Source organism: Xiphophorus hellerii, chromosome 6 (genome assembly GCF_003331165.1).
Source record: "Xiphophorus hellerii strain 12219 chromosome 6, Xiphophorus_hellerii-4.1, whole genome shotgun sequence".
Taxonomy (NCBI): domain Eukaryota; kingdom Metazoa; phylum Chordata; class Actinopteri; order Cyprinodontiformes; family Poeciliidae; genus Xiphophorus; species Xiphophorus hellerii.
Genome location: NC_045677.1, coordinates 20,654,211 through 20,798,389, shown reverse-complemented (window position 1 = coordinate 20,798,389; position 144,179 = coordinate 20,654,211). Strand labels below are relative to the sequence as shown.

General features: G+C 37.1%; 5 protein-coding genes and 1 long non-coding RNA gene across 9 annotated transcripts in view; 5 read left to right on the top strand and 1 right to left on the bottom strand.

The window, feature by feature from the left end:
- The window catches only part of and2 (actinodin2), a 9,386-nt gene extending 5,444 nt beyond the window's left edge, over positions 1-3,942 (top strand). Inside the window, 4 exon segments of the mRNA XM_032564336.1 lie at positions 1-33; positions 35-466; positions 663-833; positions 835-3,942. The exon segment at positions 1-33 is cut by the window's left edge and continues 405 nt beyond it. Coding sequence (XP_032420227.1) covers positions 1-33; positions 35-466; positions 663-833; positions 835-1,050 — 852 coding nt within the window. The 3' untranslated portion in view covers positions 1,051-3,942.
- A 3,634-nt stretch (positions 3,943-7,576) lies between these two features.
- On the top strand, positions 7,577-8,333 carry LOC116722073 (uncharacterized). The gene is made up of 3 exons (XR_004339709.1): positions 7,577-7,770; positions 7,855-8,159; positions 8,244-8,333. It is a non-coding gene; the product is annotated as an uncharacterized LOC116722073 (long non-coding RNA).
- Positions 8,334-28,174: 19,841 nt separating this feature from the next.
- LOC116722056 (RNA-binding Raly-like protein) lies at positions 28,175-97,315 on the top strand. Of its 4 annotated transcripts, none has more exons than XM_032566158.1 (10): positions 28,175-28,318; positions 60,242-60,519; positions 88,968-89,043; positions 91,352-91,399; positions 91,993-92,186; positions 92,310-92,369; positions 93,928-94,041; positions 94,271-94,428; positions 95,294-95,331; positions 96,580-97,315. In XM_032566158.1, exons 2-9 carry the CDS (start codon positions 60,264-60,266, stop codon positions 95,324-95,326), a joined length of 939 nt encoding a protein of 312 aa, XP_032422049.1. In that variant the 5' UTR covers positions 28,175-28,318; positions 60,242-60,263; the 3' UTR covers positions 95,327-95,331; positions 96,580-97,315. The 4 variants fall into 4 exon arrangements, with proteins under 4 accessions (XP_032422049.1, XP_032422052.1, XP_032422051.1 ...); XM_032566160.1 differs by having other exon boundaries at positions 28,202-28,318; positions 60,245-60,519; XM_032566159.1 differs by lacking the exon at positions 28,175-28,318 and adding an exon at positions 28,390-28,826.
- A 4,571-nt stretch (positions 97,316-101,886) lies between these two features.
- Positions 101,887-121,039, top strand: lrrcc1 (leucine rich repeat and coiled-coil centrosomal protein 1). Its single transcript, XM_032566353.1, is given in 21 exon segments — positions 101,887-102,303; positions 103,246-103,451; positions 103,551-103,616; positions 103,707-103,874; positions 106,453-106,613; positions 106,805-107,026; positions 108,326-108,522; positions 109,081-109,255; positions 111,739-111,887; positions 113,495-113,699; positions 114,460-114,599; positions 115,180-115,381; positions 117,260-117,445; positions 117,685-117,813; positions 117,815-117,860; positions 118,866-119,029; positions 119,200-119,298; positions 119,300-119,409; positions 119,661-119,798; positions 120,156-120,291; positions 120,853-121,039. Coding segments are annotated over 21 exon segments (3,054 nt in total). The 5' UTR covers positions 101,887-102,259; the 3' UTR covers positions 120,964-121,039.
- Positions 121,040-121,129: 90 nt separating this feature from the next.
- e2f5 (E2F transcription factor 5) lies at positions 121,130-130,540 on the top strand. Its single transcript, XM_032566355.1, has 8 exons — positions 121,130-122,406; positions 123,807-123,916; positions 124,068-124,229; positions 124,703-124,811; positions 125,028-125,349; positions 127,326-127,466; positions 128,821-128,859; positions 129,652-130,540. The coding sequence occupies exons 1-8, from the start codon at positions 122,278-122,280 to the stop codon at positions 129,726-129,728; spliced, it is 1,089 nt and encodes a 362-aa protein (XP_032422246.1). The 5' UTR covers positions 121,130-122,277; the 3' UTR covers positions 129,729-130,540.
- A 2,223-nt stretch (positions 130,541-132,763) lies between these two features.
- On the bottom strand, positions 132,764-140,007 carry ackr4a (atypical chemokine receptor 4a; the record flags this gene model as incomplete). The annotated part of the gene is given in 4 exon segments (XM_032566354.1): positions 132,764-134,403; positions 134,405-134,541; positions 134,544-134,729; positions 139,857-140,007. Coding segments are annotated over 4 exon segments (1,269 nt in total), but the record flags the coding sequence as incomplete, so codon positions are not given.
- Between the last annotated feature and the right edge of the window lie 4,172 nt (positions 140,008-144,179).

The window sequence follows — 144,179 nt, the reverse complement described above, 5'->3', positions numbered from 1 at the left end:
TGCCAACCTGAAGATGTAGAATGCCTGCAGTATCCACCTGAGAGCAGCGTTTGGGTACCGCCCTGTGCTGGGTCCGGCTCCATCCTATTCTGCCCTCAATTGCGACCCCAAGGACCCTTACTGCAAGCCCCCTTTAGTGCAAAAGGCCCCCAGTGGCTTCTACCACCTGATGTACTCTAGCTGTGACCCATCAGTGGATCCTCTTTGTGTCAGTAAAGCTGCTCCTGCTCCCCTTGCAGCTGGGGAGGCACCCACAGAGCAGCACTGCAACCCTCTCTTTGATGTGGGCTGCAACCCTCTGAGCGCCACAAGGCTTGCAAGCCTCACCAAACCCGTCCTGGAGTACGCCCCCAAACATGCACTTCCTGTGGCTCCTCTGACTTGTGACCCACGAACCAACCCGTACTGCATACTGGCAGCTGCTGCCGCCCTGCGCAGGCCCCCTCCGCAGCTCCCCGAGCACCAGGTCTGAACCCAAAGTCCTCTTCTTAGGTTTGAATTACTTCTTTTTGACTAGTTCTCTATGGTCATGCTAACATATGACTTATTAAAATATGTAGTAAAATGAAATGGGTGTTGAATAATGCTTTAATTTCTTTTAGTCATAAATCTGCTTTGCATTTGTTTTGAAACACACACACACAAACCAAACAATCAACCAGGTCCGCTACCAGCTTGGAGTCCGTGGCAAGACCAAGGAAGGCTACGACTGCTATGTGCACTATGACAAGGACTGCAGCCCAGTCAAGTCTGGCTCTGAGGCTCCTGATGAACCCGTCTGCCACCCTTACGATCCTAATTGTGCAAAGTTTGCTCCACCTGGCGGCATTGAGGCCCCAAAGCCTGGAAAGGACAGGCATTATTCTTCCAGATCCTGACTGCGACCCCGAGTATGACTACAACTGCAGATTGCGCCGAGCCGAACCCGCCGCCTCTGCCGATGAGCCAATAACTGATGAAGAAAATGGTGCAAAGGAAGCCGTTGTCCACCAATATGCCATCCCACGCTTTGAGGACTTCCTTCGGGGTGTCCAGAGCAAGCACAAGTAAATCTTACCACCAGCTAGGCAGTCTTACAGGAGGGAATTGAGTTCATATGAACTTTGCAAGGCAGAACATTTTTATATTATCATTAAGACCTTAGCAAGATTCAAAAACAAATCCCAAAATAATTCAGCTTCAAACTGCAAAGCAGTCTTAAGTTCTTTTACTATATGTCAAAGATTGAGCCAAACAGCACATAGTGGTATTATGAGGAAATTGTGCATTAAATAGTTCATGTTTGGATCTTTGTAGAAAAGACATGTGTGTATAGATGTGTAATAGAGCAGTAGAATTAGTTCAAATCAGTGTTAGTGGGAAAGATGTTGCTGTACATTATCCACAATATATTTAATGTTTTCTTCAGTCTTCAGTTACGTAAAAACTCATTAAACCTCACCTGTTCAGTTTCTATCACGTTCTTAATACAAAAGATTGACTAAAAAAAATGATTAGACTTAATTTCTTGAAATGAAACAATTGTGTCACAGAAACATCTAGTTCAGAAGCTAAAGATAAATGTGACAATGTGTAGGTATGAGCTAATATTTTACAAATTTGACTCTGTTGCAGAGAGTTTATTTAGTGACTGTCGTTTTAAAGCATCGACTGCCAGCTGTTGTGGATAATGCCATTATATTCCTCTAGCAGATGGCGCGCCCTGTTGGGGTTTCACCATTTTATGTTCCAAATAACTAATAAAATAGCTCATTGTTGCATCCTGTATGGTTTATGTAAAATGCTTATGTACATTTACTATATCATAGCCTCTAATGAGTTATAAAAGTGCTAACATAATTCATTTAAATAGTGTTGTATTATCTACTGTACATATACTTGTATCTTAGTGGGATTTTGTGACAGACCAACACAAAATAGTGCATATCTGGAAAGTTTTTAAAATCCTTTAAGAAACTCCAGTGCACCCATTTCTCTTTCAAAGACTCTAAATAAGTAAAAAGAGTCCAGGGGTAAACTGTTAATCATACACTTTACTAGTGTGGCTTTTATGAAAGAACTGCCAGGAGCAATACTTTTGCAAGGTAGTATAAACCAGAATCCATCCTTTTTGAATGTTTCACCATCTGAAAACTTAATTCCAACAATAAAATTGGGCATAAAAACAATCATGGTCATGTAAGCTACAGCTGAGCTTGTAATTTTTACAATTTAGCTTTTTAGTTGCTTGTTCCCCGCAACATTTTTTGAATACATTTTTCATACTCTATCAATTTTATATGCTATAAACAGTATTCAAGGACAAAACCTACGAGTCGGTTTCCCCAGGTAAACAAACAAAAAGGACATCTAACCTCAAATCTAATTTTATTCACAATTTTACCAACACTCTGGCACAATGGAAGCAGTTAAAGCTATGCGAGTATCTGGAAAATTAATTATGGGGATTCAATAACCTCATTTATTAATTAAAATATAGGAAATCCTGCAACAAAAGGCATAGAATGAAAAAAAAACAGTGCAGGGAAAGCCACTTACAATGTTGTCATTAATAAGTTTGACAAAGTGCTTGGAAATTACTTTGTGTATTGCTTGAAACAATTGTAAGTCATTGCTGCACAGTATTAGTCTCTACCATTGGTGTTGGAACATTCTCCTTTCACAGCTAAATTGCAGTGTAGTAGCTACAAGCATCATCTCTTAACAGTTTTTCTAATTTAATGTAATAATGTAATGCTATACGATGAGTGGACAAAATTTAAACAATTCTCCTTTACTTAATATGTATGCATCAAACAACATCTGTGCTAAGGATGAAAGTTTAAAAGCAGTTTACAACAAGATCAAATATCAAAATTGATCTCACTACAGGACATTTTTATAATATTTAGGAAATACCATAAGAATAATTCTACTGTTTCCTAGTCTAAAATGGGCTAATAAAATGGCAGATTTGGTTCCTTGTTTACTGGTCAACATTATGAAGTTTCTGCATATTGAAGGCAAACAGATCTGACAGACGTAAAGACCCACAACCACTGAGAATAATGACAACCTAAAGACGGAGGATCCTGAAAGCCTCATATGTTGCTAACTCCAGTAAAGTGTCTCTTTTCATAAAAAAATTACCTTGTTTACAAAGTTACTTTACTTTTAATTCTGGATTCTAATTTTCAGAACATTATGAGGTCATCATTATCACATTTATCCCAACTTCTGCACATTTATGACACTTTGTGCAGCAAAAAGGGGCAAATATTCTAAAGCTCGTCTCTGCAAGCTGTTACAAAACTGATGACCCAAGCAATCCTGAAACGTCTGTATTGTTCCAATAAATTAGATTTACTCTGCCATTACTGTGCTGCACCATGCAGAGCTACTGTTCCAGTTTGCTTTCTTATGTCTGAATTATGCATCATTTAAATTTTATTTTTGCAACGTTTTAATAAAAAGCCATGGTAGTGTTCAGGTTAGGGTAAGAAATTACATTAAAGACAAAGTTTTGCAAAAAAGTGTTTATATCTCAGACAAAGTAATATGCAGCACATTATAGTCACTCTGCAAGAGTTACATGAAAAAGAATAAATTAATACAAATATTTAAACCACTCCACAGCATTATGCTTTCTAAAATAGCTTCAAAGTTGTATTTCATGGAGGGGAAAGATCTGGACTGGTTCGATATAAAGAGAAAAGAAGAGGAGGAGCGGCAGGATAAAACACTAAGATTATTTCCACGCTGCATCACCAAAGATATTCATTGTGATGTTTAAGAGAATTTGTGCCCCAAAAGCCAAGAACGTCAACAAGGTTTAAAAAAATAACTGAACTGTAATTCCTTCAGCACAGCATATATTGTTTTCCTTAAGGAAATTTTGTTATGTTCTCTGTGCTACTGTTTTTTTACTTTGTCAACAAATTACAGAAAAAGTGTAAACGTGAATCTTGTCCAGTCTCTTCCTGTTGATCTCCTACAATTACAATTCACAACTGTTGTCATCAAGACTTCAGCTATAGTTTATAACAGAGTACCCTGCTATATTGACGACACGACGAAGCAATTTGACTGTCTTATCCGTACCCAATGACACGACGACTTGTCATTCTGAGATACTGACATGTTCATCGACACATTTATTCTTGAGAGACAAACTAAGGATTTTGAGAAAGACTGACTTTTGAGGGTAATTCATGCAAAAAATCAACTGAGAAAACTCTAATTAGATTTTTTCCCCCCCCCCAAGAAACAACGTTCAATAGATCATTATATTTTTGTTTTCAGATAATTTTGGAACAGGAGACCTAATGTTTTTCATGCGGCTTCCAGCCAGATGGTGATCTCAGAGTTCATGTTCTCTTCTCTTCCATCTGTCTGACTAAATCTGGCACACCTTCACACTCTCATTCTCACGTCTGTTTTAATAAAAATAAACCCTCAATCAGTAAACATCTTTCTTTTAATCAAGCATTTTTTACGCAGCACTGGTTGGATCACCAGAACGCCTCCTCAGCGATACGAGAGAAAATCATTTCATAATCCGAGCTGCACACAATAGTATTATTAAAGATGAAACTGTGATACCTTTAGGTGAGAAATTGAATTTTTATTGAAGGTCGTCCTGAGGAGCAAAGATCAAACCGTGTGTGGAGGAGAAAAAGAAAATGTTTGGAATCAATTTCACGCCCCTGTGAAGAATAATTGCGTTGGATTGTAAGCGTTATGATATTAAGATAAGCGGCTTTTAGTGTGTCGCAGTGGAACGCATTTAGTCTAGTGGTTTATCACGGCTGTCTGCTTTGTGTTAATTACTGAATAAATGATGAACTCATCTGCCATGAACACACCCTGCAACTGTTTGTTGTTATTCAGATAGATAGATAGCATAACGAATAAAGACTTTTTAAAACTTGCTCATCTTGTTGTTTCAGGGAAAGAGTTTATTAATTATGTAATTTATCTCTATACAAGCCTTTGGTACAACCAAAAGTGCAAGTTCTTAAAATTTTCGCCATGTCTTTGTGTATTGTTACATCCCTAGTCTTTATGGTTCTGCAGTGTTTTAGACTGATTCATTGTGGCAGGGCAGCTGGATTTGGACTTAAGCTGAATCTTCTCCAATACCACTAGTGTTAATTGCTAACTTGAGTGGAAATCAATTGGACTGCTTCTCTTGTTTCTCATCCAAAACACTTCTCCAGCTCTGAACATGGTTGGAAGTAACAAGCTAATAAGTTGCAGGCACAACAGAATAGAAATAAAATTAGTGGTGGGTTTTAATTTAACAGTAAAACACCCAAAAATATTTTTAAAAGTTAAATGCTTTTCTTATATTTGAAAGGCTGAAGTAGGTTTTACACCTTCAGACGAATTTTGTTTTGAAGAAATGGTTAGTGAACATGATCCCATTCCTCAGGAGTGTGTGACCAAGCTGGTGACCATCATTAACAGGAGCCTCTAGGCTTGACTGGTTGTGCATTTTTTAGAAACTACTGAAGCATCTGTTAATTTAATTCATAGTTGTCTTGTTTCTTCAAATATCACTAAAAATAAAGCAATAGTCATTGACAGAATAAACTATCTGGCATTGGCAAGGAGGATTTGGTTTTTAATGGGAGCTGCTCAAAACATACATTTTCCTTTCAAATTTAACACAATTTCAAAGAAAATCAATAGGATTTTCTATGAAAGTGGGGTTCATTATCAAGAGGTGTTACAACAAAAAGAAAATCAAACATAATAATTTAACTTGTAAGTCAGAAAGGACATATTTTCTGAAAATATTTCTCTAGAAACATCTGTTAACAGAATATTTGAAGACTTTAGAGCTGTTGCCTCGCTACCAAGATACTACTGGCACAAAAGGTTTCACAACACGCTTAAACTTTAGTGTCTACTGCAATAGTAAGTGAACAAAACAATGGACTCACAAGATAATGGCCACAAATTTTCAAAATGAATGCTCAAGGACTGCCTCTTATTCCACTCATTTCTCACATAAATCCGTGAAACTATCCTTTTTGTTATGCTGCATATGGATATGGAATTAGATCTACTGGGACTGATTGAAAGTATCTCAAATTGATTAATCACAAGCTTTAATAAAAGGTGTTTATAGATAGATATCGAGCATTTAATGCTCAGTTTCACACAATTTGGCATCATTGCTAAAATACTCAATATTTTGTTTACACACACATGACTTACTCATCTAAGCTGAAAAAAAACAACATCTAGTTTAATTGCTTTATAACAAAAAATATTCAGCCACATTCACCTGTAGGTGGTGCTATAGTAGAAAATACATGTTTCATCTTATAACTCCAAAACTAGAAGTCACATTAACAAATTAATGTGGGCAAAGTTTAGAAAGATCCTCCAACAGATGACAAAAGATTAGTCTGGAATATTTTTCACCAGAAAGCTATAAATACCGCATTAGCCAAAATCAATTTCGTCCCCTACGATCAACTCTGAGCCAAATAAAACCTAGCACAAGATACGCTTGTTTTTTCAACGTCCATCTCAATGTGGCGCTGAAAAATTACAACATTTATTACGCAAAAAAAAGAGCCAAACTTATACCTCCACCTCGTCACGCAACTCCAACTTTTTCATTCTACTCCGCTCACAAAGCGTGGCAGCTTTAGATTAAAACTCAGATTTAAAATAAAAAGTTTTTGTTCTGCAAAGAATCTTTACTGTCACAAAGCCAATAGTTCATCTTCTGTCTCAATTTTACCTGAGATTTATATTCTGAAACCATCCTTCATTCAGAAGTACCCCTGACTGACCTAATGGACATATTTATTAATAACTCACAGGCAAATGCACTTTTCAGCTGACCAGATCTGAAGTGCTGCTTTAAGTGGACTCCCGAGCTGAAGCAGAGTGTTGCTGGCTTTGCTGCAAGCGTTTGAAGTTGGTGGCCTTTTTTAAGATGAATAAAGAATAAAAAAAACTCCCTTTTTTCACCTGAACAGGTCTGAGCGACTGCATGTAAAATGGAATTTCATTTTATTTTGTTTGCTGCTATTGCTGCTTGAATGAAGGGGGGGGCAATAAAATGAACAGGTACAGTATGGCTATAAATTGACAGGGCCTTGCATTCAGCAGTCTGTTGGGACCGCCACACTAGTTCTGCACATTGAGATTGAGTTTTGTGGTTCTCTCCGTTTTCTGCAGTGTGATGGCGTTTATGAAGGGCGATGGAAAAATTAGACGTTTTGCAGTGAGAGAGACTAAAACTGCATGTGAGAAAATGACTGTGACAAGCAGGAGGAGTGAGTCATTTAAGAGGTCAACGCTGCTACAGCTCTCGGTGTGCTTTTGAATTGATGAACTTCCTGCATTTAGATGTGCTTCATGCTGGAGTCTAATTCAAATCAGCAACCAGTTGTGTGAGAAAATCATCTGCAATTATTTCATTTGTCCAATTCTGGTTAATTTATGACTCCTAGTCTAATTAAATGAAAAACATGCCTGTACTGGTTTTGACTTTATTATGTTGTCTAGCAGTAAAAGCCACATATGCAGCTATGTGTGAAAAAGAGCCTAATTGTTTTCAACATGCGATGTTGGGAATCGGGGTTTTGGGGGGTTTCCTTTTTGCTGCTGTTTCATCCCTTATCCACCAGATGGCGTCTACAGGCGGAGGTTTCTCTGGAGGGATGGGCCTTGGTTCAGCGCACCGGTGTTTAATCACCTCTTCAGTCATGGAGCTTAAGAGGAGCGGACTACCAGTACTTCGTCGCTTGAGTGTTAGCCTATATGGTACTCTAAGCCCCTAGAGAGCTACCTCCGAGCCTTTCCAGAAAGATCCTCTAAATATCCCTCTCGTTGTTTTTCCTCCTACAGCTATTCCTTCGTGACGCCAAGCGGCCTCCTTGAAGAATCCTTCCTGGTTTGACTCACCTCGAGACACCACCTACCCACGGGTTGCCCGAGCCCCGTTTCCGTTCCTTCGGCCGGATCTCAAAGCCTCTTCCGGATTATTCGGCGGATTGTGGATCCGCTCCTCGTCTGTCCTCCACCACAGAAAACACTGGCCCGCTCTCTGCCGCAGCCTCCTCCGATCCTCCTGGATGCCACTCGAACATACTGTAAGCCAAGACCCGGTATCCACCGGAGTGCCTCCAGGACTGTCATCATCATTTTCCCAAGTAAGATCGGCTACTACTCTCACAGCTCCCATTTCCGATTACCCTGAACTTACCGAACTTACCATTCCCTCTGCTACTTCTCAGTGTGCCGGCCTCCCCCAGAAGCCCTCCCCTGACAGTTCGTCGTTCTACCCACCGAATCTGTGTTTACATTAATAAACTATATTTTGCTGATCTCTGTTCTCCAGTGGTGTTCTGCATGTGGTTAAGAAAATTAGACCTCACCATGACATGCGAGCGTTTCTGCCACTTCAAGTCTGCGGTAGGTCTCATAAAGAAAACAAGCAAAGAGGAAAAAACCCACTGAGACTATATTGTGTTGAAAAGTGTTGCTTCTGTTTTACAACTACAACAAAACATGTAGCTTACAAATTTATGGGTTTTCAAAGGAAAAGAAAACAACTTTTTTAAGAAAACTAAAATCTTGCAGAGCTTTCTCTTTCTGAGTCAAGGTTCTCAAGTCTGGTTAATTTTATAAGAATTTTAAAAAGAGGTCACTTTTTATGGTACTACTAACTAGTATTTTTTCTGTTTCTACAGAATGAGGGAGAGATAAGCAGGAGCCAGCACAGGACAGATCTTTCACAGTAACTTGTAAAACAAACTTCAACATAAAAAATCCAATATTGTAGTTACTATGAAAATAATTTCTAAAAGAATATATTAGTAATAGTTTTTGTCTTTCAGTTCAATCTGAGAGGCAAAAAGCAGAATGCATGCCACTGTTACCCAACAAACTTGATGAACTGAGGGTTATATGGTAGTTTTTTTTAATTCTTCTGTATAATGAACATACTGCACAATACTTCAATACTTAAGGTATCAAGTTACTTCAGGTAACTGCAATGGATAGCCCTTAGATTGAGTACATCACCAATGACTATAATATTCCGTTAAACCGAACGAGAATTATTTTAACATGCTCCATTTAACATTATGACTTTTATCAAATGGCAAAACCTATTCACAGATGGCTTTTAATTCTTTAAACCATATACATTTTTATAGTTAATGCTTTAACTCAAATACCTTGTCCCTTTTTCTCTGACAGTTTGTGCCTTTATCATATCAGTCAGTAGTTAAGTTTTCAAGTCCAGACTGAAAACACATCTGCTCTCCCTGGCCAAATTAAAGAGAAAAAGGTAAACCATGGAAGAAGATTGCTGCAGCTACAACTAAGTATTATTATAGGTTTTATTCATATTATTAGCCTTTTGCTATCTTTGGTTATAACTACAAATAAAATATAATTTAATATTTAAGCATTTTAGCTTTTAACTGTATCCACTGTTTTCACAGAATAATATTTTAACTCCTACACAAAAAATTTATTACAAAACTGAAAAAGGTGTAAAGCTGTCTCTTTATTAAGCTTCACACATAGGCAGCCATTACTTCCTCGCTGGATCTTATTCTTGTAATAACCCATAAATAATTGTCTATTTTACTAATAAAAACACCAAATTAATGCCCTTTGTGTGAAAACCATAAAAAATGGCAAAAACAATAAGTTAAATGTGAATTCAGTAGTGAATTCAGGCTGTTTCTTAGCTAGCTCAACACACATGTACAAAGTCCGTTAGCATTACCAATAATTAGCCTCGAGAAATATGTCCCGTTTTCTACACAATACTAATTACAAGCTGCATAACTTTACTCACTCTTGATTCAATAATATCTTCAACTGTTAAAGGATACCAATATATATAGATCAAAATACATTTTTACTTACCTGTGATTTAGAAAAGATGAGACGCACATGTTGAGCTTCCATTAGCATCTAACAGGCAGGTTTATTCTTCGTCTGTGTGCCCAACCTTCTCTATGCCGCCGATACGGTAGTCGCCCCCTAGCGGTTGTATTTGGAAACGCACTGAATAACTGAAATAAAAACTAAAAACTTATTACAATGAGAAATTAAGAATAGAAAAAGAAAAATAATGTTGCAGTCCTATTTTTAAACTTATTATTTTTATTTACTTATAACTTGTTTGTCACCTACTTTTGGTATTTTTCACCTTGGATGGCACTTTAGGGTGCATATAACAGGAAAAATCTAAAACTTAAATATCACACTAGATCCAACAATACTTCACACAATTACACAGTACCTAGTTCAATAAAATGCTAACAGACAACTTGGCTGTAATGTTTGCTGAACTATTCATTCCTAGTATTGCCCAGGAGTATTAAAGTCAACTTTGATGTTCAGCATTTGAAGTCTCTGTGTGGCAAAGGCTTCATGTAGATCCCTGCATAAAACTTTTACTTTTAAAAGTACTTCCAAGGGCAAAAGAAGTGTTTGAAACACTGATGAAGATGGATGTTTTTAAGCTGCTTCTTAAACATGAAGAATAAATCTTAAAAAATAGCATCTGTTTGATCTAATTTGATCCACTCCTCAGGTGTTGAGGCAAAGAAAAATGATATAAATGAAATCAGAGTAAAGAGGTCAACATAATTGCAACTAGGCAGTGATTAAATCTCTCAACAATCAGTTGGTCCACTCAAGAATACTCATAAAAAAGGAAGATATAGACAGTTGTCGGCTGCTCTGATCAATGTTGGCTGGCTGCTTTAATTCATTAACCACATGGTGCATGGGCTTTCAGGGGCAATCTAGCTTTGATTAATGGTGAGCTGCACTGACAGGCTTTGTCATCGATCTGTCGCAGCTCGCTGGCCCTGCCAAGAGAAATCGAATCTGTGGATAAACCTGGAGACGCCTTCTGCTGGGCGGCGTTGACTCACACCGGGAGAAGAACATGTACGGGAGGAGAACGGGGGGGGGGGAAGCTGAGGTTTATGTGTGGTATTTGCACTCAGATGCATTCGGTCTGGTACTCCAGGGACACAGACAGACAAACACACATGGACAGATGGAGACTTAAAGAAAGGCTGACGGGAATGAAACAGAAACCAGGAGATGGAAGCTAGCAGACGCACAGACAAACAAACAGGAGTTGGGGTGACAGAAGTCAGAGGCAGCTTTGCTCCGCTCTTGTAATTCAGCTGGCATTTCTGCGGGACTCGTAGACGGGGATTTTAGCTGACTAGATACAAACACGGCTTCGTGCTAAGTCCTGGCCTTGGAGGACACGGCGGGAGTTTTCTGTCCTGCCTGAATCAGCAGGGTCTGGGTGTTTGCTGACGGGGCCTCAGCAAATTCTCCACAACACCTTCCTCCTGGGAGCAGGAGAAGATCATTGCCTTCAATCAAGACCGCAGCCCTCAAATTAAAATTAGTGGGAAAAGAATAGAGTTTTGCTCAGTAACTATGGCAACTAAAATTGGCCATGTACACACTGAGTATTAGCAGGAATATACATGAGTTTAGGAGGGGGAAGTAGTTGGAAAATTTCAAAATAAACACAAACGAAAGTGTTTTAATGCCTGACACTTTCCCACATTTTGCCACTTACAAAATTTTTAATGTATTTGATTTGGGATTTTGATATTGTTGACCAACACAAAGAAGTGCATGATCGCAAAGTGGATGCAAAAGGAATAAATACAGATTTTTTTTTGTCAAGATTTGTGATGGAGTTACACCCAATGCTTCTGGTGGTCCAAATTATAATCTATTTCAAAAATATACGACTAAAGTAGGAACACAATAAGAACTTGATGTATGGTAACTGGGATGACAAGTAGCAGAATCAGAATCAGATACTATAATGATGCTTATTTGGTGACAAGCTACTCCATTCAAATAGTTAAATATTAGCAAACAGGCGATACAAATAAAAAGAAAAAGGCTATACATATGCATGGTATGATAAGTAAATTTAAAATAAAATAAATACAATAAGAAGTATGTATATAAAATATTTTAATCTATAAAGAAAACAGACAATAAGAATCAGATGAACAGGTGAGGAAACTGATCCGAGGCAAACTGAAGGAAGGTGACTTATAAAGGAAGAAGTGAACACAGAAGAAGCTGAACAGAGCAGAAAAAGATAACATTTTATTAAAAATAACACCCAACATCTAAGAATGAGAACACAAGAAACAAATTAACTGGCATCAACAACCATCAGTGATAACAACCAGCAACCAAAAATAATCCAAGTGGAAAAACAAAAGCAACACAAAGGACTTTTATGCCTGTAAAACTCAGAGAACCACAGTGTGAACTTGTCTTCAGCTCCTCGCTGTAATCACAGCTGCGGGGGGATAGATCTACCAGCTTTGCAGATCTAGATACTAGAATTGTTGCTTCATCCTTCTTTGAAAAATGTCTCCAGCTCAGTCATGTTGAATGGACAGAGTATGTAAAATTTTGTCACAGGATTCAAAATGCAATTCATTTTGGACTTTAACTAGGCCACTGTGACACATGAACGTTCTTTGATTCAAGCGTCTGATTGTAACTCAGACTGTATGTTTAGGCTGTTGTATTGCTGGAAGCTGAATCTCCACCATGGTTTTAAGTGTTTAAGTGTTTTGCAGCCTCTGGATTTCCACAGGATTGAGACAAATGTCCCAGCTTCTATGAACCACAATCTGGAACAAACTCCCAGAAAACTGCAAAACAGCCGAAACACTGAATGCCTATAAATCTAGACTAAAAACACACCTGTTTAGCATTTCCTTTGAAATATAATCAATAAAACATTAATCAACATTTTGATGTGTAACGATGGCACAATTCTATAACTATGTATTTTTTTAAATATTTTTGTGTTTTTTTTATGCTATAAAGCACTTTGAACTGCCTTGTTGCTGAAATATGCTATGCAAATAAACTTGATTGATTGATTGAAGGTACATTTTTCCACAGCATAATTTTTACCAGAGCAATAGCCTGAACTTCTCATCACTTTTCTCCTTGACCTTTCTGCTGCGTTTCTTGGTATTCATGACGCTGTTTGGCGAATATTCTGTAACAAACCTATGAGGCCTGTTACAAAACAGCAGGTGACTTCAGTAAATACAAGCCACACCTTTCAGATTTGAATTAGTAAAAGTTTTTTAATTCCACTTTGCAATCATGCCCTTCCCTGTCAAGTTTGTGGTTGTACTGAGAGAAAATATGGAAGGTTTCAAGTTGCTATGTCTACATTTTAAAGCAGAGATTTAATCCAACCAATTTTACATGCAATAAAATTTTATGCAAAGAAGACAGACAAGACAGTAAACAAAGCTGGTGCAGAATATCACCACTTCATTGATTTTCTAGTACTGAGTCATCCGCAGCAACAGAGAGTTTTTGTTGTCTGGCAAACTCACATTAAAAAGACAGAAAAAGTTATATTTTATCATAAGTCAGACTTTACAGAAACCTCTCCGCATTACTTAAGAGAACAAGACTGTGGAGAAAGAATGATCCTACGTCTATTGAGAGCAGGCTGTCAAAATTTTCAGAAGTAGTTGAAGGGAATATTCCCTCGGCAAAAGACATCAAACTCAGTCTGTTAAAGTTTTAAACAAAATACAGATGAGCATAACATGGCAACTTCAAATACTTTATGAAAATATGGGACACCTCTTTCAAGTCTGTTGAATGATTTCTGTTGTATTATCGCATTGAAAACAAATGTTTATTTGTGTTGAAAGCACATGCTGCCACTGTGCTCCTCTGCCTGGTAGTTTATTCATTATTCAATACTTTCCCCACTTTTAACAATGGAAGCTGAACTTCTTTACAGACACAAAATAAGCACAAAAGCCAGAGATTGTTATGAGAGGCGAAAAATTGAAGTTAGATTGCAAAAACAAGTGTTCAGTTCTGTCTTGGTTTGTAGCTGGGTGTGATTTTCGTCTGACTTTTAATGCTTGTTTTACAACTTTTTTTCTCTCCGTTTCATTTTGAGCTTCAAGCATCTTAAAAGCATTGGAAGACCCCAGCAGCCTTGGAGCCCCTGAGAGATGTATGGTACTGACCACATTATGGATGAAAAAACTACACACACTCAGATTCACTCAGATATACAATGTTTGGGATTTGCTTTGAAGCATTTGCCGCCCAGATTATCTCATTACTTGCTGAATCTTAAACTCTTGAAGTGCAAGCTTCACAGGTCGAGCTCTGAATGACTCGGAGATGGTGTTACAAATTCATTCATTTATTTGCAAGGACATCACACTTATGTCAATTATATTTCTAAATAAATATATTTGAACTGTTATAGGAATGTAAAAAAACAATACACACAAGCGTTTAATGATATGTTTAAAGGAATTGTTCACGCTTTGGTGGGAGGGTTTTGTTAAGTTAAAAGCAGTCAGTCCAGCCTGATTGTTTTAATCCCAAATGTTTGTGATGTAGCAAAGAAACTAACACCGAATAACTTTTTTTTTTCAGAAATATTTTGATGGATAACCCATGTTTCCTTGGCAACATGAGCAAAACAACAATATCCATTTAAGACTTTCATAACTCACAGCCCAAAGTTTCCAACGGGAGATTTTTCAAACAGTTGCATTTTATTAATTTATTTTTTTTTGTGGAAGATTTTCAAAAACAAAAACATGCAGATAAACTTTTCATTAAGAAATAAAAACACTCAGTTATTTTAATTTTCATTCTTTTTACAAATACACCAGAACCCCTTTTGTGAAAGAACAAAATGGAAAATCCTAGAGCTGTGCATAATGTATGCTGCCATTCAAGAATATATTACAGTATGCCTCTCGTCAGCGGAGAACAAAAGATGAAGCACGCGGGTAGCTCAGGGGGGAACTGAATAAGTCATCCAGCTGTGAGTGAAAGAGAATGAGACGCACCGGGAGTCTGTTCCTGCAAGGCTACTGCCACAGAGATGTGGAAGGCAAGTCTGGACGCCTTGGCCAGTTATCCTTCCTTCACAAAGCTGATAGTGTGTTGCTTTCACAGACAAAGAATGTGTCATCCTGCTTTCTCTTCCAGTCTGCTGAAGCAAACGCCTGACCTTCAGTAAATATGCTGCTAACGTCACAAAGCAGGAGTAAAGGACATGAGGTTATAAAAGGTCTTTGTTGCTGCCCTTAATCCTACATAGAAAGAGGTTTTATTTTCATTCAGGTATCTTTTTTTTTAAATGTTTGACAGAAATGCAAGAAAAAGCTGCCGCATTATACTCGATCATCTTGGAGGCAATAGAGGAATCATTGGTGGTACAGGGCTCTGCAAAAGTGTCCATACCTTGAACAGCATGTCATGTTACAGATGTATTTTATTGGAACTATTTGTGAAAGGAAAACAAACAGAAGTAAATTTTGATGCAGTTACAGTTTTAAGTATTTTGGGTATATCTTTACCCATTATTTGCTTTGTGAAATAGCTCAGGTTCACTCTGATTGGAGGGTTCACATCTGCATACAGCAACGTACAGCAAAGCACTAACACAACAGGAGGCTAATTTTACCAAAACATGTTAGCTTCCACACACCACAGGTCATATTTTCACCAATTAAAGTCTCTGAGTGATATTGTAAACAAATTTGGATGTTTATGTCGCTTTTGAATGAATGATTTTTCAGTTCATATCAATACAGGACTCATTTCACAGTAGATAGCACTCTCTATTTTCAGCCAGTTTCTAGCTCTCTAAATTATATTTTCAGTTGTTCAGTCCATCTTCTTTTGTCTTTCAAAATTGTGTGAAGATTCTGCAATCTTGTGAGCTACTACATTTGAGGAAAGTTTCAGAAAAAAACATCTCAGTAAATTTTTTGCCTTGCAAAAAATATTAAAGAATTCATAATCCTTAAACACGAAAAGTTTAGTGAAGCTCATCTATTACTTAACACCACTACCCAATACTTAATGAAAGCTTCGCCACGGATTCAAAGATATGTAAATGTTTTAGTCACATTTTCAACTTCTTTTACAGCATTTCAAAAAATGTTTATGGTCTTCTGATGTTTTCTCTAATTTGTACAATTCAGCATTCAGTTCAGTTCCTTCAGTAAAATAGTTCATCTCTGCAGTATATTTGGTTGAGTGCTATCAGTCTTCCTATGATGTTTTTAAAGGTTTCTGGTCAAAAATGTTATTTTGAGAATGACCTAACAAGTCATAAAAACTCTCCATCTTCTCTGTCCAGCAGAGAAAAACCTTGACAGTTTTTCTAATGTATCTCCATGCTGATGCTAAAGCTTTCTTTTCTTCCCTTTTCTCTGGATTGCTGTATTTATTCTTAAAAATGTTAAAGCTTCATGACATCTAAAGGTGTGCAACTGTATGAAAGACATAACAAAAATAAATTAATCATTATCACTGCAGCACAGCCTTTTATCTCGGGGTTTACGTGCTTCTCTTGTACTCTGCCTCTAAAGCAGATATCTGACCGGTGTGCAGCTTGGAGGCGTGCTCCGATGAAGCAGATGCTTCACAGATGTCAAGGTTAACACGTGCAAAGAGGAATTCACTTTTTGTTTAACAAGCTGTTGGGAACATGCCTCGGAGCCGCTGCCTTTGGAAGTCTCTGTCTCTGTATTATAGTGTAGACTTTCAATTCTTGCAGTCAAAGCTTCATATTTTTATGAGTTTTAGGGTGGGATTCAAAGAAAAATGTCTTGAGGAAACAGTGACAAAGTACACAGAGAACCAAGATGACTATTGATGCTCTTTTGAGTTCAGATTGAAGGCAGCTGCCATCCATGAAGGAGATCATTTCTCCAGATATAGTTGAAGAGGGAGCCGTGCTGACTTTTGGGGCTTATAAAAAAAGACCAGGCTCCTTCTTTTTTACTGGAAGCATGCTGGAGAGAAAAGGCAGTAAAGGAAAAGCAGATTGCTGGGTTGAAGATGTCAGAAATCTATGTAAATTATTTTCTCTGCAGCAATCTATAAAATCAGGACTTAAGATATACCTTTGTCACTTTTATTTGGGAATTATGTTCATCAGAGGGGATCTGAGTGATATTCCGGGTAATCATGAGGAAAAGGCCGGACGTGCTTGAAGGAAATACTCTTTCGGAGGATTCTGTGAGTGATGCTTGAAGTTATATGGCAGTGAGGAGACGAAGAGGAGGCAGCAGCTGCTTTTTCATATTTGACAGTAACAGCTTCTCAGCAGAACAGCCCTCCCATTAGAGTGAGGCCTTCCATTGCCTCAAAGCTATTCTCGCATGTGCATACTGGTCTATTTGGGGGAGAGCAAGCATGTCTGTTTAGGTTCGCGCTGCACCTCTAAGTGAAAGCTGGCTTTTAAAATTATTCTCCGCTTCTCATGTAGTTTGATTCTGGTGCATAGTTGAGGCTGCTTTCGGAAAGTTAACAAGGTTGCCTCTTTGTTATGGAGAAGGTGGCGTGAGTAGAAAATTATCTTGCTGAACACGGCACACACAAAGCGTTTGTTCTTCTGCTCTTTTGGCATTTGATAGTCAGCTGCAGGAACAATCAGACTTGGAAACACATGCCTCTTGATAAAAAAGAAAATATATGCATACCATAACCTCCTTTTGTTCTCTCAGGTCTAGCCATTTGCACACACTGCTCTGCTAGCAGTTAGATACAACGATTAATTAATAATGTGCTCTCGCTTATCCCCTGCAGTCATGTCCTGTATCGTCTGGTCTGCAGGGAGAAAGCTTCAGTCACACTGCATCAGCTTCCCACTACTTTGGGTCGCCGTCAGGTCAGTTCAACAGAACCTCTTTAATAATACAAGAGCGGCACTGTAGGCCTGGGATCCACATGTCGCGCACAATGAGAGAGTGCATGACACTAAGCTCCAGTCGGGTGCTCACAAATCATCATCAGCCGCCTGACGCATCATGAACCTAAATGACCTGACTTGAGCTTAGAGAGATAAATTAGGTCCAGGGAAGAGTGGGGTGAGAACAGAAGACAGTCAGGTTAAAGATGGCAAATCTATTTTTGTCTAATGTTTATGCAGCGTTCCAACATTCAAAGAAAAAGTTGAGAAATCTGAGAAGTGATGCTACACCCACTGTTTCACTTATAATCTTTGTGTGGGTTTAAATAAATGATGCTAGCAAAAAGTAAATAAATAATAGTCTGAAGGCCGCACTTGCTGCGAGAAACACTTCACTGCTCGTTATGGGGTCCGGCACTTTCATACACAGCAGTACACTTTCTTTAATCATTCTGCTGAGCGCTGCATGCAGGCCACGTGCACAAACACACACTGCTGTTAACGGGAAAGTAATCCTCATTTCTATCAAGGCTGCTTTATTTAACTGTTTTTGTTCTTTATTGAAAATCAAGAAATGCCTAGAAGGCCAGGTCCTACCAAACATTGTTAAAATAAAATAACACATTATCAGAAGATTGTAAAATTGCTAAAACACAACTTCTGAAAACATTTCACTGCAATACAATCCATATAGACGGCAGCATGTTTTTAAAAAAGACACAAAGCATTCATGGCAAACCCACACTCATATTTTTGCAAATGTAACAAAGCACACTCTGATTTTAACTTTGACCTACATCACTGTGTTTTTTAACAAAAAGTCACTTCAGATGGCCTTGTAGAACCACAAAAAGCTTTATTTTTGGTGTCAGAACATTTTGACCCATCCAAACTCCTGACCTTTCCTTTCATTTAGCTACTTTATTCTCCTGTACTCACAGTAAACAAGCATTGCTGCTGAGGATATTTAGCAAAATCTTCTCCTAATAATGCTTAATGTAAGTGCTCATGAGTATGTGGTAAAGGGTTACCGCAACCTTTGAACATTTCAAAAACCTACAGGAGGTTTAATAATCCCCCTGCTGCTTCTAAACGAACATGGGAGGGTAATGAGCGTGGGCATCCAACTTCTGCCTCACCTGAATTAATCAGGAGCATTAGAGTGCTCTTCAGCACGCAGGCTAGCATAATGTCTAATGAGTGAGAGTTAGAGCACATTGTGTCCCTGCTTGAACTTTAAACACTAGAAAAACAGAAGGAGAGAGGGAAGGAAAAATAACACCGTGTACCCCTTACTCTCTTACAAAGCGATGAGCTCTAAATGGAGCTAAAGTTGCAAACACAGTTTTCCGCTGAAACAAGAGTCAGTATAAAGGCCCGGGATCCACAGACCATATTGTGTTTTGAATTCATTTGCAAGGTTTGGAGTTTATTCTTCCATATGAACTTTGTCACTGCGCAGTAGGGCCTTGCTTTGTGCAGCTGGCAGTTATTCCCCGGTGGCCTTTAACACATCACACAGTTTGCATAGCAGGCAAGTCCATAGGTCTGCATTTGCAATTCAAAGCGGCTTCGCTCACACGCCCGCTGCAGAGTAATAGACTCCTGTCACTGATGAGTCCCTCAGGTGCACAGAGTGAATCCTCTCTCACATTCTTATTGATTGGCCTGGGAGTCCGACCTGATTTACATCGACAAGAGCATTGGGGCCCAAATGAAAGTAAGCATGTTTTCCAAGTTGGAAACACGAGGGCAACATCGCTCCTCAAACAGTCAGCTGGGAAGGTAAACAGTGATATATGGATTGAACGCTGGTGAAGACAGCTGACTGAGCTGCTTTTGCTGGCCAGTTAAATATCTGCTCATTCATTGTGCATTTGTTTTCCAAAGGGCATCTTATAGTTCTACATCTGCAAACAATTCTTGTTTTACTTCATTGCAAAGTTGAGTCTTTAAGGTTTAAATACCTAAACTAATAAATATTCGCTGGACATGACATAGTATTAGATTTACAGGCTCTTTTGTAGCTCCTAAAGTTGGTAATAAAATCTTTCATTGCTCTGTTGTTGTTTTTTTGGCAGAATAGAACTGTACTGTCAGTTCAGATTGGCTACAGTATGTGTTGCTGGAGAAAACTTCCCCCTGCTGGCAGTGCAAGAAACTGCAGGAGATCAACAAAGGTTGAAACAATGCAATGAAGTTGTTGTGCACAATTCAGAGGCACCGCATGATCTTCCAGCGTCCGTCTGATCTGACAAACAGGTAAATAATGCAGATCATCTTTTGAGGATGACCTCCAACAATGTTTCAAAACAGAGAAACACAATCTCAAGCAAATGTTTAAAGGAATTTAGTTAAGAATAAACATTTTCTCTGAAAAAAAAGCCTTTTTTCTTTTTTTTTTTTTACAACCATACACCTCAGGCAAGATGTGGAGAAAATGGTAATTTGTTTCCATTTGACAGAGACACCTGTAGGTGCAACATTATAGGTCCTTCCTTCAGTGTTGCTGAATGGCTGTAAGCAGCGATCCTAACAATTTCTGTTTTGTTTTATTTTATCCACGAAGAAGAAGCATCCAGTTCTTGTAATGTTACTGTTTTTGCCATATTTTACTGACATAATGATGACTGTATTTACTCTTTTCATAGTTATCTACATAATTCCTTCTTATGCCCCTTTCCTGATTGATACCTTTACACAATTTGAATTTTTTTAAACTTCTTTGCAAAATATGACTTTAGCTAAAGATGCAGAGTTGCAGAAGATCCAAAAAGGACAGCTGAACTGTCGGATTCTCTTTCCCAAGTAGACAGAATGCATAAAATTGTGAAGTTTGGTTGATGCAACTTTACTACTTTGATGATTTAAGACATTTGTTTTTCATTTGGATAACACAAGCTATGCATCACACAAATGGCAGAAATGTACAGATATTATTTATTAAGATCATCGGGGTTTTTTGGGTTTTTTTTTTACATAACTGATACCTGACATGGTCTAACCCTTGTGTAGTTTAAATCAAAGTACATGCAAATCCAGAAAAAATGAATAGCCCATTGCACTGAATCCCATTGAAAACCTGATGGTTATTCCACCAAATATTGATTTCTGAACTCTTCCTGAGTTAAAACATTAATATGGTTGTTTCTAAATGAACATGAACTTTTTTTTTTTTTTTTACGTCATTTGAGGTCTGAAAGCTCTGCGTCTTTTGTTATTTTGACCATTTCTCATTTTCTGTAAATAAATACAAATTTTTTACTTGGAATTTTGGAGACATGCTGTCAGTAGTTCATAGAGTAAAGGAACAATGTTCATTTTACTCAAACATATACCTATAAAAAACAAATCAGAGAAATCGATAATTTTAAGTGGCTTCTTAATTATTTCCAGAGCTATGTAACCTTTATTTTCAGGACTGGAGGTTTTAAAATGGATTTTTAACCTAAAAGTGTTTTATCCCCCAAAAGACAAGCATCTGTTTCTGCTGCCTTTAAGCTGGCTACACTGGTTTGCTTTTTCTTTCATCACAATTTCATTTCATTTGCACCAGAATTGGTTTGGACTGCAGAACATTAAACGGGATAACTTCCCTCCAGTTGATATTTCATTACCAATTATGTATTTGCAGAGATTAATAATACCTCAAAGTGAATTGGTGAGTGTTTCGGGTCAATTCATAGCGTGAGCCCGAGACCCGCAGCATCTGGTTGACCATATTCAGAATCCAAATGAAACAGATGGATTAAAGCCACAAGCCTTTTGGATCTCAGAGCTCATTTAGAAGTCAGTATCAAAAGTGATGCATGTTGCTTTTAAGGTTTCATAGGATGCAGCTGGAGGAGTTTGATTCATTTTTCAAAGCGAAATCTTCAACTTCCCACAAAGTCTTTGAGAAAGAAAAAAAGAGTTCAAACATGCATAAAAGCAGAGGAACAATTTGTTTCCAAGCACAAATATTAATGCAGAATTTGACAGAGGCAGATGAGGCACTGATGTAATTATGTCGTTGACGCTGGCTTCGCTTGGCATGAGCGCTGACAGAGCCGTCAGCTCGGGGAAATGTGAGTCTGAAGAATGTCAAGGGTTTTAGTTTCAGCAGAGAACACAGCAGATCTTTGGAAATGTCACTCTGTAAACACATTAAAAGGTTACGCTTCATCAGTCACATGCCCGTTGACAAGTGCATGGGACGTATGATCTGATGCTCGCTCGCAGACATACAAATGAAAAAGAAACTCACAATTCACACACACCCGCACACACAAGCTGAACTAGTAAATTACCTTTTCTTTAATCATTGCTCTATAGTAAACTGTGTTGTCTTCCTGATTCCCACAGCAGACAACTAAATTACTTTCGATGCATCATAATTTCTGTTGGAAATGGCAGCAAATGCAAAGCAAGGCTGCATAAATGAGGTGTGAGTCAAACATAACAAAAACAGAGCATCAGAGAAAAAAAGATGAGAGGGAAGCACTCATTTTTTCTCTCTCAGAGCTGTAATTTTAACTCCATTAAAATGCTTTTCTCCCCTCTAAAGAATCCTGAGTAATGTGGGCTGCATTACAACAGAACAAAGCTTATGTGGTGCACAAAGATGCATCACTCAGTCACCCGCTTCCACTTCCATTTCTGCATATCCTAAATTGTATTTAATAGCTTCAATCAGAGTGACGAGAAAGAGTCCCTGCTGCTAATGCACTATTTGTGTTTCAAGAGGGGACATTGTGGGCGAACCATCAGTCCCTTTGCCATTAACATTGCATTATATGTACTTTCCCCCCATTATAATTACAGCTCAGCTCTGCCAGAGCTCAGACTCACATCTCAACTTGATGCCAGGAACAAATGTATTTTATCAGGTGAGAGAGAGAGAGACAAAAAACAACTGACCAGCCATCCGCTCTTCCCTTTGCAGGATGGCTCAGCACTGGGAGAGGCAGCAAATGTATCAGCTGCAGAAGACGAGCTGCGTGCCAGATATTGTTGAACCATCGGCTCGGGGCCTGGGATGCCAGCCAGAGAATTACCATGCATCGTGGGGTGGAAGAGGGTGGAGGCAGATGAATGGGAGGCAGAGCCGTTTGGTCAAACTGTGCAGGAGTGGCATTTGCTCTGAGGTTTATGTGTGGCACTTAGCAGAGGAGAGTGGGGGGCAGTTTCCTTTGTGCTGACAACTCGGAGCACTCAGATGTGTTGTTCTGGGAACGGGAGACAACTTGTTTCTACAACTGGAGGAGGATGAAATCAGCCTCAGCTGTGATTGCTGACATGTATGAAACCTCAGGACTGAGGTCATAAAAAAAGCGAACGCAGGGATTTATTGAACCAATGAAGCTTTAACAATCTGTTTCCCCTTTTAAAATGTTTAATGGCATCCCGGAATAAATCCTGCTCCTAATAAAATAGAACAGGTAGAAAATAGCTGGATTACAGATATCTATTTAGTTTTTTTTCATAATAAAACGATACAACGTGGGGCTGAAAGAAGCCTCACAATAGAAGTGTTTCATATCAGTCAATATTGATAATCATTGGTTTGTTTTGTTGTTTTAAATATCTGAAAAACTTCCAAACTGGTGACATGATCTTTCCTGTTTAATCCAGCTTCCTCTCGAGTTGTTGCACTCATCTTCTCCTGTCACTCCTCACCGCTGTATAAGTTACTCAACAGGTTGTTGCTAGGTAACAAAAAAATTAGTGTGTTGCTCGGTAACCAAAGAGTGAGTGAGTTAGTTGATTCCACCAACCTAGCTTAGCTGGACATGAGAGGTCGAGCGGCTAAAGTCTTTCCTCTGCCTGCATCTCCCAGAATGCTGTGCGGCTCTAGATGGGAGTTCAGTGAAACTATTGAACATTCTATCAGACGGATTTTCTATTAATATTGATTACGTGTCTGTTGTGATATATATTGTTATTGATTCAGCCCTAATACAATGTCCTATTCCTAATCTTTCAAGATTGAAAAGATTAAATGCTCATTGAGTACAAGTATGATTTATTTGATTTTTTGCTATGATGTCATCTCCTGTTTTTTTCCATATTGAATGACTTTCTTGGCTAAAAGTTTGGTGCTTTGTACTAAGACTATGAGATTCTTTCTTCCTTTCTTTCTCTCTTAAGTTATTAGCACTTGTGGCCTGTATTCACAGGTACCAGACAGGAAATGGGCAAAGAGAGAAGAAGCAAAAACCCTGCAGCAAAGTCTCAAGGTCAGGAATCAAACGCAGGACAGACACATCGAGGATTATAGCCTCCGTATCCTAGGCGACCACCCTACCGCCACACCACACGATGCCCCAGACATTGTTCATTCTTCTGTTAACTTTGTTTGTGTAAATCTTTATCCATGCCCGTAACACTGTGACTTCAACTTGAAGATTTATTCCAGTGCTGTGTTGACAGACTAGCAGCTTTTTAGTCACTGACAACAGAGTTGTTACCACAGTAACGCATGCAGACAGGTAGGTGATGGATGAATCAGAGATGAGATCATTTCCAGGTAACTTTGTGAATGGTGAGAATTATTCAGATCCTATGAAAGAGCTGCAGTCCAGCAGATCTTTCAAGAATCATGGGTTGATGTGGAGCTGCTATTCTATTACACATGCATTTCTGAACTGGATTTTATTTAGGGGCATCGGACAAAAGGGGAGCTTTTGTCCGATGCATGCCACACTTTATCATTTATCTTCTAGCTCATACTTGCGCAATGCTCCACATTAGGACAAATCTCAATTAAACACAATAAAGTTTGTAGTTGAAGTTTAAAGAGTGTGAATACTTTTGTAGATCACTGTAGCTCCACATAAGTTTTTTAGATGAAACCTGCAGCTTTAACTATTTGTAACTTAATCCCAGGCAAACATTTGGTCTCCAGAAGAAGATTCCTAAATAAGATCCTTGCAGTTTCTCATTAAAAACTACTTTAAGGATTAATCAAGTGAGCCCACATAGGGTCTTATGAGAATATTGATGATCAATGAGGATGTCAACACCTGCCGTTCTCTAACAGAGTTTAAAGCTTGGTTAATGTCTGCAACCCTCAGGTGAGACAAAATATTGATTGAGCATTTTCCAGATCATTAAGGCAGCTCCAGGACATGGAAAGGTGCATATTTAATGTAAACTGGAAAAAAAGAAAAAATGAGAAAAACTTTTTCCCATTTTGTCATCATGTTTCATTTGATCGTGTTCTGTAAGGTTGACAGCTCCCGGGTTTGTGTTTCTTCTTGACGGAAACGCAAGTGGTCATGCTGTCAGGGAGGAGCAGAAGTCCTTGTTGTTGCTGAATCGTCTGTCGGTCGTGAGAGTGAAGGGTCCTTGTGGATCAATGACTTCTCAAGGGGCTGATAGGCAGAGGCGCGCACATGCAGGGGCAGTAAGATCTGTGTTTGGCTTTCACAAAGACAAATTATGTGATAGATTTTTATACAACACACAAGAGGATCCTTCATCAGACAGTTTTGTGTAGTAATGTGTTTGGGGTGTTGGATTTTGGATGTTGATAAAATCTTGGCATGTATGAAAATACATGCGCTTGTTTCTGAAGCAGCTTAGTAAAATGCAGCATGAATATAGATAAGCAAAACCTTTGAGATGGATTTTTGTCCTTCACTAAACAACTCAAAGCAAAGGGTGAGTTTTTTTTGTAAAATGTGTAGAGTTATGATACTTCAGTAAACAATGATATTTTAATGTTTTATGCTTCTTTACGAGGATGCCACTAAAAAAAAATAAAAGTTTTTCATAAATGTTCCTCTCTGATTCTAAATATGGCTCCGATACATCTGCATTTGATGTTGTTGGATTGCAATGCTGTTTTTGGTTAAATATAAAATAAAACCACACATTTCAATTTGAAATGAGTGGTGACACATAAAACTAACTTTTATAATTCTTTAACAATCACTAACATGTCTTTAAAGACTGTTGAGACAATAACGACACTCACTTTAACTGGCAGCATACAACTCTGTTCTCCCTAAAGATGCCCTGTTTTCTCTTTTTTGTTATACTTAGTGTTTCAAATCACAAAAAGAAGTTAAGAACATAAACTGATAGATACCCTGGCCAACTGCAAAATGCAGTTTTCAAATGAAAATATTTATTTAAAAGGTAAGAAACTATCCAAATCAAGTCACATCTAGACTTTACCACTGCCAGAATTACAGAATCAAGACATTACTTAAACAGAACCTGCCTGGCGACGTGAAGTAGAATAAAAGATCTTAAAGCAACACATCATGTTCGGATCCTTGGCACTTAACCACAATGAGAGCAATTAGGCTAAACACAATTAGTCTAAATGGATATTGATGATTCATCCAGGAGATAACAAAGGAACATCTAAAGCACCGCTGGCCTCATTTGCCTCAGTCAAACTCAGTGTTCACTGTTCAACAATAGGAAGAGACTGGGTAAAATGGCATTCGTTTTAAGAGTTTCATAACCAGTATGAACAATAAATAAATAAATGAATAAAAATGTCAGGCTAACATTTGCTAAAAACATTTTATAGGAAAATAATATGTAGGTTGATGGCAACAGAACAGAAAAGAAAAACCTTTTGGACTGTTGCGTAAGGGTCCATCAGGACTAAAACCAGCAGAAAAAGAATATCATACATACATTTACACTACAATGGTAGCAGTGTGATGGTGTAGGGTTGCTTTGCTTCTTCAGGATCTGAAAGACTCGCTGTGAATGTTGAATTTCACTCTACATCACAAAATCCTGAAGCAGAAGCTCCAGCCATTAGACCGTGACTTCAAGCTCAGGTCTGTGCAGCAGGACTATGATGCAAAAACCAAAACGAAACAACAAATTTAAAGTCTGGACTTAAATCCAATTGAGATGTTGTAACTTAAAGCAGCGCCACTTGTGCTTCAGAAGCCTCCAATTTGGCAAAGTTAAAGCAATCCTGCAAAGAAGAGTGGGACAAAATTTCTCCACAGGAAAGTGAAAAACTATTCACTAGTTGCTGCTGCCATTAATGTTGCTCCATCTATTATTAGGTTTAGAGGGATTACTTTTTTATTTAGGGTCAGGAGAGTTTAAATAGCTTTTTGCTTTCATAAACAAAATCATCATTTGGAAACTACATTTTTTTATTTTCTCAGGTTATCAATAGTATTAAAATTTGACACTTTTTAACATCACTGCTGAGATTACTATAGAAAGCCATCAGGAGATTAAACATTTTTACAGGCAAGAAATGCCTTCCATGTTGGTCTTTTTCATTAGAGAAGAACTTCTCATGTGCAGGTAAAACTAATGATTTTTTGTTGCTTGCATTCACCTCTGCAGGAGGAGCTATTCCTGAGCGTGATCAATCTGAGCTCAGGTACGACTAAATTAGGCCGTCTGGTCCTTACTTTTGATGCAGCTGATCAAAGATGTGCTTCTTTACATTCAGTGATAAGATTTCTCCTCACACTGAATGAAATGAATACCATAATGACTTCCAAGATGATCAAACTTTAATAAGAACTTTAATGAGACTTCGAACTAAATACCCGAACTCAGGGTTTTTAATTAGGCCGTCTGATCATCTCTCCACATGCCTTCCATCACAATTTATAAACTGAAGACCTGGAGCTTTGTCTTTTAATAAAAAATGATTGGAGAATTTATGGATTTCTTGTCTGTTTTACACCTAAAGATATTGACTGTGAGTTTTATCTTAAAAAGTGAGAGCAGAAGAAGCAAGAATTGAACAAAAAAAATTTATTGAGCTACACAATCTTCCTTTTAGAGGGAAAAAAAGAATAAATAAATGAAACTGAATTACTTATACACACTTTCGCCTGTTAGGTGCTGTTTGTTATTTCTTCAATAATTTTGCATTTTTTCAGAACTCTTGCTTGTTTGTTCTGCCAGAAACCTGCAAATATTTTATTTCTTTTTACTTTTAAGTTAAAAGAAACACTTAAAACTTAAATATCCAGTCAAATAAAACAATATTTAGACACATTTCAGCAGGATTTTTTGTTCTTTTTTTGGTTCAGACGAGTGATGCCAATAATTAGAAATCAAACCTCAATCAAGGTATTTGTTAGGCTTTTTATTTTTTTTTAATTCACAAATAAAAGTAGTAAAAGCTTTGTTTGCACTGAATCCTTTGCACGCCACACTTTTATTTAATGGAAAATGATTGCAATCTGTGGCGATGCATTCCATAATAGATGCAATAAAGTTTATGACTGCGAAGTAGAAAACCTCACTGGGTTCGGGGGCTACATTGGGAATCGAAAATATAAGAAAACAAAACAATGTCTTTCCGGAGGGATCCTCCACAGCCACCAAATCACGTTCCCCCGAGTTCTGAAGAGGAAATAGCTTAATGAGTGACAACGGAGGGGAGAAAAAGCCCCCATCTCTCCAGACCCGGACTGCCTGAGAAACTCCGAGCCAAGCCCGTGTCACGTGACTCAGCCACCGGCAGCGAGGAGCGAGAGCGCAGCCGGAGCGCCGCAGATCCTCGGTGCTCACACGCCTGCTAACACCAGCAGCCCTTCACCGCCCAGTTTCTTTTTAACTCAACCCTTTTACTCCCTCCCGGTGAGTACATTTTCCGCTGACCTTTTTATTAAGCACATTTTTACCTCATTTTTGTCCTCCTCCTCCTTCCTTGCCTCGGTGTTTCGCCAACACTGGGGTTAAGAGAGAGAGAGAGAGAGAGAGAAAAAGCAATGTTTTCTGGCTCCCTGCATGCAGTCATTGAAATCTTGGATGCTGAGTGTTGCTGCTCCGGCAACATCCGATGAGAAATATAAGCCCTACGTGCTCGCACACGCTCTTGATATTTTTGCCCCTCTTCTCTATTCTCCCTCTTCTTCTTCTTCTTTTTTTTAAAAAAAATGCAGCTTCCTAAAACGTGTTGATGTAATTCCAACATTTTGCTTATTTTCTGCCTTTTGCCCCTCACTCACCTTTCTCATCATGGCTTATTTTGGTGCGATTTTATCTGATTTTGAATTGTTTCTCTGCTGTTGGAGGCTGTACCTGTGCCAGGTCGCAAAAATGACTCTTTTGATTTTCACGTTTAAGGATTTTGCTTTTCTAATAGGTGAGAATTTTAACTTTTGCCAGAGTTTGTTTTGGTGTTTTCATTGTGCTTCTGTTTGCTTTTTGACTGAGCTGGATTTGCACTCAACTGACGAGAGGTTTCAGATTTTCTCGTTGAAGAAGAACACAGCTGAAGGATTACATTATTTATCCTTCAATAGTTAGAAACATTTTGATCTTTGTTCCTTGTTGTGTCTTTTTTTAGAGGACTTGTTGAAAAATTAAAGGAAAATGTACTGGTATTTCTTTTTATGTAAAACTTCAAACTTCACAAAATGTACACCAATAAATAGATGTAAACATGTAGATAAACAACACAATGACATGCAGTTAAACATGTGATGGATTTCATTGATCAACTTTTAGTTTCCACATCATCTAAATTTATGGTAATTGCCTGTTCTTCTCTTCATCGGTTCCCAAAAACAGGACAAGCTGATATTAGTTGTTTAATTAGTCAGGGTTCCTGCTTAGATACCTAGCCTGCAGTCTGCTGCTTAGCAAACAATATTATCTTAATTGAGGTTATGAGTGGAGTTTTGCTTTATGCGTTTTTTCGGGTCAGGGACATTTCCAAACAATCAAATTTGTCTTTTGTTAGTGTGAGAAAACTTGTGGACTATTTTGTTGACCAAATTCCCCTTATAGGAAAGAGATGTAGAGGGAGCAGCTCGAATGCTTTTAATCAATTCCTACACATTTAAGAACAAAGTTCTGTGTTTCTGAAACAGGAGAGTGATCATTATTAAACATGTCTGTTTAATAATGCTGTTTAAATATGCTTATGCTATAAACTTCAGTATGAGATGATTACTTGTAAATTACTTGATATCAAGAAAAGAAAAACTCATAATCAAGACATTCTTAGTATAAATCCTTTTGCAAGGTTGTTCCATTCTCTATTAACCATAGAATAAAGTAATAGTGCCCCTCCCCTGCCTGTTACTGCACATTGCCTGCAGCTGTCTAAGGGAGGGCTATTATAATCTTTTCAGAAATACCTATAGAACAATTTCAGTGGTTTGGAAATACACCAAGCTGTGACACAGAGAATCAAGGTGAAGAAACTACATGTTATTGTTCATCAAGGTCTTAAAGTCTGTATTTAAAATTTAAACTGCTGTTATACAGCTCAGTTCATATGGATTAAATAAACTTTAATGTGATGCCAAATAAAGTGCAGGAGGGACCTTTAAGTTTTCTCTGGATTTTTGGAGTGCCCCTCCCCCACTTGTTGTTACATGGTGCTGTCTAGCTAGCTGAAACAGGCTAATTTACTTTTCCCTCACTTAACTGAAAGGCAGATTTTGCTCTTTCAAATATTTCCACTGAAAAATACAAAAACACAAACAGCCATGGTAAAAGATTGTCCAGGTATGAGAAAGATTCAGAAGATGTATTGAAAACCAGAACACTTCACGTTTAAGGTGTCACCTCAATACAAAACATGTTGCTTCAAGTACAGATACTGGACTTAGCCTTAAGTGTAAAGGTACTGATGCAGATTCAAGACCAATATAAACTCAAGAATGTCTGTTTACTGATTTGGCTGTCAATCAAATTGCATTTGATGTGAAAAATGTATTGTTACTGTCAGAGATTGCTACTTGATTAGTTAATTAATGAACCCAACACAAATTTCTTACCCACGTTCATCCCACTATGGAAATCTCTGACTGGCTCCTGTCTTTTAAGTAACACTGATGTACTTAAAGTGTCTGCACCCACCAGTTGATATGGCAACAGGGAGGGGGATCTTCAAGGCAAATTCTGCAGCAATTCATTATGCAAATTTTGCTGACGGATTTGATTAATAGCTTGACCTCCACTTTCTGCCTGAACTCAGCCATAAAACCTGCAGGCGACAACCCCTCGTCCCACCCAAAATAAAACACACACACACACAAAATGTTCTAGAATTTGTGGACAGAAAGTCCTTGAAGTGACCACTGGGATCACTTCTTTAAAATCCTTGACAGAAGTTTTGTTCCTGAAAGCAGCTGGAGATGAGGACCTTTTCAATCATGCTCCAGAGATACCCGAGCAGGGGACATTCGACAGCTTCTCCCGCCTTCAGACTTTGCAGGTCAGAGGAAACAGGTGGGGGAAGCCGAGCATGAAATATGCTGCTACGCAAACAATACTTATCTCTCGCCGGGGATGAAGTGGGAGGCTGGCTCTGGAATGCACATGCACTGAATCCCTATATGAGCTCGGAACGGCGGGAGGAAGTGTATCCAGCCGCCGGTAGACCGAGTCAGTAATCTGTCACTGTCCAGTTCAGGCACGTCCTGCTGCACCCGCAGGTTGATCGCTGACCCTTAGCAGGTGCAAATACAGACGAAAATCATTTTTGAGCAGCCCCAGAGAGGTCAAGGAATGGATTAGAGGAGCAGCTTCCTCTTGTCTCTTTTATGTCCCTGCCTGGGAGAGATAAGCAAAGAGAAAACAGATGAAGGACTCAGACAAGAGAAAAGAGAGATGATGCTGGTGTAGGTGTTTCACACATGTATGAGATCTAATACACAATGAGGCAACACCCTCTGCTTCTTATTACATCCTCCGCTGCTGAATGCCTTTTTTCACCCATTTCAGGACATGGCCTGTGCGTTTTGCTACTGGGAGACAGCAGTTTAAGCCAGTGCGTGTGCCTATGCATGCATCTGATACTTGGGTTTTGTTCTGAGTGCCATTTGCCTTGCAGTGTCGGTATCTCAGCTCGGCGGCCAGTCGCTTTATATTCCCCCGCTCAAAGAGATGGAGGCTGATTTCAGCACCAGGGACAGCTGCCAGCACTTCATTACTCTGGCAGCTGGAGCTAGCTGATTCCTGCCTGAAAGTCTGGAGTGGTTATAGTTACTAACCCCGCGCCCTCGCCGTCGCACGTCTCTCTCTGAGCTATTCCACCTCCCATTCACAAAATCTGGGATGAGGTCTCACCCCAGATAAGAAGCAGAATGACAATACTGTTCCAGAACGAGTTCAAACAGGGTTTACGAATGCTGGAGTTTATTGTCTTTTTAAGACTCACAATCCTAAATCTGACAGGAAGCGTGTAGAAGCAACGCCCACATGCGACCAATTAGTGGAGCTTTTCCAAGTAAGCATTTAAGACTGAGCACCTTAATAAAAGTTTTAAGGTTGTGAAATACCGGGAAACATGGGAAAGCAGAGTGCTGATGAAATTAAATAATTAATTGTTTTAAAACTACTACAGTGGAGCAGAAGTGAAAAGGATTTAGATGTTTTCAGAAACAACACATTTCCTTTTAATTTTTTATATAATTTCAGATTGGCCTGAAGTTTCTAAAGAAAAGCTTAATGGAGAGTTGTTCTGGAGTCACTTTAATGCAAAAGTTTAACAGAAATCTTTTTTTTTCATTCCTGTTTCTCAACCTGTCAGCTATCAGAAGTACAAATGCCAAAATCTATAATAAGCATGCAGAAGACAGTGATCTGGTCACATGAGAACAAAATTAAACATTTCTGCCGTACGAAGTCAGAGTTACAATGAAACATGCCCACTTGTTAGAATGGACCAAAGTCTACATTTTAGTTGAGAGTTGGAAATTTCTGATCACAAATACTTTCCATCCAAAATAACTGCTCTTGAGTTGTTTTACAAAAAGGATCAGGTGAGAATTTCACACCATAAATCTAGAAAGATAATAGAGTCACTCCTCATAAACACTTGCATCACAATGAAGTGCTGCAAAATATTGACTCACAGGGTTGAGTTCAAATGTACACCACACTTTTTAGATCTCCATTTGTAAAATATGTTGATAACTTTGCATTGTTTTCATCTTATTTGGGATTCCTCAATATTTAGTATTGAAATAATATACATAAATATGTCTGTAGAGTAGTGAAAAAAAGTTAGATTATTTCAGTTGGTTGTTTTATGACATCAAAAACAAAGAAAGATGCATTTTTATCCAAGACCTCAAAATTTAGGTTGAAAAAAAAAAACCCAGTCCATTAAGTCATGAGAAAGTGCGAAAGTTGGAAGTTTCTCCCCTACCTTGCCGTCACAATCCAAAATGTCTCCTCTCCTTATAAAGCCTTCGTTGTACCTCATTACACCCACTATACTGCAAGTCTCCCACACTGAACATGTAATATGAAATATATTTGCCTAAGTTGGGCTGCACAATTACAGAAAATGGTAAATATTGAGAGGATTATCAATTTTCTTCTTTCCTCTTTCTCATCACTCTGATGAACTTTTGTCATTTGAACGTCTACTGCCATGAGTCTCTGTCCAACTGGCCAAATATTACATTAAAATGTTACATTAAAACGTGGCATGTCAGTTTATAACACTTGGAATGTACAATTATTACACTCAATCCTTTGCAATATGAATATTAGTCACACTAATATTACAATTGAGACATATTCGCAATAGTGCAGCCTTGCTCTTAAATGTTCATCGCTCTTAGTCACTGGCTTGGTCACAGAGTTTATCTGGAACATGGATAAGTTGAGTTCGATGTCATTCACAGAGTCAGGCTCTGACTGAAGGTAAAAGGAAAAGAGGATAACAAGTCACCAGAACTTTCTCTTGGTTCACTGTCATCCGCTTTAATTTTTCACAGGAAGTCCTTGAGATTTTCTCCTCTACACCTTTCTTTGAAGAAGTTTTTGATTAGGGAAAGATCAGCGTGTCCTAAAGAACTCATCTTTTTAGCTATTAATGCCAAAAAGATAATCAGACTTTTTTAGTTCACATTCTACAAATAATTAACACCAGAACTTTCTGAGACCCACTGAAAGCAGTGACTGCGACTGAACACAAATATAGCAAACAGATTGTAACACATGATAGTTAATGAGCTGACATCAAATATCCTAAAATGTTATGATATTAGGATATGATTTTACACTTCTTCATGTACAGAATATAAAAAATAAGAGTGAAAACAGTTCTCCTAATTCTTGTGTATGAATTCCTTTTCTAAAAGCAGAGTTTAATAAAAGCTTAAAAAATCTCAGTTTTATTTTTCATTCAGTGATTATGTAGACAAGAGAAAATATAGATATTTACTTGTAGTATTTTAACCTCACATGGTGTTAAAATACTGCAAGTAAATGTTTTTAAATTGCTTACACTATTAACAGGGTTTCCCTCAGTGTATTCTAAGCCTGGCGGGCCACCAGGCTTTACTTGTGCCCCCACCAGGCTAAGCGTTGCTTATTTATTTAAGTCTTTTTAAAATGTTTGCATTTTTTTAAGTCTTTGTAGTTGGTATTCAGGTACTAATCTTCCAATCTTTCAATAACACACAATTATCAAGTGATATTTAAAAATTTCCTGTCAACTTTAAACATTTTTAACTCAAAAACACAAGCTGCTGGATGAATGACTGCTCTAGCGCCCAACCGCCAGGCTTAGCAAGTTTTCTGGGGGAAACCTTGTATTAATATTGTCCTGAAGTTAATTGTATGGTTATGTTCCTATTACAGTGAACACACCAATTTAAATATGAAACAACTTGGGTTTTTTCTGTGAGTTAGGTGTTTGCTGCAGTACTGTTTAAAGCAGAAAACACTTTAAATAATTAATATGATTTGCAGATGATTTTTGAGTAAAATGCAAACACTTTGTGCCCAGTATATTATCTGATTGAGCCACATTGACTTGGTGGGTCATATCTGCTTTTTGGCTTCTGATCAGTAAAAGTGTCCTGCTGGTGGAGAAGTTCATCTTAATAACAAAAAGACATCAGAAAAAAATTATTTGATCAGCAGGTTACAATACCACTGCACAAGACAGCTTTCATTCCTCATCCAAACTGCAAGTTTACACACTTTTATCAAACTATAAAGCTGCTTTTATGTTCTGTTAAGAAATAATTAATGGCCCACTCCTACTGTCAATGTAATTAGCCTAATAAATAAGAGTTGATCCAATTTTAGTACCCGTGTGGGTTTGGTCATAAGTGCCCCTTTGTAACCTCTTGGTGGGTAAGTGGTCCAAAAAAAAAAAACCAAATCAATGATTAACAGAAAACAACATAAACTCAAAGCCCTCAGCAACAAGCACAGGTCAGAAGTTTTAAGTCATTGCAGTTTTTTTGTATCTCTTTGTGAAGCCAAACTTTAAAAACAAAACACTTCTTGTTGTTATAATCTTAAAGTATTAAATGCAAGGAAGACAAATTGTTGTTCCCTGAAGAAAAGATTTTGCTGCTGTTGTCTAATGACATACTTCAGGCAACTGGGCCTCCTGTAGGAGGTGGAGAAGGTCACCTTCTGCTGCACTGGGGAATAAAAACAAACTGTAATGGCCATTTATGCTGGCATTACTTTCAAATAGGAAGGAGCTGAACTACTGCACTAAAGCATCAATTACTCTGAAGATATGACCAAAAATGGCAAAGTTACGTTTCTTATACAAGAAAATCCAACAAAATGGGATAACTTAAAGCAATTGTTTTGATTAAAAACAATCTGCTAAAATCATAAAAAACGTTTACTTTATCTAAACCATGTTTACATACTAGACTTAAAATTGCAAAATTGAAAAGCAGTGTTTAAGTTATTGATGGCCATCTGTTAATTAATATCATCTTTACCTCAGTAGGAGATATGGGTGATGCATTGTCGGTGTTTTTTGCAGAGAGAAATTTTTACAACGAGTCAGTGGCGACTTTTATATAAGCAAGGGAAAAGAGTTGTATCCTCCTTTTAGCCAGCTGACCAGCAGTAAACACCAAAAGGCAGGGGAGGAAAAACTCCGTTCACTGCGGCTCTTTCTTTGGCATCCCATGAAACTGCAAGGACAGTATGCCGGAAAATCATTTTAAAACCTCCATTTACCAGGTAGCTGGTCCATACCTAGAAAATACTAATTTAAATTTAGGACTTCCTACTGAATATTTAAACTAGAATTTTGTTTCAGGCATTTCCCCTGAAGATGTTTTGCTGCTGATTTGATAATTTACAGTTTCTTTTAGAGTTTTCTTTAAACAAATCTTTTAATGAGCTTTTTGTTGTAATTTTTATATCGATACCAAATTTATTTGTACTAATTTATTTGCCTATTTGGTTATTTGATGTTTGTTTATTTTTATTTTCATGCACCTTCTGTTTCTTACAGAAACAGATTTTTTATTATCTGCACTTCAATCTATTAAATCTTAAAAAAAACATTTGTTCATTATAATAACTACAGAAGATCCCTACTGCTGTGATTTGTTCTCACTCTTAAAATTGTCCCTTTGATACTAAAAGTATTGATGTGAAAGAATATTTTTACCTTGTTTTCCAATTCTTTTGTCAAGTGTGCATGGCTGCACCCAGAAGGTCATAGGTTCAAATCCCACCCTGGTATGTTTCTGCACAGGTATGTTTCTCCCTGTGCATGTATGGGTTTTCTCCAGAACTTCCTCCCAGGGTCCAAAAACGTGGGTGTTAAGGTTACCGTAATTGGTCTCTAAAATGTCATTAGTGACTGTGATGTACCGAACCTCAGTGGCAAGAAAAGATATGCACCATGGCGCACCAGCTTCCAGTTAAACAGTGACCCTAAACATACAGCCACCACTACAGTTGAGTGGTTTACTGTTAAAATGGCCCAGTTAAAGTCCAGAATTTAACTTAAAAATGTATGTCCACAGACACTTTCCATCTAATTTGACTGAGCTTGAGGTTCTCCTAGTGCTTAAAACTCTAAAAAACTAATTATATAGCAAATGTTACCTCAAAATCCTCTTCCTTTATCTTTTCATTCAGCATTTTGTCCTTTAATCTAGCTCACAAAACTCCAGCAAAAACAAACGCAACGAGCTCCACAAGTAGATCATTTATTGCTTGATAATTAAGTTTGAACTGCCCTATTTGAGCTGTTTATGAAAGGAGAAAGCGAATGCATCATCTGGAGCAAAAACTGTCTGCCATTCCTTTAAGTTTTTGTTCGTCTTTGTTGGCTTCATCTCAGAAGGCATTAAAATCAGCATTATTTAGTCGCTGCTTTTAGTCTTCCTGCTGTCGCTGATCCTCAAAAATCCGTTTTTTCATAGAATAAACTGAAAACAGTAGCAGCCTGTAATATTTAACAGCAGACTGAGGCCCATTTTCTCATTTAAATTGCAAATTGTTCTTCGAATTAAATTATAATCAGCTCTTTGTCATGTTGTTTTTCTTACTCACACTGTGGAGGCTACATTTTTACACACAAACATTCTGCCCTCGCGCATATTTTATATTCATTTGATATGTTTTTCACAGATTGCCCAGAATTTTCTCTATAGATTTACCTGGTTTCACCTCTGACCATTTAGCTCCCGCTGCTTATCATTACCGAGACTTCTCAGCCTGGTTTAATACAGAAAACATGTTTTATTATCAGCTAATTAATCACAGCTCCAGTGACCCAGTTACTTTAACATGGCAAGGCAAAGGCTATATTTGGCAGGTACACAAAAAGGGAAATTAGGGAAATGAAGAAATGTGTCCATGCCAGGGGATCTGGGAAAGCACATGTTCATACACCCTTGAGCAAAGCGGGGAGTCTCTTTTATAGAAAGATGTGGAGATGTGGGAGCAATCATTTATTTTAAGTGAATTCCTAGGAGTAAGAGCAGCAATTTCTTCATTAGAAAAAGACATATAACTTTCAGAGGTCAACAGTGTAGTGCATTCAAGAGTTTTTTGGAGTCAAACTTCTGGGAACCCAATATTGCTTTAAAAAACAACGCAATGATCCTCCTGGTATCAAAGTCACCTCCTTGGAAAAAAAAGTGAGCTAATGCTGTGAAAAGATTGCAAACTGACCTTAGATATGCAGTCAAAGCACTCCGATTTCAAAGATAACCGGCCTTTCTATTATTGTGCAATGCGAGATAAAACATCTTGCAGAGATATGACTTCATCCCGCTGTGCCCGTGCAGGTCACGCAGTGTTTTATCTCCCTGCCGTCGTCGTCGCTGGCCGGGGCTATAGGTCGCCCCAATCCGATTATGGTGCAGCTATAGTTTTAGGCGACTGATCGTCTGCCCTCAGTCTTCATGCTTCACAGAGGCTCCATATATATATATTTTTCCCCCCGCAAGCAGGGAGAGGGAAGGAGAGGAGGGAGGAGGGAGGGGAGATAAAGCTGATGGAAATTGGAGTGTATTTTCCCTACAGAAGCTTTTTGTGTCCCTGCACAAGCGAGGCCTCTAAGTTCAGAAAAGTCCCTTCATTAAATATATGAGAAATATGTAAATGATTACAGGACCGTGGAATGGTAATATAAAAGGACAGAGTGACAGTAATAATTTATAAGGCAGCACACTACCTGCCGCATCATGTATGCCTGCATATTCAATCTTTGATATTCTGCTCTGAAGCCCAGTTGTAGGCTGCTTGAAAGATGACTGGCAATACAAATGTCTTCATTTTTCCCCAGAGGTTGCTCATTCCCTCTGTCTTTATGTAGTTGCAGATTTTCCTAAGGTTGTGTAATTAATCATATTAGTATTTCATTTTGGAATTGCCTTCAAACTGTAACAAAAACATTGCAGTTGATTTACTCCATTCTGCTTGACTTATGTAATGTAGAAAACAACTGCAGAAATGCAGTGCAGTTGCATCTGATATCCTTTTAACTGTAGGTCTGCAGGATGAATCAAATTAAAATTGTTATGGCAATATCGATGTGTACAATGCAGCTATCATAACGAAGAAAGGGTTAGGAAAGGGTCAGGAAGATTTAGCTGAATTATCATCACATTGTTCCTCAATAGTACTGCAATTATACGTCTCCTATCGGACTGCAAATAATAATTATATTAGTAATCAATCATTCTATTGATTTCTATGACAATTAATCAGACTATAGAAGTTGACACATTTTGCAGATTTTTCCTTTTTTCGTCATAAAAGAGGCAACAGTGTGACTGGGTATTAGTGTCGGCCAACCGTATTGGCCACTGCAGTTTCCTGTCTGTATATAATGTGACTTTTTTTTGTTGCTACTGGGCACCTTAAGGTGAAGAAAAACTGGTGAAAATGTAGAAAAAAATTCTGTAAAAACTAAATAGAAAAAATTTGATTCAGAAAGTATCTTCATTATGCAATGTTTCCAAACTCAGCGAGGAATTTAAAAGAAATGATCACGATTTTGAGGAGTCCAGGTTCCCCATCTCATTCCCCTCTTATTATTTTGGAGGTAATGGGATGTAACAGTCTTTAACAGTCGCATTTCCTTGTTTAGATCCAAAGCAAAATGATTCCTGATACCCAGTAAACAGCTGCTTCAACACTGCTGCTACACTCTGGCTTCTCATTATGTCCATACAATTGGCTTTTCTGTGTGTTCTCCACGCTGATAAGCAGTTGTTACTGCTCATGTCCTGCAAGAGAGATTAGATTCCAGCGGGCTCCCCTGGGCTGGATTCAAAATTGCCCTGCACAGACCACTATTCATTAAGTCCTTAATTGCTAATTGGGGTCTTTGAATGATTCAGCACTAGCTGCTGCTGTTGGGGTATTAGCTGAGTAATTTATGGCAGTGAGAAGGCTGGAAAAAAAAGAGCAAGGGTAACAGAGCTGCTATTAGAAAAGGTGGCACCGGTTCCTGCATGGCGCTGTTATTACACATATCTCAGAATCTGTACATTGCTCTTTTTATAGCCAATTCTCTCCATCTGTCTGAGTTCAATTCATCATGCTTTATAATTATATTTAATTAAGCGCCGCTTCAATTAGACTGTACACTCCACTTTCTAAATTAATCTTTTTTGATTAAGCACATTATGTGGTGATTGTGGCAGTTCTTCATTTTCAATAATAATATTTCGTTTTCTTTTTTGAATGACAGCTAGAAAATCAAAGCAGTCATCTCAGCTGAAATCATTATTTCTGCACCAAATTCTGCCAGTAATAAAAGCTGGAGGTGATTTTTTTAAAGCTCTATTTTCAGCTATAATTTTAAGTCCTCACACCTCCTGCTGGGTGTATTCTCCCGAAGGAGCAGAAAAATTGGAGAAAAAAAAGAAAAAATCTCTACCTGGATTCAGCTGTGTTTTATAAATGTAGTTAAGCTTGTATATTCTCTCCTGCTTCAAAAGGAACAACTAAATGCGCTTATTATAAATAATACTTGCTACATCTGCGAGGTATGAAGCGAAAGCTGAAATAAACTTAAGAGCACTTTAGGTACACAAGCAGCGTATTCTACCAGGGATTGGAATTAACCAATAATCCCCTTGATCGGTTCTGATCAGTAATCTTTTAGGTCAAATACTGAATATCTAATTTATTTATTTCATTTGTTGAATGAATCAAAACTACGTGATTTCCAGTCTATAAGGGCATCAACCAAAAACATGTATTTAAATCTGTTTGTTTTTTCATTTTTTAAAAATACAAATAACAGTTGTTCAGGATCGCCTGTAAAAAGGCATCTCCATAGGTCAAAGTTCACATCTCTGTTGTTTGTGCTTTTTCCCTGAGTCAACCAGAAACTCAAAAAGTTCATCTACATAATTTGTGATGATTCTGCACAAAGAATGACTTTTATTCTTGTGTAATTTTTAACAACTTTGAAAGTGAGCACTTAAGATACTAGATTATGTTTTTTATATTTTTACCTGTAGGTCAGGTGGTTTGTAGCGCTTATTCTCAAAGTTGGAGTTGGGATTTTACTGGTAAAGCCAGGTTGATACTCAGCACATTGAACTGTTGCTGATATACTTTCACTAATGGCTATATCATAAAAAGTATTAATAAATGCATGAAAATGTAAGAATTTCAGGTTTTTGTTGTTCTCTTCTTTAGATGTATTAGTGTCTGTGAAGCTACTGAAGTAATGTCTGTTTCCTTCAGTTTGTGATATTAACAGTGTAACCTTCTGCCATTGTTACGCTCTGGGCTGGGGACATGAAAGCTTAAGACTCAGTAATTGACAGAGCAGAGTTCATGCACCAATCAAACTCTTAAGAGTCAGTTTGCCACTCAGTTTTTCATTGGCCAGAATAAACTCTGATGAAAGGAACATCAGAAGTGGGTATTGTCAAGGAAAAGACAGACACAAATGAATTTTGTTTAAATTGTTTCAGGAAATATATATTTTTTTCACTTTTACTTATATTTATATGTATATGAGCACATAAGAAATAGTAAAACATTTTTATTATGCATGAGAGATAAAATCACTTAAAATAAGGAGCATTTCTGTAAGACTCATGTTATCAGAACCTATTGATGAAGTAGTGCTGCTAACCCATGTTTCAGAGCTTCTTGTGAACGTAGTGTTTGCTGCACTTAACTAAATCTGAACATTAGAGTTAGAAAAGAAAGTAAACTATAACTGCTGTGAAAACTGATATCCAATTTTTAACCGCCATCATCCGAGTTTGAGTGAAAGCAGCATGATGGGAAGAAGAAGCTGAGTGCAGATAAAGATGGTGGGACTGGATCATTTTGCTGGCAATGTGAAGTGTAATGTAGAACTGAACTGCAAATCTGAAGGTCTGAAGGTCATGCAATGATGAAGTGGAGAGTCCAAATGCAGAGGAGGCAGGCAGGGGCGAATAAACTATGTTTATTGAAAGAGAAAAACTAAAAACATGCAGAAAACTAAAATCCAGGGAAAATCTGGAACAAGAAATCACAGGAGGCGCACGATATTGTGCCAATACACAAAGCTGCTGTTGAAAAGCCGTCGCGTGACACCTGCATGTTTTTGTGTTTCTCTTCCATAACAGGCTCAGGCGAAATATTCCTCAAATAAGAAATAAGTTAAACTTGTAACATTTAATTTGCTTATTCAGCTTTGCAGTAAGCAAAGTTTTAATTTACAGTTTGTAAAAAGGTTTAAGCAGAAAGTTTATTTGCCATCAGTAACATTTCATTTGTTTCTTTGGAGCTTTCATTGCTGTTTTTTTTCTTTCAGATTTATATAATATAACCCCTTATAGTCCATACATACATAGTCTTGTACATCTGTAAATAAATATTTATATCTCGAAGAGCACTTCTGGATAGATGCAAACTACATCTTGTTGCTTGTACTTGTGACAGTGCAATGACAATAAAGTTGAATTCTATTCTATTCTATTCTATTCTATATCTGTATATTGGTCTGTTGTTAATTTTTTATTTATTTATTTTTTCCTCTCCTGATGGATGGTGATAGGGTCGTGATGATTTGGAGCTTGGAGTCATGAACAAACCATGAAGTCGTCTGTTTTTCAACCTTTTCTAAAGACAAATGTGAGGCAACAAGTAGGAAAGCTAAAAGCCTCGACAGTGATCTCAGATGCAGCAATAAATCTACAACAGAAAAAAAAATCAAGGTGTTGCAATAGTATAGTAAAAGTCCAGACTTCAAATTGATTAAAATGCTGTGGGGAGATCTTTAATAGAGCAGTGTCTCGATGAACTGAAGGAATGGGGCTGAAGGACACTGGGCGATAAAATATCCCAAAACAAATTGTCTGTTTTTCCACCTAAACCAGCAACATCCGCCAGAGTGCAGAATGTAAAACTTCACAATCGTAGATAGGAACAAGTGCTAACCTCCGCACTTCCAAAAAACTAAAATAATAAAAAGAAACATACTTATAAAGCATAATATATGACCCAGCACAGATTGACAACAGAGCAGAGACTTTGTCTAGCTTATTTATTTTCTGTCTTTGAAAACTGCTGAATTTTGCACTGAGGGTATAAAAAGTTGAAATTTCTTTTCTTGACATCATTGACGTCTATTTTTTTGTTTTAACTTTTCACCCCTGAATGCTTCTAAAATTTGCACCAAGCTATTGCTTTTGGTTTTTTTGTCTTTATATAGTTTTCTCTTCATTGCTCATTCTTGAAAAAGCAGTACTTATAAATGAACTATAAAAGGAGAGATTTTGGAAATTTATATTTGAATGCATGTTTTTCTTTTTTTACATTCGATGGACCTTACCAGAGGGGCCGCTTTTCATTGGTTGATGTCCATTCTGCGTGGTCACGTGAGTGGCCGGCTCACAAACACGCTTAGCTTCTCGTTAGCTAAGTACAGCATAATGGCGGCACTGATACAACTTCTACACCTTGAAGTCTGTTTGCTACACAGTCTTACGTTAGCTAAACAGATCAATATGCAATGTGTCTGTATCTGACATACACTAAAGATTTCATTTTAGCAGAAAAGACTTTGGACTAAACTGTTACTCGTGTTAGCCACGTTAGCACCAAGTACAGCTAGTCAATCAACCATCTGTGTTCAGGGAAGCGCTGATTAATAATCGAGAAATAAATATCAAGCCTGGAAACTTGATATCGTAACGGACTGAATGTTATGTTTTTAACGTAACCTTTGCTCGTCTTGCGGGGCGCAGGCGGTTGCCACGGTAACAGGTGTGCTTAAACTACAAAGAGAGAGAGTAAAAAGGTAGGAGTGGTTTTGAGTTGATAACCTGTTCGGGTTATTTTATCTTTGTTTACCTTTGCTGTGGCGCATTACAGCCGCTGTAGTTTCTAAACGTTGGACTAATTACCTCGTTCGTTTGTGAGTTTACGTCATTCACAACAAACATCAAATAGAACAAATATATTTCATAAAATTTTAACAAACAAATGGCTTCTACCGCGATAATTATGTGAAATTAAATTAATTATATCCCAACTTCAGAAGATTTGCCTTTACCTTTACAGAGCTCTTTGGTTCCTGCTAGTCAGTCTGTAGCTTCTCATATTGACGTCATCAAACCAAATTTCAGATCTACCATAACTGACTGACACCTGCTGGCCTCAGGTTTGAAACCAGCTTGTGACTGAGAAACCAGTAACCTCCTCCCAGATGATGACATGAACTTGTTAGTTCCTCAGCCCATTGTAGTAGCTGATATATTGTGAAAATCCAGTAGAAATGATGCACTAATCGAGTCATGTTTACATAGCAACAACCGCTGCGAGGCTTTGCTTTTGAGACCTGTGGTCACGTGGGTCGGTTGTGGGCGGAGCTTGGTAAGGTCCATGAAAGAATATGTTCATTTTAGTTTCATTCTCATGTGTTGCTTGACATTTTTGTCATTTTTTATTTATCCAGACTTGAATAGTGTTAAATGACATCTTGAACTGTTAAAATTAAGTCTTTAAATTAAAAACATCCTTCTGATATCTCCGAGTCTCTCTTAAAAATACCAGGAAACAAAATAGTGATTTGCTTTATAGTGTGATATCAATCTTTTTATTGTGATAGGATTTTTTTTCCATATTGCCCAGCTTTAGCCTATCAACAATATGAACAATTTGGGAAATCACACAGAAGTGGCTCAAAGGGTGAACTAAATTTTTTCCATGACCGCACATTTAAATAACTTGAAGCATAATCATGCTTAATTCAAGATGTATAGCTTGTAGACTCTCAATCAAAAGAGCCACGCAATAGAAGAAAAATAAATGTTTTCAGGAGTCCTATAAAGTTGAGACATATAGTCAAGGAAGTTCAGTTTAAGTTAAGAGGACAAGTGCGAAAAGACAAATATGAAACAATGACTTTCCCTCTAATGTGCACTAGAAGTCTGTTGCTGTTTTCTCCAGAAAAAAAAAAATGCTGCACTGCAACATTTCAGTGGCAGAGGGTGAGTGTGGCCTGAATGCTTCCTTCTCAAGCGTTTGTCAGCATGTATGAGCCGCTTTCATCTTCCCGTTTTTTTCCTCAGACAGCAGCACAAGTCAGTCAGGATTGATCAGGGAGAGAGAAAACACTAAAATGATTACTTGCACCAGTTCTTTGCTTTTTTATCTCCCAAGGATTCCCGCTCTGAAGCCTCTGACAGTCGGTGTGAGAGAACCAAAGAGGATTCGTGAAATACCTAAACTTGGAACCTTTGCGGCGCTTGGAGGATGCTGTAGAAGTACCAGAGAGACAGAGAGAGAAAAAAACATTACTGTCAAGAGCTCTCACTTGGTTGTAAGAAAGACTTTTATGAGGCAAAACAGAGCACGTGCAGCAGACAACATGCCAGGGAAGAGTTAGGATGCACTCCCAGCTCCACTGATGCATAAAGATGTTTAGCATTCGTTTCTCGAGAATTAAGCGTGCCAAGACGAATCCGGCACCATCTCCACGTACGCTGCTGTCTTTCCTATCAGGCTGCTTTGAATTCTGGGTTTTCTGGCCTGGGACGTTTCTGCCAAGCCTTGGCTGGCAGTCATGAAAGGCTTTGAGGGTCTTAAAGACTCATGAATATTGTAAAAGAATAATCTTTGAAGTTTGCTAGAATCGACTTGAGAAACAGTTTGTTTTACTTTAATCGTTTAGTCATTCATTTAATCATTTAGGCAGAGTAATTAATGATAATTATCAAGGTAATCTACATCATTTCTTTGAAAAGAGAGTGAAGATTTATAAACACCTCCTCATAATATTCTTTAATTATTCTGCCACATGCAGCCTGAGGTTATTTAGAGTCTGATGCTTAAAGACGTTTGACATTTTTCTCAGACTTTATGGACTATGAACCATTTGTTGAGCTGATGTTCTGTGTCCACATGTGAGTAGCAACCAGCTTGAAGTTCGCAAAAAGTCCCAACAAACATCTTTTGTGTCCTTTATCTGGTGGTCCTCATAGATCTCATCTGCAACACTGGATTTGCTTGCTCAGCGTGTATAGGCTAGAGGATGGAGAGGAAATGATATCTTACAGTAAAATAAATGCACTACTTGTCTACATTTCTAGTCCATTGCAAAAATATTAATAGTACTTTTGTTTTTGACTTTTTGTCACCTGGCAATATACCTCAATACACTTGATGGGGATTTTATGTAACAAACCAAAACAAAGTCACTACTGAGTAATAACAATGACAATAACATTTACAAATAACCAATGTTTTGTTAATTTTGTCAGAAAAACAAAAAAGATTCAGTGCTTTCAAATAATGCAAAGAAAGCAAGTTCTATTCATTTAGAAACAATAATATTAATGTTTTAACTCAAGAAGAGTTCAGAAATCAATATTTGGTGGGATAACCATTCTCTCATTTTTTCCAGGGCTTTAGACAACATAAAATAACTATATTTAATTAGGGTATCAAAGTAGAAATGGTTGAACATTTTGAAAGCCTATACATTGTGCCCCTTCTGCTTTACTGTACGTAAAATCGTTATTAAATACATTGAAGTTTCTAGTTGGTCCATGAAAAAAATGTGAGAAAATTCAAGGGGTGTGAATACTTTTGCACGTTAGCTCAGGACTCATCGATTTGCTCCGTCCTTACTATGTTTTTTTTCTGCAAACCTCTGATCTGCAGTGGAATTGGGCTGTGGCTCAGTGAAGCTCAGTTCTGGCATTACCATATTGTGGAAAAAGTTAAACCACCTCTAATCTCTTTTTACTTAACTTCACAGGAGCCGAGCTTCCTCGTTATCTCTTAAAGTGGTTTTGATCAGCTGATCTCTGGGTTTTCTGAATGGTGTTCTCTGGATTTTGGCTGATTTTTTTATTCTCCTTTTCAGTCAGATACCTGAACATTTTCAGCAGACACATTGTGAGGACTTTGCCATCACCTCTCAAAGAATCCTTATTACATTTAGTAATAAATTTTTCTATTCTCTACTTCAAATAGATGTTAAGGCTGAGAGCTGCATGTAGAAATGAGTGCAGGAAAGAGACTGACATAAAGGGACTTCTTCCAAACGCACATCAGATGTACTGAAGCCTTTTGTGTTGAGGATTTTTTTCAGATTGCAAGGATGTGGTGACTCAAGTGTCACAGGAAACCAGTGAAAAGGGTGGAAATGAGCGTCTTGGAAGGTATAATGCTCCAGTTCTGCTCTGTTTGAGGAAACCATGTTAATTATAGTTATTATTACATACTTTTTTGTTATAATTTTTACTATAATTTATAATTTGTTCTTTTTTACCTTCAGAATTGCCTTTTATGTGACAACTTCACCTTTGTCCTTTCTCCTCTGACCTCTGACGCCAACAAGGTCTGCTTCACTGGAAATGTGTAAAGAGATACACTGCAAAAAAACAAATTCTTACCAAAATTCATACTTTTGTCCAGTTTCTACTGAAAATATCTTAGTACTCTTGAAATAAGAAAAACTTTTCAGCAAGATATAGGAGCTTGTTTTAAGTCAATAATTCCTTAATATTGGTAAAGAAAAGTATTGGTTTCACTGGCAGACTATTTAACTTAAGACAGTTTTTTCCATGTTATCAGTAACAATCTGTCAGTGGAACTAGTACTTTTTAAAAATCAATATTAAGGTATTTACTTAAAAACCAGTGCCTATATTTTGCTGAAAAGTTACTTGTAAGTTAACTTTGTCTTATTTGAAGATATTGGTACTAGAAACTAGACTAAAATACGTGGTGGGATTTTGTGTTTTGCACTAGTTGTTGGTAAAAAAAACAAACTTATAGGTTTGCAGTTTCTGAAATACTAAAATGTCTGAGCCATATTCAGTTTCCTTTCTGCCTCATTTGGACATTCGGTTTGACCTTCAGGAACTTGTCTTCACACTCCTGGTCGCCATGAATGAACTGAGTTTGAGCCGTTTGATTTGCTGATTCTCTATTCATGTTGCACATGTGTGCCTAATACGTTCATATTTAATACATTGTTTTTTTTGTACACTATTGGCAATATATTTGATTTTCATTGGTTTCTTGATCGTCTATCAGAGGCAGCAAAGTAACCTCGGAGGATATAATGATCTGGGGCCTCATGCATAAAGCGTGCGTGCGCACAAAAAATGTGCTGCGCCATATTTTACTCACAAGTCGGCATGTATAAAAATGAACTTTGCGTCAAACTTTGCGTAAATATACGCACACTTTTTCGCTGGCATAGTGTGTGAAAGAAAACGTGCGCAGCCACGTGCGTGCGCACGGCTTTATGCATCCGATTTTTTTTTTGTGCGCCGCACTTGTCTAAAATTTTACATACGCCAAGTTTTAGTGTGGAAACTGCGCACTCTTTTATGCATGAGGCCCCTGCTCTGTTGAAGGTAATTTAATCTCCTATACATATACAGATTTCTACACTGCTTTTCTCTGCTCAGTAAAAAGACTCTGGTTTGTTCAGGAAAGCTAAAATTATACCTTTTTATGTTGGGGGACTACTTGCTTTTAAAAGTTTATTACCTTTTTGCAGTGTTCACTGTTCAGTGCTTTTTAGAAACCAAAAATCCAGATTCAGTTACTTTAGGATAAACTATGCCTTACATGTCATTTCTTTCGCTTTTCCCTTTGTCTACACTTTCATTTCTGATTTTGATTTTCTGACTTTCACATCTTGGAAACATTTTAAGGGGGACTTATAATGCAAAATTTACTTTTTACACATTTTCGTGCTTCCATTTTGGTATCTACTGTTTCTAGAAACAACCTCGGCATTTAAAGAAACATCCAGGGTTGTGTTGTTTTGCCAATAACTTAAGTATTTTGGTGACTAGACAACGAGTTGATTTAAAAACCTTCTGAAAATAATATCAAAAATCAGCAAGTGAGCTTGAGCAGGTTCGATCAACTGGTTTTACTGCTGTACAATGGCTGCTGGAAAGTGTTTTGTTGTTGACTTTCCATTCAGAAACCACTTGCTCCATTCTTGATGTTTGTGAAGGAGGCTCCACTTCCTCTGCTTCTGGGTCTGACTCAGGGTTAAAGCTGTATTGCTGAACAGTTGCACATCTGTTTGCAGCCATTTTCACACGCATAAAGCGAGAGGGTTGACATGGGGTTGGAGCTTTATTGTCTTTAAAGTGACCAGAGTCTGTAAAACAACTCTTTCTGAAAGGAACTCCAAATAGGCAGAACTGAGTAAAATAAAATCTCATTATCTGAGACTGAGAATGATTTTGTGCAAAAAAAAAGAAAAAAGAACATGTTTTGTATAGCCTGTAGAGCTATCCTAACCCTGTTCAAAGCATAATAGGTCCTATTTAAATGTATTGAAAGTATTTTCACTCTAATAGAAGATGGGCAAAAATGGCTAGCGTATTATTTTCTAATATAATTTCACAAAAGCCTGTTATATTTATCTTTAATAACTTGAGACTCTTCTGATTAGGTAAAATTGCTTCATTTTGATCATTTTCTGAAGCTATGCACACAATCCTAGAGGTAAATGAACAGAAAACGGTGAGCACATGTGTTGGCAGGGGAATAAAGAAGCATAATGGCTGCATGTGGAGGAGGAAGGGATAGCTCAGATTCTTCCTGAGCAGCTAAATGTCTGGAACAAACGCGTTCATTTATTACCCAAAAATATCAAGGACCAGGTACCCTGACTGTGTGTATAAACTTCACGACCATCTATTCAGTGATGTTGATGAGATGCTTAAGGTTTGGATCAGACTGAGTAGTTTTTGTAATGTTATGAATGAACAGCGAGGCAGATGTGGCTCAGTTCTCTGTTCACTCGCTCCTGTCATGCACTTGATTGATTTTCTGGAGTCTTGGGACTTATTTGCTGCAACAAGGATCATTTGTCACCATCACCAGACAGCCTCTCTGTCCTTTTCTTTAAAGGTACCCTGGATGGTAGTCATGCATGGTTGTTATAGATTATAAAGGTTTCACTTTAAGAACAGAACCAGCAGATGGAAAAACGTAACGTCTGCTTTCAAACTGATGCTAGGAACAGAAGATGTGTGTGAAATTGGCTGCATAGCGATTTCTTTCTGTCTTTAACAGCATATTTTTTTCCACACTTTGTGCTCTCACCAACTACAGAACATTGCAAAAGTATTCACAGCCCGTAATGTTTTTTTCCATTTTGTCACATTGCAGCTACAAACCGAAATTTATTTTATTGGGATTTTACAGGATAGAGCAACATAAAGTTGTGTGTGTGTGTGTGCTGAAGTGTGTTGAGTATTTCTTTAGAACCCACATGAGTCAACACTTTGTGCAAACACCCTATGGTGCAATTACAGCAGCAAGTCTTTTGGGGTACAAGCTTTGTACGTGCTGAGACTGAGAGTTTCCCCTTTTTCTTCTCCAAGTTCAGACACAGATTAGAGAATGTCTGTCTTTTAACTAGGTCTAGGCAATTCATCAATAACAAAATTCTTGGAGACAGAAGAGACGTGACTGATATCAGTAGAAAATATGTCAGAATATCCTATAATTTCACTGAACTCCGATCCAAAACCACACTGCATTCTGGGAGATGTAGACAGAGGAAAGACTTAGTCACTCTACCTCTCACAGCCCAGCTAAAGCAAGATTGGTGGCTCAACTAACTCACTCATTCTTTGGTTACCTAGCAACAACTTGTTGAGTAACTTTCAGTTACCTAGCAAGTTGGTGAGTTAATGCCGCAGCAGCAGTTTCAGATTTCACAAACATGCCTCATAACTGCTTAAAAATAAACATCAAAACTATGAAGTAGAAAAGCAGTAAATGTCACTTCATCACTTTGGTAGCATATCAGATATTTAAAGCAAAAAAATTATCAACAATTATCAATATTGAAACCATTATATTATTCAGCCATATTACCAAACATCATAAAGTCTTGCCACAGATTATACATTTAATTTAGAGGTCAACCTCCGCCTCAGTTTCATGTCTTTCACTGCGTCCAGTCGGGTTTACACCATCCATCTTCCCATGAACTCTGATCATTTTCCCTCGCTGGAGAAACAACATAAAACCGCCACTGCCATGTTTAATTGTTTGATTATCATGTAAAGCACTGAACTGCCTCGTTTCTGAAATACAAATAAACTTGACTTGACTTGTGAGGATTGTGTGGTATGGGTGACATATAGTCTTGGTTTTCCACCATAAAGCTTGGATAAAGGCCAGTTTGATTTTGGTCTCAAGCTGTGTTCCCCAGACTGTTGTGACATGAACATCTCATGCCCTTCTTTTGGAAACTCATTGAAAAAAGCCAAATTTGTTAAGTTGAGTACTTATATTGTTCTTATGGACATATTCTCCAACCTGAGCTGGTACCATGCAGACATGGCTGCTTCCCTAAATAATTCTCTCTGAGCCAAACCTGTCAGGTTATATCTTGGCGAGCCACCATAATTATTTATATGACATGACGGCACACGATACACCAGGGGATATACAGTATGTGCACGTTGTGTTGTTTAAAAAATTAAAGTAAAGCACAGCAGCCTACAATGAAGAGAGTAGCCATGTTTAAAAATTGATACGCTCTTTCTACTTAGAAACTTTCATCTTGGAGAGATGGCTGCAGTGTCACAGTTCCCATCTCCAAGTGAAGGTGGATGTCAGAGAAACACTGCAAGAGAATAGGGATTTATTTCCAGTGTTTTATGAAATATACTGTTTATACAAATAGACAATTTAAAGTGTACTATTAAATTATTTGCATTAGAAACAAAACCAAAAATATTAATTTTGTGTTCTTACAGTGTAGTGTGTTAGCACATTAACCCTTAAAAACAACAATTGGTTCATCCATGCTATGTTTACTAATTGGATGACTTCTCAAGAATATTAACTTTCCCTTTAATTGATTTAGGGCAATCAAAGTAGAGGAGGCTGAACACATGCACACCACACTTTTCATATTGTCAGGTCTAAATACCTATTAGAGACAATTTAAACAAATACAGGAAAGACAAGAGAGTTAGATTCTGTTATACTCGCGAGGAGAGCAGACAGAGATGTGCTTTTAGTCACAAATCTCCAACCACTCTGCCACACATCTGTCTGTTCCTCTCTTTTATTGATCTTTAGGAAACCCTGCCACACGGGGCGCTGCAACTCTAAAAGGGTGGAGTCAAAGCATTCATCACATGGTTGCAGCGCTAAATAACATTCACTTCTAGACACATGTTATCTATATTCTAAATCTTTCTTTCTCCAGGCACGGTGTTGAATAAGGCACGTTTGCATAGCTTCAAAGCAACGGCTTTGTATCACAAAAAAGCACAGAGCAGAGTTTATTGTCAGGCATGTAAAACTCTGCTGGGAGCATTTAACACCTCTGTCTTGTAGGAAGTCCTGCAAGGCAACAGCTGCTGAGAGTAGCTGTCACCTCTATTTCCCAGGGAAGTCTCAGGATAGAATCAAAGTTATTTAACACACAGAAACATTATCTAAAATGTAACTACAAGGCTACATGATACAACAAATATTTGATAATTACTAATACAATTTACCTAACACATATGTTTCCATTTTATTTAACATTATGATCTATAGTCTTTTACATGAAATCCTGATGGTTCACTGAAGTTTAACTTTGTGAAACATCAATTGTTTCAAGGATTAAAAAACCACAAAGCAACACAAAGATATATAAGCCAGCAGCCATTGGGTGACATCACTTTCAAGCACATTGTAAATCGTATTTAATGAATAAAAACCAGTGTTTTCACTCTGCCTTCTAGCGCGGCTCTGCACACATCTGAATGGGGGGAAACTTATATTATCTCCCATTAGATCTACTTAAACCTTTTTCTTGCCTGCTTAATCTGCCGTCTACCATCTAATGGCCTCCCTCATGCACATTCAGTTCACTTCTCATCCATCAGTCACTTAGAGGGTGGGACGGGATGTTGAGGCTGTTCAGAGACAGAGACAGAGCGAATGCAGTGGAGGTTTGATTGGATTGACTGGTAACCCTTTTAAATGCAGGTTTCCTCGCTCTCCTCTGCTGCTAATTAAGGCAATTAACTTCTGAAAACTTAATAACAGCATTGCTGCATTATGGGACTATCAGTAGAGTTAAATTATCTTCCTTTTAAGGCCTTGAAATAAGAGATTTTTGCTTTTTTTAAAGAGCAGTGCGGGGATTTAGGGCGGATTATGTGTGGGTGGAGGCAAAGGATGGAGGTAAAGAAGAGGTAGGATGGGGAAAATTGTGACGTGAATGGAGCCCCGGAGGAGACTGCGGAGAGAGTGTGTCAATGTGTGTGTGAGATGGCGTTAAAGGTAAATACGATTCTGCACGCTTTCTCCTTCATCTTCAGAAGAAACAATGTGGAGACGTATTTTTAGAAAATACTTTCATATGATTTTGACTATAAACTCCTTTTCTACATGCTCTGTTGATGGCACCTCATAAGCTTTGGACTTATAGCATTTAGATTGGTCCTTATATGTTCTTTAAGTAAATGAACAAGCAAGAGATCTTTGAATCTTTTTAGAAATGTATGGCAACTGAGAACCTTTATCCAGCTTAACGATAAAATAGAAAATCTCACTTCATGTTGTTTTCTCCAACAATAAATTTACTTAATCCTTGATTTTGACTGGGGTGTTTTCACTGCATCTCAAATAGGAGTTTAAATAATTAGTTTTTTGCTTAAAATATAATCAGGGATTCAATTAGGACTTGACCTTTTTGCTAATTTGGTTATTTTTGGTGTTACTGCTGTCAGGATCCTGGGTTGTTTGAGTTGGTTTAGATTTAGTTAATAGATTGTTTTCTTTTCTTTAATTAGATCAGCTGTGTTTCTGTTTTGGTGCATTGCTGGGAAGAAATAGTGGTTACAGTAAAGTTCTTGTTCATGTCTTGGCATTGTGTAAAGTGACACACCTGCGTTCTCCGGACCAGCACATTTCCAAAACTCCTGGTTTCATAGAGGAAGTGCATCCATTTGGCAGCTGCTTTTTGATGCTTTCTTTCCTAAATCCAGTGGTTGCCAGATGTCTGGTTGTACACAAGCCTCATTATAAAAGTGTCCTGATACTCAGAGCCAAACAAAAACACAAAGACTACGACCAACAGGGAATTCCAAGAAGCGACTATCCTCAGAGTTTCTGCTTTCATCTTCATGTGCCACATTCCTGTGGTGACACTCGATGATCGTCCCCTGGGGACCGAGGCATGGCGAGAGGAGAGGGTGCAGTCCTCAGAGGGTGTGAAAAGCTCACGAAGGACTGCCGATGTGACAAACAGACTGCTTCAGGACTCATATAAGATGCTACGTCCAGTCCTTTTTCATCTCTAACCCCTCGGATCCAAACACTCGGTCAGGAACCTTTAGTGTCACACAGTGTGTCAACATGAAGGCAAATCCAGCTACAGCATGTTGTAGTGTGTCGGATACTCCAGCAGGTTTTCCTCATGAGTGTCTGAAACTAACAACATAAGACGGGAACATTCTATCCTGATGCTACACCAGAGATTATGTGTCTAAACAATAAGTGAAAAAGAAAATCTTCAAAAGTAGTTTTTCAGCTCAAAAACAATGTGCATTTCCGGAAATTAGAATATCATTAACTAGAAAATTTCGGAAGAAATTTAGCCGGGGCCTGCCAAGGCGCGCCCGTCGGGCATGGGCCCGGCGTCGTCACGCTACAAATCGGCGTCGACGCTAAAGAACAGCCGCGACGTAATCAGTGGCACGCGGAGAATCGCAAGAACGTTAAGCGAGGCGGACGTGCACCATTCAGTATTATAAAGTAAGTATATCAGCTAAAATCAGCAGAAACGCTAATGTTAGCGTCATTGCTTTCATCAGTATGTGGGAAATCACTAGGATATTTTCTGTAATTGATTTACTCCATTCAGTATACTAAACATTGCTATAAGTAAAATAAATAGCTAATAGCTTATTGAAGCTAAAATGCTAACGCTAATGAACCTTGCATTGAACTGTTTAGTAACAGTACAATGCTCATAAACTGCAGGAAGGCAGTTCATTAGCATTTACCTAATGATTTTCACAAATATAAATTTTCAATAACGCACACACACACAACATATTACAGTTTAAAAATATATATTGACCTTATGTTAAAGATTTCTACAAACTTTTTACAGGTAAAGTTTACAATGAACCAAAATTACAACATTTAAAGAATACCATAAATTTAAGAATCTAATGTCTCTGCAATAAAAAGAAATTGCTATCTTTTTTATTTTTAAACAACACCTCTTAAATACAACACCTTTTAAATAACTGATTTTATGTATTCAAGTTTTAAATATTACATTTGAGTTTGCATGGATGTAAAATTACTGCTCAGTTTAAAAATTGCGTTGTGTTCTGTAAATAAACAAAACACAAGCAAAATCAATAAACTATATGCATATTCCAGTATACTGCGTTTTGGTTTTACATCCATTCTATTTAAATGTAGTTTGTTCGTGCTTACCAATGTTTTCTGGCCGGATGTCTGGCACCGTTTTCCCCTGGTCAGTTCGTCGATGTCTGGTTTTAGTTCTATTCTGTGGCAATCCGCAAAACGGCGTGTAGGTTTTCGTCAGTAATGCGCGATCTGTGCTTGGTCTTGTTTAAAGTCATTATTGAAAACATCTGTTCGCACAGATAGGTGCTTCCAAACGTGGACAAAACACGAGCTGCATGGAGTCGAAGCTGTGGCATCAAATCAGGGGGCAGTAGACGGTAAAAGTCCTCGATTGAAACATCACGGGACTTCGCTCTTTAGCTTGTTAGCTTGTCGATCTTTCAGTTTTATTCGCTGGGAAAATTAATCATCAGCTTGAGGTGACTCTGCTGCACTCTAGTGGCGAGAAGCCGTAATGTTGGTTGGTAAGAATCGGAAGGCATTATGGGATATGTAGGTTGTAGTCAATTCGTGCTCAAAACCTATTTTAAGTCAATCAATGGGGCTGTAAAACGGTGGTAGGGGGGAGAGGGCGACATAAAATGACGTAGCCGGCCACATGTGGCCCGCGGGCCTTGAGTTTGACACATGTGCAATAGAGGATCTATCTGCTGCTCATGCAAAACAGTCTATTTTAATCCCATGTGTAATAGTCATTGGGTTAAATCAGTTATATAATGCTGAAAAAGCAAGTAGTTGATGTAAAAATATTCAAGGCTTTTATTTTGAAATGTTCAGTATGCTTCATTTCAGAGGGCCAAACTAATACCACGTGTAACAGTGCTTTGGATGAAAAAGTCACATAAAGCCAAAAACAGCAATTACCTGATGTAAAAATATTCAAGGCTTTTATTTTGAAATTTTCATCAAGCTTAATTTTAAATTGCCACACTAATCACATGTGTAACAATTGCTGGGTTAAATCAGTTATATAAAGCTCAAAAGAGCAATTTCCTGATGTAAAAATATTCAATGCTTTTATTTTGAAATTTTTGTTAAGCTTCATTTCAAAGGGCCAAACTAATACCATGTGTAACAGTGCTTTGGATGAAAAAGTCAAATAAAGCCAAAAAGAGCAATTACATGATGTAAAAATATTCAAGGCTTTTATTGTGAAATTTTTGTTAAGCTTCATTTTAAAGTTCAAAACTAATCCCATGTGTAACAGTTACTGAGTTAAATCAGTTATATACAGCCCATAGCAGCAGGTAGTTCTAAAGGCCAGTTCAGTCCTGATCTGTTTCAACTGAGGATAGATAGAACTACAGCGATGCGTATTCGTAGTCCAAACCAGCAGCCAATAGCCTCTTGAGATCCGTTGCTATGGCAAATAATGGTCTCAGCAGGGTGTGAGCTCTGAGCTCTGAGCTCTCAAACACACAATTGTGTGTTTGAGCCAACACGTTTTACTGACAAAAAAGCATTGGAAACAAATCCTTCTTGTTCGGGAACCGTAATACATATTCGAAAAGCGTTTCGAGCGTATGAGAGGGCAATGTGTCTTCTGCGATAGTCCCGAGATTCATATCTGTACCTCACTCAGAACATTTACAGCGATGAGAGAAAGAAATGTTGTGCCCAGATCTGAAATTCTATTCAAATACATGGGAGAGAGCCTCAGACAGCCTCAGAAAATCCTGTCGCATGACTTTGCTCTGAAGCACCGTGACAGAAAACCGTACGGTCTAGATAAATTTCGAAAACATTTTACCGGAGCAGACAGGCGTATCAATGTCAGGACCGATTTTGATACTAATCGTGCGATATTTGTGGGCGTGATGGCGATTTCAAAAATGATTTGGGCTGAAAAAGTTGTCTTCATCTCTCACTCTAATCAGCGAGAGAAGCACTGTAATTTTCGGAAAAATGAGAAACTTTGGGTCGCTTAGAGGCAAATTGTGGACAAACCGTAACTGGTATCGACGAGCCGTCTTCACTTTCGAAGAGATCACAGACGTATCTACAAAATGAAATTTGAATGGCATTTCTAGGTGAATTTGTGACGACACAGAAAATCCTCAAAAATAGGGTATTTCCAGGATTTTTCCCATTGACTTATAATGGGGGTTTTTTCGTAGTTTTTTGCGAATTATGTCGCCACGTTAACCCCAAATCCCACCAAAAATAATAGCTCCAATGGCGTGAATTTTCTGCACATTTTGATACCTCATTTGTAGGTGTGCACCCAGCGGTATGAGCCGCATTAACGGTGACGGAAGAAAAATAAAGAAGAAACTTAAAGAGACGCTTCTCTCCGACAATAGTAATAGGTTCCTGCCATTGCTTTGCATGGCAGGCCCCAACAAGTTCATTTATAACAGTAATTTAATTCAAAAAGTGAAACTTTTATATTATATAGATTCACAATTGAAATGTATTACAGAGTGATGATTTTACTTGATGATGTCTGTTAGTTCTGGTTAAGGTGAGTGAAAGACAAAAATTCTGTTTTTAGCAATAACAGTCTGTTTTCTCCATAGACCAGGTAAAACATTTATGATGTTTCTATTTCAGAAGGATGTGAAATAGACTGTTTACTAGCACAGTTTTTCTTTCCCCTCAACTTTACATTTATGCTGCTTTCATACAGCACACTGTGAACGTCAAAGTTTCTTGAGCAGTGACCTTTCGGTGGTTTACTCTCCTTGTCACTGACTGCTCTCTCCGCAGTCTTCTCTTTGTTTATGCCATAATGACGCTCATGTAGCTTTTCTGTTTTCAACCTCATAGCAATCTCTGTATCATGAATAAATATGTTTCACTTTTTGAAATAAATTACTGAAAACAACTTTTGAATGATATTCTTATCTGTTGAGTTTTACATGTATTTTGTAGTGGCGCTTTTGGACATTTTTTGTTATTTGATGGAACAATTTTTTTTCTATAAGGTGTCCTGTGTCTGCAGTCTTCAGAGTAGCTCAGACAGATGTATTAGCCGAGTTTTAAGCTATTTCCTCAGTTTATATCATCATCATCATCATCATCATCATCATCATGCTCTCCTTGTTAAGTTTGCATTTGTCCAGCAGGTCAAAAACAGCGGCAGACGGACGGGTTGACTGGCTGCCTGGAAACAGCTTAAAGCCTTATAGTATCTAACTTTATTCTGCATCTGGAAATAATATACCTTATAATCCAAGTAATCGAAATGTCTAAATATTAAAGAACAGACAATTATATTAGCTTTTTGTTAAATATTTAGTTATATTTCTCAAGATTTTAGGCAGATAAAAAAATCTGTTCGGGTAGCACAGCATAAACTTCTTACTATGACAACCATAGTAAGCAGTTTATTGTTTTACATTAATATATTCTCTGTGCTCCTTTCTTTGATTAGATCAGCTGTGTTTCTGCTTTGGTGCGTTGCTAGGAAGAAATAGTGCTTACAGTAAGGTTCTTGTTCATGTCTTGACATAATCCGAAAGGACGTAAAAATGAACACTGAAAAGAGAAGAGGACTCAGAAAGAGGAAGAATGAAAATAAGTGAGAACATTGTTGTGATATCGGTGTGCTGAGCTATTTTCAAACACGTGAAAACAGTTCACATGCACAGAAAGGCTCATCAGACCCACACGTCTGAATCACAGTTGCCTCCAAGTCAGAGTTCCCCTCACCTCCCGCCGACAGCAAACTGTCGCCTACTGCACAGACATAAGCACAGTTACGTGAAAAAAAAAAAAAAAAAAAAAAACTGGCACAAGCAACAAAACGGCTGAGATGCAGAGCAACGTGCTTTGTTACTGAGATATTTCACAAAGCAAATTACTTACCGCATTGTCCACCACACCTCATTGTCACCCCTGGCAACAGTTGCTGCTGGTCAGCTCTAAAAGTGTTGCTTTGGCCATCTAATGTAATTAAAGTAATAGAGTATGTTGTCTCTTCTTAACTCTATCAGTGTCACGTAACTAGGTGAATGGTCATGTGTTTAGGCCTGCACATGTGGAAGGAGATGTTTGTCTCAACATTCTGTAAAAGGAATCAGAGTAATACCTCACACAGATATGACTAATTTATTATGCATATATTTAGAGTATCTGCTACTTAAACCACAAATGATGTGTGCTACATCATTGTCATTCCTACTGAAAAAGACGTTATATTGGCCCATTAGTTTGACATTATATCAGGTTGATTGTTTCTGATTACAGCTTAATAAGCCTAATACTTCCAAGCGAACAGTAAGAGCTGAAAAACCTTTTGGATGAGAGGTGGAAAGACTTCAAGATACAAGAGAAGTCTTTCCACCTAGAGAAGCTCTGACTGAGTTTCTCTATAACCATAAAGAGAAATTTAAACTAAAAGTTTGAACCGCCACAATAAAACAAAAGTTTCACAGTTCTCTAAGGACAAACAGGAAGTTTACACAGAGTACAGGAGAGATTACAGCAGATGTACATGTAGGTTTCTACAACTTCATCTACGACTCCCAAGGTCATTCTTGCATATTTATGTTAGTTTTTTTTTTTTTTCTTTGAATGCATTCATTTGATAAGAGAAGCAAACAACATTACGAAGCACATTTTAACAAAAGCACCGCTGTAGCAAAAAATATATTAAATAAATCCAAATGAATTTGTATTTATTAATGTATTTCAGGTGTAGCAGGATTGTGTAGCTTGGACTTTTCCTTTTTTATTTGGATATGTAAATATTAAGTGCTTTTGCCAAAGGCTAGTGTGGAGGCACAAGATTAGCGACAAATTAATCATTAAAATCAGTTCAATTAAATCTGGCTTTTCAGTTTATTGATCTGAAAGATGAAGTACAATCCCTCACAGGAAGACCATATTTTATTTTATTTGATGCACCTGAAGGTGTCAGGTGCTTTTCCTTACCTATGAATCAAAATCTTGCAGTACTTACTAAGCTTGTCACAACAAACAATAGATTAATTAATCACATGACAAATAATGGGCATTGATAATTTCCAGTTGCATGATTGTTTGTTTTTCTCACGTCTCTTTTTCTTTCTACCATAGACTGAATGACAGACGTCTTCAGGCTGGTGGATTTGTCTCAACTGTTTGAAATACAATTTTGTTGACACAGACTCCAGTATCCATCTTATTTGTTGTTTTGGTTATTTTGTTAATTTATCTTGGATATCTAAAATGTCTTCTTGTTCTAGTATTAAGTGTTTGCTAAAAATGAACATTTATTAATCCCTGAGAGGGTGTACTTGCATTATTGTGCCATTACCATTACATTACTTTTAAATTGTCTCAAAACAACATTATTCTTTATTGCACTAACTTCAGGGTGATTTATCATGAAGGAAAGTTAGTTATCGTGACAGGTCTAGTAGTTATTACAGGTCTGTCCAGTGTTTACATCCTGCTGTTGGTCTTTCTGAGCCTGATCTCTGCTGTGTCTCTAAGCGGCTCGCTCACATGTATCTCCCAGCAGGCAGAGCTCCAGGACTAGGATGACTGGGAAGACCCAGACCAGCAACGTGACCAACAAGAATGACCCACGCTCCCTCAACTCCCGCGTCTTCATCGGCAACCTCAACACGGCCGTCGTCACCAAGGCCGACATCGAGGCCATCTTCGCTAAATACGGGAAGATAGTGGGGTGCTCCGTTCACAAGGGCTACGCCTTCGTTCAGTACGCCAGCGAGAGGAACGCCCGGGCGGCTGTGGCTGGGGAGAACAGCAGAGTCATCGCTGGACAGTCTCTAGGTAAGAACATATCTGTTTCAGTTTGTGAATCTAAGAGCTGCTGTACAGTGTGAGAAAACAAAAGGCTGCTTTATGTACTGCTTACATCAACTTGCTGATTGATAGTTCGACATGAGATGTGAAAATTACACGCAGTTTAACCCTCTATGGCATGACTTTTTATTTTTTGGGGGAAAAAATATTTTCCTGCATTCTTTGGGAGCTTGGTGGTCCCTAATTACATGTCAATCATAAAATCGGACTCTGACACCTCCTGGAACCAGATTTGGGTTTGTTGCCTCAGGGTAACATTGGTCTAGAACACCAAGATTTTCTACACTGATTATGAGAAATGAAATACAAATCAAACAAAAACTATATTCATAAAAAAACTTTTTTTCGGACAAAAATATGTCAAAAATCATGCCCCCCAAAAAATAAAATAAAGGAGCAATGTGAGGTACAGATATGTGGTTTGTTGCCTGAGGGCAACGCCATGCCATAGAGGGTTAAACTAATATTCTTTAGAAACGGAAACAAAATAAATGCAGTAGGCCAGGGGCTCAATTGTTTGGGCAGCACCAAATATTTTTCTTTCACATCAGGTGAGTTTTATTAATATTTAGTGATATTTATGGATATAAACAAGTTATAATACATCTTTTGGGGAACAACAAGGAGATACTTGCTGGGGGACACAATAACCCTTGGAAAAATAAATACATAGCCCACATCCTTCTAAGTCCGGCCCTGCTAATTTTACTTAGTTTCTGTTCACTTCAGTGTATATAAGTACTTTATACTAGCTATCTTGTCTCAGATAAAACCTTTTGAATTAATATATGTATGTACATATATAAATATATAAAAATATTTGAATATAATGCTACAATGACATTACATGTCATTAGTAATTTAATCTTTTGTTGTTAGTGACAACTGAAATAAGAGGGCGAATAACATCTACTGCTTCTATGTCACAAATAAATATGCACTTATAGGTCGTTATTTCAACTAAACATATATCTCTAATTTAAAAAGACATTTCAAACAGTAGTACATTCTTTACATGTTCTTGTGAGAGCATCTTTTTCAGCAGCTTTGTTCAAAACTTTATTACAGATAACAAATCAAATTTTATACAAACGCAATAAAATGTGAGTTTAAATAAAAGCGAGGCAAGAGTCATAAAACTGGAGTCAATACAAATAAGAAAAGTAAATTTCATATATACGTAAAAAAATAAACGTTAAAGTTGAAGATTCAGTTCGTATTCTGCGAGTATGAGATCTTTGAGCTTCATTATTGAAACCCCCAAACCCAGAAAGACAAACAAACACTCCAGTCGGAGTTTTAATATTTTGATCTGGCTCATACTGTTTATGACAAAAATAAAGAAAGCAATATATTTGCTTGGCAATATTAAATTGGACAGTTAAATCTTAGAAACCATTCCATAAAACTGGACGTATTTACTGTGAAGGTATGAAATCCTTAAAGGTAAAAGCAACACATAAAAGCGAGAAGATGAAAAGAAAGTGAGGGAGAGAGGGCATTCACAGCGCAATCCATATGGGAGTTTGATAGATCCCCGTAAAGCTTTCCCATATTACTTATTGATTTGTTCACAGCGTCATCCATGGAAAATAAAAGTCTTTTCTGCTTCCTCTTTAAAAATTAAAAAAAGCGCCGTTGGGTCACGTCTGTAACGTCACTTTGTCCAGCTTCATGCTGCTTTTTCTGTGAAACTGCATATCATGCTAACACTGCACACAGACATTAATAAATATTAATAAAAATAGGCCTTGGGATGTAACAATATTTAACTGACAGTTACCTTCTTGCATCATACGACATTAAATTTCAACCTCTTAAAAGTAATAGTTGACTACAGTTCATTGAAACCATAACCCAAATGAGTTTTTAGTGCTAATTTCTGCTTAAAACCCAGTAATGACTAATTATGACAAACTTCAGAATCGCAGATTTAACCACTAACTTTATTCAATTTAATTTCTTGTTAAACAAAAAAAATAATTGCTGAGGTTCAAACCCAGCATCAGAATGTGGTGCTAATAGAAATTAAGTGGCTTTAAATGGTGCATGTCTGTGGATGTCAGATGTTTCTTATAATCTGTGGAGGTTTAAACCAAATCATTTTCTCAGTTGTACAGATAATGGATAAAAAGAGCATTTACCAAGTGAGCTGCAGCTGTGTGGACAAAAATGCGTAGTTGGTGTCAGAGATCAGCTGAGAATCTACAGACTAGCCTGAGATGACAGAAAGAAATACAGTAGCTAAAGTAACCATTTATACAAGCAAGCTGTGCTATATACAATCTGTTAAAATGTTAAACTGTAACGGGAAATGACAAGCTTAAGAAGTAAAAAGTCACAGCAGTGAGCTAATTATAAAATTCACAGACTGGTTAAAATCTGATGAGAACAGATGGATTCATCCTGCTGCTTGTTTGATTGTTTTGAATTTAAGGTGCAACATTCATATGGTATTATGAGAATTTATCATAAAAATATTCAAACATGGATCCATTCTGCCTGGTGTTAACGCCTCAGGCTGCTGGTAGTGGTGCAATGCTGCAGGGAATGTTGCTTTGGGCCTTTTAGTGCCAATTGAATGTTGTTTATATGCCACAAACTGACTGACTTTTGTTGCTGACCGCGTCCAACTCTTTATGAACACAGTGTACCCGTTCTCTAATGGCTGCTTCCAGCAGGATACTGCACTGTGTCACAAACCTTAAATCACTTCAGGCTGGTTTCCTGAGCATTACAATGAGATCACGGCACTCCAGTAATCTACTAGATCTCAATCCAGCTGAGCACTTTGGGACAACTTGGAACAGGAGATTTGCATTGTTGATGTGCAGCTGATAAATCTGCAGCAAGTGTGTAACAATATCAAATCAATAGTACTATACAGCTTACCTAATAAAGGGGCCAGTGAGTGTTCATGGAGTTAAGTACAAAATTATTCATGCCTCTGGAAGATATAGATTTTGTATTTTACTAACTTGTTTCTCCTGACTATAAGTAGAATTAAAGGGAGAGTATTTGACTTTTTTGAGCTTTTTCTCATGTCATAATTTTATTTCCTCATCTAAAACATACCTGGAGTGCTGCTTTGATAACTCCCTCGTCCCCTCTCTGATACCCCTGCTACTCCTAGGCTAGCAACAGCATTTAGTAAATACCTAATCTCCACAATACAAACCATTTGTTAGCCCAACACTTAATAATGGTGGTAGACGCATTATTGTGATGACATGTTGAAGGTGTCGGAAAGCTTCTTGAAGAGACAGAGGTCAAATTCAAGGCATCAAATTTTGAAGTCAAATTTCTCATATTTGATATATCTAATATTTTAAACACAATGGAAGGCACAAGATGTCGGAGGAAAATGACCTGCAACCTTTCAATCTAATGATAATTATTTTATTTTTTTTTATTTGAGAACTTTTGGGTCTTTTTCTTTTCAGTTTAATTTAATATTATGGCTCAGATTTTTATCCATTTTCAGGCTTTTTTGCTGCAACATATGTGAAACGCATTACAATAACATTGCATAACCCTTTCCTCATCCTTATGTTGTATTTACTGCTAATAGTAAGAGGTTTTCTAAGTCAGGTGGAAGATTTCTTACATTTCATCAGACTGACTTCCTGTCAGTTTTACGAACAAATGGAGCTTTTAAAATGAGTGGCTCCGGGTCTCCAGGTCCTGATTAAGCAACATCGCCATGTTCAAACTATTTATTCAAATAAGTGCAGTACATAACAAACTCTGGCTTGAAAGGAACGATATGCCATTTAGCAGGGCTTTTTTGCCAACACTCTTTAGTTTGGGGCTGGAGCCAGCAAGTGATTCACTAAGCATAGCATAAATAATGGCAGGAGCTAGCGTGTTCAGTGAAGGTGGTTTAAAAATATGTCTGCTGTTGCTGGTTTTAAGGCCGCTAATGGAAATGTTGTGTCTATGAACTGTTTCAGTTTCTTAAAAGGGGCAGCTGTGGGGTTAGCAGGGAAACAGATGTGCCTCAAGGGATTCAGTTTGTCTTACAGCTATAAGCAAAAAGAGGATTGCTAGTCTTCACTGCTCTGTTTGTAATACCTGAATAAGATATAACTGTATTAATTAGTGAGCATTAAAAGGTAATGGTTTTATAAATAAAACAGAGTCTGGCTAATAGTTTCCCTCTGTGTTTTAGGCTACACTAAGCAACAGCTTCTTGCAGATATATTCCTACCCAGCAGGGTTTTTCAATATTTTGTCACATTATAACCACAAACAGTGTGAGTAGGCACAACTAAAAACCTACAAAGACATTATTATCCATCTGAATTGATGCTGAATGAGAACGTTATTCAGGGAAACAGTGAAAAGGCCTACAGAAACTCTGGAGGAGCTGCAGAAATCCACAGCTTAGGTGGGAGAAACTGTTGAGAGGAAAACTATTAATGCTGCACTTTACAAATCATGTCTTTTTTGCATGAGTTAATGGTTACACTGGATTTTAGTTTGGAGTATCAGGTTAAAGAGAGATGCATGCCACACTTTTTAGATTTGTGTCACTTTTCTTCCACTTCATAATTAATTATTAGTCATTAGAGTTCCTGTTATCCTGTTTGCCACAAGCTATCTAAATGACACAGTACATATTTCAGTGTCAGATTTGATTTAAAACCAATATTAAGGAATTATTTACTTAAAACGAGCCTCTATATTTTGCTGCAAAGTTACTTGTATGTTAGTTTTGTCTCATTTCAAGTGTCTTAAGATATTTAAATCTAGACCAAAAATACTTGGTAAGATTTTGTGATTTTGCAATGCAGTCTTATAAATCTCAAATTAATTTGAGGTTTGTGGTGGCAATGTGAGAAAATGTGAAACTTCTTGAGGTGTGAATACTTTTGCAAGGTACTGTAACTGGTTGAAGCATGTAAAGGTGGACCCAAATAAACAGTCCATTGCACCAAGTGACGGCAAGGAAAAAGTTAGACTGACATTATTATGACACACAATCTGTGTTCCTACCACTAATTTGAATGCAGAATTTTCAGTTTTTCATTTTCTAGAAACGTTTTTGCATTTTCTGTCAGAGCTGAAACCATTTCAATCTGCCAGACGTCCAGGGTACCTTTAAAGATAAGGACAGAGAAGTTGTCTGGTGATGGTGACAAATGATCCTCCTAGCAGCAAATGAGTCCCAAGCGTTTCGAAAATCAATCAAGTTTACGATGGCAGCGGACGATCTGAGAACTGGCCCACAGTCTGCCTCGCTGTTTCCAAACTAGTGAAGCCTGATCCAAACTGAGGAATCTGATCGACCTCACTTAATGGATGGCCACGAAGTTCACACACAGTCAGGGTGCCTAACATTTAGAGTTTTACTGAAACTTCATTTTCATTCATCCACGAAGTGTGATTCTCATAGGAGCTGAGTCATAAAACATCCAAAAGAAAAGACTGATTTTATATATATTATTAAAGATTGCATTTTGAACATTATTCATATGATTCTCAATGATGAATGGTAAAATCTTTATTGGTATTACAGCAGCTGAAACCTGTTACATAACAGCTGAACAGCCTTTTGCAGGTTTTCTCTGGTATTTGATCATTTATCTTTAGTGATGAACTTCTAGACTGGAGATCCTCATTGACATTACATCAATTTTTAGCTCCCTTGAAATGCATCACTTACAGAATTCAAGTCTGGACTTTTGAACATTAATATACTCCAAGTTACTTCTGGTCTTTAAACATGCAGACTAAAAGTTGTGTGAATTATTCTGCGCTTAATTATAATTACACAAAGCTGGAGGTTCAGTTTGACAGCAATCTTAAACATAAAGCCAGAACTATGATGTACAGCAGTTAGAATGGCCTAGTCAAAGGTCATGCCTGAATACAATTAAAAATCTGACCAGATGTGAACATTAATGTCCTCAATCCACTTTGACTGAGCTGGAGCTATTTTTGCAAAAACACTAAATATTTTGTCTAGTTTCTTGTGCAAATATCTTAGTACTCTTGAAATAAGAAAAACTAACTTTCCTGCAAGATATAGGAGCTTATTATAAGTAAATAATTTCTTAATATTAATGAAATGTACTTATTCACTTTTAACTAGACATTTTTCCATGTTATGACATAATCTGACAGTGGAACCAGTGTTATTTCATCAATGTTAAGGGATTATTGACATAAAATAAACACCTATGTCTTCCTAAAAAAAATACTTGTAAGTTCAATTTGTCTTACTGCATTTGTACTAAGATATTTGCACAGAAAACTAGACTAAACAGTTGTTAGGATATTGTGGGGTTTTATTCAATTTAAGATACAAAGTTAGTAGATGCACCTGAAAATACTTGTTACTTACAGCATACAGTAATTATTAGATAATGCTAAACCTATGTAGCAGCTTAATGTGATAGTTTTCCGGCTGCTACTTCTACCATTTCTCATAAATTAAGTCAGTTGAAGTTCTGCTCCAGTGGAAATAAATATTTCAGTAATATATAATGAGAGTGGAGCTATAAAATGACCCCTGAAAGAAAATGTGTAGCCTCCTCAGGCTTTCACTTAATGAGCTGCAAGAAAAACTAGTTGCAGATAAATAATCACTCTAATGTCAGCATAAATTCACATGCCCAATCTGCATGCACTTAAAGAGCCCCAACCTCATTGTTACACATGTTGACAAACAATATGTCCTTAGAACAAAGCTTCGCTTGTATTTGTCCAGAGAAAAATGAAAATATAGTAAATGATCCAACATTTTATGGGTGAGCAAATGTTTTCTTGTAGCAGCCAAAGACAAATATTCCTTTGCTTAACGTGGCACGGTGCATCCACAGAGTCCTTGTAAACACACAGACACAAACGCTCACAATAAATCCAGCATATTACCAATGCACCGTAAGTGCCAGAGGTATATTGCACGTGCCTGCAGTAATGCCTCCCTATGCTCTGGAAATGATCTCTTCTGCTTTTATTCTGCTGCCTCGGTGAAATTTAACCCTCCTCGCCTTATCTTTTATACATGAACTTGATATCTGATTAGGCTCCAGCGGCGTGCGCAACCTGCACCCTATGAGATTCCTTGATATTTTCTTCAGGACTTTTAAATTACACCCAGAGAGAAGTGGCGGGGAGCGGGCTGTGGCTGCTTGATGGCATGACATGTGACAGGAAGGTCAAACCTGTGACGCCCTGAACGCGCTTGGCCCTCTAAGGTTCCTATGCGCCCCTGCGCTTGAGTGGATTTAAAAGCTAAAAGACACTGAAGCTGCAACGATGTCTTTACACACTTTAACTTTTCCGAAAATGACTGGATTGCAATGGCTTCTGGGTAAAAAAGAAGCATTCACTCACAGTGATGGTGGCTGTTCTCACCCAGCAGCTACTTAACTCCCTGATTCAGCAACCCGGCATTCCTCCATCTTGTTCCTCCTTCTTCAGCTACCGTCTGGACATTGATGTATCAGTATAACCACACTAATGTTTTTATAATCAAGCATCTGTTTGATTTTATCTGCTTTAGGGTTAGCTGGTGTCAGAGATAGAGTGTGTTTGTCATCTCTTTGGTAGTGTGTGAGCGCCACTCGGTGGTTAAGATACGTACTGCACATCATCCTGGAAAATGTTTGTTTATAACAGAGGAGGGCAACTTAAAAAAAAACTATCCATAATTAGATCAGAAGAAGGTTGCTACTGAATTTGGAGAAGGTAATTAGCTTAGTAAAAAGTAAATAAATATAAACTGGACTTTTTTGACTTACATGTTATAAAAAAGTTAATTGTCATACATTAATGACAATAAACAAATCTAATTTTAACCTGAAATTAAAATCACTCCTGGAATATTGTGTAAAAATGCCAAGTTTTTAATGTGATGAAATGAGAGCATGATAAATAATCTCAGTGTTTTTCTGTATATAATTTTACATTTATCATGCGCAATCCACCCAAAAAGAAATACATTTTTTAAAATTGAATACATTAAAATGGCCTAATAAGCCCAGTAAATACATCAACATAGAAAGTAATACAGCATTAAAGCACAATTTGGTTCATTATCAGCATTCAATGCTGCAGTCTATCAGCATCCCAGTTCTTGACTTTGTTCTCCAAATCTTTAACAGTGTGAGGACATCTCATCTCAGATTTGGGTCCAAGTCATTCCAAAACGTACATTTTTCTCACATGAAGTCATGCTTTTGTTGATTTTGATTCATAGTGCTCTTGAAAAAAGAAATCTCTTTTCATCTTCAGCTTTCTGACAGAAAAGTAAAGGGTTTAAAGCTGAAACAATTAACATTTAAAACCGTCTAAATCAGATTCTCCATTATCTATGGTACATGCAAATCCAAGAGGGTAACAATGGATCAAAGAGTAAATACAACAAAATATTAAGTCTAATGCAACCAGTTTAAGCTAAATCAAAGGTGTACAAAGTTAAGAAAGGATTCATCATTATTTAATTTTTTACATCATAAAAACATGGCATGAAAGAAGGATGCATACACTTCTGAGTTTCACTGGGTTTATGCTAAACCAGAAAAACATATTACTATATATTTTATTCTTTCATTTACTTTTGAAGATTTTTTTTTTCAATAATTTGAAAACAATAATTAATTTCAATAATATTTATTCTGAAAATTCCCTTTTTATCGTGTCTGTATTAATGCAAATCATTAAGAGTTAAATAAATACAAGGCCTATTATATGACTGTGGAGACACTGAGACCTTCTAACCACTTTTTAATTTTAAATAGTCAATGTTTTTCACTGGGTGGAAAATGGCCAACTCATTCTTTTTATCCACACCTTCACAGATTAATACTCCACTTAATCCCCAGTAAAACAATATGTTTTGGATGTACTTTAATTTAGCCAACAGGACACTAGTTACCTTTTTAGTCTGTTAGGGTAAGGCTTTGGGTCTGTCAGTTGGATTCTGGGGATTGAAGTTGTATATTTTTCACAAAATTGTATATTAAATCACTACTTAAAGCAATGAATCTAAACTGAGGATGTTCAGTTGTATTTAGTTGCATTTTTACATTAAAATAAAATACATTATTAGCAACACAAGGATTATATGGATAAACCACACAATCCCTGCCTCAAGAATTCTACTTACACTTAGAATGTTCTAGATTAATATGAATGCTGATTTTGTAAAGTTTAGTTGATAGAATAGCGTAACAAATGCACTTAAGAAAAACCTTAATAGTTTTTTTTAAAGCTGAAGAAGATTTTAGCTATTAAAAGTAAAAATATGTACATATGGTTTGTTACTGGACTTTTTTATGGTGACTTTTTTTCTCTTTTAAAATCAGGAAAATACTTTCATTCGATTTTATTTATGTGTGCAGCAGCACTGTAGTGGTGTAACCTGTTCAGAATCAAAACAAGAAAATAAATTTAACAGAATTTTGTTTTCATTAAATTTCCAAAACAAAACAAAACAACTGAACCTCGCTTTATTTTACTTTTCCTACTTTGTAAAGCATTTTCACAAATCTTATGGTAAAATAAAGATCAGCTTCAATTATAAACTTGGTGGATCGTTTTGCGTGCTGCGTGTATGAACACTAGAGGGAGCTATAAGCGCACCTGTGCAACTTTTAAAATTCATGGATAACTGCATGAGAAGCGACCTTACTTCTTCCCAAAGAGGTTTAAATAATGCATAATAACAGACAAGCTTCCAAATATACGAATTTTAAAATAAACCTTGACTAAATATGCTGAAGAGTTGCAGATTTCTCATTTAATTTCTGCATTTGTGAAAGAACCTTTACTGTTGATGGCATTTGCATTTGATCCAGGAGTCCGGCCTTGACGCCATGTGTTTGTCATATTCAGCTTTCATTCTCTTTCAGTTTCTCTTCTTTTGTGTTTAGAAGAAAAAATATGCCGGTGGGCTTTTGAAAGCATCAGACAGAAACACAGCAACTGTAACCTCCATATTACCGTAATTAGATATCACAATTAGAAGACTCCATCTTCCATCGAGTCCAAACACCGCAGCCGCTGGAATGGCTTTGCCTCTTTGTTAATGTGTCTCTTCAGTCCAAAGCCAATCATCTTTAAAGGACTTTAAAAAATGCTTATAGAAGGACTGTGGCTATAGAGAGATGAACTGCCTGATGATTTGAGAATATTGCTGAAAGCTTAAAGGTCATGAATAAAAGGATTTTCTGAGTTGAACATTGAATACTGAATAGCTCATCTTTGTACGAAGCTCATGGTTTTATTTCCTACAAAGTAGCTGGGTTGCATTTGAAGTGTCCACATTCAATCAAATGCATAAAAAGCTTCATTTGCTTCTCCTTCACTTTTCTTGTAATGTAGTTTTTTCACCACTTTTATTTCCTTTCTTTAATTATTTTTTTAATGCCAACAAGAAAAACAAATGCATGTTTATTGCAGAAAAGATCTCTACTCTTTATGTATTCATTTATTCCTTTTCTGTGTGTGTGTTTGTTGCTTTCTATCATCAAACCATCACTCTGATGAAGTACTGCAGAGAGCAAAACATTTCATCCTTCATAAAGAATTACATTCCTCCTGAAATAATGAAGACATCTGTGCATAAAGGCAGAGTGAAAACTGCTTTTTAAAAAGCACTAACCTGCAAAGAAAATATCAGCATTTTATGTAAGTGTCTGAATAAATGAAATTATTAATGTCAGAATGCATGTAAGTCACTTTAACTCCAAGTCCTGTTGAAATTAATTTAAGCTTGACATGTTCAGTATTTAAATATTTTTCTCAGAGTTGATCTTTGAAGACAGAATTCTGCATAAATATGTTAAATCTGCTGGATAGTTTCAGAATCAGAAGCTCCATGGTTTCTATTAGATTTGCTATGTCTAGGCAATCTTTAGCTGCATGCATGTTAAAATGTTGGAGGAGAGAGAATCCTAACCCTTTAATTATTCATCATTCACTCACTCATACATTATCGATGTCTTGTTATCCAAGATTGAGTCACAACTGATTGAGGAGGGAAACCCAGATATCGTTCTTTTCAGGAACACTTTCTAAGTCATCATAAGGTGACAAAGTATATTTATATAGAGAGAAAGTGAGTCTCTCAAGCGGGCTGCACAGCGGCGCAGTTGGTAGCACTGTTGCCTTGCAACAAGAAGGTCCTGGGTTCGATTCCCGGCATGGAGAAACTTTCTGCATGGAGTTTCTGTGCATGCGTGGGTTCTCTCCAGGTACTCCGGCTTCCTCCCACAGTCCAAAAACATGACTGTCAGGTTAATTGGGCTCTCTAAATTCTTCCTAGGTGTGAGTGTGTGTGTGCATGGTTGTTTGTCCTGTATGTCCCTGCGACAGACTGGCGACCTGTCCAGGGTGACCCCGCCTCTCGCCCAGAACGTAGCTGGAGATAGGCACCAGCACCCTTCCCGACCCCATTAGGGACAAAGGGTGAACAGAAGATGATGGATGGATGGATGGATGGATGGATAGAGTCTCTCAAGCAAGTTCCTGTGGATTCCAAAGTGTTAGTATTTTTTTGGTGCGATGAAAGATTACAGGTTTTACTTTTACAGTTAAACTGGTGAAACTCTGGTAGAGTTTGAGAGATTGTGGGAATGTTCCCGGTCCTTATGTTGTTGATGGGTGTTGGAAAAAAGCCAGTGGCTGACAGGGAGAAGCTTGTGTGGAGTACTGGAGGGGAACTCTAAGCAGAACTTGATGTTTGAATCAGACTGTATTGATAAAACTGCCAATAAACTGTTAAAATATGAATAAGTAGCTGTCTCCAGATGACAACTGCTGAGATAAAATAATGTTAAACATCTTCTCACACCGATGGACTTTTGGCTGTTTGACTGATAAAATAATATTTAAACACACGACTGTTAGCTTGAAGGTTATATTTCTAGAGTCCTTGAGGGCCACATAAAGACTTCTGTTGGGTCGGATTTAGCCCGCGGGCCTCGAGTCTGACACACGTGGGTTACAGAGAGAAGAGTTTGATCTGATAAGGAAAGCTTTCTTCTTTTCTGAAACCAGGAGAAGAAAGCTTCTCTTTTGAAACTAGAAGGTTTCAGAAGGCATTGCCTGAAAGACTGTCTGAAATATGACCGCTACTGGTGAAACTCAGGTGAAGAGGAACCAGCTCTTTTAATTAGGCAGCCAGATGTGCACATTCAATAAGTTACAATAATATGTAAAAGGTTCATTAATTTCAGTAACTCCATCACATTGTATAGATGAATTATACACATACTGATGTTTTCAAGCTTCGTTTCTATTAGTTATGATGATTTTACGCTTAGAGTTAATAAAAACACAACATTTAAGGTTAGAACATTGTCAGGCCGATACAAAAAACATTTTTAAAACAGAAATGTAGGCATAACAAAATGTACGCTAGATAATTGTTTAAGGGCTGTTAATTTCAAAAGGTACTTTCAGTCTGATAGATATATTCCAATTTATTGATTATGCCTCTATATATAATCTAACTAATTTAAATTAATTATTTTATTATCTGCATATTTAACTATTTCTCCTGTTTGGGAAAGGAAGTCTTTGATCAACTACTTCATGTAATTTGTGACATAGTAAATAATTTAGTGCAGGTAAAACCAAAGGGAAAAAAATGAATAAAACGATAAAGAAATAACTCAAAAATAAACCGTTAAAAGTAGAATACATTTGGACTTAAATGTAATTAAAAAAAAAGATTACAATTATTTTAAGTACTTAAAAGAAAATATAATAACAGGAAAGGCTTAACATGTTTGTGAAGATAAGCATCTCCTGAATTACACAAGGTGTTAGCATGACAAGTCGGCTCCACCCACTTGCGGAAATAGAGCAAATCTCAGACAAACTAATAGTATTATAATGGCAGAGGTGGAGGAACTCAATGCAATAATAGACTTTAATGGATGTAAAGTAATAGTGCTACACACTTGTGTACAGTAGGTGGTGGTATGCACCTAAAGTTGTTTGAAATCCACCATAATAGAAAAGAAGAAGAACTTAATGCATTTTCCCAAGACATTTTTGAGTCATTTTTGCCTTGACGGCTAACACTAAGGCAAATTGTACAGGCAAGAAAATTCTCTAACAAGTCATTTATCAGGACTGTAAGGTTATTTAAGGGAAACAATGGAGAAATCAACATTAAAGTAGAAGTCTTCTTCAGCCAGAGGAAGAATGAGGGGCACAAAGTCTCATTGGATGAGTGTGAAAGCTGTGTTGAAAGCATTTTGCACGTACACAACGGGTGAGTAATCACTTAAATAATGCCAGCTTGTGAAAATCTGCCTTCAAGAAAATGCTTTAAAGTAAATATTAGCATAAAATGGTGCTTATATGTAAACATGGTAGTTACTGCAGCATGTCATCCTTCTGCCATAGAGCTACAGATGGAATTTACACACTGCAGTAAAGCAGCCATGTTGGATTTTGAGATTGAGGTTGGTCACCCTGTTGGAAATCTGATTTCAGATGATCTTTATGATTATTTCTACTAACTAACTAACTAACTAACTAACCAACTAACTAACTAACTAACTAACTAACTAACTAACTAACTAACTAACTAACTAACTAACTAACTAATCATTTTTATTTGAAATACAAATATACTTCTTTCTTTCTTGCTTGCTTTCCTTCTATCTATCTTTAATGCTTTCTTTCTGTATCTAATTAGTGAATTTAAGGTTCTTGTACAACCTGTACAACTATAACAGAACAATAAAAAAAAGCATTTTATTCGGTTCTTCTAGCCAACCAGGAAGAGTAAAAGGCGGTTTTAGATTAATTTGGGGCTGCTGCATCGAGCGCTCCGCCTCCCCGGCTCCCCCCCGCAGCAGGCGGTCAGATGGTTCGGTCCGCAGCGGCTCTGCTGGGGGTCTGGAGGTGCTGGTGTTCCGCCGCCAGCAGACAGTCCGCAGACAGAGAAAGCGGCTTCGGCTGCAACGCAGAAGCGTCGGGGTTTTATTCGCATCGACATGACCATGTACAAAGGCAGGCGTCGCAACCAGATATGTGAGTTGTTGTTTCTAATTAGTGAATTTAAGGTCGCTCAAGTTTACGCTTTTCACATTTTCGTTTTGTTGTTCAATTTTTAAGTTTTAGAAAAAGGATTAAAAGTTAATTAACCACGTTTTACGTTTGTTCATGTTGGATTTTCTTCAAATTCTGATAGTAATCTCTGGATTGAAGAGCCTGAGCTCTGCCATTAAGTCTAGTATTATTATTTTAACATGCCAAAACTATTTTTTGTTTGCTTTCAGTTATTCAGGAGCTTTTTTTTCTTTTGTCACAAGAAGAACAAGCAATGATGCAAATCTTGCATCAACACTAGCAGCGCTTTATCCAACACAGAAAACCCACACGCTTTCGTTTCCTGTGAACACAGATGTTACGTTGATAGTCAGTGAGATTGCTGCCTGTATTGTAGAGTGTTTGCTGACTGCAGCCTTAATCTGCTTGTTTTGTGAGTGAAATGAGCATTCAGGTTGTCAGCCTTTCAGGAAGGGGGAGTTGTTCAGAGGGTTGGATGCACATGGCCGCTCCAGGTGTGTGTGCTCCTGTGTCCTGCCAGTGCGGACAGACTTTTTTTGCATGGGTAATATAGCTGTGATTAAATGAATAATGCATGGTATTAATGAACCTCATATGCCCTGCATTCTACGTCAGTCTATTCAGGATGTACCTGGCCTCTGGCCTAATATAAGCAGGGACAGGGTGCTGTATGGGTGCTGTATTTTTACATGCACTTTGCATACATTTTGTACATAGTAATCACGTATTCATAAAGTAGACATAGGTGGATGTACTATAATTACAATGCAGAATATTCTATTGTAATTGCTGCAGGAGAAGGCTCCCCGTTTGTTTCAGATTTTAATCACACATTGGTTATTTATTGAAGACTCTCAGCTCAACAGTGCAGTGTCATGCAACATTATGTGATGTGTTTTATTTGATAGACCAACACAAAGAACACGGTAATTGTGAAGTGTAGAAAATTTATACATTTTAATATGGTTTGCAAATAAACATCTAAAGGAACTGGCATCCAAGTTACATTTCTACCAGCTTTGCACATCTACAGACTGAAATCGTATTCTTTGTCAAAGCTCAAACTTACTTAGATGAGATGGAGAGTCTGCCAACAACAATTTAAAGTTTCACAGCATGTTTTCCATTGGATTTACGTGGATTGGCTTCTTCTGCCACTAAAGGAGACTTTGATCTAAGCCGTTTCTCTGCTTGTATGTTTAGGATTGTTGTCCCGCTGGAAGGTAAAACTCCAACTCAGTAAAGTTTCTTCCTCGACATGTTTTCTTGTTCCTGTTGGGAAAAAAAGCATTCCCACAGCATGATGCAGCCACACCATGTTTCACAGTTGGGAGTTCAAGGTGTTAGCTACGCCAGACAGTTTGTTTGGTTATGAAGCCTTTGCAGAATGTATGTTCAATTAAATACAGGTGGACTATGTTTACTAAATATTGGTTTTATTTAGAGGTATCAGAGTGAAGTGATCTGAACAAAATGCATCTTTGAAATTTTTATTTGTGAAAAATGGAAACAATATCAATTTTCTTCTACTTAAAAGCTATGCACTACATCTTTTAGTTTATAAAGTCCAGATAAAATCCATTGGTTTTTTTTTTTAGGTTGCACTGTGACAAAATGGTGTTTTCCAGAAGGCAGTAAGCTTGTCTATCTACAGTTCCTATGAGCTGATCATGATTCTGCATGATCATGAAGCCTGTTGAAATTAACAGCAGATTTACATCTACATAAAACTGTTGTTTCATTTATCTTGTTTATTTTAAAGATCTTATGAGCTTGACAAGTTCAGGGAGGATCTAATGACATTAAAGCCAGTACCAAAACTGCTGTTGTTCTCACAGGTTAGTTATTAGCCATCAAAGAATATGAAGATTTTTTATTTATTTACAGCACAAAAATGTTCCTTAAAATGTTGGTGACATTTACATAACAGAATTAATAACAAAAACTCCTGGGCTTATAGTCAGTGCAATTGAAAACTGTAAGTGCTAAGAAACATCTAACTTTAATCAAAACAAACCTCACAAGATTTCAGCATCCTTGAACTTCTCTGTTTTGTTTTTTAGTAACTAAACGTCTCTGTATACAAACGAGTTCCAGCAATTCAAAAAGGCTTCTTGATCTGCAGAAAAGTTTGTCATTCTTTTTCAGTAACGAAAAGCAATGATATGCACGACTAGGGATTCTGTTGAAGTTGTTTGAAAACATGTTGAATTTCCTCAAACTTCTTAATTAGTCCTTTAGAAATAAAATATTTGATATCACTGAAGTTTTGTGAGCAAGACTCGCGCTACCTATCAAATTGAATATTGACTGCTGAAGGGACATTTGTTCATGGAGTTACATTTGTTATTTGGAAACTTCAGCTCTGATGAGTTTGAGATCCAAATGTTGAACAAGACTTATCTTAATTAAGAAGTATTGCCATTGAAGTGCAAGTTAATAATTCACATAATTTCTAAGCAATTTGTAAAACAATGACATTCAGGTATATTTAGGTCAAATAGGATCCTTCCTTCCATGTTCTTCTTTCTGGCTATCTCTGGTTTGTAGAGGTTCTGTATTTAAAGCCTGGTCACTGCAGAAATATCTTCCACAAATTCATAATTCATGGATAATGAGGACTGAGAACTCTGTAAATTTGAGTCTGGAAGTTTGGAATAAAACATGTGCAGGAACTCTGGATGTATGGAACATGGACGATGTTGCACTCCAAAGATATTTTTTAAAGATCCACGTTTCTACAGTCACCTCATGAGGGAGACACTGACTTTTTGGAGCAGATGTACAAGTGGTTTCAAGCAGCTGGCAGTTTGTCTTGCCAGCTGCTTGCAGAATGAACCTGTGGACATGTGGAAGTACCGGACCGGCTTCATGTGTTTCACAGCATTGCACATAAAAGCCAAGTTATTGCATCATAATAAAAAGATGCCAAAATGGAGAAAAAGATGGAAATCCCTTAGCAGCTACAGGAAAGATGAAAGTTTAAATCATCTGAATCTTCAGATTTAGACAATATGCTATTATGGGTTAATTTAAAAAATCAACAATACTCGTATTGTAAGGTAGCATGGATGTATTTGTTCTGTAAGTGTGTTTTTTTTAAAACAAAAACATCCACCTGAAGAGACTGAAAGCTGAAAACAACAAGTCCGATTCCAGTCAATCAGTAAGGTTTGAGTGCTGTCATCAGATTCCACCTGTGCAGAGTGTTGAGTTTTCTTTGATGTGTTGAAACTTCAACTTTCCATACATCAAAATTACCTTAGAAAAACTCAAAAAGGCATAAAGGAAGGTCACCGTTGCACAAAAATGGTAAAAAATAGCTCAGTCTCATAAAGGAGCATAATGTTGGTTGCAAAGATGATAGAAATTTTTTAAAAATATGACTTCAATTTTATAGTCAGGGATACAGTAACTAAACTAACAAAGTAATTTGTATGGATTTAGTTTTTTTTTTTTCATTTTGAAAGCACATAGAGGGAAAATGAGAGAGTAGGTTGTTCTGAGGTCGAAAAGCCATTTGGAAATGGACAAAAAGCAGTTTCTGGTACTGCTTAGGATGCTTCATCCCCTGATGCATTGAAGAAAACTAATGAGATATAGAAACTGAAACCTTTCAAGCTTAAATCTCAATTAATTTATGGTTTTGGAAAGAACTGCTTAAGAATTCAGCTTTATTAGAATATGATGCAGCAAATGTAAGGGAAAGTAACTGCAGTATTTATATGGAAGTGTGCTGTATGAGTGAGCAGAAACACAGCTCTACTTGCTTTAAAAAAAAAAACTTCAGAGAGCTCAGCTCTGCATTTAGATTTTAGGTCGGTAAATTCTACCTCAAATGGGCTGTAGAGCGGCAAATTGGCTTGCCTGGTGTATTTATCCTAGTTTTAGTTTATAGAAAAATGCAAATTTTGTTTCAAATGATCTTTTAGTTCATTCAAGAACCTTACAAGCTTAGACAAATTGATATATTGACTATGTAAATGTTGTTTATGTGAGAAAGTGTGCCTAGCTTGTGGTATAATTGTAACGGGTACATCAAACTCTGATTTCATCCTGCTTTGCTTTGACAGCTACAGTAAATGTCTCCATGCTTGAATACACATAAAATTCTACCTAAAACTGCAGCCCACTCCCACTCACTGTTCCTTCTCCTCGATCGGAGCCGTCGGTCTCTGAGCCCAGAGCGAGCAGACACTCACAGGTGCAATGAAAGAGACCCCTGCCCTTGAACCATGATGGGAGATTAATACAAGTCCCAGCTGTCAGATTTACAGGCTGTAGGTGGAATCTGTGGAGCGGTGTCATGCCGGGCGTCCCTCAGGTGCACATTTGCATTCATGCAGGTACCCTGGATGATCTCTTAATCAAACACAGCTCACCTGCTCTCAGGATGCGTATCATCGAGGTGATGGAGCTTCCTCTGTGCGAGGAGTGATCCATTTTGTGCCAAAAATTCTGTTCAGCCAAAAGAGGAGGAAGGAAAACAGCCTCCCCTGTTTTATTTTCCAAACAGCATTTACCACAAGGTCGTTTATGTGTTAAACGTTTAGACAGCGCACCGCTGCTTCACTCTTCCTGAACGACACAAAATAGTAGCAGAAGGCCTAAAGTCTAATGATCAATGTTAAAGTAACTTCTCTGGAAGTTGTGCTTGGCTCCACAGAAACAGCTGCAGTGCTTTCAAGGTTGTTGTTTTTTTATTTCTCCCACAGGACAAATTCATGTTGTGCTGCAACAAAATACATAAAAGAACAAAACCAGCAACAACAGTAGCAACAATAAATAAACATAAAGTTCATACAAAAAAAAAAAAAATAAGTCTCCGAACAAAGCTATTTGTATTCCTTGAGCCTCCATCTACAGTTATTAGTATTTTATGTATTAGACCCTTCTATGTAGCAAAGTGATTCACGGTCTTCTAACAGGTTTATAAATAAAAATCTGGAAAGTGTGGCATGCGTTTGCATTTATGCCACTTCACTCTACTACCATTAAATAAAATCCAGTGCCGCCAACCCACTTTCAGAAGTCGCCTTATTAAAAACCATCCACATGTGCGTAATTTCATTTAAGAGTGGCACAACTTCAAACTTACATTCTCATCCACCTAAAAATGGAAACACTCCATTGTGAACACAACATCTTCACCCTGAAACATGGTGGTGGCAGCATCATGCTATGTGGATGTGTTTGGTGGATGTTTGGTGCAAACCAGGTTCACATCTTGGCTAATATTGTTTATCTCTGGTTGTGAGCTTAGATCAGTGGTCATTAGTAAGAGACTTTTTATTCCAAAAATAAGAAGTTAAAATAAAATAAATTTGGTGCAGCAAAAAGACTGCAGTTTTTACAGTTACTCAAGTTACCTCAACTCATTGTACCCACCTCTGAAGATGACCTGCGATACACATGAAGCAGCCTCTGATATTTTTTGGCAACATCATGCAGTCTGACCCCTGCTGGGAGTGACGTTTAATTCTTCTGTTTTTTACACATTTATGAGTTTTCCCAGCTGTCTCTTTTCTGTCCTCCTCCTCCCTTTTTTCAGCGTTTGACTCCAATAAAAAGCTCATCAATTGCTGTAACCCGCTGCGTATTTATTGTTGGACTGGGATCCTGTGGGGATGCAGCAACAACAGTCTGGCATGTAACCAGAATCACTTGGTGTGAGTTAACATTAAGATTTAATGATGCAGAGCTCTATCAGTGCAACACGTTCTGATACTGTGTGCTTTTTGAAACTGCACACCGTGTGCCAGTTTGAAAAAGTCATGAGATTAGGGGTGGGGTTTCACTTTCCAGCAGTACCGTTAACATGCAACAGATTAATTTATTAGAATGGTCTAATGCATTAGACATTCTAACCCATTAAAGTTCAAACCCAAATCTTGAAGTTTGAAGTTCTTGGATGGTCTCCATTTAATCTGACTGTAGCTATTTTAAAAGAAAGAAGAAAAATCATTAAAAAAATTCAGTCTCTAGATGTGCAAATGCTTTGTAGCTGTAGCTGAAACAAAATGTGGTTCTACAAAAATATTTCCTCAGGGGGCATCAAGACAAATGCATACCAAACTTATCAGATTTTTATTTGCAAAACATTTGAAGGCCATCTTCCAAATTCGTGCACTACTTTGTGTTGGTCTTTTAAATAAAATCCTAAGAAGTTACATAAAAGTTTATGGTGATAATGTCACGACAGTTTAAACAGTCTTTATACAGTTTGTATACCATTGAACCTCTGACACTTTTGTGGATATTTGGTTCAAAACAATCTGAATTACCAGTTGGAGGTATTGAGATTAATGTGTTTGCGTTTGCCCAGTCCATCTAATAATCACCGCTCTGGGGCGCACAGAGGTAAGTGGAAACAGACAAATACGCCCTCACTAAGAGAGCAATGTACTCACAGGCTCGGCTTCATTAATATAAATGAGTCTTAAGTGAGTCGGGGGCCCTGAGGTGGAGATGGCTGTCTTCTTCAGGGATCCGGGTTGGATGGATAAAAACTCATCTTTTCCGTTGGAGGCAGATAAAGTTACACTGGGGTCTCATAAACCTGGAGCTAGTCCTATAAAAAACACTATGACTCATTTAAGAACAGACTATTTGAGAATAAAATGAAAATTAAAAGGAAACTAAATTGATAATCCAGATGGGACTTTCTTTAAACCAGTACATGAATTTATAATAGGAGAGAAAAAAAATAACTGACATTGATACAAACGATGTTAATGTCCACAGTTAGGCTAAATGGTCCCTTAATTACTTCTCATCAGTTCATTGTTTATATCCGCGTGTCCTTGATTCCAGGGAGGGCTGGTGATTATATCCAACCATACACACATGTACACACACACTCGGGACAAACTACAGTCAATGTTTTTGGACTGGGAGGACGCTAGAATACCAAAACATTTAAACTCCATGTAGACCAGCATTTGAAGCCCAGTACCTTATTGCAGCTCTATTTGTCAGTAATTCTTGCTATTTTTTAAAAACATATGAGGGTTTATGATGGAAATACTGAGAATTCAAATGAATGTTAATAGAAATGAGCAGAAAAAAGAACCAAGATAAACAAAATCTGAGGTAAATAAGTAAAAGTGACCTTCAATTGTCCCTGCTAGTAGAAATGTAGAGTTAGAGAATGTCAACGTTTCCTGCACAGCATGTAGAATATGGTAAAAGGTTTTATACTTTCAGAAAGCCTGGATTGAAAAACAAAACACAGTTGTATGTTTATGGAAAAAGAATTACTGCAAATCAATAGCCAAAGAAATTGTGTACAGCATTTTTTTTTTTATTTTAGCAGCTTTCCATTTGGACATAATCCCTCATTATAGTGAGACCAACAAGGGAACACAGCAGTCTTCAATTAAATATTAAGTGCAAAATGGAATCCATTGTGTTTTTCATCCAAGCCTTCTGTCCCTTTGCTTCTCTATTTAACGTTTAATGTTTCTTTGTATAAACAAGGTTTAGAGTCTAACGACCAGCAAATTAATGTAATGAAGATTTTAAGCTTCTGTCTCTGATGTTAAAAATTCTGTCATCCCAATTGTAAATTCTGCCATTTTCTGTTAAAGAATCAAACAATAAGGAATAAATGAGGAAGCATATGAGTGAAAGAAAAACTCATTATTAACTTGTTGGTCTCATTAAAATGATTGACAATACCATGTCCACCCGAAGGAAGGAGATTTAAGACCTGAATACAACCCTCTGTCTGTGAACGGCAGGCACTTCTACCTCGCACTCTCCTAAACTACACCAGGTGTGTAGCTTTGGTTTCTACATGTGATGAGAGCATTCCTTCTTAACTGTTTAGACGTAAGATGTTTAGTTTGCTGTGCCTCCTCAATTTGTAAAATCAACAGATTTTACCAAACTCAAGTCAAACCTGGCAAAAGATTTGAAGATGTTTCAAAAATAATTTATGAGTCTACAAGTGGAAGATATTGACAGCATCTACTAACATAGTCTGGTCTGGCTTTCCAAGCAGTTTAGCCCAGACAGCAGGACACTAAAAGAAATCTTTATAGACCTTAAAATGTCACAATAGAATAGGCAACATCCTTTCTTGTTATATGATCTGAAAGGATGTGACTCTACAGTAAGAAAGAGACTGTTAATCTTTACATATTTGAACTGCTCTAACATGTGCTTTAGGATTATGAGAGACCATATTTTTTTAAAAAATGGATCAGAACTGAACATAACAACTACCACAAAAAAACAATTACCAGCAAATTCACCAAAGACTGAATAAAAAACTCAGAAATGGAAAAACTGAGCTGAAGCAAAGCCCAGCTCTTAATTTTACTGAAGTTTTAATGGGATGTTTTGTATCTTGCTAAAGTCTCACAACTGTTGAACTTTATGGTATTTGTAATATATTTTATCATGCCTACGGTCTCTGTGTGGAATAAGCTTTCTCTGCTTTGCCACTCTGTAGGTCATCTGTCTGAGCTCAGTCTGCAGCTACAAGAGACAAAAGATAAAGAGCTTAGTTCTCACAGTAGCCTGTAGAGAAGCTAGCTCTCACAGTCTGTCTTATAAATATTTTTGCACTTCTGTTCCTTGGCATAAAAAACTTGTACTAAAGTCCGTAGGTTAGATCTTAAAATCTGAAAGAGCTTGCAGTGTTGCAGGTGCTCTGAGTTACAGTCTTTGCAAACCTTTGTGCAAGATATTCTGATTGAGTGATTTCCTTATTTTCCTAATCATATTTTATCCTCCACAGAGTTATTGTTTGGTGACCTTAAAATGTGTGAAAAGCAAGAAACTCTTTAAACATCTAACACATTAAACTGAGGATTTTAGCACATTTTTCTCAGGCTGATGTTTGCGATTAGCTGAAGTGTCTCAATCAAATTATTTCAGCTAACTGGAATAAGACGGGCTGCATTGTGGAACAGCTGGTAGTGGTATTGCCTTGCAGCAGGAAGGTCATGGGTTCCAATCCCACCCTAGTCTTTCTCGATAAAGTTTGTGTGTGGGTTACTCTCCAGGTACTTCTTATTTTTTATGAAGTACAATTTAATGACTTTGTCTTCTCAAGATACATAAAAAGTAAGCGTAGACTTTATTATGTGAACATTTCACAAGAAAGAATTCAACTGTTTAATGGGTGTTGCAATCTTGTCCAGTTTGAATGAATAACTTCTTAAATCTTAAAGGGACTAACATTCTGCTGCTTTACGTTACTATCAGAGAAACATCTTGTATTGTTCTAAAACACAGCACCACTGAACAATGTAGAGAACATTAAAATTGACCTCAAAGACATACAGTAGTAGTGTTCCACACACACACGCACACACCCCCACACACACACGCACTTATACAGAATCGTTTTACATTTAAAAAGTGAATTTCATTATTTTTTTCCTTAGACAATTAAAAAAACTCCAACTTTAATAGCTGCACATCTAAAAACAACATCTCCTCAAACAAATAAAACTGAGACTAAATGAAACAAAGTTTAGTTTTGGTAAAACAACTGACTATGGGTCACTTTAGTGTTACATCACTGGACTCATAATGCTCTGTTCTGCTTGGCTCTTACTAGTCTTGCAATCCACAAAGCAGGTTTGCAGGCATCAGATATCAGAGTCTAAAAGTTATTCCTTATAGCAGTTTTTCCAGCAATTTGTCCTGAGCAAGAGAACCCCTCAATAGTCACTCGCTTTGGGAATAGTCAACTTTCTCATACTTCTCTGTCACACCTTGAGTTAGTAGCTGCCGGGTCCTGCTGCAGCCAACCAGTTCATATGGTTCAATCATAAATTGCCTGTTAATTCCCCCCTCAATGTGATGCTGCTCATAGTTTATAGTATCCATCAAGTCCTAAGTGGCTATTGCTTAGCAACACAGTCTCATTGTGTTCTTCATCCAGTCTCAACTTTTATGGATGCTCGGGCAAACAAGTCTGTCTGCAAGCACACACACCCATATTCATGCCACTTTTGACTATGATTAGAATAATGACTGTAATTAATCAGAGGACTCTGTATGTGTTTGTGTCTGCCAGGGGGTGGAGGGACGGAGGTGGTCGTTTTAGAGTGCTTTTTAGTGCTCCGCTCGCTCTTTGATAATCCTAGTGGGGAACTAGAGGAGAAGACGCTCTAACAATGTGAAGCTTGCTCACGTCTTCCTCTGTCCTAATGATAATGGTACAGCTGTCCCCAAGCACCTCGGAGCCGCCGACACATCCCCACTCCATTAGGGACGGGAAGAGGAAATAAAGGCAATCTAAAGAAAGAGAGCAGATGAGGAAGGATGCACTGTGGCGAGTTTACGGAAAGTGTTTGGAAAGATCTAGATGTTTTCTGAAAACACCGGAGGAAAATGGAAACCTATCTAACAGGCTTTCTAATTCATAAGTTCAGAATGTTAACATTGCAGCTGAGGACTTATCATCTTATGCACTTGCTTCACCTTCAGGTACATAGACTTAACTTCATACCCTGTTGTGGCATGTTTCTACAGCCAAATCCCTAGAGCTGCAGATGTTTTATCATCAGTGAGTTTTTTTAAAAAGGTTGTTTGTGTTTTTGTATATGCCCTTGAGCAGCACTCAAGGAATATTGAGCTGATTTTGAGCAGAGGCGCTGACAGCAAGCTTGACAGACTGAATGCAATGATACGTGCCGGCTTTAATGCAGCACAGTTCTTGGCAGGTAGAGAGGGGATGTCAGTCATGATGGGAGCCGTGACCAGCGTACAGATCAGTCACAGTACTCTCCCTAATGCACTTAAAGGAGATTTCTTTGTTGTTGTTTTTTCCCCGCTCTGTCCTAACACTGACTTTGAGCTTTCTTTCTGTCTTGCATAATCTGGCTCTTTCCACTAATGAAATTCGCTGTCATCTCAAAGTTTGGCTTCTTTCCTGTTGTGACAATACATCTTTTTAACAACTTTGTATAACAGAAAATGTTCAGGATCTGAGTTGTTATTCAAGCAAGTTAAAACTATATAAATACAAAATAGCATTTCTGAATTTAATATAAAACAGAGTGTACTTGTTGAAAAAATTCTTTAATTATACTTTAAAGAAATTTGAAATGCAACCTAATGTTCTGGTTGTGTCCCTCTTGACAACAACAAATGCTGTCAAGCTGTGATGGACCGAGTTAAAAACAGGAGGAGTCACAGGACATATTAGAAAAATAGGGTTTTTATTTTAACCCAAAGATTATAAATAACAAAAGATAAACTGAGCTCATATAAGAGGTCAAAGAAACAAAACTGAACTCAGGCAAAAAATGTAAACAAACTGGCTGCACACACAAACATAACTGACCTAACAAAGAAATGACACACAGGGGTTTATATACTGGCTGATCAGACCAATTAAGACACAATAGGGGTAACTAAACAGAATACAATTACAAATAACACAAAAACAAATAACAGTACAGCTAAGTTTGGCTAAACTGAAGACCCAAAACTGAAAATCAAACATATTAAACTTTAAATACTAATATTTACTTAAATACAAAACTTATCTAAAGAAAGAAACTACAAATTCCCCCTGCCAGCAGGAACTAGTGGTGCAGTCCAATCAGCATGTAAGCCTGCTGAGCCCTGGCCCCCATCCTTTGTCTGGCAACTCCAAGGCAGGTAAGTACCGGCGGGAAAACAGACAGAGTTAATCTTAAGCAAACAAAATTAACTTTAAGTTGATATAAATACATATGCTAACTAAATGTGCGCGCTAACAAATAGAACAAATGCATTCAAATCAACTAATGTTTTTATTGAAACTAAAATGTTATTGTGTTTATATGAAAAAATAAACTGTGCGTAAAAAGAGTTACCGACATCAGAGTGTGGCCATGGATTTGGCCATCACACAAGCATTTCAGAAAACTGGCTGTAGTCTTTTACATCACAATCTGGCTCACTTTTCCTTGCTGAATTGTTTTGGCTGAGCCATATTTGGAGGGTTTTTTTAATATTTTTTTTAGCATTAATGACCTGTTCAAGGTCAGCCTGCAGCATTTCAATCAGTTTTTACATCCAGACCTTGACTATGCCTGTATAAAGCCAAACAATTTGGATGTGGACCAGCCGGTGCGCTTTAACCATTGTCGTTTTGCATAACTTAAATCATAAGGTCACAAACTGATGTGGTCAGGACGATAGAAGCACTGATACTTTCCAGACATCTTTAGAGACTTTTTGTCAAAAACTGTGAGTCTGAGTGGTATGGTTTTATACCTGAACTTGGGGCTGGGTGAAGTAAATCCGTACCATTTGGAGAAATCAATTGATTAGGCATTGTTTGTTCTAAGGTGGGCAGCACTGAGACAGGTTTTAGGCAAAATAATGTAGAATTAAACAAATTTACACAAAAATGTCAAAATTCAAAACCTATTTACACAGTTTATATGCAAAAAAGTTATTTTGGGGGTTAGTTACACTTTAAATAATTGCATATGTGTAAAATACCAACTTACCTAGAAACATTTCTCTATGCCAGTGTTTCCCAACCCTGGTCCTCAAGGCACACTGCCCTGCATGTTTTAGGTAGTTCCTTGCTTCAGTCCAGCTGATTTCAATTGATGACTGATTAACAGGTGTTTGTTGAACTGCAGTCAGTTGAATCAGGCAAGTTAAAGCAGGGAAACCTCTGAAACATGTAGAACCGTGTGCCTTGAGGACCAGGGTTGGGAAACATTTCTCTATGCTACCATTTCATTATTACATTTCGTATTTCCACACTGACTAACTGTCAGATTCATACAACTCACAGGAAAATCTAAAAGAAATAAAGCATAATTTATTTTTAATACATGAAGTCATGGAGGTTTAAAAGTGCTTGACAATCTGTAATTGTAACATATAATTCCAATCAGTGGTTCACCAACAATCGTCACAGACATGACTTTCACAACAATTTTAGGATTGCAATAATTTTTTGGAGCTCTTTCAGCAAACGACTAATGAGATTTTTAACATCAAGAGCTGGATGTCGATGTGAGGAATTTAATCTTCTCAGACAGTAAAGCTGCCCATTATTCTTGGCAAAAAGCCCCCAGTTCCTGTAAGTCCTCGAGTTTATTCTCCCCTAAGTAGCTCAGTTATATCATAAGACTGAGATGACCTCTCCAGAACCTTCTCATCTTCCTGCTGTAGCCAATAAAAGGTCATCTCGGGGTTGTGTTTGGAATAATTCTCATTTTGAAGCATTAAGTACGTCTTATTCGCAGCTTTCAGGATGATGAATGCAAGTTTTCCAACTTACTGAATTCATTTTGCCACTCTAGTTTTTTTAAGCTCCACATTCCCAAAACATCAGTAATCAACTTGTCATGCCAAGGAAGTTCAGTTTTGGTCTAATCTGGCTTGTAGGTTTGTCACTATCACTCAGCATATTGGAAGCAGAATGCTTTTTGGCACCAGCTTAGTAATACCATTCTTCTGGATCATGTGTTGCTCTCGTTTATCTTCAACTGTCTCCTTGAAGCAGTCGCGCTGTTTTTTTCCAGATAATCCTGTATGTCAGCTGAAGGTTTTTGTGGGTTTTTGTTTGTATCCCAAACATTTTCCTGTTCTACCTGACTGGTTTCTCCAGATTCCCACAATTTGAAGATTATTGATTTACATTTTAAATTGCTTGCATGTCTTCCTGTGTCTTTTTCCAGTTTTTTTTAATCTAAACTTTATTCTCTCACAGACAATTACTTTAATTTTGAGTTTTTTTATTTTACTTTTGTCTACATGGAAAAGCTCAAAATTAATGTTGAGACACATTATTATAAACAAACAGAAACTTTTAAGCTACAGTCGAGGTTGGGACTTTACAGAAACATAACGCTAGTCCATGTTATGCCTCCTAAATCTGAATGTGAATTTGAGATTATTGTCATGTTAGATCACCTAAAAATGTCCAAGGTCCAAACATCTGACCGGCATTACAGCTCCCAAATGAAATAAAATAGGAAAGGATGAGTACGAAGAACCACCAACACTTATTTATGTCATAGACTAGTAAACTAAACAAGTTTTACATAACCATAACCTCAGAGGGTCAGACTAAGAAAGAATCTATGGCAGTAAAATTTATATTTTTGGAATTTAATAAAAGCTAAAAGTTGCTGTGAGTATTTTTAATGGTTTACATTCTTTGAATTAAAGAATGTAAACGTAAATGTAAGGCTTTCAAGTCTAATACCATCATACTTACTGTTAAGCATGGTGGTGGTAGCATTATACAGTGGTTCTGTTTTGCTGAAAAAATAACTAAGATTAAGATTGATCATTAAAAACCTAAAGCCGACATGGCTTCCCTGCTGATGACATGTTTTGTCTGAATTATATGGTGGCACTCTAATAAATGTTAACCATGTATTTACTTCCAGATATCAACATGGCAGGAGAACCAAAACCATACAGACCGAAGATCCTCTCCAAGAGACCTCTCTCATCCATTTACAGGTGTGTGTGAATGGGTTTATATTATTTCAGTGTTTCATTTCAGATTTTTTGTTGTCAACTCGGATCATCTTCTCATTGTCTGCAGTCAAAGAGAAGGAAATGCGAAAGTCTATGTTGGTGCTTTTTAATGTTCTCTCTTTCGTATGTTACACGTCTTCCCTTTTCTTTACGAGCAAAAAGCAAAAGAGCAAACACAAAAATACAAGTCATCTTTTGTTATAGCTTTGTAGTAATGATTTTGTCTTTTTCGTTTTTATTGTAGAAATGTTGAATGAAGCCACAAGTTTGTTGACTTATCTTAATTTATCTTAATTAATGCAGATGATACAGGGAAACTTTTTGGACTTTTTGGTGTTTCTATGAAAACACAGATAATAATTTACTGCAGGATGGAGGTGAAACTTTCGAGGGTGGGGCTTGGATTGTGAGGCGTTCCTGTTATTATTAAAAGGTGCTTTCATATTTTGTAAATCCTACCTGTTTGAATGCAAAGTCAAGCAGATAGAACAATAAAACATTAGTCTAGAAAAAGACCAAAGAAATAATTCAGAGAAATTAAACTTTTTTGTTTGTGTACTCCACCACATTAACCCCTCAAAGCAACATAATGCTAATTGTATCTGCAAAGTTATATATTTTATTAGTATGCAATATAGCATAATTCATTTATGTTATATTATATTATTTCAAATGCTGGCAACAAAATGTTTGCACTGATTAGTATTTAAATTGCAGTCTTAATAAAAACCAGTAAAGTCCAATCACCTGCTGAAGATGAGAAAAAGCAAATAGTCTGACAAGAATGTTTGCAAATTTCTGATGTCAGCCGTAAGAATTTTTTTTTTTTTTCACAATTTGTCACATAACAGCTAATAGCTTCTTTATACTTTATTGCAGTTTGTTTGTGATCAACGTGGAATGTGAAATGGAAAGAAACGGATGCAGGATTTTCAAATGCAGCTATGGAAATAAAAAGTTTAAAACTGTGGCGTATATTAGTAGCCAAAAAAATAAACAAAATAAAAAATCAGACAGTATGACAGTTGGGCTTTGAAGGCCTCAGAGGTATTTTAGACAACATTAGTGAACAAACAGCATCATGAATACTAAGCAACACAGCAGTCAGTTCAGGGATCCAGTGCAAACTAGCCCATAATGGCAAACTGAAAATATATTTTCAGATCCATCTGGATTTTTTCATGTAAACAATTCAAATACACATAAGTATTCACAGCAATGGCTTAGTTCTTATGTGAGGTACTTTTGGCAGCAATCACAGCCTCAAGTGTTTCTTGGTATGGTATGTTTCTTGGGTGGCAGACCTGTTTCGGGGTATTTTCTACAATTTGTCTGTGTATATTTTCTCAACTTCAGTCAGGTTGAATGGACAGCCTCAGCACACAGATATCTGATTTAAGTCCGAGCTCTGGCTGCGCCACTAAAAGACATTTACAGGCGGCTCCTGAAGCCTTCCTCTGATATTCTGAATGTTTGCCTCAGGTCATTTCTGTGCTGAAATATGGTCTTCTCCAGAGGTCCAGAGCACTGTAAAGCAGGTTATCTCTCTCTCTATATATATGGCTGCTGTCATTTTGCCTTGTATGCAGAGTGGTTTATCAGTTTCTGCTATAACCCCCCCCCCCCCCCCCCCCCCCACCCCCACACACACACACACAATCTCAGCACGATGCTGCCACCACCATGCTTCACAGTAGAAATGGTGTTAGTCCGTGTAGTGAGTTATGTTTGTTTTTCTCCTAGAATGATGTTTGGAGTACAGCCTAAAACTTTGTTTCTCACAATCTGACAATCTCTCGGCTGTATTTCTGTTAAATTCAAGCAGACTACCGTGTCTGTCTGGCCACATTCTTGATCATCCAGTTAAAACTGGAGATGTATCTTTGTGACTATTAGGTTCTTTGTCCGCTCAGTGACCGATAGTCTTCCTCACTGAATTCTCAAAAAAAATGTTTTTCAAATATTATTAATGCTCCTGACAGCTACATTAATCATAATCACAAAAGAACTGGATCTACATGAATAAAGTAACATATGCTTTTAAAACCCTTTTGAGTGACAGTACACCTCATGTATACTCAAATCAAGAGTCTTCTCTAATAAAACCTTTAATAAGACGATGACATTTTTCCAAAATGTCAGCCTCTTACTTTAAAAAACACCACTGAATACATTATTCAGCCTAAATGCCAATGTTCCAGATTTTACCTCCTTTTTATGTTTCTTTTCTTGTTCCTAATGTATGCACAGAACACAATGAAAACGATGCTTGTTTTATTTTTGTCCACAGTGGCTATGAGTTTGACTATGACTACTACAGAGATGATTTCTACAGCAGGTATGTAAAAAGCTTCAACCTATCACTTCTTCGTCAGCAAGTGCCTCTCTTGTGATATTGTTGCCCTTTAGTGAAAAAATCCTTCCTGTCAATTTTCCATTTTTTGTGCAGAATAACCCTCATTTCCATCTGAGTAGTAAATGCATTATCATAGCCTTAATGAATGTCATATTGAGGAGATTTTTTCCCCTCTCCATTGGGCTTGCTAATGATGCTTTTATCCGTAGAATGTCAGATAGTCCCCTGGCTGGTCATTTGCGCCAGCAAGGCAGAGACCGTTCCCTAGTTTTGACATTTTGAGCAGATTGTTTACTTCCTCCCTGGTTTCTTATTTATAGGAGAGTTTAAATCTGCAGTTTTCCTTTAAATTTAAGGGGAATTTGGCTTATTTGAACAAGTTGAGGTGGATTTTATTAAAAATGTGGCAGTTTTAAAGTCTATCTTGATACTTGTGAATGAGGCAATAAACAGCATTTTTTTGTTTATAGTCAACCATGAGTTACTTTTCTCCATGTAAGACATCTTTTCTTTTTACATTTTAGAATTGTTTAAACATTTCTGTTTCCCAGCTTGATGGTTTCTTGTGCCTTCAGACTCTTCGAGTACCACGGCCGCGTGGCGCCCCCTACCCGAGCCGTCATCCCCATTAAACGTTCTCGGCTAGTTGTTCCGTCCAATCGCAGAGCCAAATCCTCCTTTCCGGTCAGAGCCTGTTCTTCTTCCTCTTCCTCCTCCTCTTCATCCTCCCGAGCAATCAATATTGGCTCGTCCATCACTGGTCCTAAACGTATGTTTACTTTTTCTCCCCCTTTTTCATTCCACTAATGAATTTTTCCTGCTTTGCTTGGAGAGAGTTAATTATTATGGATTGCTACAACTTTGGTGTTGTTTGTGTTGTTTTCCTTAAAAGAATGTACTCGCCAAAGTAAAAGCTGTGACCAGGGAACAAAGGCTTTGCAAATGAAAAAAAGTAAGTAAATTTGAGTAAAATATTAAGGTGACAAAATTACCTATATTTATAGAAGCATTTGACCATTTTCAGAAATTCTTTCCCATTTATTTTGATCTATTTTCCTTGAAATAACTTTTTTCTACATAGTGCTATAAAGATAAAGAAAAAATTATTGAATCATAATCTGATTAAAATATTCCTAGAATTGTGTCTGAAACCTAAATATAGGACAGAAAGTTCCATTGATTCCCGTTTCTCTCTCACATCAACATAGCTTTATTCCTTTACCAGCTTCAAAAATTTCACAGATTTTTTTGTGACAAATGCTAAAAAAAGAAAATTTATTTCGTTTTGTCCAACTTCCTTAATAGCAGTTGAAGAAACACTACTTCATTTCTGTAATAAAACAGTAATTTTCTACAATAGAAACACAGGTCAGTTGTTAATCTCAAATGCAGGTCACAGAAGCCAAGAAAACAAAATGCAATAAACAAGAATTTAATCAGGCTGACATAAAACTATGAGAACAACATTTGCACAAGTCAAGTGTAATGGTGGTAGAGTGACAGGTCTGGGCTGCTTTGCATCTTAAGATGTGCACACGCCGCACAATATTTTCAGTAGTTGTTTTCTGCTCCAGTTCAAACTGTACAACTTTATTGCAATAATTCACAGGCGATGAATCATATTCTCTCTCTATGACCCGGTGCGACCTTTCACCTTCCCATTCCATGTGGGTTCATGGATTCATGACTTCGGTGACTTGATGAAACTAGCGGTTCTGCTCTCTATCTTTCTAATTTCTACTGTTAGATGGTGATAAAAAATGGCTATATCTCTTTTTATGCAGTGGATTTAAACGCTTCTTTGAAATGCTGTTTGTTACAGTTATAGTATATTATAGTAAATACAGTATGGTGGTGGTAACATTCGCTTCACAAAACTGGGAGAAATTCACTTCGAAAAAGACCAGACTGACCTTCTCTTTGCTCCACTTCTTTCGATTTTTCCACAATAAGGTTGTTCAAAATGCTTTTTTATTGTAGGTAAGCTGTTAACCTGCAATAAAGAAATCAAATATTCAAAAACAGTCACACATCAAATCAAATCGTTTTATATGTTTGTTGATTTTCGCTTCCAGTTTTACTTAAAAGCTTCCAGACTGATATCAGCGACGATCCAGCCAAATTAGCAGTACCGTAATTCCTGCCACACTTTGCGCTATCTGAAAAATTTCAACGGTTTCTGAAAGATGAGATGTTGCACTTTCCAACCAATACCAGGTTATTACAGTAATTTCATTCTCAATGTAGCAGGGAGTGAAATTAATCTGAGGGGCACTCCTTTAATTATTGCTAGAAATTAAAAGTTCTATTTGTTATAGGATAAATGGGCAAATATATTTTCTCACAGGACATTGAAAGAACTTCGTACATTAAAATAAGCAAGAATACCAAGGCAGGAGATTTGAAACTTAGGTCTTAAGGGGTTTTAAAAGGTCTTAGATGTGCATTTGGTGAAGTTAATAGTCTCACATTAACTATGCTACTTTAACTTTATGTATGTGTGCTCACAGTGAAGACAGACCAGCTCCTAACCATCAAGAAGGAGCTGTCGCAGATCAAGACAAAGATCGACTCACTGCTGGGAAGGCTGGAAAAGATTGAGAGGCAACATCGCTCCGAGACCGGTGAGAAACAGCAGAGAGGGAGGGCAGAACCTGTCTGCTGTAGGAGCTCCTGTCAATGTATTAACTGGAAGAGACAAAAAGTGTTTGCATAATTTAAAGTATTGAACAAAGACACACAAACAAAAGAGGCAAACTAATTTGGAAATGTCGCTTCTATAAAACTGAAGAAAAAAAAAAATCTGTTTTGTTCTGGCATCGGCCTCTCACTGTCTGCGTTGTCTTTTGCCAGAGATGCAGAGGAAACAGGAGGAGGTGTGTGATCGTCTCCATGGTGATGCCGAAGACCACTCCGGAGGAGAGGAGGTGGAGGGAACAGCCGAGGTAGAGGCAGGAGAGATGACGGACGGAGGCGAGGATGACTTTGAAGATGAAGGAACCAGCGACATGGTGAGGAGCCGAAGCAGATAGTCTCTCTCTCTGCGAGGAGTGAGTGGGTTGTTCACTTTCTCAAATGAAAGCAATGTACCGTCTTTGGCTATGAACAGAAATTGTAGTCTGAGTTGAATCTGTGCCCAGTCACTAATATTTACCGTAAGCTATCCCAAGTGGTACAAAGACCGGTCATGAGAAATTGTAACTAAAACAGAACCTGTTTTATGCTTCTGTGTGATACGAGATATGATACATTTCTTTGTACAATTTAAAATATATGTCCTTATAGACACAATTTGAGATTACGAAACCTTTATTGAATTTCTGAAAACACAAAAAGGAAGTGATTTCAATGCATTTTTTGATATTAATACCACCTTAAACTTATACAAGATAAAAAACTGTTTGATCGGAGGCACAACCTGAAGCCATCTAGTTGTATAAATTTTAAGCAGTGGTTTCTTTACCAGTTATTTTTTATGGTAATATTTACCAATAAAACATCTCCTCAGATAGTTTGACAAAGCACATATTTGTGAATTTTGACCTGGTCATGTTAAATACTCCATGTCTTCAGGAGGTTTTTGAAATTCTTGATAACCTTGTAAACACATTACGTCAAATTGAGATGTAACAGATGTTGGTAGAGTGAGGATGCCTCCTAAACAAAAATGCAAAAATTGTTTCATAAGGGAGTCTCTCATTGTATTTTCAGAATTAAGTTTACATCTATAGCCTGATCATATAAAACAGTAAAATTGCATATATCCCTCATACTTTTTTTTTCTTAATTTACAAAACCAACTGAATAAAATGTTACATGTCAGAATGTCTATTTCTATAGATTATTGCACTGATTCCTCAATTACCTGTATTACAGATAGAGAACCACATATCGGACATTGACAACTGAATAAGGTCAGTGTTTACTTCGTTTTTATCAACATAACTCTCTTACTTATTTCTTTTGAAAAGCACCTGTAGGTGACTACAGATAATGACAGTCACAGAAACAGTTCAAGGTTTTAAATGTTTAAATCTACCATAAAGGAGACAGAGAATTTGAATTAAACAGCTTGAGACTTTACTCAGTGTTCTTCTAAATGACGCTTTGTTTTATTCATCTGGGAGAAAATGTAAGGCCCATTTTTCTGCAGCTATCACTGATGGCTGTCTGGGAATAAGGACGGATATGACCCTCTAACATCTGCACTTTTCATCAAATGACATTTAAATTTCCCCTGATTTACTTTATGGATACAAATGGCCATAAGAGTCAATCTAACTCTTGCCTGACATTTTGTTCCTGTTGTACTCAAGCTGCCCGAGAACAGAAATCTTTTATCTTGGGATTCTCTTTCAACAATATAGATTTATACGCTCAGATCAGTTTAGCGTTTTTAGTTGAGAGTTTTGATCTTGATTTCTGGATTTACAAATATATGGGAAATATAATGTAATGGGTGATTTAAAAAAAATTGAGGCCACTTTTAATCCCTTAAAAATGTCTAACCTTGTGAAATCTTCTTTCTAATGGCCCCAGTGATCTCTTTGGATGTTACCATGAAATTCACTCTCACTTCAGCAGTCACACCAAACTAAATGTTTAAAAGTTTAAAAAGGGAAAAACTCCCTCAAAATACAGAGTAAAAGTATTCTCGTTATGTGCACCTGATGGGATATATCTTCGTGTAATTATAGTCACTTTAAAGTAGTGAATAAATGTGGGAGTGTCCAAATTTAACTTCTTCCCAGAAACTGCTTTTTAAATGTTTTACAAATCAGTCTGATAGGTATTTTCTTATGTTTTCCAAACTTATATTAAGTTATTAATTAAATATCAATGCATTTTAAATATTCATAGGTAGGTAGATATATAGTCAGTCTTTTGGCCCTTTGTACTTTGCATATTTTCTTGTATTCATCCTAATTGGAGGATCCGTGAGCTTGAGCTGCCTGTTTAAAGTCATGCAGCAGCAGCTCATTGCTTTTAAGACCAGTCTTTATCTGGGAGAATGATCAGGGGCGTTTATTATTGGTAAAAATCTTAAATAGTAAAATGTTTGAGACAAAAGAGTCTCACAAGGTAGCCACCATTTACATGTGACTAAAATAATAAATTTCAAAGCACCTTCTTAATTTTCTTTTTTTCTTCCATCCACAAAGACGTTGTGACACTGGATACCAGCAAAATCCTCTTGATCAGGGAGGTGTGTTTAAAGTGAAAGGAAACAACGCGGGAAGTGACTGACAGCAGAGGAAGATGTTTTCAGACGTGTTGCAGCTTGTTTGCCTCATCCAAACATCACACTCCTGGTGTGTGCTTTATCAAAATGCAGGATATAAATATTCTCCAGAATACTGCAAGATGCAAAGAGCATTGAATATTCTCAACTCAGAACGGTTGCTTTTCTAAAAAATGCAGACAAACGCAGTATATTGTGTGCTTATCATCTATTGTTCTGTATTGTGCATATAAAATACAGTTATGTGAAGGGAAGAACATGAAATGGTCTCTTTTTGTTGTATTTTGCTGTATGTTCATGTTTCTGTGAGTCAGCCACACTGCAGGGAGAGAGATGAATATGAATGTAAGTTAAACTCGTATTTTTTGGCACCTGATGACGATGTGATTTGTTTTAATTGTACATTTGGGTGAAATCTACACATGATTTATACTGTGTTTCATGCTGTATTGGATGCATACCATGTTTCTCATTTGTTGTTCACAATAAGGAGCTTTTTAAAATTTATTTATATTCTTTTCATAGTGATCTGAAGATGACTAATTGTTTTCAGCATGTTCAAGGTGTGACTATTACGGATAATTTGTACTCATTGCATCTGTTGTACAGTCATGGATAAGAATTTTTGAAATAAATCTGCCTCCCATCCTTGAAAATGTGTTGTGGCTTATTTTCACAGTGTTAGGGAAACATATTCAGATTGTAGAGTTTATCTTGTGTTTGGAAAAACTGTGTTATTATTTTCAGAAAACAGCAAATTACAGAAGAAATAGACTCAAACTGGGATCACTGCTTGTGTTGTGACAGAGCTACTCTGCACTTTGTGATAGTTATATTTAGGATACATTTTGGAGTTTTTTTATTTTAAAATATTTCACAGATCATAACTACTTCTAACAGAAACTATTATTTTTGCTAAAGGTTGCAGCATTTACAGCATCTTCCACATTTATTTTCACTATTAGCACAGATAGTATCAAAAGCCTTAAAATAAAATAAGCTTTTATAAAATAATGTGGCACTGAAATTATTGGAGAAATTCACCTGTTTAGTGAAAAAAAAACTACTTTTTTCTGTTTTCTTCACTAAATTAGAGACACATTCTATAAAAAATGCAACCCAGTGATCTCATAGAATGTATAATGTTACTGTGATGTAGTGTATTGAAACCCAAAAGCACATCTGCTTTTAAAATAGCTGAAATAGAAGACAAACCTTGATCTCCAATAGTCTGGGCAATGGCTCCCATAGATGTGGTCAGGATCACAGATTGGGTCTTTAATCAACCAGTCTAGGCTTTTCGTATATTCCGAAATTAAAATAAACAGCAAATAAATATCATGGTACAGAAATATTTACAAATATCTACAAACAGAACAGATAGAGAAACAGTACTTACAACTATATTAAACAATGTTGGTTGTTCATAGTCTTTGAGTGGTGACAGTACGCTTATTTACCTTTGTCTTTAGTCTTGCATACTCATCATTTAATAGTATGCAGAATATGGTATACTATTACATACTATGTCTTGCTAGACTTTTCCACTGTTCTTTTTGGGTCAAAAGCAAACAACTTTTTGAGAAAGGACCTGGAACACAAATTGGAACCTCTTTTTTTAATCATCATCCAACTGAAAGAAATGATCAAATACTTCAAATTTGAACCATTTCCATGGATTAATTTAGACTGACATGTCAGAAGATTTAAGGGTAAATATCTGAATATTATCTGTGTAGCCATGATAGGAGTTAACACTAAACATCCTTAAAAGACAATATAAGGGGTATACATAACAAAAACACAGATCCAAGAACAGAATCTTGAAACACGCTATGCTTAAATAAATCTGAAGATGGTTTACCTTTAGATTTAGCAGCAAAAGTATTTCTAGACAGAAAATAAGAAAACCAATCCACTGCTGTATCAGATATATCCACCTAATATCTTCATGTTAGGTCAGTAAATGACAATAGAGTTAGAAAATCTAAACTGTAACCACCATGATTAAGTCTGCAAATGCTACTGCTGTCCAGATCAGAAATAGGTCATGAAAAACTGAAAAGAAAACATAACTGACAATTGTCCAATACATTGAATTTATTGGTTGCATCAGGTAACAATAACTGAGGATTGCTGAGTCAACAAACTCAAAGGATGGTGGTGGAAAAGCTAAATATGAGAATCATAGTCCTGAGAGGACCATGATACACATTTAAAATAAGGCGAGTTATTTGCTAGATATAATTTTACAGTGTTATAATTTTACAAGCAGACATTAATGCCATTTATGATAAAATGGGCATTATTTTATTCATCAATCTCTAATTCTCCCAAGAGCAAAAAAGTAAATTAATACATAGTCAAATGAATGTGAATGTCAAATTCAGATTTGATGAGAAAAATTTAACACCATACTAAAATATTGCCTACATAACGTTGTAAATCAGTTATGTTACAAATACACAAACAAAAGGTTTAAAGGTTTATAGATTTATACCTAATACATATAAAATGGATATAAATTTGATCTTGTTTATCAGGCATTTGCAGAGGTGTCCCTAAATCACAATTTTACTGCAGGATTTATTATAACCATTTTCCAACAAACTACAGGAAAAGCAATGTTCAAAAAGGCACATTGCTGTGCTAAAGGAACAAATTTTCTACTAAGGATGACTTAGAGTACTCATTCACATTAGACCTGTTACCTAATTGGAATTGAGAGTATCACTTTATTTTTAACACAGAGCCCTTATGAATCGTAGCCGTTGAGAAATGTGGTGGCCTGGCAGCAACAGATGGCATTTCTAATTCAGTCACTTCATTAGCACCATATCATCATTTTCACAGGTCAAGGTGGGCCACTGGCTGGTTTGCAGGTTTAATTGGTTCTATCACAGCTGGCCGAGAGCCAGTGAGTACAGTGATCAGTCATGCAGCTCCTATAATATGGAAGATGTTCAGGTGCGATGCACTAAATCTCTCACCGGGCTGCGAAGCTGCTGGAGGAATTATGAGCATAATAGGGGTCAGGATCTTTATGATTCAGCTGTGATTAACTGACGGTCATACAAAGAAAGCAAAGCATACTCCAAGTTTTGTCTAATAGCTCTCAAACTTCAGTGCTATGAATTTTGTCAGAGGAAAATAAAGCAGAAACAATGCATCTATGTTTAATCTATCAAAGCTCTGCAAATCATTTCAAATTTCCCCTGTATTGTATAGTTTTTTCATGCTCTTGTTTTTGTTTTATTTAGTTAAAGTAGATTTGTTTTATTCTGTCATGTTCAATGTTCAATTCAGTGCTTTTGTTACACATTTGTTACATCTGCAAAACAATTTAGTCATGCATCATCCTGACAGCAAGGAAAAGAGATTACATGACATTATATGTGAGTTTCTCTTTTTTTTTTTTTGTCTTTTTCACTCTTGTTTTATTTCAAATAAATAAATGTATCACTTGGGATTCTGTAAAAATAATAAACCTGCAATGATTGTTGCAAAGGATTATCCTCAGCTCTGTGTTTTCTGCTCTTTTCTATTTCTACTCCAAAAATATGTAAAAAATATACAATGTATAACTTAAAATAGTGCCGTCAGATATATTTCTTGTTATAATTGATTTACTTTTGATACCAGAAAGTTTCTTTACTTCAAAGGGCATTAACACAATGGAAAAACTTGTGAAGTCAAGTAAGCACCTTTATAATGATTACGATCAACCATCAATTATCAATGGCATTCTCATAAAAAAATTTTTTCATCTAAAAGACGTTTCCTGAGGAAAACTGCTGTAAATTAAAACAAGTCAATTTGTGAAATAAGAAGTGACATATGCAAATCAATGATGGATGAGTTTAATTAATGTTACTCTCTAAAATCTTTAAATGATTATGCTTTTTATGTGTATTTGTTGCATTCCCACTGCAATCCACACCTAGATCAAAATTTTCAGGTCAATATTCTCTGCAAATGAATCTATGAACTCTTATTCCATAGAAATACGCTGTGACATCAGCCACCACTGTTGTCAACTGCTTAGATTAATCAGTGTAAAGATGAATTTAGCTGCAGCGAGTACACTATGTGCACAACTGCTAGCTGTATTTTTGGTGATTAATTTTATTATTTAAAAAAAATGTAGTGGTGTCAGTCGATCAAACTATTAACAAATATCAGAGCTGAAGTGAGAGAGGTTGTGACTTTCTTAGGACTTTATATGTCTTTATATGTGCACAATTACTGGGCAACTATTATTGTGCAGAAAAATTGTGCAAATAAATGAAAACTTTATTTGATCTAATTTCCCTTTATCATTTAAAAAACAACCCATGACCAATACACCCTTCTTTTCACAAGCCTTCCCTTCAGTGAGTCTCAGTTTTTTTGACTTGTCGTCAGTTTTATACACTAAGCACAGCATTCCAGATTATGCAGTTTAATTGTTTTCCTTCTCCTTAAAGCTCCACCTTAACAGAACTCACAAAGTCCCATAAGAGTCTAAGTCTGGTGAAGAGCCTTGTCATTATTATTTCATCTTTTAGGTCTTTACTGGTGAGTTATGCATTATAGCGCTTTGATGCTGCAACTTCTTGCATAAAATCCACTTTTTCCTGTATCACTGTCTGAAGAAATGTCTTCTAAAAACTTGCCGTACCAAATCAAATGGCAAAACTGCCTCACAAGCAGGTATTTACCTCTGTGGGTCGGATGACAATCAGTTATAAAGGTGATACAGGTGTGTTGGAGGACGGATGCATGAAAGTTGCAGGATGGTAAATCTGAAGGACTGGACTTGGGCACCCCGATGTAAAAAGTAGTCTGTAGCAGCTGTAAACCTGGATGTGTTGGCTGAAATTAGGATTTTTTTTTTTTTTTTTCGAAACTGAAGCTCAAGGTAGCGTGATCAGCCACTGTGCTTGTCGAGTTTGTTTTCACTTTCAACAAAATGAAAATACTGATCCTCCAAGGCTCTGTCTTGCAAAGTGTGACATTTGCTGTGAATTGACCCTATATAGTTTATATAAATAAACTAAATTAAATTCCAGTTAATTAGCTTTGTGTTCATCATGTAAATTGCTGATGCTAACGATTTTGTTACCACTAAAATAAACATACTGTAAGTACTACCTCTCTGCCTTGATGCTGTTTTAGAACTATGGTTTGTGGGTGGAGCGCAGAAAACTTACCCGGATGTTGCCGTTAGCAACGTCATGTAAACAGGAAGACGCGGCGAGTTTAATTTTGCTCAGCGGTGCAGCGACATTAAATATTGTCAGAAACTCGCAGCGTGTCCTTTCAGTATATTTAAATGAACGTATACGTGAGCTATTGGATTGTTCCAGTAGTTTTGATTGCTCTCTGTGGATGAGTTGGTAATAATTTGACTTCTTTTAGCCCTCGGCGACTTGTGGAAGCTACATGTCGGCTAGGCTAGGCGACTTGATTTCTGGCCTGAAGACTTTGGGGATGTTTTCGCTGATTTCAATACAGTTTTCTGCACCGTTCGCGGAGTTTGGCAGTGGTTGGCTGTTATTCCTCTTAGCTAACTTCATAATGAGCAGTTCGACAGATTGAACTGGCAAAATACTGTTACCATGGGAGATAAAGAGCTCAGCCTTATTGACAAGCAGGTGACAAGGTAACGTTGAATAACTATTGAAAACATTATTACATTATTTATTTATTTGCATTAATGCGATGTATTTCAGTATTGCATTTTAAATAAAGCATGTAGTTAAAAGCACAGTTAAATTTGAATCGTAGCACATTTTTTAGTACGGTATTAGCTAAATGCCAATTTTAAATTTGTTCAATAATAAGGTCTACTAAAAGTTAGTAAATTTGAAGAAATATAACTTGGTAGATAGTACCAAGCTAAAAAATGAAGAAAAAAAAAAATATATATATATATATCACAAATTTTATAACTCACAAATTTTCAATGTCGGCCTAACTGGCGTTAGTTTAGCCCTGATATGTCTCTTACATTTTTAAATCAGAATCCATGTAGCCCTGTTGTGCTTATCATTAATAAGTATGTGAATTTCCCCTGATCAATGGGAATTCTCATCCTTTCCTGTTTCTAAATGTGTCAAGTATTAACATGTACTTTAATAAACACTTTTGAATTCATTAAGAACAGAAGTGTGGAACTTATGCTTTGATAAGGATGTTCTCATATTTCATGTTGAATTTAAAACTACTGTCTCTATAACAAACACTTTCTCCTATTATGTGTTTTAGTGCTTGGAAAATAAAAACTGAATCAGTCAAAATTGAAATAGACATATTGAACCTGAACAAAAATGGAAATTGGGATTGGCCAGGAAATACCTTATTGGTGAAGATCTTGTTTTAAATGATATTAATCACAACCATTGGGGTTTTTAATAACCAGAGCAGGTGGGAATGCGTTGAAGAAAGTAACTAATAAAAGTGTCTATAACCAGAACCAGTGGAAATACATTGAAGAATGTAATTAAAACAAAAATCTTGTATTTGTGTAAAACACAAGGCTGACAATATGCTTGGATTAAAGTTTTATCGTACTATAACTCTGACATTGCTTCCTTCTGTGTAGTTTAAAAGATGTTCCCCTGAGTCCTGCTGTTACGTCTCTTAATCTGCACTGCAATCACATCCCGAGTATCGAGGGCCTGTCATCTGCTTGGCATTTGCACCACTTAGACCTTTCTTCCAATCGCATATGTAAGATTGAGGGTTTGAGTTCCCTCACCTCCCTCAGGACTCTGAATTTATCATCCAACTTAATCACAAAGGTTGAAGGTGAGTGTTTTTCTTTCAAATTTTCCCTTGCTAAACAAAATGTTTGAGCTCCTTACAAGTTCTTGAAGTAATTATTTTTCAATATTCCACCTTTTTCAGGATTGAATGGCCTTGTGAACTTGAAGAAATTAAATTTGTCCTACAATCAGATAAATAATGTTACAGGTGGGTTAAGTACTGCTTGTGAAGATTTCTGATCTATCTGCACTGAGTGATACATTTCATGTTAACTATTCCTCAACTCATTTGTTTCAGGTTTACTGTATCTTCATGGCACTGAGTACAAACTGAAGCACCTCAGTCTTCATGCCAACCTCATAGACAGCATCGATCATCTTCTGCAGTGCCTACTGGGGTTACAAGGCTTACGAAGCGTCACTTTAAACCAGGATGGTGGAGACAACCCCATCTGCATTGCACCAGGTTGGAAAAGAAATACTACCTTTGTACATCATTAGCTTGATGAAAATACAGAATAGGAAATATAAAAGCTTGAATAGTCTGAACAAAAAACTGAAACCTGAATAGGTAAAGAAGTAAACAAGTATTTACCATATTTATAAAAAAGAAAATCAGATAAAGAAATCAATAGTTGTTCAGTGAGCCGTCTTTTCATCCTGCCTGGGTCTGTATTTCATGCAGTGATCTAATCCAAGAAAATGTTTTAAAATAGTTATTCATGAATACATATAGCCAATATGAAGAATGTCTTCGTACAACTTTTGTGGTTGTTTTGATTTATTTTTTTAAACAGATCTTTGTCACATCTTCCACATTGAAAAGTGTTTTAATTGGACCTTTGTAGGGCTGTGCCTGTGCAATGTTAGAAAAATCTTGCAATAACAGTATTGGTTGCTATAAATTTCTCTTGTCTGTATTATTATCATTATTATTATTATTATTATTATTTGCGTGTTTCTGACACTTGGTGAGCTCTAGCACCTTAGCCACTACATTTTGGGTCCTGTGTAGACATTTACTGCTGCAAGAATCGATCCAACAGGCTTAAGATATAATTGGCATGCAGGATGTGTTTTCATGACCTTTTGGTTTTTCTTTGACCGCTTAGGATTTCTATTTTCTTAACCTCTCTATAGACTCAGTTTCTGCAATTTCAGAGCACAACAAACAAACACAAAAACCAAAATGGTGTTGTAAGCGTAACTAACGTTCATGTGAATGGAAAACTCTGCCCGCCTACAGACAATTTTTTATTTTTTACCAAAGTGGGCAGAGCAAAGACACACAGAGGGTGAGGTCAAGTGTTTAGCAGAGGGGATTAAGTGAGACTGTGGTCAAGATAAGGGAAACACTGCTGTGAACTTAGCAACTTATATCGCCATATGTGGTGATTTCAGACTCCTCTTGGGACTTTTGACAAATTTAGTAACATCTATCTGTATTATTGTGCTTTCAGAGCAGAGAAGAGACCCATTCCACTCCACGTCCACATTCCGAATGAATCACACATATACAAAGCTGAGAAGTGCTATTGATCAATGCTTCTAACCCACCATGATATGGGCTCATGTCTAAGTGAGGCAGTCTTACCTGAACGCGGGGTAGTGTCATACACGGGGTAGTGTCAACCACTCTGTATGGTTGTAACCAATAGAAAATCTCAACTGTAGTTGCCTTCAACCAGGGAGGGCCTCACTAAGACATTTTTTGGCCAAATATTGCAGAATTAAACACATTTTAATGAAAAAGACGCAAAGAACAGGTGATTTAAGGTTTACTTACTCCTTGAAAGGTCTGAAGTTTAATTTAAAAATACATCATTTCATTATTATCCACAGTGGTGTTCTATAATTGCCAGCAGTCTTTTAGGTTTTATTTACATTGTGTGGAACAGAAGTACAGATACATAGCTGGTAAAATTTTCTTAGTCTGTTTGGAAGTATAAAAAAAATATGATTCACATCATAGTTGTTGCAACAGCTCACAGTGTGCATAAGAATATTGACTGTGAGGAGGATCATATAGACTGTACAAATTATTAATGCGAAGTACTGGAAAAATGTTATCCAGTGATGTGAGCTAGACAGTCAAAGTCGGTGTTTATGTAATATTTGTGCTGCTGTTAGTTTTGTTGAAAGCCTCGGAGAAAGTAGTTTTTGTAAACATGCTGGAGGTTTGTGTACTGTTTTCTGAAAAGAACAAGAAAAGTTCAGCCTAAGGACTAGATTGTTCCTTTTCTTCCCTTCTCTGCCCTCCCAGCTGTTGTGGTAAATGTTATTGAAGGCTTGCACTGCTACCAAGACATATTTTTATTTTGCTTTTCTTCTATTTAAAAACTGTGTTTTTTTAATCTCATTATTAAAAAAATATGAAATCTAAAAAACAAGAGCATGACCTTGCCAAATTACCCCATTTTGTGTGAATTTAATTTCCTATATTAATCATAAGTATTTTTTTTTGTTGTTTTCCGAGTGAATTAAAAGTTCTATATAACCAAATATTAACGTGATTTTATCCATACCTGTGGTACAAATTTGATCAGTTGATTAGTATTATAGTGTGATAGCTTTAAACAGATTAGTATTAATCTTTTTTTCATTTAATAAGCTCATCTGAGTTTAAGTCATTATAAAACTGATTATTAACTAAAGTCTGTTGTCTCTGTTTCTTTTCAGCTCTGTCTTTGTTATTTAGGTTGACAGACATTTTAATATTCAAAGTCTTCCAGTTAAGTTTTTCTCTGCTCATGATTAATTTACAGCTGGCATCAATAAAATGAGCTGTTTTCATTTTCATGAAAAGATATTGTTAACTTGCGTCCTTATCTGACTTTGTATACATATAATCTCATTCAAGACATTCTCCTGTTACACAAGCCACATAAGTTGTGCAAATCAGGATATGAAATAGATAAAATATGTTTGGAGGTCAGACTTCAATATATTTAAGATATTAACAGTTGTTTAATGTTTTTTATTTTTATTTTATCATAACGGTATACAGGTTTTTCTAATGCAACTGTGTTTCTGCTTTATTGCAGAATACTGGGAAATTGTTATGGAGTCGTTGCCACAGATTTCTGTCCTGGATGGCCTGGACCGACTCAGACATCCTTCGTCTCCAGGTATAAGCAGTGACATCCCCGGGCTGGATGACTATGTGGACTTTTTGCTTTCCTCCGATACAAGCCACGGTGAAGCGGTAATCTGTCATTTTATTCCACTGTTACTTATTTGTACTTCATTTTGCTGACAGTGCTGATAGATGACACTCTAGGGTTCCAGGCAAAGCCGACTGCAATATACACATTCTGTCTTGTGTCGTGAAAAGCCATAAAAATTAAATTTGTGCCTAAAGCAAACTTGAAACCCTAAATACAAATATAATTGCAGGTTAGGGGTGCTGTCACCACGCCACGCATCGACAAGGCACTAACTCAGTTTCGGCAGCAGATCGCCTCAGAAAAAACAACAGACCCAGCCACAGGTCCAGTCACCCAACCAGTCCGTCAGAACTCCCAACCAATTTGTCCCACTGTTACTGTTTCACCTGACCCCATCAATGAAGAGCGCATCAGGAAGCTGGAGCACCAGGTGTCGCAGCTCATCCAGCAGGTAACATTAAGACTCATTAAGAAGTATTTTTGCATATTAGACTTTACTGATGGTTCAAACACTGGCATGATTTATCAAGGCTGTATCCCAGCTCAATATGTTATCCAGCTGTGTGGAAATATTTTAGGATTTCACATATTAACTTATAAATCAAACAGTATTTTGCGAAAGTATGCATACCATTCAACGTTGGAATTTTACATTAGAAACCAACACAAAGAAGTGCATAATTGTGAAGGGTAGTAAGGAGACATTCTAAATGATTTCACATTTTTTATGAAAAAAAAAATTAAAAAGTGTGGCATTCCATATATTTACTCCCCTTGAGCCAATACATTGCAGTCAACTTTTATTGCAAGCAACATATGCTTCACATATCTAGAGGCTTAAATCTTTGCCCTTCCTCCTTTTAGCTGAAGCTCAGTCAGCTTAAGTATGGATTTTTTATATGGAAGAAGTGTAGGAACCCTGATTTGATTGCGATAATTTACACCATTCCATTATACTGTAAGTCTGGCATTTTGTTTAATGTTATCTTGTTGGAAGGTGAAGTCTCTTTTTAGCCTCCAACAAATATTTTCCAGGTTTGCCCTGTTTTTAGCTCCATTCGTCTTGTCGTCAGCTCTGACACACTTCCTTGACCTTGCAAAGCAAAAATATTGCCAAAGCATGATGCTGCCACCACTATGTTACACTGTGGTGATGGTGTGTTCAGGGTCATGTGCAATGTTAGTCCAGGCCACAAACTATTTTTTTAAAATTAGGGCAAAAAAAATGCTTTGTTTTTATCTGCCCAGTGTCTGCTGACTGCTTCTCTAGTTAAAAATGCCCCCTTAAGGCCAGCTTAGGTTGATTGTAGTTTTTCAGTTATGCCATGTTCTTTAATTTTTTGGATGTTCAGACATCTCTAACGCTTCATCCCTTACCAGTCTACTTTGTTTCTTGGTATTCATGACGTTTTTGTTTATCGATTTGAGGCGTCTATCAAACCCCTGAGTCCTTGACAGCGCAGCTGTATCTATGCTGAGATTATATAACACAGACATATTGTCTTTTGATGGCAGTTGGTTGCACTGGATTTTGGAGAATCAAGGACAGAATACAAATGCAAGCCTAACTTTTTAGACTTAAAATAAAAATCCGAATTAGTGTAACAGTTATGCACTAATTTGTGTTGGTCTACCGTCATAAAATATAAATAAAATACATTGAAATCTGTTGTCCTAATGTCTGTCACTTAATCAGAATCCTCTCTCTGTGTCTCTACCCAACATGTATATTTTCTCTATATTTGCAAAGGCCCCTGCAGGTGAAAGAGTAGGTATCTTTACTTATGCTCAGACGAAGGTACGCAAAGCCAAGAGGGACACAGACCAGACATCAGAAAGCGAATGTGACGGGAAAGAAAACAAAAAACACACAAGAATTTCCAAATTCCATAACACGACGACGACAAGCACGACCACCCAGGAGTCCAAGAGCACCAGATCAGACAGGTGAGGCTGTGCTTTAACAGATTCATAGATCTTTGATTTTTTTTTGTAGTGGAGATATTTTATTTTTCTGATATTTAAATAAATATTTTGTGCATATGAAACATCTTAATCACCTGTGGAAAGTCCATGGAAATGTAGGAGTAGTTATTTTAAACATTTGCATCTTTAATAGTCATATACAATGCAGATGAGGTTATTATCTTACTATGTTTTGACTTCAATAATCAGTTACCTTGATAACAGAGGATATCCTTTTACAACTAAAACCAGGAGAATGATGTTTATTTTTTAATGACTCATCACATCACTTCCATCATTAATAACGAGGCTTTCCTGTTGTCCTCCCTCATCTCTCTCCATCAGTTGCTGACGACTTGTGCGCCATATTCTGCAGGCTCAAATCTGTCCACTCTACAGCTCCAATTTTACTCATATTTTACATTTGTGTAATGCATGCTAGGATTTTAAGCTTTGACTCCAGACATTCTCTGGAGATCTGCTCTGCTTTAGTTCTAGAGCCACTTCAATTCCTGTGTTTTGTTTTGTTTTTATTTGTAGCGATCAGGAGAATCGTAAACTGAACATGTCAAAGTCTGCTGTGGGGACCAGAAGAAAGGCTGCTGGAGCCAGAGCTGCACAGTCCATTTCTCAAACCTGGAAGCGACCTCTGAGAGCAGTTAAGACCTCTGGCGGTGTAACAGTCAAGTCCTCTCAAGAAGAAGAAACCTATAGGGTATGTTCTGCATGGTTCATCTGTTTGGATGAATGCTATCATTTTTTAGTAAGTGAATATATTGTAAAAACACAATAAGAAAATAAAGACTAAAGAATATGTCTCCTGAAGAAAACAAAAACAAATTGTCCTATTTTGTTCTTACTTTTGCTCAGAAACCTAATAAAAACCCAGCTATATTTGTAGCAGCAAAGTCCAATATCTGCTTGGTTATTACACTTTTAAAAAAAAAAAACAATGATCCAAACATATTTGTGGTTTCTGTTGCCAAAGAGCTGTATCTTTAGGTTATCTGTCCTGAGCACAATATTGCAAACATCCTGATCAGATTTCATCAGAGCTCTAGCTGTGACTTATCAGATGGTTGCTCTGAACCACTGCAAAAATAGTTTATGAACTTCTAACTTTTAAATTGAGGGAAACTGCAGCTACCAAACTACTTTTCTGTAAATTAGAATGTCATTGAAAATGTAATTTCTCTCAATAATTTAATTGAAAAATAAAAGTTTTGATTAATTCATTACTCAGAGCGATGTATTTTATATTTGCAAATAATTAAAACCTTTAAATTCATTTTCTCTGAAAATTATGATGATCACTATATGTCTGTTTGCTCTACTTCGTTTTATGAATTTAACATTTTTATTTTGCAATTTTATCTTAATAGTTTTATCCAATATGTTAATCTCTCCCATAGCTATAAGAATGTCTTTGACTCTGTATAAACCTTTACTCTTGACTTTTCTCAAACTCCATTGTTTATTTTATATTTGAGTAGATTCTCTAGTTGCATTCCACACCTTTTGAATCTCCCTCAAACACTTGAATGGACTTTGCTTCACATTCGTCTCTAGGCTGTGGGAATACTTCTTGCGAGTGCATCCTTTTCTACTACATTTTTCCTTCCTCTCAATTTTCCAGTCACATCCTTGGATACAACAATCTGTAAAGAGGGAGCTTCTTTAGCAACTTACCCTCGAGGAGGATGTCAGTGAATGTCTGCTGGTGATAGAATGCCACTTGTGCGAAAAGTGCACCTGAGAAAGTTTCTAGCCACTAAATATTCCACAGTGAACTTTTGATGATTCTACAACAGAGTGGAAGTGTTTCTGAAAGGACTTCCAGCTATGAAGATTTAGGCCATTCAGAATCATAGCGTACATAGTCAATAGCTACAGACCTCCAAACTTTATGTGACCTGTAGATTAGCTCAAGAACAGAGCAGAGAGATTCATAGGAATGGGTTTCATGGTTGAGAAACTTCTGCCAAGCTTTATATCATAATCATAGAGTGCAGTGCAAATAATTGAATGCAGTAGAGTAAAATTGCCCTACCACCTGACTCCAGAGCAGTGGTAGTTCTGGGGACATTTACACTTAACCTGCATTATGTGAAGTGTAAAGTTTAGTTCTTGCATTCTCACTAAAACCAGGAAGACAGAGCACATCACACCACTTCTAAAGTCCTTTCACTGGACCCCTGTAGCTCACAGATTAGACTTTAAAATACTGTTTTTAGTTTATAAATCAGACACTGACAAGTCAAGTCTTCTCATCCAGCATCAGTGCCTGACCTCATAAATAGAAAGAGTAATAACAACTTCCCAGAAGAGCTAAGGGTGTTAAAAGGTGGGCCACCATTACATTCAAGTCAATTGCCTGAGAATGAGATGCCACTAAGACTCATATGTTCATGAAGGAAATTGAGCGGATTCTGCTTATGGTGTAAATAATTTTGTGTGTAAATGGTCTGCATTTGTATAGCACTTTATCAAGACCAGGGACTTTAAAGTGCTTTACACTACATCCAGTCATTCACACATGTATACACACCCCCAGCACTGATGGTGGTGAGCTATACAGTAACCACAGCTGCCCTGGGGCAGACTGACAGAAGTGAGGATGCCATCCAACCGGCGCCACCGGCCCTCTGACCACCAGCAGCAGGCGGAGTGGGGAAAGTATCTTGCCCAAGGGCACAACAGCAAAGTGACTGAAACAGATGGACACTTTTTTTTTTAATGACGGAAATAAATGTTGAAATAAATAAGGTTTTTATAATGCTCTAATTTATTGATATATACTTATTTTTGTGTCACTTAAAGGAGCATTTCACAAACCAAAATTTTGTCCCTTTTGTTTCAGTGTCTTCATTTCTCAACCAACAACAGTAGAAATCTGAAGCAGCATATATAGAAACCCCCTCCTATCCCAGTGACAGACTGAAGGGCTAAAATTGGTGGTGCTCCTCTTTACTCAGTGGGGAGGGGAGTGTCTATGTGTCCAAATGTCTTTAGGCAAGACGACATGAGATAGTTAAAAATAAATAAATAAATGAAAAATATATATGTTGGATACAAAAGTGGCAGTGGTTGTGTGAATGTGGGAGTTAGAGAGACATGGTAAGGCACTAAACAATGAGATATAAGTGCACACTTATTCAGATCACCCAGACTCTTTTTTTCTTTAATTGTGCTGCTCAGATAATCATGGAGGAGCGCGATCAGGAAATGGAGAGGCGTTGGAAGGCAGAACAAGCTGTGAGGAAGCTGACAGAGGAGCTGAAATGCCTGCAGACAAAAGTCAGCGAGGAAAAAGACCTTCAGAGTATGGCCCTGCACACCACAGACAGGTAGGAGGGAGGCGCAGGTGGACATGAAGGCTCTGCACACAAACAGCAGCACAAAAACAAAATTTAAAATGAAATGAGGAAAACTAAGCAGAACTTGCATTGTGATCCTATAAAGATGATTTATTGTCCATCCATCCATGTTATTTTTACTGCTGTGATAAAGTGTTTTTCCCTTATAGATTTTTTTAATATAAAGGGGTTCACTTCAGCGCTTCAGATATTCAAACTAATTGGATAAAGACTAGCCCGAGTGATTAGAAAAATGTAAATTTTCAAATGATGTCTTTATCCATGAGGAGAAAAAATAGCCTTATTGAGACAAGTTATTATTCCCAATAAATGGGGAATAATAACTTCCCTATTAGTTATTATTCTAATCCTAATAAGTCCTCCTTCCATTCTTAGCAGAAGGAATGGCAGGCATTTGTTATGAACCTCCTCTTCCAAAAGGTTTCAATTTTGTCTCGTTATTTTGCTAAAACTCTTTGGAATCATCAATATTTTTCTGACAAATGTAAGATGGGCCTTTTCATATTTTGTTGTCACCAGTAGTTTTGCTCATCCTTTTTCTTATTAAATTTTGATCTCCTGAACTGCATGACGCTTGCAGTGTTTTGGGACATCATGATTGAATCACTGATGTGCCCCTGCTTCTCTTGGCTGACCGGCTTCTCCTGGGAAGCTTCATCACTGCTAGATTGTTTTCTCCAGTTATAGGTTATAGCTCTGTTTGGTTCGCTGGTGTCTCAAAGTAGTAGAAATGGCTTCATTACCCTTTCCTGACTGATTGAAGTCATTGACTTTCAGATTGTGTTTTGCTGATGTGTTTGCATTGGTATGTTTCAGTCATCAGAGATGTTCTATCTAAATCATTTACTATATGTGCATGTGTGGTACTAATCAATCTGTGAAATTGAGTTTAGCTTTCCAAAAAACAGTTGTTGAATGAAGGTTAATTTATGATCTTACAAGTGGCGGCAGGTTGGACCGGATGGCATTTTTCCCTTAATGAATGAAATAATCAATTAAAAACAGTTTATTCAATGTATAAAATTAAAATGAGGGAAAAATAGAAAGAATCTTTAAGGGAGCAGAAACTATTTAACAGCATGGTATATTCTCCAGTTCTAATTTCAGGTGTTGTTTCAGGTGCTGTGTGTGTTGTGTCTCCTCTGCACAAACAGGCATCGCTGTCTGGAGCATTTTCCTTGTTTGCATCGTTTTCCCATTTACATAAATTTGCATGATGGTGTAATTATGGGTTTGTGGCATGTATATGTCAGCAGTATTACACAAATCAGTCTCAGCTGTCACTATGTAACAACAAACACAGCTGTTCCTGTCACTATTGACACTCTTCAACAGACAGATTACCAAGTGGTGACTCATCAGTTCTGAGATCCGTTTGCTGAGTACGAGATTTTGGAGGCATTTTATTTACATTACGCATTTCCTTCCCTCAGTTATTTATAGCTTACATTTCACCTCCATCATATATATTTGTTCATTTCCAAATTTTGAGTCAAATTGTTTGTTTTTCTAACCTAATTTCAACCCAGATAAATTATAAACTCAGCTTGTAACTCTTGGTGTTCTGCACCAACCAGACTGAAGGAGCTGCTGCTGAAAGAGAGATCGGGACGCTCTGAGCTGCAGGCTCGTGTTGAGGAGCTGGAGACAAGGTGTCAGTCTCTTAGCCGGCAGCTGGAGCAGACCCGGAGCAGTGAGGAACAACACAGGGCTGCGCTGCGAAGACTGGAGGAAAGCGTCTCCCATGGAGACGCTCTCAGGGCTCGCCAGCAGGCTGAGGAGGTACACATTCTCTATAGGAGGGCTTGTTGAGTGACTATAGCATTATTTTGATGTTTTTTGTGTGACTATAAGTGTGAAGTGGAAGAAAAATGATAAAAAGTCTTAAAAAATAAAAACCAGAAAATTGTAGCTTGCATTGATATCAGGCCATGTGTATCAATGCTTTGTAAATCCATCTTGAACTGTAATGACAGAAAATGCTGCATACATGTTTGACTTTTTATTTCCCACCCAAAGCGTTAGATACAGTCCGAAGGCAAAAAAATTGTGTGATCTGAATGAGTCCATCCTCAAGCGTTTTGTTGCTCTGTTGCATCTTGGTGTGCATGATGCTGCTTCTTCACTTATATTCTCTAATGAACAGAACAGCTGGATTAATACTGATTTACAGTGTTTTATTTATAAACCTGATTTCTGAAGGTAGTTTGTTGCTCTGGGTTTTATTTGGGGGGTATTTAAATACAAATGCATAAACAATGTTTATTTTTTCTTATTTGTAAAATGTTCAATAGCATGTATTCTTATTATACTAACTTAACAACTATTTTCCGCTTTGTATTGGCCTGTCACATAAAATCTTGATAGGCTGAAGTTTGTGTTTGTACTGAAAGAGAATGTAAAATACTTCAGTACATCTGAATACTGTACGCTAAACTGTTTATTCTTATTATACACGTAAGGCATTTCATCAAATTAGAGCACAAAGTGAATGAAAATGTAGAAATTAAAATAATTCACCGGATGCTACAAAACTCCTCAGATGAAACGTCACCAGGAGCTGGAGAACAAGGCAGCAGCTCTGAAGAGGGAGCTGGACATCCAGAGAGTTTCTGTCCAACAACACAAAGACAAACTACAGCAGCTGCATGAACTGCTAGCATCCAGGGAGCAGGAGCACAGGTACACCTGATGGAAACATTATATCTAGTTTCTCACTTTTAAAATTGCTTATTTAAAAACACACACACCAAAAAATTCCTATTTATATCCTGCAAACATAACCACAATTCATATTTGTGCAAAAATATCTCTAGAAAAAAAAGCTATTGTAAACCTTTTCCGTTTGTCCATTTCTGATCAGGAAACAGTCAGAAAATGATTTGCAGCCTCATGTTGAGTTTTTGCTTCTGCATAATAACACCAGCATTATCTGCAACATTAATTGCAACTTTCTGGTAATTGACTAATATATATGGAGAAGGGTAGTGGTCCTAAAATGGATCATTGTGATACACCTGTGATACAACGTTGAAAAAATAATCTTTAACACATTACTCTTTTTTTAATATAGGAACAAAGCCGATGAAGGGTTATGATGAAGTTGAAAATATATCTGATAAATCAATAAATTTGATGGTTTTTGGATGTGTTTTTAGGTTCTTTTAGCTAAACGTAAAACACATGATAATATTCTTATGTTAAGGATTTTGTTGTGATGCATACATGTCAATATTGCCTTCCGATTCTCATCTTCCATCAGAAAACAGCTGGAGCTGCGGCTGCAGCCCGGCGGGGCAGATTTCCAGCAGGCGGTGTCAAAGGAAGTAGCAGCAGTGGAACAGAGACATCAGCAGAGGGAGGCGGAGCTGCAGGAGAAGCTGGCAGAGGGCAGGAAGCTGTACGCTGCTCTGGAGGACGAGTTCCGTATGGCGCTAACCATCGAGGCAAATCGCTTCTCCGAGGTCTGGTCTTACTAAGATGCCATAATGCATACAACATTTTTGATCAAATTAACCTGGTGATTTTCAGCAGTTATAGTCATTAGCCTGCAACCTATTTGCTTCATGTAATTGAAAAGGGATACCTGTTATCATTAATATGATTTTTTTAAATTTTTCCTGAAAATGGAGTGGACTTACTGGTTTAATTTTACTTAAGGAATCCTTAGTCCCATTGTAAGTATGATGGACATAAGTTTTTCTTTCTTCTAAAAGAGTATGGGCGCACTGATTGCAGTTCTCTGACCGATTGCTGATCACAAATCCTAAAAAGCCTGACCTGCCGATTCCGATTTTGGCCGATACCAATTTTTCTGGTCTGAAATGTTGCTAAATATAGCAAGAAAGTTGCTGAGTTGTCAACAGGTGGGATAACAATTGTTAACTGCAAAAGTGCAGTCATGACCTGGTGGACCGGTCTGTCAGTCAGACCTCTCTCACAGGAGAGGACTCTGGTCGAGTTTTAGAAATTTGCTGAGGTAGGTTATGGGATAAGATCACCCAAATCTACAGCTCTTCCTAAATTAAGGAAATCAGTGTCAAGTAAATGGTGCACTTCTAATTGTGAGTTCTTCATTCATAATAAACTATGTTCTAAATTGGTTTATACAGTTTAAGCGGATGTTTATGGACATCATTCCTAAAGTACAAACGTTTTTTCTCAATTTTAGATGATAAATTAGACTACACTGCTCCTGTTCTAGGTTTGAGGCGGTTGCCAAAATTATTTCTATTTTTTGAATTCTGCAATAATGACAGGCGTTTTTCTTTTACTTCCTATAAATTAAAAAAAAAATTACCTGTATAAAGTGTTTAAGAATTTGGGAAAAGCCCAGATGATGCTATCTTGGCTTTGTAAGATTCTGATTGGTTAGTTCCAAACATTTGACTTAATTGGAGGTACATGTGGGGCTGAGGTTTTAACTAAACACTGAATCAGTAAATAAAAAACATCAGACATGAGATTAAGCCTTGGATATAAAACGGAAAAGTTTAGTCTGATTTACTATCACTTCTATATTAAACGATTTGGGTCTGCACTAGTATGGTTTAAAAAATTTGTAACAAAAAGAGAATAACCTTTTGTCATGTTTCTTTTTATTAAGTAATTAGTTGTTCACAAGAGGTGGATGAAGAGTCTTCAGTAATTTAAACCTGCAGTCCTGATGAACAGCCTTACTATAACTGGTGAAAAAGACACCAGTGATCACTCCACCTGAAGCAGTGGCTTATCCCCAAAATGTGTTTTATTTGAAAGTAATTATTGTAGCAGCATATTTGAAATAATCTCATGTATAAAAAAGGGAACTTGCATGGAATAATGAAAAAAGCTGGAATATTGCTAGAGCCTTTATACTGTCCTGAATTTTAGACATTTTCTGTCTTAAACTGTAAATTATTACTTGGCTTTTTTAAAGTGAGTGAACTGTACTGACCTCAGTTTTTAAAGATTGGAGATAAAAGCTCAGACTCAGTTGGGTTCATTTGTTTCAGGACAAGTAGTCTTTGATTGCCACTGGAGGGAAGCTTTACAGAAGGACCATATTTGAATCAGTTCATACTTTTATTCAGGCTCTGAACAAAATGCAATCTTTTTTTCCTGATTGCCACCACTTGCACAATTTTGTCCTTGACGTCACTCAAGCTATTCACCTTCAAGAAACGTCTGAATGAGAAACAGATTGCTGGATGCATTTCTGAAACATTGCTTTGTGTCAAATCAATGAATGTAGAAACTGCTTTTTCCGGGCACAAGTTGAGACTTATGATGAAATGTCAAGTCTGGCAAAGATTAAATAAAAACTTCTCTGATATTTAAACGCTCAACTTTTTCTTCTGCAGGTGAAGGAGGCTTGTGATCATATGACTGCAGAGCTGATGGAGCTCAAGACGAGCCTTGCTCAGACCCAGCAAAAGGAGAAGAAATCAGGCGCTCTGGTGCAGGAACTCACCGCAATGGTGAAAGAACAGAAGACCCGAATCTCTGAGCTCATCAAAGCCAAGAAAGATGCTGTTGCTGAGCTCAAGGTGTGAAGCAAATATTTGATTTTTATTTTCAGATAACATCATTACCTGATTAGGATTTAAATATTACGTGTTGGACAAGCAGGATAGCATTATCTGGCCCCTTTTCAAAACCTGTCTCATCTAGGAAATGTAGTACTTTCAGATATAATAAATCCTGAATGATCCTGCTGCTTTACCATCTGCAAGTCTTAAAAAGATTGATAGTGATCATTAATCCAGTCTGTCTGTTCCTCTGCCAGAACCGTGTGCATTACCTGGAAGCAGAGGGAGAGCAAAGCCAGCGTTTAGGGCTGCAGCTCGAGATGCTGAAGAAAGAAAAGGCACGGCTTGTGTCTCAGCTCACAGCTCAGGAGTCGGTCATTGACGGCCTTGCGGGCTGAGAGGAGGATTTGGGGCCAGGAGCTGGCTCAGCAGGGTGAGGGAGATCCAGGGAAAACCTGGAATGCATTTCACTTGACAGTGAAGACAATGAAATACACTTTTAGGCTTTATATACCTGTAAATCCACAACAAAAAAGCTTGTAGAGCTAATATGAAGGTTTGACAGTAACTTTGCCATCTAGTGGTTATTTTGGGTATTGGCAACTACAAGGCAAAGAAAGACAATTTCTTTTAAGGCATTTTTTACATACAGTACCACAGTCATACCATGTTCTTTTTGTATTTTGCATTTAAGAAGGCAATATAGCTACTAGCCTGCATACCACAAATATGGCCTTTATATAAGCAATTTAAAGGGGGTTTGAGGGACATAATGTAAAATAGACTTTTTTGAGCTTTGCATTATGTTATACCGGCATTCCCTCATCAAAAACATACCTGGAATGTTGCTTTGATTCTTTCCTACATGCTTGAGGAATCCTTGAATCTCACATAGCAGCCATTATGGGATGTCTCAGCAATTTCTCCCTCAAAGCTTCTCCCTGTCACCAGACCAGCTGCTGTCACCAGACGAGCTTCCGCTTCACAGAACACCCCTCGCCATGCCTTCCCCGCTCAGCTCCTTCAGACTAGTAGCAGCCCCAACTTCCAAACACCTGGTGGAACTGTGCATCTGCTGAGCTTATCATACGAAGTATTTCTCAGTCAAACGGTTGTATAATATAGTAGAGGAGCACTGTTTAAGATGTGCTGACGGTTGGAAAGAGCAGTAGCTTTCTAAAGAGACAGAGGCCCAATTACAAGGCATGGAATTAGGAAGTCTATTTTCTTTCAAGTCATATAGTTAGTTGATCGTGCTATAAATTGGATCTATGTGCCTGGTCAAATGATACTAAAACTTTTTGGCCTGCCACCTCACAAGTATGTTCTACTCTATGTTAGTCTATCACAAATCAGTGTCCACCAAGCAAAACAATATAAGCAAAGTAATATGAGAGATATAATTCAATTTCTGCTTGTCCCTATTTCTCTCTCCCAGGTGCGTCGTTGGCTCAGGATCGTGGACGTTTGGAGGCCAGGATAGAGGTGCTGACTGCTGAGATGGAGACTCAGAGAAAACAGAACGACAGAGACCACGATGCCCTTAGAATCAAAGCCAAAATCGTGGATGACCAGACTGAGACCATTCGCAAACTAAAAGAGGTGCTTTGATATTTACTAAAATCTCTACTCTTCCAGCAGATTTTTCACATTCCAGTTATTTATCTCATCTCTTTGAGAAGCGTGAGAAAAATAACATCGTATTTGACGCAGAATAGCCTTAAGCAAGAGACTCTGGCTCTGTTGTCATCCATTGCCTTCCTGCTGTTCAGTCATTGCAGGAGCGTGACGATCTGATCCGCAGGTTGAAGGAGGAGGCTGTGCAGACCCAAATAAAGTTTCAGCAGCAGCTGGAGGGTGAAACAAGCCAGCAGGCCTGAGCTGAAAGAGCAGCTGGTACATCTTAGCCTGCGTAAAGAGGAGCTGAAGCAGCAGCTGGAAGATAAGGAAGCAGAGCTGGAGGATGTCAAAAGAATTTACAGGCAAATCTAAATAAGGAGAATGTGTGTCTGATAACATGCTTAAAAATGAGGTGAAATACAAAGAATTTGATCAGATTTAGATGAAAACAACATTGTATGCAAGTAGTTTCTCTCCTCTCTTCTGCTGAAATACAGATTTCATGATAAATGTTTCAAATTATTTTTGCTTCTTGTGTTAGATACAGGGATATCTGTTTTGTAATTTGTGTCTGAAACCAGACCTGTTTTCTATGCATCTCATCCTTCATTAGTGATTCAAACAAGAAGTGGCAGGAGAAGGCAGAGCTGCTAACTCGACTTGAAAGCCAAGTGAAGCGTATGAAGGAAAATTTTGATTCCAAGGAGCGCCTGCTACTGGAAGAAAGAGAGAAAGCATCAGAGGCACACAAGTAACTTCAGCAGATTTCTGTTCTGTTGTTCTGAAGCACTTTTAACATGATGTTTCTGCATTTGTTGCCAGACGTTACACATCTTTGCAATAACTTGCTGTTAACACAAAATGTAATAAAAAACTATTTTCTCAATCACTTTTATTCTATTACGAATAACTTTATTTTTTCCAGCAGAATCAGTTTCTGCTGGAAAGAAGATAGTGAATATTATTACACGAAACATAACATTGTATTTGACGCAGAATAGCCTTAAGCAAGAGACAACTGCACTAGAAAGTTGAACACTTGTTTCATATTAAACATTAAGTCTTCCACATAAATAACTTGCTTCATTTGGTATTGCCTCTTATGCAGAGCTGCAGTGGACAAGTTGCGCTGTGTGGATGATGCTTTTCGTCGGCAGCTGGAGTCTGTCCAGGCCGCACATCAAGCCGAGCTGCTGCAGCTGTCTAATGAAAAGCAAAAACACATAGAACAAGCTAGTCTAAAGGTAAAATATGGATTTTATTTCTTCATAAATTGTTTGTCTTCAAGGTGGAAAGAACAAGAGCTACAGCATGCTATTTTTGTGTGTGAAAGACAGACACACAAGCTGATACAATTCTTTAAATGTAACAATTTCTCTGGATCATATCAGTGTCATATTTATATTCTAAAAAACCAATGATATATTTTAAAAGATATGTTATGTTTGTCAGCAGTTGATCTTTTTTTAACATTTAAGATTTTTTTCTTCTGTATAAAACACTCAAATTCTAAATGTTTCTGATTATGCTGTGAAAGTAAAATATTAAAACTACACATACTTAAAATTTTTCAAAGGTGATAATAATTTATTAGGATGCTGTAGGTACAATAATTTTATGCACATGTCAGCATTTGTTTTGCTGTTAAGTTTCATCAGATGCTGTAACACAGATTGTCATTCCATCATCTTATTGTCTTCAGCCATGCTGAAAATAAAAAGTAAATCAGGGAAGCTATAGTACAAAGAACTGTAATATAGTTTTATTTTGTAATTGTCTATCTGTGATTTTTTTTTTCCATTTAGGTATATGAAGTAGAGGAAGAAATGCGTCAACTCCTGGAGGAGACGGAGGCCAGCAAGAAAGTCATGGAGGAAAAAATGAAGCGCCTTACAAATGTGCTAAAAGACTTTTAACACATAAAATGTCAACAACATGACCACCGGACAGTTTTTATGCTGAATTTATTTTTACAGATGCAACTGTATTTTTTTTAAAATTGTAAATATCCATATATTTTTAAAATTGTTTTTTCTATGTCTTATCAAATAAATTTTATTTTAAAGAGATACATTTATGAAGATTAATATAAGGGACACATTATATTGAAAATATAATTATTTATTCTCACAGTTCATTTGATTAATATTGCACTATTTTACAACAAATTAAGTTTTATAAGGTGAAATGTAAAGAATGTGATTTTGTCCAACTCAATTAATTTTAGTCCAATACAAAGTAGTAATGTGGTCCAACAAAGTTAGCTATTAATATACACCTGTGAAAAATGTGCCTTGGTCAAAATGTACAGAGAATTTAAAACCCTGAACACACTGTCCCCACTATGAAACACGGCAGTGGCAGTATCATGCTATAGGTAAGCGTTCCTTCTGCAGGGACAACCAAACTTGGACGGACGTTCACTTTACCTCAGGATGGTGACCCTAAATGGCTTACCGTGTCCTAGTCAAAGTCCAAAACGAAATCAGTTAAGTACCCTTTACATTAACCCAGTTAATTCTTGTATAGTTTTATTATATAGTCAGATACAGGTCCCAATTCATGCATTCTAGTATAATTTAAATAAGAATGCAGCAGGGATTTAAGTTCAAAAGTGTTAAAAGCCTGCCAGTTTACAAATAAATCATAAAGGGATATTGAAACGTCTTTCCTACCAAACAATAAATAGCAAATGTTTGTTTTACTAATTTATAATTTAAAGTATTGCAAAGGCTAACTTTAAAACAGTATATATTTGTTTAATGTCGAAACTTAGGATATATAATTGCTTAGCAAAGCTATGTTGTGACTAGTTAAAAATGTACATTTTACATACATTTATGAACATGAGTGTTTCTGTCATGTTATATTTATAGTAACACTTTTAGTATGTCAACCTTTATGGAGTATATAATGTATTTTCTGCAATACTTGCCTTAAACTGGGTCAAATTATTTGATTTGTTGGCAATGTCGCTCCGTATTGTTTGGGGGCGGAGTCTAAGGGGAGGAGGGCACGAGGTGGACAAGGGTTGCCATGGCAACCGTAACTCAACGTAACGTCCGTTCATTTAAAAAGACCACAGAGGCAGCGTAAATGCTGGTCCTGTTAAGGTAACAGACGTGTTATCTGTTAGTTGAGAATAATGGTCGCTATCTGTAGTTAAACGCAAGTAACTGACTAAAACAAACAAACAAAAAAAAGTGGGTGCTTCTCTTTCTAGAGAGAAGATGGAGTTGGAAAGGACGGTGACTGAACGCTCGACCTCGAGTCGCCATGAAAAAAGTTTGGGGCTCCTCACGATGAAGTTTGTCAGTCTACTGCAAGAAGCTAAGGATGGCGTTCTTGATTTAAAAGTGGTCAGTGACACCGAGAGACGACTCACATTATTTGAGTGTATATTGGGGCGGGGGGAGGTTGATCGGTGCTGTGCTGCCCCGCAGTTTTCTGCTGCTAGTTTTAACAAAGGGCTGTCCGACACAAGTCGTCAGGTGTATTTATGTATGGAACAGGTGCACTAGGAGTCCGCCATTAGGATTAGCCCATTGTAAAGCCGTCAAAAACAAATGAAAGACAAAGACAATTTGCAGTATGATGAAACGTTAATCAAACTTATTGTTTACAGGTTGAGTATCTTTAGCACTGGAATGTGAATTCCTGTGCATGCTGTATTTGAGAGAATCTGAAACTTTCAAAAAGTCAGTTTGTTGTTCCAGAAATCGCCAAATGCAAAATCCGTACCACAGATCTTCGTTGTTTATCTATTTCTGTAATAGAAAAGGGCAAAAGTGATTGACGTTTTTCTACAGGTAAATTTAAATAGTAAGCTGAAATTATTTCCCCTCCTCCTGGAATTCACTTTAACGAAACGTATAGACTGATTATTGGAGTCAAAATTTGTACTCATGTAAAAGTAGCCCTTCTTTCATATATTTTTACAGAGGTAAAGTGAATTCCAAAAAATTACCGAAGTATTTGGGGACTTGAGTTGTGAATCCTGACTAGCTGCTGTAATTTGTGAAAATGTTGTCTTTATACACAACAAAATATAAAGTTGTGTTTAAGTTCTTGTACTTGGAATGATAAAGTAAAATAATATAGAGAACATTTGGCAAAATACACTTTGCCAAAAGAATACATTTTGAAATCCTACTGTTCTGCACATCAAAAAACCTTTAATCTGAGGTGCCTTATTGGTAAATATAGGCTTACACATTTTTAAGAAAATTTATTAAGACACCATTAGGGTCAAACTATGTCTTATTGACAGGTGAATTCTGCAATATAATATGCTTTACTTTACTGTTCTGCTTTCAGTAGCACAAGGCAACAATTTTGTAGTGAAGCTGGTATGAAAATGTTTTTAATGAGAAAGCCCCACAAATAACTTTAGGTTTTTTGCATTTGCATCTTCAGTTCAGGAATCCTGCTTAAAATGTTAACATGTATTAGCACAAGCTTTGCAAATCATCCATTAAACTTTTATCTTCCAATTCTATCCATGAATCTATTTTTCCCTCTTTTCTTGCGCGCCAAACCTGGTTAATGGTTACAGTGGATGTTTCTTAGACTCTCTCCACTCCCTTCTCCTTTGTTACTTTATTTAAGAAAAGGTCAGTGTTTTTTTTTTTTTAAGCATAAGCTGTTCTTTTTTTTCTTGGGAGGATTTGGGCAATATTTCAGTGTTGTGCGTGTGTTGCTTTTAGATAACGCCTTTTATTTGCGGGCGACTTATGTCTCTGTCTGCCTGAATCAACAGGCTGCAGACAGTTTGGCAGTGAAGCAGAAGAGGAGGATTTATGACATCACGAACGTCCTGGAAGGTGTGGGGCTAATCGAGAAGAAAAACAAGAACATAATCCAGTGGAGGTTTGCAAATATTTGCTTTTTATTTTTAAATGAGCAAACCCGAAAGGGCAACTGCAGGCTGGTGAATCTTTGATCTTTGAATATTTAAATTAGAATTGACAATCAGTGGTTCTACCTTCTCTAAAACCTTTCTTCCCCCCCCCCTGATCAGGGGGCAGAACAACGGGAGCCAAAGTCAGGAGATGTTGGAGCAGATCAGAGTTTTAAAAGCCCACATCTCTGAGCTCGAGGTTCAAGAGAAGGAGCTGGATGACCAGAAGGCCTGGGTGGAAGAGAACATCAAACACCTCAACCATGATCCAGACATCTGCGCATATCCTTCGGCTCTTTGTTTCTTTTTTTTTTTATGTTTTTTTGTTTAATTGTTAATCCTTATTTTTTCCTGTTAACATTCCAACATTTCATTCCTGTTTTCTAACACTGCTAAAAGAAATTTCAGATTTTTTTTTTCACCTCAAGTGTTTACATTTGTCACAGAGACTTTTAAATCTTATTTCTTTCCAAGAAAAGTTGACGTAGTTTTGACGTTTTAACTCTGAATTGTTCCAAGGCTCATTTAATTCGTCTCACATGAAAGAAACCCCTGTCGGATTCTGTCAGCATTGTTTTCCTGTTGAACAGAAAGAGGCTATAAAAGGAGGATTAAAAATATAATCACTAATGACATTCGGTGAAAAAGCAGCCAGGCTAACCCTGACTCTCACAATGCCTAAAGCCTTTGTTTTTCCCTTTTATTGTCTCCTTTTTTCTCTTGAAGTTAATCCTGTTTCTTTAACATCTCTCCACCTATAAATTTGTGACACACGAGGACATCTGCAATTCTTTCAGTGGAGACACTCTTCTGGCTGTTGTGGCTCCCTCTGGAACCCAGCTGGAGGTGCCACGTCCTGAAAGGGTAGAGTGATTTACCAGCTTGAATAGAAATTAACATTTTCTTCCCTTATGACAACATTGACTAGAAAGTTTAACATTTAAAAGGTTCTTTCCAGCTTTTTGTTGTGTTAAAGCAGACCTTTCATCGCAGGCTGTTTGGTGTTTCCTGGAAACTAAATATATATAAAACTGTTGATGAAGTTTCTTTGATACAGTAAGCTCATGATCATTTTTACAGAGTAAAAGTGGTCAGAAGAAATACCAAGTGAACCTGCGGAGCCACTCTGCTCCCATCCAAGTGATGCTCATCAACAGAGAGTCCGGCTCCAGGGTCCCTGTGGTCTTTCCTGTACCACCCACCGACGACATTTGTCTGATGCCAACCCCGCCCAGCACGCCCGCCAGCCTGCAGAAGTTCCCCCTCCTAAACTGTGCTGCCACTACACCCAACCCCACCTTCTCCTGCAGCCAGGACTCCGTCTCCTCAGACCAGCAGATGGTGCTGCCAGACCTTGATGAAGAGCTGACTCCATCTTCCACCCCTGGTGACGTGCAAATGGGTGAGTGACTAAATATTCATTTCAAATTTTAATGCTCTACGTGTTTCCTGTAAGCTTTGGAAATTATTTAAAAAGGACTGAGTGCTTGAAGTGGATTCAACGTGTGATCCACCACAGCGACTAGAACTTTCTTTCTTTATTGTTTGCTTGCATGGGGACAATTGTTAAGTATAAACAATTACTGAACACTATGACATTTATAGGCTAAGCTAGTGTGCGGTGCACAACCTCAAATGTAACTAACATAAAGAAGTGCATAAATATCAAGCAGACGGAAAAGTAATCTGCTGCCTTTACTCTTATATGCCTAGATAAAATCGAATATAGCAAACTGACTTAAAATCACCTTATTAAAAAATGTAGCCCACCTGTGTGTAATTTAAACTCAGTATAAATCTGGCTGTTCTGTAAAGAATTGAGATATTAGTTAGAAAACATTTAACAACAGACTGCATCATGTAGACCCAAAAAACACAGCGGACGGGTCGGAGATAAAGCTGCTGATAAGTTGGTTTAAAAATATGCAAGATTTGGAGATCTTATGGCACAAGTCCAAACCTACCATAACCTGACCAGACACCTAAACTAACAGGCTGGGAAAGGAGGCTAATAAATCAGAACCCCATTGTGACTGTTGAGGAGCTGCAGAGATTCATAGCTGAGGTGAGACAATCTGCTGATAGCGGATCTGTTGGTCACTTCTCGGAAAAGAGTCTAAAAGAAAAAAATCATAACTGGGCAGAAAAAGCCGCAAAAAGTCAAATCTTACAACACACTGACCATACTACCCCTATGGTGAAATATGGTGATGTCAGCATCATACTGAGGAGATGTATGTTTCTTTAGCCGAGTTGTTACAAGTTGATGGAAGATCATTAGAGGAAGCTGTAGGGAAATACTGGCAGAGAGCTCCACAGCTACAACACAAGAGCCGGTTGGTGTCCAAGCATATTCATGTTTGAGTTGCCACATTAGAGTCCTTCAGAAGTAACAATCTACACTTCCGTAGATTGTTACGGAAGTGTAACAATCTACGGAAGTGTTGCACACACTTCTGAATTATTTTTTTAATTATTTTTTTTATTAAACCATAAAATAGAAAAAACGTGAATTGATTTTTGTGTTTGTAGTGTATACTGAAAGCACACACGGCCTTGTTACCTGACTGGACTGACTCCTATGGTACAAGTCACAAAACTCATCCCAGGAATATCAGATGTCACAGCTTTGTTTTTAACATGCCAGGACAGGAAAGTGAGATGTGACAATGTCTTGCAACTAAAATGAAAGTACTCTGAGAGTCATGATGTGTAGCTTGATCATCTATGTGAACTGAACCCCAGGGGTCAGACCTTACAATGGGGATTTCTATTATAAATGTTTGCCTAATTACAGCTACCATCTTTTTAAATTAACTTTTAGTTGTTAATGCTCTCGTTTGGAGCACTATTGTTTTTGCCATTTTTATTTGTTTGGAGAGAAAGTTGCATAAATTTATTAACATATTTAATAATTGCTGTGTTTACTGTTCTGCAGCTGCCAGATTTTTCCCACAAGTCATGAGAAACCATTATTTTCCATTGTGAAAGGGATTTCTCCATTAACAGTTTGATTGCCTGTGTTTCTGTAATTATGCAAGTTCAGCTGATGCCATTGTCAAAGCGAAACCGATGCAGAACTTTATTACCGGAATAAATGAGGAAATGGCAAAAACAGAAGATTTTTAGTTTTGTTTTCTTGCTGTTACACAACAAGGTGCTGGAAACTGTGACTAACTATAGATTACGGTGAAAGGTCTTGAGGTCCTAGTCTGTTAAAATTGCTTTATTACCATCTTGCTGTATATACCAACTTAAGTACTTTACCTGCTGGTTTTAAATTAGTTTTAGGATGGATATGAGAGTTGGAAAAGGTTTTAAGCACATTCGGAAGTGAATTTTCTAACAGCATTCCTGCTTGCTATTGTATTTCTGCAGAGTGTCACAGCGAGTCAGCAGCAGCAGTGTTGGAGCAGCATCAAATAGACCTGGAGGATCCAGAGTTCCAGTCTGTTCTGGACGTTAGCAGCCTGCTGCGGCTCAGCGCAGGCGCTGACAGCATGAGGGACGACAGAGAGGGTGAGGCGCTTTGCTGGACACCACATGCAGAGATAGCGATCATGGGTGGTTTAACGTTTGCTTTGCTGGCTTGCTTAAAGAATTTACAGTGATCATAAGATAAGACCACACTCCAATATAAACCCTTCTAATGGGTTGGAAAACCTCTCCCATCTTTAATGTTATTGGATCAAATTTTATCAGCACAAAATTACATTAAAAGCTACCGGTAATTATTATCCATTTGTTTTCATTGTTAACTTAGTCCATATTCATATCCATGTAAACATTGTTTTAATTATGTTGTGCTTGGTATCTTACACTCATTTCCAGTTTAAAAAAACCCTGCAAATTCCTCTGTTTTTGTCATGAACATAATTGGTAATCAGCTACAAAAATGGCCTTAAACCTAACAACGTTTTGAGCCAAATCTGATCCATCTAGATTTGTTAGAAAAAGGGCAATAGGTTTTTTTTGTGTTTTTCTTGCTAAAATCATCTTTGTTTTGTGCACATTAAAAATGATACCCTAAATTGATCTCAAGGTGATGTCTCAGCAGAGACACCATGTCTGGTGTGGGAATCTTTTCACAGATGATGAAAAGATACACCGGAGCAATTCAATGCAAGGATGAAAGTTATATTCTGTTTATAAGACAACAGACACCGGTACGTTTTAGAACTATTCTCAAATTGTGCCGTTGTCAGAGGAAATATTTGCTATTTTCGTAGAAATTTACAGTACAAACGCAACAAAAACGCTTCAGGTTTCACCAGAAATTGTTGAGTAAACAAGGTATAGTCAGAGGTCATGGTTCTCAGTGGATGAAGTTGGATTGCTTCCTTTAGGTTCAGGCTCTTCCTGAAGAGTAGGAGTTGGTGAACGATGAGTCTGCTTTGCATTGAAGAGTCAGCTGAGGCGCTTCTTCTGGGCAGAAGCAGAATTTGTTGACCCGTTACCCTAGCAACCAAATATTAGAAAAGAGGATGAATGGAGACCAATATGGTGTGTGGTTGGAGCCAACTGAGCTATATTTGAACCAAGCAGCAACCCAACTGATAAAGTTATGCCAGTCAATAACATCAGATCCTGTAAATCATTAAGTGTCTCAGGAACCTTGAACTTGCTAATTTGGTGTACATTTATTATTTTAAAGTTATGTTTTAATCGCTGTATCTCAGGGTACAATGAATTGAAAAAGTGAACAGTAGTAGTCACACCTGAAACTCGGAAACACAATACGAGTTACAAAGACGTTTATGGTGACTTCTACAGAAGTTATTAAACCTGCTTGACTGTGGAAGGTGGGGGTGGATTGATTTACGCTAAATTAGTAAAATCTTTATTTAATTTTTTTGTTTTTATTCTCTCATAGGAGCTGTTGACCTTATTGATGAACTAATGTCTTCTAATGGTGAGGATTATAACACCTACATCACAAACCTCTGAATTTGTTTAGTTAGATCTGGATACCTCAGAGTTTAAAGAAACCTGATTGGTCTGTAACTATCTTGGTCTGTTAGCAGTCGCCCTTGTACCAGGATTGTATGCATTTGTTTTACACACACATACTTTTGTTTAGTTTTTTGTGGTGTGTGTACTATCAGTCTTTCAATTTTTGCTTTATGTTATATGACACAATGGACTAATAGCTTTAAATCATTTCAGAACTTGATTAAGACCATGTTATCTATGCTTAAATTCTGGAATCGAGTAAAGCTGTACATTCTTTCACTTAAAAGGAAAATAACTTTGTGCCACAGATAAAATCTGACAGCCTGAACTTTAGCAGACTACATGTGCTTAGAGAATCTGTCGAATAAGACGGATGATCATGATTATGTTATCAATACCACATGTATCTCAGCAAATCCAGCGCAGTGAAAAGCAGCAACTCATTCCTACATTCTCAGTAGCATTTAAACATGACTTTTACTGGATACTCTTCTGGTCATTTTTACCCCAAAAATGTCTTTTAGAAATCTGAAATGAGTACTAACTATTAAGGCATACTGAGTCATGGCACTCTTCTGATAGATAGATACATATAAACCTTGGAGGTCTGCAGCGCAGTGTGAAACTGGCACCAGATTTTCTTTCCTGGGGATTTTTCTGATGTCTGAAAGTGTGTGATGCATTGAATGTGTTTTTAATAGCAGACATATTTCCCAGATTATCTCACAGATTCTGTTGTTCCTATGAACAGGTATAGACTACAGCTTCAATCTGGATGATGGTGCAGGAGTGTGTGACCTGTTTGATGTGCAGATCCTCAATTACTGATCTCTGCTGCCTGCCACAACTCTGCTGCCCTCATTTCACACACCTCCAAGAAATATTTCCTGTTATGTTGTTATTGCACAGTCAGTGCTTCATATTGTTGCCTTAAAACAAAAAACGACACATCTTTAGACTGCACAGCTGTGCATCAGACACGATACAGTGACTTTTGTCAATGACACCTGGCACCTGAATGCGTTCTTCATCAAATATATACATATTTTTAAGGAAGCCACATTTGATGTCTTTACTAAGACTTTAATGGTTTTCTGGGTAAATAAAAAATTCCAGACAGATAACATGTCTTAGAAGTAAAGTAAGATTAATCCTACAGCCTCTTTATATTTTTCCTCATCCACAGGCTTTTTTTGTCTATTTTTCTTATTCTTTTGCGGCTGGTTTTATTTCTTTATTTCAACCAAGGTTGGAAATCCAAGCTCTTTTTTTTTAATTGAAAAGCATCATTTGTTTTACAGTTCTGATTCAGAAACGTCTGATATTTAAGGAATAAATGTTTTGGTGTCATTTTGTTACTTATTATTGAGGGGGGGGGAAAAAGCCAGAAACCTTTTTCTATATTAATGACACTGCCAGTTTATGCCTCCCTTTTTCACAGCTGTATATATTTAACTACATTTTATTCTTAATTTAAGTTAAAAAAGCTATTTGTTCTAGTGTTTTGTAACTGAAACTAGGTTAAATGTCTTCATTTAAATAACTGAGTTTGCCATTTTTCTAAATTGATGACTATTCAGAGCCCTGAATGACATTTCTGTGTATTTATGTTTTCTAATTAAAAGAAGTCATGTTTCGTTGCACATAGTCATTTTTTAAAATAGTTTTTCCTGACTGAAGTTCAATGGTGGGACTGTTTGCGTTGCTGTGTTGGAGGCAGATTTGCTGTGTGATATTCCCATTGTTCCAGTTTTGACTTTGTTAATCACTTTAGTTTTTTGTTTTTGAGAAATAAAAGTAAAAATACATTTTATAAACTGAGTTAAGAGGCATGACATAAGTTGCAAAAACAAAGACTTCAAACTTTCTCATGTTTGCTGTGACTTTATAACTTATTTTGTTTATATGCACTTTTCTTTGCTATTACCACTACAATTTTTTTTTGTGCTAGTAAAATAATCACAAATAGACTTTTTTTTATATATAATATTGACCACTGTATAGTCTAACAAACTATACACTTTGTTAGATAACTTGACATCATTTTTAGAAAATCTTAGCTAGAATCTTTTAATTTTCAGCTTATCAAAAAATAAATTTAGAAAATCCATATTTTCTTTTATGAACATTTTCGCTACATAAACTTGACGAAGAAGCGTTTCACAGCTTCCTAATTTTTAAAAATCATCTTAGCGTGAGGAGGAAAACCATCTAAATGCCTGATAATGAAGTAAACATGAGCACAGGGTTGTAGGTATTAAGTCTTTACAAAGGTAATAACCCGTTGTTTCAGTCAGAATTTTGATAGTACTGTTTTTTTCTGAGCATCACAGGGTATTCGTATTGAATAAATGGTAAAACTAAAATAAACTGGGTCTAAAAATATACAGTATCTTAACAGCACTGCAATGTTATAAGCAGAAAAACTGTCAGGCATAGGAAAATGCTTCTTTTGTCGTGACGGACTTGTTTTTGACAGAAAATGTTATGAAATAACTGCTTTGATGTATGACTGTGTTCGTTATATTTTTACATTTCAAACCCAAAATTGGGTCTGTTTCGCTTCAGGAAGACGGTTTCCACAAACAACCTTCTGAAGCATAGCCCATCATTTGACCCAAATCAGATGGAATCCAGCACGGAAAAAAACACTTTCCTGCTAATCTAATCATTTAGGGTTTAATGGCCTGTGTTTGTATAAATGGTGTTTACATGAAGAGATTTCGTAATCAAACAAACTCGAATGTAAAACAACAGATTGCAGCAGATAGCGGCGGCTTCTGGACGATATGCTGCGTAGTAAATATTTAAACCTCATTCCTCTACTGTTTAACTGCACGCTTCTACTCCCAGCGCTCTGCTTGAAAACGTTCGTTATCAACTCCTACAACGTTACTGGAAGTGGTTTCAGTTGTGTTGTTGTTGCTGCTGTTATCTGAGAAGGAATTTCAAGGCGTGTGCAGAAATCTCTTCTTCAGATGTTCAAACAGTCCAGGAAATGACGAGGTTTTCCCGTTAGGCATAGAAATCTCTCAGGATGTCAAACCTCTATGAAGGATTTCTTGTTTTGTTTGCTGCAGCATCAAATATCAAATTGAAAACTGAAGCGACCTCAGAGAAAATATTTCAACAACAGCAACCCAGAAAGACAAATAGGCTGTACTCAGATTGAGAGGTGCATGCATGTGTGTCTGGTTAGCAGGAGGACATATGTGCACCATCAAGGAGACCTGGTGTATTTGCTCATGCTGATTATAATTAAAATGAGCAGTTAATTACCAGAACGTAACCCTCTTCTAAAAAAAAACAGCCTGTTCTTGTTAGAGAATCTAAAATGGAAAAACTTTACCTTGTGCATACTTTAAACTGTGTGGGTTGAATGGGAGGCAAATGTTTCCAGTGAAAATGGAGAAATATCTCTGACTAACACCTTGTATATGTAAGTGCATCAGTTCATTAAATGGTGTTTCAGCAAAGACGGGAAAACAAAGGCCAAGCAGATTAAGAATTGTGGTTCGTCCATTACTTTAGACTCAAATAAAAATGTGTTATGATTTGATTATAACTATCCCTTCATGCTTAGCAGGTTAGCATGCTATTGGGATTACTGTGTTCTGATAAATAATGCAGCATAATGGAGAACAAGCCTTTCTCATAGATGTCTAAATTGACACAACCTCTGCCAGAGAAAGAAAACAATAAAAAGACATTTTAGCAAGAACCCAATTTTAACTATTTGCTTTGATTTAGTTTTTTTTTTAGTTTTAGTAATGAAACACTTTATGTTTCAATAAGAAGGACATAAAACAACCTTAAGATTTCCTAAACTCTCCCGCCACTGGTACCAAAACAACAAAACAAGATTTAGATTTTTTTAGCTCATTTATTTTACAAAAAGCAGAGGGGAAAAACATTCCCAATCTAAGTTACAAAAATAAACAGGTAGTTTCTTTTAAGTAAGGGCTCCCAGTGAGAAAGTGGGTTTCTCACCACAATCAATTCAAAAATTCAATATAACTGCAGTGCGTTGAAAATAAGCTCATACATGCAATGTCAAATTATTTATTTGCTCTTCTGGCAATTTGCCTTTCATATTTTTTCCATACAGAGATTATGGAAGCACTTCTGTCAGTAAACACGTTCATGTAGTTATTGAATACATAAATTGTGAAGTTATACACCGAGTTTACACTTCTATTGCTATTAGTGGTTAGCTTGTCACTGAGCACAAAAATTATGCTGTTTGATTTCAACAGCATAATTTATTCTCGGCTCAGATTTTAGAGCTGAGAATAAAGTCCCAACCCATTTGAGAGTGTTTTTATTTGTGTGTGTTAGTAAGTGTTTTATTGTTGCTTCTCTAACTTTGAACCTCAAAAAGTCTGACATCCATGTACAAAAAGACCAAAGCGCCATCATATCCCTCAAAATAACAGTCTTTGTTGTTTTGATTGTTCCAAAACAAGTAGCCGCTACTTGTTCTTTGCTCACCATTTTCCACTTCAGTTCAATATTTGAATTCTCAAATGTTCTCCTTTGACTTCTCTTAAGAAGTTTCTTTTGGAAGCAAAAGTCCAATTGTGCATAAAGAAGTACTCCTTCTTGGCTGTGGTTTAGTAGCTCTACATGAAACACAATTAGCCTTTAGGCTGACACCTAAAGACCATTAAAGGCCTTTGAACCACAGCTGGAGAACCATTGGATTCACTCAAACTGAGAATGAGTTTGTCTCCTGGGTTGCACTATGAGAGTTAAACGACATATCCATCTCTTCACCATCTGCTGGAGTCTCTTGTGTCCTCCGGCTCCTCTTCCTTCTCTTTTGTCCAAACTTCTTAGCGACTTTTGCCATATGCTGCCTGAAGGAGGACCCCATGAAGGCGTAAAGGATCGGGTTGATGCAGCAGTGAATGAGAGCCAGGCTTTCCGCCACCTGGGTCGCGTGATCCAGTACCTTGCTTGTCTGGCAATGGGTTACAAAAATGTACACTGAATCTACGGCACGGTGCAGTTTTAGCACATTGTATGGCAGCTGAGTGACAACAAATACCCCCACTACTATTAGGAGAACACGCAGGGCTCTCCACTTCTTGCCTCGACTCTCGATGGGAAGGTTTCTCAGCGCTCTGCCGACAGACCAGTAGCAGATCACCATGACCAGGAGAGGAAGAAGGAATCCCAGCAGCACCTCGGCCACCTCCAGCACAGCTTTACCACTCCGAGCCATAGATGAAGGGTAGATGGCTATGCAAATGTTCCTATTGGATGTCCACACCACTTCTGAGAAGATTAAATCAGGCAGACCGAGCAGGAAGGCCGTTCCCCAGACAGCTAAGCACCACTTCCAGCAATGCCTCCTGTTGAAAAGCTTCTGCAGCCTGCCTCTGTCATCTCCACCCTGCACTCTGAGAACCGCCAGGTAGCGGTCCAGGCTGATGCAGGCCAACAGCAGCATGCAGCAGGTGAAGTTCAACGTGTAGCAGGCCGACACAATCCTACAGACAGGCGTCCCCCAACTCCCAGCCCCTGGCGGCGTCAGCGGCCCAGAAAGGCAGCGTGAAGAGGAGCAGCAAGTCGGCCACAGCCAAGTGGCTCAGGAAAGAATCCGTCATGGTCTTCAGCCGTTTGTGGTAGGCGTAACGGCCAGGACCAGAATGTTTCCCGTCAGTCCCGCAACTAGACACACACTGTACATGATGGGGAGGAAGAAGGCTGCGAAGGACCGGATATCGCCCTTCTCGCACAAGGCAGGATAATCCTCATAGCTGTAGTTGAAGCTGGTGTTTTCGTGATAGTAGTAGTCGGCCTCATGTGAGACATCCATGGTTACTATGGAAAGAGGTGAGAGAAGAACATTTTGAATTATTCTTAATATCGAAGCAATCACAGTTTGTTGCAACGAGATTTATTTAATATGTTTAAAATGATGTTGGCCAATGAACAAAAACAGCAATCTGTAGCATTAACATTTTAGCTCCTGTAGCAAATCAGCTACTTCATACATCCATAACTCTATAAGTCGTACTGGTTCCCAAACATCAAATCTATCCCATTATTCACAAGTTAAAATGACTGAATCTGAAGAATGATTTCCGTTATTTTAACAAGGCTTGTCAGTGCATGTGCGATGGAGAGTTGTTGCAGAGAAAAGGAAGAATAATTTACATGCCTTTTAAGGGACTTTATTGCAGTTTTTCACTCCAAAAGGCCATTCTGCTGCAACTTTTAGATTCACAAGAAAGTTTAGCAGATAATATAAAAATATATTTCTGTATTTACATATAAGTATTTTTTAATATGAAAGCTTCATCTTTAATTGTTTTCATTCTAGTGATTAATAGCTGTTTCACATTTAGAAGTTTAACATGATGAACATTCAGTATTGAACCCTATGAGAACTTCTGTAATGTTTTGATTAAAAGAAAATATGATGCTTAACATTCAACCCCCTTGATTTCATGCAAACAGAACATTATGAATAATATGTTCCATTTTAATAAATGTGTTATTTGAAGAAAGATGCTTTACTTTGGCTACAGGAAGATTTAAATGACTAATTATTCTCACTAATAAAAGCTGGGCTGAGCTTTCACCTGCATTTAAAGATCAGACATCTTTTAAAATATATATTTTTAAATTTTTGAGAACCTCAGTGATGAAACAATTAAAATATGGCAATTTCTCTGTGATGAAGAAGAAAAACAACAACAAAAAGGGTCCTGTGGGGAAAAGGCGGTGACGCAGGTCACTAGTTCATCAGGGCTGATTATGTTAAAGCTTTGCCACATGTTCCAGATGTGACTTAATTTTATAAAATTCTGCTGGTGTTGATTCAGGCCAGTTTGGATTTGGAACTGGAATTCCCATCAGGATTTGGACAAGATAATTTACATGTTGTGAAGTGACTTTGGGGGGGGGGGAGGCCTGTTTCAGTTTAAAATATGCCAATTGAGCCAAAGTGCTTTGAATGTATTCACAACTTTCCCAGGGAAAAAACTGAAGGACAAAATTGTCTTGGCAGAAATTGTAAAAAGCAGCTTAATTACAGTTTTATTCGAGGATCTCATCTTCTCCAAGACCCATTGAAATCAGATGCAGCATGTTTGGATCATCAACTTAGATTATTTTTTTACATTGTCTCAACCTTCAAACATTTTATCTGTAACTTTTTTATGTAAATGTGGAAGAAAATGGTGTCTACATTCTGGAAACTCAATAAAGATCACAAATGGTCTGTGCAATGTTCACATCAGGAATGAAACACTCAAAACAAAGATGTGATTTTCATTTTTTTTCTAAAACACAAAACTTTTTATCTGCAATTTGAATAGTTATATAATTTTAAATGGATTTGTCCTTTTAACCCACTGGAAAATGAACAACATATTGACTCAGTTCTTATCCTGACACCATCAGCTTGAAAAAACAAAATCTAAATGCTTCACTCTGTGCCGACTTTTCTCTCACATAGAATAAAAAATATATTTTTTAAAATGCTTGTCATTGTTCAAACTAATCAAACATTTTTATTTTATCTTGTTTTTCTGAGGGACACAAAAGAAACAGCGCCACCTATACAGTAGTTAGAGCATGCAGTGGTTGTAGATTAAACAGCGCTTCTGGTGCTGCAACGTGACTGAGTTGAGAACGCCTGGCTCAAACACAACTGTAAAACCATAGGAAACAGCTGTCCAAAGAAAGAGATACCAACTGGGTTTAAGGAAAATAAATACCAAAAGGATTCAGGAACCTTGACAAGATCTGTGTTTAAGAACTGCAGCTGGAGTTTCAGAAATATCCATGAAAAAAAAACAGGAGAAATGATAAGAGGAAACATATTGCCCAGTCATCTTGGAATGCATGGACAGGTGGAATATTTAAACATTTAGAAACTGTCAAACATTGGAGATAATTTAGTGGCATTACTTAAGACGTTACAAATAACAACTGCTCTTTTGTCTGAGTTGAATGTGGAGCAAGCCCTGCAGTAATACAAATGCACACAATGAACTTCCTCTGGTTCAGTTAAAATCTGTCAACGAATTTAAACTGAGATCTGCCAATGCTGTTGGCAGGATCTGTTTATCCTGTCCAGACCTGAATATTTCCACCCGTTGTTTTTACGTTTATATGTTCATAAGCTCATCTGCTTCTCTGCTGAAAGATAAAAGCAAAGTCCAGAAAAGAAGATAACGTTTCCACAAGTAGAGACTTAAAAACAAAATACCTAAGATTCTCTGGCTCCCCTCTGGATTTATTCACGCTGTGGTGCATTTAATCAAATTTGATCACTCTTTTTATTTGGGAAAATTTTCTATCAGCAGAAAACTTGGTTTACCGGGAAAGTTAAAGTTATTGAAACATGGGTTGTTATTTTGCAGAAAGATGATATTCATATAATTTGCATATTCTCTAATATGGAATATGTTTATAACACAGTATGTTATTGAAATGTTGCCCTTCCTGTACCGTGTTTTATTCTTTATTGTTTATATATATATATATATATATATATATATTATATTCTATATGCGAGTCTGTCTGCTCACTTTGCTGCTGTTGCACAGAATTATGAAAATGATGTATCCCAGTGTTTTAAATTATGCTACATCTGTTAAATGACAACACTAAATTTGTATTTCATTCAGTAAACTTTTCTCAGGAAGTGGTCATCGGTAAGCTCCTGCTGCTCTGCCTCGATCATGTTTAGTTTGAAGAAAAGCTTGAAGATTTCTTTATTTAAACATCTTGAGAGCAGCTGTTGATATTCTGTACCATCTCCTGTTGCCAATAAGGCAGCATTTCATATTCTGTACTGGCTAATAGGTTTCTTTGCAGGCAAAGTGGAAGTCTTGCATTTATAATATCCTGGCATTGCAGCCACCTCATGATGCCATTGTAAGGATCCCAGAGCCTTGGAAGGGAAACAAGCCCGATGGTTTTGATTGGAAACCCTGACCAACTTTTAAATGCTAAAGCGCTTTGTTTGCAATCATTTGTTGAAAATAACTATTAATTAACATTTTGTCCAGTGTGAGATTATGCTACTGCAGTTGAACATTAATTTGTTTTAATGTGTTTCTTCCGTCTTTGTTAGGGGTGCGTACAAATATGACTGGTTGAGTAGATCTTAACATGAAAGGAAAGGAAAACACAAAACATTAGCGATCGAGCTGCTGCTGAGAAACCGCAGCTGTTGATGATTAAAACGAAGAGGGGATTTGGGAGGCCAGAAAACACCAGAAGCGTTAAGCAAGAGCATAAACAAGTAAAACTGTTTTGTCTTTTTAAGGTGCAGAAAGGTTGAATGGCTGGAGTTGGTGGTTTACACATGCAAAGCATTGAGTAGGAGCTGGAATGGTGTGAGGTGTTGCAATGCATGGTCTTTATTTGGAGGTCCAGGCAGGACCTAACCTGCATGATAACCACAACATCCTGTTGCAAATTAGCATCCAAGCAGGTTTGGGTTTATCAGAAATAAAGAGACTATTCAACCTAACAATGGGTGAAAAGATGTTTCAAATCCAGTGAGGCATGTTTATCAAGAAATGAAAAGATGAATGGCTGTGATATTTTACCTTACCTGAGATGTAACAAAAACAATTCATCAGAACTTCAGATTACAATATAATGAAGCTTCCAGAAAGAATAAATAGTCTGCAAATCTGTGATAGGTGACCTGGAGGATATGAGTCAGTTTTTGAAGTTATGTGTTGGAAATGCCACAAACTGGCAAAACAACTTTGATAGAAGCCAAATGGTGACAGCGAGATTCCTGAGTCAGAGCATTTGCAAAACAGCAAGTACTTGCTAACTGCTGCCATGAAAAGCACAAGTGGTACAGCTACCAAAAATGTTCAAGGCTCATCAATGCAGGGAGCATCGACCGGAGCGCATGCTGCTGAAGACCTTACTGCAGAGCAAATGTTCATTTGAAAGGCATAAAAAGATGACAGCGCTCTGACAAACATACACTTCAGAACTGAAATGAATGACTAACCTGACAGCCTTAAAAAACGTGCAGCTTCTGGTAGAAATGTATAGGATGTAATAATCAGAACTCTTTTTTTAAAATACTTTGTCTATTTTAAAACTATTTAAATGGTTCCTTAACACGGAGATTAAATGAGACATGATACTCAACAGGACAAACACAAGGAGGAAAAATCCCTGAATCACTGAACTCATCACCACATGACACTGACAACGTACCAAGTGATTTTCATGACAGTGTTTCAGCAAAGTCAGATGTTCTGCTTCACCACAAGTATTTCTGAGGACTTGTGTCATTTAAAAAAATAAGGAAGGACTCATAGTGACGACTTGTTCCCAAAAACGATCTTTGTGATTTTTATAGTGCCTTGCATAATTATTTATACTTGTATGTTTGCATATTTTGTCATATCACAACACAAACTTAATTGGTTTTAACTGAGATGTTATGTGATGAATAACACAAAGTACAGAGTAACTGTACTGTGGAAATGAAATGATTGATTATTTTCAAAAAAAGGAAAATGCTGAATTAATAAAATTACCAAATACAACCACAAGTTTACGTAGTGGCAGCTACATTTAGGACTTCATTTACTAAATAAATACTAAACATATTGAGAGAAGCGTCTCATTCTGAGAAACTTCTCAGAGTAAAAGGACTGATGCATTTTCAGCAATAAACCATTTTTATAAGTGTTTCAGAGTCATGCTGTAGTTAATAATGATCTTCATACATTAATGCAGAATTTTTCATAAACATATTTTCTCTGATAAAATTTTACTTTAAGCAACAAAAGGTCATACGAAGCAAAGATAAAACAGTCTCATTTAACAACAAATGGAAAATTAAACTTCATAACACTCGTTTCTCACAGACTTCACAACTGAAATGAATTAAGAACTAAAAAGATGAACGATTATCTACTTTAATCCACACATATTAATTTGTAAGATACTCACTGTGTTTGGGTTTAGCTGTAGGTTTTCTGCTTTTCACACGTCTGCTCGTTGTGCTCTGCAGAACTGGGTCGCCTTGATTCAGTATATGGTGCAGCACATGTGGGCGGAGATTGGGGAAAGCTCCTCCAGCCTCCAGCTCACAAACATGACACAATATTTACAAGCAGACAGATTCAGTGCATGAAAGTTCAAACTCCAACACACACATCTGTGAGTCACATGTTACCCTGATAAACTTTCAACAAACAGAAACCGTTTAGTGTTATTACCTAGTCATTGTTCCCACTGTGCAAGACTGAGCTACAGTGCTGTGGAGAAACATTTGGAAGGTGTTTTCAGATGATGATACACGGAGCTTGAAAATAACACATCATCGTTCACAGATAGTTGAACACAGTGGTGGTAGAGTGATGGCCTGGGGCTGCTCTGGTTCCTAAGCTCACAAAATGAATGGAATGTGCAGCAGAACAGACATCCAAAACACACAACCAAGAACATAATAGGATGTTAAAGAAAGAATACTTTTGAAGGGGCCTAGTCAAAGTCCAGACTTCAAATCTGACTGAGGTGCTTCAGCGTGACCTTAGACAGGATGTTACTAGAAAAACCTCCGGAGTGGCTCAGTGCGACAAAAAAGAGTGGGACAAAATTTCTCCACAGATGTGAGAGACTCATTTGACAGTTATCAATATGATAGTTATCAAAAATGATAACTGGCAATTAGATCGGGCAACAACCAGGTAATGGGTTTAGGTGGCAATGTTGTTGTTTTTTTTTTTACATAGCACAGGTTTAAATATAAGACTGGATTTTGTATTTACTCAGGTTATGTTTTGGTGCTATGGCCTGACATATTTAAGTGAAACAAAAATACAACAAATCTGTCAAAGAGGAAACTCTTCACAGCACAACAAACTTATCTATCTACAAGTTAAAACTGAATCAAAATTAGGACTATGGGGATAAATTGGGGCCAAAAGGTTTGGTCAAAAAACTTTTTGTTTTTTGTTTGAAACTGAAAAAGAAAGATGTGAAGCTGAAGAATAATTTCTGAAACTGAAAAACAGATTATAACCTGCTTTTCAGATTGAAGGTTTTCTTTTAGTTTCAATCTTTTTTCTGTTTGAAAACTTTTTTTTTCTTTTTAATAAACTTTATGACCCCCACTTAGCTCCATATAGGACCATCTGTCATTCAGTCTGGTAACAGTGAAGGCCTATGACCACAATTTTAACTTCTTTGTTTTTCCCTGAATAAACAACATAGCTGCAATAAAGAAAGGAATTCAAACTACTCTTTACCCACATGTTTTAGGTTACAGCTCAAAACAACATTGTATGTGCCATAGATTTGATTTCTTCCTGTTTTCAATAGAACGTGGAAAAATGTTGACCAGATGTGGAATAGAATACTGTTTTCCTCTTATATGTCTGAACATAGATCTGCCAACACCTGATATACTTCTAGATCAGACTTTCTCAAACTGTGGTCCGTGAGCGTCCTCTAGTGATCAGCGAGGTACTGCATGTAAACGACAGTTTAATTGCCGTTATGAGCTCAACGTGCGATGCTACAGCTAGCTTACCAAAGTATTGTGTTAAAAATAGTGATAGGAAAACTGGCTTAAAACCGGATAACTCAAAAAAAAAATAAATAAGAAAAATAAAAAATAAAAAGCTGCAGATACCAGTGGAAAGAATAATACTACGGAGCCCCCTAGGGGACATGGGGATTTTTTTTCTTTTGCGTTCCCTCGCAAAACTTTTGCGTAGATGTCTCCCTGCAACCGAGTGCAACTGGCGTCTTTTTTTTTTTGTTTTTAAATGATGACTTCTTCTTCTTCTTTTATATTATGGCGGCTCGCAAACAGCTTTAAGGTGCATACCGCCACCTACTGTACACGAGTTGTAGCAACATTACATCTCTTAAATTCTATTTTTTCAATTTTGTATTCTGAAGATAAATAAATAATGCTTTCCTTAATCTGTAAATATCCACTATGTTTCCTTCATTTCCCAGTATCCCTTTAAGACTCCACTTTTGACCTGTCCTTCCAACCATTCTTCTCAGTTTCATCAGGTTCATATGTTTTACAGTTCATCAATATGTGTTCTACATTTTCTTTCTCTCCACATCCTTCACATTTCATTCCACCTTTTTTGCCATTTTTCTATTTCTTTACTCTTAATAAGTGATTTCCCTTCCACTTTCCCAAAAGGAATTGTAATTGTTATTGTCCCCTCTAAAGCCCTTTTTGCTCATTTGTCTGCCTTTTCATTGCCTTTTACACCTTCGTGTGCTGGTACCCAACAGAATCAAATATCAATGCCACCCCTGTATAATCTAAAAAACTGTGCTGTATTTCTAATACTACATCTTTCCTATTATTTCCTTCTCCCTGAATACTTTCCATAACTGCTTTAGAATCTGTGCATATCACCACCCTGCCTGGTCTAACCTCCTCTACCCACTGTAAGCTTAGTGTAACTGCCACCATTTCTGCTGTAAAAACAGACAGGTGATCTGATAGTCTTTTAGAAGTGTAAATTTTAAATTCTGGTATATACAGTATATTCCTATTCCTACACATCCTTTTAAATTCTTAGAATCATATGGATATATTTTAAGATAATTATAATATGAGTTTCTTAAATATACATCAGTCTTTACCCCTATGTAATTTAAATTCCAGTCATTTTTCATTTTAAGAAGTCTCATGTCTACATTTACCTCAGGAAATAGCCATGAAGGAATAACATTTTAGTCCATTTGTCTACAATCCATCCAAATCCATTACTCTGGAACTTTGAATATTCCCAACAGTTTTGTAAAATTGTTGAAGTTACATTTTCTTCCTTACTACTTTTAATTGTCATCCAATAAACTAGAGCTAATTTTATTCTTCTCATATCCAGTTGAGTCTCTCCAGTCTCTATTAAAAGAGAATTAATATGTGTCGTTTTCATTGATCCTGTACATATACGTAAAGCCTTACTCTGTAATCTGTCTTTTGTTATTTTAGCTGCTGCTCCATATATAAAACTGCCATAATCTATTGTTGATCTCATGAGAGCCCTGTATATGTTTAATAATGACTGTCTATCTGCACCCCAGTTATTTCCAGCCACAGCCTTTAGTAGATTTATATTTTTCTTACATTTAGTTTCTAAGTTATCTATATGTGTTTTCCATGTATAAGAACTATCCAACCATAGTCCTAGATATTTAAATTCTGCTACCCTTTCCAAAGGTTGTCCATATAATGTTATTGTTCCTATTTCTCGTATTTGTAACAACCATAAAACAAGACTTGCTTGCTGATAATTTAAAACCCCATCCATAAGATCATTTTTCTACTTTACTAATTGCTTTCTTAATATTTCCAACCACATGTTTTATATTCTTTCCCTTCATCCATATGGCCCCTTCATCTGCATATAGTGCAGATTTTATCAGTATCAGAAAAAATATAATTAATCATGATATTAAATAAAATTGGGCTAATTGCACTACCTTGAGGTATTTCATTTTCCATATTAAATTCTTTTGAATAATCATTCCCAATCTTCACTCTTATTTTCCTATCCAGCAAAAAAATTGTTATCCAATTATACATCTTCCCACCTATTCCCATCTGATTAATTTTTATAAGTAGTCCTCTCCATAATTAATCATATGCTTTTTTATATAAAAAAATATTACATTTTTATATGGACTATAATAACTTAGAATTTTAATATTTCCATATTTTCTTAAATTAAATATTTCTATAATAACACATTCTAATTCTTTATTCATTGGGTTTTTCTTATAAGCTATTCCACCTTTAATTAAAGTGGCACATCGTCCTCCACTACCATCACTTCTATCCTGTCTTTCTATGCTACATCCAGGAATCTTAAAATCTAGGTTAGGTTTTAAGCATGTTTCTTGAACTATACTATATCTGAGATTATTTCTAATTCATAAACAAACTTTTTAAATTCTTGTCCATTGGCAATTAAACTTCTGACATTCCATTGAAGAATATGTAGAACCATTATAAAGACAGAGATTAAAAAAATCCAAATCCCAAATGTTGCTCTTGAATCTCAGCATTACTATTTGTAGTTTTGAACATTCAGAGTGTGAGCAAATATTGATGAGTCGTCTTTTTTTTTTTTTTTCCTGTTTCTGTTGTTTTTTTAATATTACTTTACTGATAATGCTAAGAACACAGAGGTTTTCATTGGGACTCTTAGTTATTTAACTGACCACTTAAAATGACTTTTAACTATATGTTTAAAAAATGTTGTAACTAACAGATTGTATATTTACCTTCTA

What these genes read in the sequence shown, in the direction of transcription:
- LOC116722056 (XM_032566158.1), top strand. Translation starts at nt 60,264, where the DNA reads ATGACTGGGAAGACCCAGACCAGCAACGTGACCAACAAGAATGACCCA. An exon ending in CCTCTCTCATCCATTTACAG is followed by an intron (nt 89,044 to 91,351) that starts GTGTGTGTGAAT and finishes TTTTGTCCACAG; the next exon opens with TGGCTATGAGTTTGACTATG. An exon ending in GTCCATCACTGGTCCTAAAC is followed by an intron (nt 92,187 to 92,309) that starts GTATGTTTACTT and finishes TTTCCTTAAAAG; the next exon opens with AATGTACTCGCCAAAGTAAA.
- e2f5 (XM_032566355.1), top strand. Translation starts at nt 122,278, where the DNA reads ATGGAGTTGGAAAGGACGGTGACTGAACGCTCGACCTCGAGTCGCCAT. An exon ending in AAGAACATAATCCAGTGGAG is followed by an intron (nt 123,917 to 124,067) that starts GTTTGCAAATAT and finishes CCCCCTGATCAG; the next exon opens with GGGGCAGAACAACGGGAGCC. An exon ending in CATGAGGGACGACAGAGAGG is followed by an intron (nt 127,467 to 128,820) that starts GTGAGGCGCTTT and finishes ATTCTCTCATAG; the next exon opens with GAGCTGTTGACCTTATTGAT.